This window comes from Protopterus annectens, chromosome 16.part0 (genome assembly GCF_019279795.1).
Source record: "Protopterus annectens isolate FY-2018-M chromosome 16.part0, PAN1.0, whole genome shotgun sequence".
Lineage (NCBI taxonomy): Eukaryota > Metazoa > Chordata > Ceratodontiformes > Protopteridae > Protopterus > Protopterus annectens.
This window is the reverse complement of record NC_056750.1, coordinates 821,139,518-821,283,696: the sequence shown is the minus strand read 5'-3', so window position 1 is coordinate 821,283,696 and position 144,179 is coordinate 821,139,518.

The following is a 144,179-nucleotide window of genomic DNA, read 5'->3' as shown; positions in this document are numbered from 1 at the left end:
AGATAGCCTAGTACCTACCTATGAACATATGAAACATTTTACCATGCATTTAACTAACTTTTACTTTTACTCTATTCACCACTATATAGCCTTTTTGTATGCTTTATTTTCTTAACCCTTTATGGTGTTGTGACATTTTTGGTGGTTGGATTCCTTAACAAGTGACTCACTAATGAATAATTGGCAGCATATGAAGGGGCAATCTAAGATACATTGCAGTGGAGATATTAATCACAGTGTAACTTGTTATTCATAATTTCATATTTACAGGACATCTATCAGATATTCGACACTGCCTTGACTAATCAGGCAATGCCAACTAAACTATACTGAAGCCTACAATGCTGAACACCTGAAACAGTATAAAACACAGAACCCTGAAAGCCCCTACCATTCCACATTCAGAAACAAGCACTAACATGGGTCCAAAAGGAGGCAAGTACTGTAGTTCAGCATATTGGGTGTTCAACATTGTAGGCTTTGGTATAATTGACTTAACATTGCCTGAGTCAATACAGGCAGTGATGACCATCTGATATTCAGTCATATTTACACTACCCTGGGGGCCTAGAGTGAAATGCTAGATGGCACGTAGATGATACCAGTCATATTTACACTACCCTGGGGGCCTAGAGTGAAATGTTAGATGGCACGTAGATGATACCAGTCATATTTACACTACCCTGAGGGCCTAGAGTGAAATGCTAGATGGCACGTAGATGATACCAGTCATATTTACACTACCCTGGGGGCCTAGAGTGAAATGTTAGATGGCACGTAGATGATACCAGTCATATTTACACTACCCTGGGGGCCTAGAGTGAAATGTTAGATGGCACGTAGATGATACCAGTCATATTTACACTACCCTGGGGGCCTAGAGTGAAATGTTAGATGGCACGTAGATGATACCAGTCATATTTACACTACCCTGGGGGCCTAGAGTGAAATGTTAGATGGCACGTAGATGATACCAGTCATATTTACACTACCCTGGGGGCCTAGAGTGAAATCCTAGATGGCACGTAGATGATACCAGTCATATTTACACTACCCTGGGGGCCTAGAGTGAAATGCTAGATGGCACGTAGATGATACCAGTCATATTTGCACTACCCTGGGGGCCTAGAGTGAAATGCTAGATGGCACGTAGATGATACCAGTCATATTTACACTACCCTGGGGGCCTAGAGTGAAATGTTAGATGGCACGTAGATGATACCAGTCATATTTACACTACCCCGGGTGCCTAGAGTGAAATGTTAGATGGCACGTAGATGATACCAGTCATATTTACACTACCCTGGGGGCCTAGAGTGAAATGTTAGATGGCACGTAGATGATACCAGTCATATTTACACTACCCTGGGGGCCTAGAGTGAAATGCTAGATGGCACGTAGATGATACCAGTCATATTTATACTACCCTGGGGGCCCAGAGTGAAATGTTAGATGGCACGTAGATGATACCAGTCATATTTACACTACCCTGGGGGCCTAGAGTGAAATGTTAGATGGCACGTAGATGATACCAGTCATATTTACACTACCCTGGGGGCCTAGAGTGAAATGTTAGATGGCACGTAGATGATACCAGTCATATTTACACTACCCTGAGGGCCTAGAGTGAAATGCTAGATGGCACGTAGATGATACCAGTCATATTTACACTACCCTGGTGGCCTAGAGTGAAATGCTAGATGGCACGTAGATGATACCAGTCATATTTACACTACCCTGAGGGCCTAGAGTGAAATGTTAGATGGCACGTAGATGATACCAGTCATATTTACACTACCCTGGGGGCCTAGAGTGAAATGCTAGATGGCACGTAGATGATACCAGTCATATTTACACTACCCTGGGGGCCTAGAGTGAAATGCTAGATGGCACGTAGATGATACCAGTCATATTTACACTACCCTGGGGGCCTAGAGTGAAATGTTAGATGGCACGTAGATGATACCAGTCATATTTACACTACCCTGGGGGCCTAGAGTGAAATGTTAGATGGCACGTAGATGATACCAGTCATATTTACACTACCCTGGGGGCCTAGAGTGAAATGTTAGATGGCACGTAGATGATACACTTTCCATTATGTAGAAGATAATGGTTGTTAGTTATTTTATTTTATTTATTTCATTTGTTAACCGGGTAGTGTCTGACTGGGCCAGAACCCCTTTTTCAGCAAAGACTCAGGGAGAAAAGCTCCAAAAGGTTACATAGATATTTTACATTTCAGATAAGCACGTTTTTAGAAAGAAGAAATAGAATATAAATAATCATACAAATAGAACTTCAAATTACAAGGTTATTAACTGTCTGCAAAGTAAGGAAGGATTAAACATTCAAATTACAAGGTTCTTAACACGGTGTCTGTAAAGTAAGGAAGGATTAAACATTCAAATTACAAGGTTCTTAACATGGTGTCTGTAAAGTAAGGAAGGATTAAACATTCAAATTACAAGGTTCTTAACACGGTGTCTGTAAAGTAAGGAAGGATTAAACATTCAAATTACAAGGTTCTTAACACGGTGTCTGTAAAGTAAGGAAGGATTAAACATTCAAATTACAAGGTTCTTAACACGGTGTCTGTAAAGTAAGGAAGGATTAAACATTCAAATTACAAGGTTCTTAACACGGTGTCTATAAAGTAAGGAAGGATTAAACATTCAAATTACAAGGTTCTTAACACGGTGTCGGTAAAGTAAGGAAGGATTAAACATTCAAATTACAAGGTTCTTAACACGGTGTCGGTAAAGTAAGGAAGGATTAAACATTCAAATTACAAGGTTCTTAACACGGTGTCTGTAAAGTAAGGAAGGATTAAACATTCAAATTACAAGGTTCTTAACACGGTGTCTATAAAGTAAGGAAGGATTAAACATTCAAATTACAAGGTTCTTAACACGGCATCTGTAAAGTAAGGAAGGATTAAACATTCAAATTACAAGGTTCTTAACACGGCGTCTGTAAAGTAAGGAAGGATTAAACATTCAAATTACAAGGTTCTTAACACGGCATCTGTAAAGTAAGGAAGGATTAAACATTCAAATTACAAGGTTCTTAACACGGTGTCTGTAAAGTAAGGAAGGATTAAACATTCAAATTACAAGGTTCTTAACACGGTGTCTATAAAGTAAGGAAGGATTAAACATTCAAATTACAAGGTTCTTAACACGGTGTCTGTAAAGTAACGAAGGATTAAACATTCAAATTACAAGGTTCTTAACATGGTGTCTGTAAAGTAAGGAAGGATTAAACATTCAAATTACAAGGTTCTTAACACGGTGTCTGTAAAGTAAGGAAGGATTAAACATTCAAATTACAAGGTTATTAACACGGTGTCTATAAAGTAAGGAAGAATTAAACATTCAAATTACAAGGTTCTTAACACGGTGTCTGTAAAGTAAGGAAGGATTAAACATTCAAATTACAAGGTTCTTAACACGGTGTCTGTAAAGTAAGGAAGGATTAAACATTCAAATTAAAAGGTTCTTAACACGGTGTCTGTAAAGTAAGGAAGGATTAAACATTCAAATTACAAGGTTCTTAACAGGGTGTCTGTAAAGTAAGGAAGGATTAAACATTCAAATTACAAGGTTCTAATACACGGTGTCTATAAAGTAAGGAAGGATTAAACATTCAAATTACAAGGTTCTTAACACGGTGTCTGTAAAGTAAGGAAGGATTAAACATTCAAATTACAAGGTTCTTAACACGGTGTCTGTAAAGTAAGGAAGGATTAAACATTCAAATTACAAGGTTCTTAACACGGTGTCTATAAAGTAAGGAAGGATTAAACATTCAAATTACAAGGTTCTTAACACGGTGTCTGTAAAGTAAGGAAGGATTAAACATTCAAATTACAAGGTTATTAACACGGTGTCTGTAAAGTAAGGAAGGATTAAACATTCAAATTACAAGGTTCTTAACACGGTGTCTGTAAAGTAAGGAAGGATTAAACATTCGAATTACAAGGTTCTTAACACGGTGTCTGTAAAGTAAGGAAGGATTAAACATTCAAATTACAAGGTTCTTAACACAGTGTCTGTAAAGTAAGGAAGGATTAAACATTCAAATTACAAGGTTCTTAACACGGTGTCTATAAAGTAAGGAAGGATTAAACATTCAAATTACAAGGTTCTTACGCGGTGTCTGTAAAGTAAGGAAGGATTCAACATTCAAATTACAAGGTTCTTAACACGGTGTCTGTAAAGTAAGGAAGGATTAAACATTCAAATTACAAGGTTCTTAACACGGTGTCTGTAAAGTAAGGAAGGATTAAACATTCAAATTACAAGGTTCTTAACACGGTGTCTGTAAAGTAAGGAAGGATTAAACATTCAAATTACAAGGTTCTTAACACGGTGTCTGTAAAGTAAGGAAGGATTAAACATTCAAATTACAAGGTTCTTAACACGGTGTCTGTAAAGTAAGGAAGGATTAAACATTCAAATTACAAGGTTCTAATACACGGTGTCTGTAAAGTAAGGAAGGATTAAACATTCAAATTACAAGGTTCCTAACACGGTGTCTGTAAAGTAAGGAAGGATTAAACATTCAAATTACAAGGTTCTTAACACGGTGTCTGTAAAGTAAGGAAGGATTAAACATTCAAATTACAAGGTTCTAATACACGGTGTCTGTAAAGTAAGGAAGGATTAAACATTCAAATTACAAGGTTCTTAACACGGTGTCTGTAAAGTAAGTAAGGATTAAACATTCAAATTACAAGGTTATTAACACAGTGTCTGTAAAGTAAGGAAGGATTAAACATTCAAATTACAAGGTTATTAACACGGTGTCTGTAAAGTAAGGAAGGATTAAACATTCAAATTACAAGGTTCTTAACATGGTGTCTGTAAAGTAAGGAAGGATTAAACATTCAAATTACAAGGTTCTTAACACGGTGTCTATAAAGTAAGGAAGGATTAAACATTCAAATTACAAGGTTCTTAACACGGTGTCTGTAAAGTAAGGAAGGATTAAACATTCAAATTACAAGGTTCTTAACACGGTGTCTGTAAAGTAAGGAAGGATTAAACATTCAAATTACAAGGTTCTTAACACGGTGTCTATAAAGTAAGGAAGGATTAAACATTCAAATTACAAGGTTCTTAACACGGTGTCTGTAAAGTAAGGAAGGATTAAACATTCAAATTACAAGGTTCTTAACACGGTGTCTGTAAAGTAAGGAAGGATTAAACATTCAAATTACAAGGTTCTTAACACGGTGTCTATAAAGTAAGGAAGGATTAAACATTCAAATTACAAGGTTCTTAACACGGTGTCAGTAAAGTAAGGAAGGATTAAACATTCAAATTACAAGGTTCTTAACACGGTGTCTGTAAAGTAAGGAAGGATTAAACATTCAAATTACAAGGTTCTTAACACGGTGTCTGTAAAGTAAGGAAGGATTAAACATTCAAATTACAAGGTTCTTAACACGGTGTCTGTAAAGTAAGGAAGGATTAAACATTCAAATTACAAGGTTCTTAACACGGTGTCTGTAAAGTAAGGAAGGATTAAACATTCAAATTACAAGGTTCTTAACACGGTGTCTGTAAATTAAGGAAGGATTAAACATTCAAATTACAAGGTTCTTAACACGGTGTCTGTAAAGTAAGGAAGGATTAAACATTCAAATTACAAGGTTCTTAACACGGTGTCTGTAAAGTAAGGAAGGATTAAACATTCAAATTACAAGGTTCTTAACACGGTGTCTGTAAAGTAAGGAAGGATTAAACATTCAAATTACAAGGTTCTTAACACGGTGTCTGTAAAGTAAGGAAGGATTAAACATTCAAATTACAAGGTTCTTAACACGGTGTCTGTAAAGTAAGGAAGGATTAAACATTCAAATTACAAGGTTCTTAACACGGTGTCTGTAAAGTAAGGAAGGATTAAACATTCAAATTACAAGGTTCTTAACACGGTGTCTGTAAAGTAAGGAAGGATTAAACATTCAAATTACAAGGTTCTTAACACGGTGTCTGTAAAGTAAGGAACGATTAAACATTCAAATTACAAGGTTATTAACACGGTGTCTATAAAGTAAGGAAGGATTAAACAAACAGTTTTACCATACATTGCACATTCAAATTACAAGGTTCTTAACACGGTGTATGTAAAGTAAGGAAGGATTAAACATTCAAATTACAAGGTTCTTAACACGGTGTCTGTAAAGTAAGGAAGGATTAAACATTCAAATTACAGGGTTCTAATACACGGTGTCTGTAAAGTAAGGAAGGATTAAACATTCAAATTACAAGGTTCTTAACACGGTGTCTGTAAAGTAAGGAAGGATTAAACATTCAAATTACAAGGTTCTAATACACGGTGTCTGTAAAGTAAGGAAGGATTAAACATTCAAATTACAAGGTTCTAATACACGGTGTCTGTAAAGTAAGGAAGGATTAAACATTCAAATTACAAGGTTCTTATCATGGTGTCTGTAAAGTAAGGAAGGATTAAACATTCAAATTACAAGGTTCTAATACACGGTGTCTGTAAAGTAAGGAAGGATTAAACATTCAAATTACAAGGTTCTTAACACGGTGTCTGTAAAGTAAGGAAGGATTAAACATTCAAATTACAAGGTTCTTAACACGGTGTCTGTAAAGTAAGGAAGGATTAAACATTCAAATTACAAGGTTCTTAACACGGTGTCTGTAAAGTAAGGAAGGATTAAACATTCAAATTACAAGGTTCTTAACACGGTGTCTGTAAAGTAAGGAAGGATTAAACATTCAAATTACAAGGTTCTTACGGTGTCTATAAAGTAAGGAAGGATTAAACATTCAAATTACAAGGTTCTTAACACGGTGTCTGTAAAGTAAGGAAGGATTAAACATTCAAATTACAAGGTTCTAATACACGGTGTCTATAAAGTAAGGAAGGATTAAACATTCAAATTACAAGGTTCTTAACACGGTGTCTGTAAAGTAAGGAAGGATTAAACATTCAAATTACAAGGTTCTTAACACGGTGTCTGTAAAGTAAGGAAGGATTAAACATTCAAATTACAAGGTTCTTAACACGGTGTCTGTAAAGTAAGGAAGGATTAAACATTCAAATTACAAGGTTCTTAACACGGTGTCTTTAAAGTAAGGAAGGATTAAACATTCAAATTACAAGGTTCTTAACACCGTGTCTGTAAAGTAAGGAAGGATTAAACATTCAAATTACAAGGTTCTTAACATGGTGTCTATAAAGTAAGGAAGGATTAAACATTCAAATTACAAGGTTTTAATACACGGTGTCTATAAAGTAAGGAAGGATTAAACATTCAAATTACAAGGTTCTTAACACAGTGTCTATAAAGTAAGGAAGGATTAAACAAACAGTTTTACCATACATTGCACATTCAAATTACAAGGTTCTTAACATGGTGTTTATAAAGTAAGGAAGGATTAAACAAACAGTTTTACCATACATTGCACATTCAAATTACAAGGTTCTAATACACAGTGTCTATAAAGTAAGGAAGGATTAAACAAACAGTTTTACCATACATTTCACATTCAAATTACAAGGTTCTAATACACGGTGTCTATAAAGTAAGGAAGGATTAAACAAACAGTTTTACCATACATTTCACATTCAAATTACAAGGTTCTTAACACGGTGTCTATAAAGTAAGGAAGGATTAAACAAACAGTTTTACCATACATTTCACATTCAAATTACAAGGTTCTTAACACGGTGTCTATAAAGTAAGGAAGGATTAAACATTCAAATTATAAGGTTATTAACACGGTGTCTATAAAGTAAGGAAGGATTAAACAAACAGTTTTACCATACATTTCACATTCAAATTACAAGGTTCTTAACACGGTGTCTGTAAAGTAAGGAAGGATTAAACATTCAAATTACAAGGTTCTTAACACGATGTCTGTACAGTAAGGAAGGATTAAACATTCAAATTACAAGGTTCTTAACACGGTGTCTGTAAAGTAAGGAAGGATTAAATATTCAAATTACAAGGTTCTTAACACGGTGTCTATAAAGTAAGGAAGGATTAAACATTCAAATTACAAGGTTCTTAACACGGTGTCTATAAAGTAAGGAAGGAATAAACATTCAAATTACAAGGTTCTTAACACGGTGTCTATAAAGTAAGGAAGGATTAAACATTCAAATTACAAGGTTCTTAACACGGTGTCTGTAAAGTAAGGAAGGATTAAACATTCAAATTACAAGGTTCTTAACACCGTGTCTGTAAAGTAAGGAAGGATTAAACATTCAAATTACAAGGTTCTTAACACGGTGTCTGTAAAGTAAGGAAGGATTAAACATTCAAATTACAAGGTTCTAATACACGGTGTCTATAAAGTAAGGAGGGATTTAACATTCAAATTACAAGGTTCTTAACACGGTGTCTGTAAAGTAAGGAAGGATTAAACATTCAAATTACAAGGTTCTTAACACTGTGTCTGTAAAGTAAGGAAGGATTAAACATTCAAATTACAAGGTTCTTAACACGGTGTCTGTAAAGTAAGGAAGGATTAAACATTCAAATTACAAGGTTCTTAACACGGTGTCTGTAAAGTAAGGAAGGATTAAACATTCAAATTACAAGGTTCTTAACATGGTGTCTGTAAAGTAAGGAAGGATTAAACATTCAAATTACAAGGTTCTTAACATGGTGTCTGTAAAGTAAGGAAGGATTAAACATTCAAATTACAAGGTTCTTAACACGGTGTCTGTAAAGTAAGGAAGGATTAAACATTCAAATTACAAGGTTCTAATACACGGTGTCTATAAAGTAAGGAAGGATTAAACATTCAAATTACAAGGTTCTTAACACGGTGTCTGTAAAGTAAGGAAGGATTAAACATTCAAATTACAAGGTTCTTAACACGGTGTCTGTAAAGTAAGGAAGGATTAAACATTCAAATTACAAGGTTCTTAACACGGTGTCTGTAAAGTAAGGAAGGATTAAACATTCAAATTACAAGGTTCTTAACACGGTGTCTGTAAAGTAAGGAAGGATTAAACATTCAAATTACAAGGTTCTTAACACGGTGTCTGTAAAGTAAGGAAGGATTAAACATTCAAATTACAAGGTTCTTAACATGGTGTCTATAAAGTAAGGAAGGATTAAACATTCAAATTACAAGGTTCTTAACACGGTGTCTGTAAAGTAAGGAAGGATTAAACATTCAAATTACAAGGTTCTTAACACGGTGTCTGTAAAGTAAGGAAGGATTAAACATTCAAATTACAAGGTTCTTAACACCGTGTCTGTAAAGTAAGGAAGGATTAAACATTCAAATTACAAGGTTCTTAACATGGTGTCTATAAAGTAAGGAAGGATTAAACATTCAAATTACAAGGTTTTAATACACGGTGTCTATAAAGTAAGGAAGGATTAAACATTCAAATTACAAGGTTCTTAACACGGTGTCTGTAAAGTAAGGAAGGATTAAACATTCAAATTACAAGGTTCTTAACACGGTGTCTGTAAAGTAAGGAAGGATTAAACATTCAAATTACAAGGTTCTTAACACGGTGTCTGTAAAGTAAGGAAGGATTAAACATTCAAATTACAAGGTTCTTAACACGGTGTCTGTAAAGTAAGGAAGGATTAAACATTCAAATTACAAGGTTCTTAACACGGTGTCTGTAAAGTAAGGAAGGATTAAACATTCAAATTACAAGGTTCTTAACATGGTGTCTATAAAGTAAGGAAGGATTAAACATTCAAATTACAAGGTTCTTAACACGGTGTCTGTAAAGTAAGGAAGGATTAAACATTCAAATTACAAGGTTCTTAACACGGTGTCTGTAAAGTAAGGAAGGATTAAACATTCAAATTACAAGGTTCTTAACACCGTGTCTGTAAAGTAAGGAAGGATTAAACATTCAAATTACAAGGTTATTAACATGGTGTCTATAAAGTAAGGAAGGATTAAACATTCAAATTACAAGGTTTTAATACACGGTGTCTATAAAGTAAGGAAGGATTAAACATTCAAATTACAAGGTTCTTAACACAGTGTCTATAAAGTAAGGAAGGATTAAACAAACAGTTTTACCATACATTGCACATTCAAATTACAAGGTTCTTAACATGGTGTTTATAAAGTAAGGAAGGGTTAAACAAACAGTTTTACCATACATTGCACATTCAAATTACAAGGTTCTAATACACAGTGTCTATAAAGTAAGGAAGGATTAAACAAACAGTTTTACCATACATTTCACATTCAAATTACAAGGTTCTAATACACGGTGTCTATAAAGTAAGGAAGGATTAAACAAACAGTTTTACCATACATTTCACATTCAAATTACAAGGTTCTTAACACGGTGTCTATAAAGTAAGGAAGGATTAAACAAACAGTTTTACCATACATTTCACATTCAAATTACAAGGTTCTTAACACGGTGTCTATAAAGTAAGGAAGGATTAAACATTCAAATTATAAGGTTATTAACACGGTGTCTATAAAGTAAGGAAGGATTAAACAAACAGTTTTACCATACATTTCACATTCAAATTACAAGGTTCTTAACACGGTGTCTGTAAAGTAAGGAAGGATTAAACATTCAAATTACAAGGTTCTTAACACGATGTCTGTACAGTAAGGAAGGATTAAACATTCAAATTACAAGGTTCTTAACACGGTGTCTGTAAAGTAAGGAAGGATTAAATATTCAAATTACAAGGTTCTTAACACGGTGTCTATAAAGTAAGGAAGGATTAAACATTCAAATTACAAGGTTCTTAACACGGTGTCTATAAAGTAAGGAAGGAATAAACATTCAAATTACAAGGTTCTTAACACGGTGTCTATAAAGTAAGGAAGGATTAAACATTCAAATTACAAGGTTCTTAACACGGTGTCTGTAAAGTAAGGAAGGATTAAACATTCAAATTACAAGGTTCTTAACACCGTGTCTGTAAAGTAAGGAAGGATTAAACATTCAAATTACAAGGTTCTTAACACGGTGTCTGTAAAGTAAGGAAGGATTAAACATTCAAATTACAAGGTTCTAATACACGGTGTCTATAAAGTAAGGAGGGATTAAACATTCAAATTACAAGGTTCTTAACACGGTGTCTGTAAAGTAAGGAAGGATTAAACATTCAAATTACAAGGTTCTTAACACTGTGTCTGTAAAGTAAGGAAGGATTAAACATTCAAATTACAAGGTTCTTAACACGGTGTCTGTAAAGTAAGGAAGGATTAAACATTCAAATTACAAGGTTCTTAACACGGTGTCTGTAAAGTAAGGAAGGATTAAACATTCAAATTACAAGGTTCTTAACACGGTGTCTGTAAAGTAAGGAAGGATTAAACATTCAAATTACAAGGTTCTTAACACAGTGTCTGTAAAGTAAGGAAGGATTAAACATTCAAATTACAAGGTTCTTAACATGGTGTCTGTAAAGTAAGGAAGGATTAAACATTCAAATTACAAGGTTCTTAACACGGTGTCTGTAAAGTAAGGAAGGATTAAACATTCAAATTACAAGGTTCTAATACACGGTGTCTATAAAGTAAGGAAGGATTAAACATTCAAATTACAAGGTTCTTAACACGGTGTCTGTAAAGTAAGGAAGGATTAAACATTCAAATTACAAGGTTCTTAACACGGTGTCTGTAAAGTAAGGAAGGATTAAACATTCAAATTACAAGGTTCTTAACACGGTGTCTGTAAAGTAAGGAAGGATTAAACATTCAAATTACAAGGTTCTTAACACGGTGTCTGTAAAGTAAGGAAGGATTAAACATTCAAATTACAAGGTTCTTAACACGGTGTCTGTAAAGTAAGGAAGGATTAAACATTCAAATTACAAGGTTCTTAACATGGTGTCTATAAAGTAAGGAAGGATTAAACATTCAAATTACAAGGTTCTAATACACTGTGTCTATAAAGTAAGGAAGGATTAAACATTCAAATTACATGGTTCTTAACACGGTGTCTATAAAGTAAGGAAGGATTAAACAAACAGTTTTACCATACATTGCACATTCAAATTACAAGGTTCTTAACATGGTGTTTATAAAGTAAGGAAGGATTAAACAAACAGTTTTACCATACATTGCACATTCAAATTACAAGGTTCTAATACACGGTGTCTATAAAGTAAGGAAGGATTAAACAAACAGTTTTACCATACATTTCACATTCAAATTACAAGGTTCTAATACACGGTTTCTATAAAGTAAGGAAGGATTAAACAAACAGTTTTACCATACATTTCACATTCAAATTACAAGGTTCTTAACACGGTGTCTATAAAGTAAGGAAGGATTAAACAAACAGTTTTACCATACATTTCACATTCAAATTACAAGGTTCTTAACACGGTGTCTATACAGTAAGGAAGGATTAAACATTCAAATTATAAGGTTATTAACATGGTGTCTATAAAGTAATGAAGGATTAAACAAACAGTTTTACCATACATTTCACATTCAAATTACAAGGTTCTTAATACGGTGTCTATAAAGTAAGGAAGGATTAAACAAACAGTTTTACCATACATTTCACATTCAAATTACAAGGTTCTTAACACAGTGTCTATAAAGTAAGGAAGGATTAAACAAACAGTTTTACCATACATTTCACATTCAAATTACAAGGTTCTTAACACGGTGTCTATAAAGTAAGGAAGGATTAAACAAACAGTTTTACCATACATTTCACATTCAAATTACAAGGTTATTAACATGGTGTCTATAAAGTAAGGAAGGATTAAACAAACAGTTTTACCATACATTTCACATTCAAATTATAAGGTTATTAACATGGTGTCTATAAAGTAAGGATGAATTAAACAAACAGTTTTTCCATACATTTCACATTCAAATTATAAGGTTATTAACATGGTGTCTATAAAGTAAGGAAGGATTAAACAAACAGTTTTACCATACATTTCACATTCAAATTACAAGGTTCTTAACATGGTGTCTATAAAGTAAGGAAGGATTAAACAAACAGTTTTACCATACATTTCACATTCAAATTACAAGGTTCTAATACACGGTGTCTATAAAGTAAGGAAGGATTAAACAAACAGTTTTACCATACATTTCACATTCAAATTATAAGGTTATTAACATGGTGTCTATAAAGTAAGGAAGGATTAAACAAACAGTTTTACCATACATTTCACATTCAAATTACAAGGTTCTTAACATGGTGTCTATAAAGTAAGGATGGATTAAACAAACAGTTTTACCATACATTTCACATTTAAATTACAAGGTTCTAATACACGGTGTCTATAAAGTAAGGATGAATTAAACAAACAGTTTTACCATACATTTCACATTCAAATTATAAGGTTATTAACATGGTGTCTATAAAGTAAGGATGAATTAAACAAACAGTTTTACCATACATTTCACATTCAAATTACAAGGTTCTTAACACGGTGTCTATAAAGTAAGGAAGGATTAAACAAACAGTTTTACCATACATTTCACATTCAAATTACAAGGTTCTTAACACGGTGTCTATAAAGTAAGGAAGGATTAAACAAACAGTTTTACCATACATTTCACATTCAAATTATAAGGTTATTAACACGGTGTCTATAAAGTAGGGAAGAATTAAACAAACATTTTTACCATACATTTCACATTCAAATTACAAGGTTCTTAACACGGTGTCTATAAAGTAGGGAAGAATTAAACAAACAGTTTTACCATACATTTCACATCCAAATTACAAGGCTCTTAACATGGTATCCATAAAGTAAGCAAAATTAAACAAACAGTTTTACCATACATTTCACATTCACAATATAAGGTTTTTAACATGATGTCTATAAAGTAAGGAAAAATTAAACAAACATTTTTACCATACATTTCACATTCAAATTACAAGGTTCTTAATATGGTGTCTATAAAGTAAGGAAGAATTAAACAAACAGTTTTACCATACATTGCACATTCAAATTACAAGGTTCTTAACATGGTGTACATAAAGTATGCAAAATTAAACAATTTTACTATACATTTCACTTTCAATTTATAAGGTTCTTAACATAGAGTCTATAAAGTAAGGAAGAATTTAACAGTTTTTTTAATAACAACTTACATTCTGAGTGCAAGAAGGCTTATATTTATTTATTTGTCTTTGTTTACTGGGAAAAGTCTGACTCAGTAAAACCCATTTTCAGCTGAGACCTGGGGAGAAAAGCTTCACATTTAATCTACACATGATGGACATTTGCAGAGTAAAACATTTGTATATGAACTTATTTACATGATTTTTAAATATTTCTTACATGAACATTGCATTTTTACACAAAAGAGAGAATTGAACATATGTTGGCTAATTATTGAATAGAAAAATAAAATACAGTAATAGTTAATGTATTTATAGCATGATGGCTGCAGGGAAAAGATCAAACTGGGATGTTTTTGACATGAGAAATAACTTATAGACAGACAAGTAATAATGTAGCTTACAAATTGATAAGAGATGTGAAAGGAGAAGTCATGGAAATGAGCAGGATGATAAGTGGACAGAAGAGGAATTGTACTTGATGGGGTGTGAGAGAAGGAGGAAGACTAAGAGCTTAGGAAATTAGTGCTGTATGAGGAGGAGCGATCAGGTACAGGAAATTAGTGCTGTAAGAGGAGGAGCGATCTGGTACAGGAAATAAGTGCCATATGAGGAGGAGCGATCAGGTACAGGAAATTAGTGCTGTAAGAGGAGGAGCGATTTGGTACAGGAAATAAGTGCCATATGAGGAGGAGCGATCAGGTACAGGAAATAAGTGCCGTATGAGGAGGAGCGATCAGGTACAGGAAATAAGTGCTGTATGAGGAGGAGCGATCAGGTACAGGAAATAAGTGCCATATGAGTAGGAGCTATAAGGTACAGGAAATAAGTGCCGTATGAGGAGGAGGGATAAGGTACAAAAGGATTGGGAAGCAAATTGGCCGTAAGAGATGGAGAAAAGTAATCTAGAGTAAAGCTAGCCAGGTGAGCAGGAAGAGCGGAGCCATCTTAAGTTTTGAAATTATTTACATTTTCTATCTGTTTTAACTGTGTGGGGATTTCATTCCAAAGTTTTGACACATAATGAGAGTAAAGAGAGTCTTCTTCAGTGTTGAATGTATTTTTTGTTAGTAAAAATGAAGGCGTAATATTTCCATATTAGTATTATTTCCAAAAGAAACTTACAAACTATATCCTAACATCTGGTGAAACTTTAAATGATGTTAAAGAAAACTGTTATTAGTGCATTGTAAGTTGCACAGCTTGAAAGATACTGAGCTTTACTTATACTGTCAGCTATGCAGATAAACAAAATTGTCCATATTTCTATAAATATTCCAAGAAACAAGTATTTAGAAAGGAATTTCTTGCTTCTGCTAACAGTTTATGTCCATATTATAGCTTTCAGGATATGAAAATTGTTTGGGAAAATTTCGAGAGACCTATCATTGTGGATGACTCTGCATTACATACCTTAAAGCACTGATGAAATACATGCAAATAAATTGACTTCTATCATTGTAAATTTATGCTGAACAAGGTATTTATATTAGTTTAGCTTTTGTTTTTTATGTGATTTTTCACAAAGTGCTCAGGAATATAAGAAAGTAAGAGGTATGGCATTCCACTTCAAGGTGTAAACCATTCATATGACTGAGCATAACACCAGTGATTTACCTAATACTCTTGATTCATTGTCAGAATATTTGTGACAAAATGACAGGTAGCAAATCACAAAAAGCAGCTTAATTCCATAATTCCATAATGTCAACAAGAACGGCATTAGTGGCTTTATTAACCGAAAGTTTTGACTTGTGAGTTATTTACCTGAGGGAATATTACTGGTCTCAGCAGCTTTTTCACATACTACTAATTAATCTGGAATTAAGATGCTGTCTCAGTTGTATATTTAACAGACATGTGCCCTATATTTTTTTTTCTGAAAGCCCCTGCAGATTTGTTCTATATATGAACAGTTTGTACAAACATATTTTTGGTATTGACAATGCCGCCCATGCCCATTAAAACTGATCTCGGCTTCCCTGTATTTAACAGATTTAGCAGAGCATAAAATGAATGCAGAATAACTTTTACTGGCAAGCAGATGGCTTACTATCCCAGGCAGCCAAATAAACAGTTTAAACACAGCCAGCTCTCTGGCATGCAGGGATGAAACCCTGACTATGACTCAGGTGACTGGAATTCAGTTAGCAGCCTCATCGCTGGAAGAAACTGCTGGATTTGAAACAGGAATGAAAACGCAGACCCATTCACCTCTGTCAGGGTAGTGTGGGCATGCCGGCTTATGAGCAGTCTACTACAAGACTTGCCTATTGCATGTCCATCCCCAGAGGTGCTTCAAACTGAGTGTGTACACAGTGGGATTGAGACCTATAGAAGAACCCCCCCCCCGATGACTGAATGGATGATAGCGTATATGACATTGGCTGTCACCCACTACTGGAGGAGGGCAAATTGATGAGCAGTAAAAGGCTGGTAAAAAAAACAAGTAAAACATATACAAATAAAAGTTACAAAGACATACATCTGGAGCATTTCTCCCCGGGCCTCAGCTGAAATTTGGTTTCGTTCCAAGCCAGAGTTTTCTGGTAAAACAAATGTTAAATAAAAATAAATAAAAATATGCTTGCCTCTTGGTACTAGGGTTTGATAAGCCAAGTAGTAATCTGTGAGTCATAATTTTTCTGCATGATTCCGAGTAACCATGACATTTTGAACTCATTATTAGCATGCAATTGCAAGTTAAAACCCTCTTGTAATCTGGCAATCAGGAAGGTGCTGCTTTTGACAATAAAGTTACCTTTTTTAGTACACCTTGTCTTAGTCCAGTCTCCACCTTTTGTAAGTTCCAGGACCTCTAGACATTAGCCACCAACAAAGGAAAATTTGTAAAGATTCACTTCTTTTTTCAAACATGAAATGTTAGTCATTTTTATATCTGCGTATCAACACACAACACACTAACTAGTATTTTAAGTTTAAAAATAACAGATGCTATTATAGCACACAGTAAACAGTACCATATTTAAGTTTTATGCTTACCTTTGGTAGCACTAAATAACTTCTCGAACCAATGCTGAACTTTTTCTATAATTAAAATAATATGTTAACATAATTAATATACTGTTGAGAAGGTTTAAAATGTTCCAGTTTTCCTATTTATTTGCTCTCCTTTGGAAAGAATACTCTGTAGCTGGTAACATTAATGCATGTTGCAGTGAGGGAATACAAGAATACTCTATAGCTAGTAACATTAACGCATGTTGCAGTGACAGAGTACAAGAATACTCTGTAGTTAGTAAATTTAACCCATGTTGCAGTGATGGAGTACAAGAATACTCTGCAGCTAGTAACATTAATGCATGTTGCAGAGATGAAGTATAAGAATACTCTGTAGCTAGTAACATTAACACATGTTGGGAGGGTGGCCTGATGGTTAAGGTGTTTGCCTTGCAAGCAAAAGATGCAGGGTTTGAGTCTCACAAGGGATAAATGGCTAGGCTTAAAATGGCTCGCAAGGGCAGTTAGCTTAGTACTAATCTATGAACCTATGAACCTATGAACCTATGTTGCAGTGAGGGAGTACAAGAATACTCTGTAGCTAGTAACATTAACGCATGTTGCAGAGATGAACTATAAGAATACTCTGTAGCTAGTAACATTAAAGCATGTTGCAGTGACAGAGTACAAGAATACTCTGTAGCTAGTAACATTAACCCATGTTGCAGTGATGGAGTACAAGAATACTCTGTAGCTAGTAACATTAATGCATGTTGCAGTGATGGAGTACAACCGCAGTTAAAGCATTTTACTCACTGGAAGTGAATGACAGCTTCATGGCAGCACACATTTGTAAGTCTCTGCAGTCTGCTGTAATTCAAAGCAGGTCAGTTCACAGTGATACTTTATCATTAATGATCTTAACAAACAGAGTTTTTCCTTTGCTTAAAGTTTTTTTATTTTAAAACCAGCTGATTATATTGCACATTTAAAATTGTTTCCCTTTAAAAACAAGCTGAAGTCGGCACTTTAAGTGATACTGTCCAGATTAATATGTGGAATCAAGTAAAACTTCACTTATTTATTTCTTACTTTCAACCAAAAGCAATATGACAAATTTATTAAAAGAAGCACATTTATTTCTTTACTTGATTATTTAAGTATTTATTTACTAGGAAGGACTGACTGCATTCAAAAAAAAAACTGTTCAGAGGAGGCACAAAGAATTATGCAAATTGAGTACAGGTACAATTTCAAAATGGTGTTAAATACAAAATGCATTTACATGTGCAAGCCTAACAGGTAATGTACAAAAACTTAAATTAACAGAAATGAAGTAAACTCAAGCATTTGTATAAGGGATGTAAAAAATATCCATTCACAATACAGCAGCTACAGAGGAAGTGACATATTGTCAGGTACAAGATAAGTATTAGTGGGAGGGCAGTAAGGAGGAAGTGACATATTGTCAGGTACAAGATAAGTATCAGCGGGAGGGCAGTAAGGAGGAAGTGACATATTGTCAGGTACAAGATGAGTATCAGTGGGAGGGCAGTTAGGAGGAAGTGACATATTGTCAGGTACAAGATGAGTATCAGTGGGAGGGCAGTTAGGAGGAAGTGACATATTGTCATGTACAAGATGAGTATCAGTGGGAGGGCAGTTAGGAGGAAGTGACATATTGTCAGGTACAAGATAAGAATCAACAGGAGGGCAGTAAGGAGGAAGTGACATATTGTCATGTACAAGATAAGTATCAGCGGGAGGGCAGTAAGGAGGAAGTGACATATTGTCAGGTACAAGATGAGTATCAGTGGGAGGGCAGTTAGGAGGAAGTGACATATTGTCAGGTACAAGATAAGAATCAACAGGAGGGCAGTAAGGAGGAAGTGACATATTGTCAGGTACAAGATAAGTATCAGCAGGAGGGCAGTAAGGAGGAAGTGACATATTGTCAGGTACAAGATAAGTATCAGCGGGAGGGCAGTAAGGAGGAAGTGACATATTGTTGGGTACAAGATAAGTATCAGCAGGAGGGCAGTAAGGAGGAAGTGACATATTGTCAGGTACAAGATAAGTATCAGCGGGAGGGCAGTAAGGAGGAAGTGACATATTGTCAGGTACAAGATAAGTATCAGCAGGAGGGCAGCAAGGAGGAAGTGAGATATTGTCAGGTACAAGATAAGTATCAGCGGGAGGGCAGTAAGGAGGAAGTGACATATTGTCAGGTACAAGATAAGTATCAGTGGGAGGGCAGTAATGACGCTGCATTTCATTGCAGGAGGAATGAGCTGGGGAAATTATTATGGGTAAAATGTTGTGTCAGATAAGGTAAAGCTGGAGAGACGACGGGAGAATAGATATGAGTCTTGTGATTTGTAAACGTGAAAACTAGTATAAGATGTGAAGTGGGGAGGTTGAGGTGGGTTAGGCTATATACGAAGGTTATAATAGCATGTTACATAAGAGGTTTATAATAGTATATCACATCCAGCTATTAGAGGCAAATAAACATTTTACCCTGTTTCACTGTTGGTAATGTTTTTAACAGAAAATTCAGGCCTGGTTAATATTACAGCCTATTTCCATAACGATCTATGAATATGCAGCCTGGGTATTTTATTAGAGAAATGCTCGCTGAAAACTATTGATTCATAGCATTGTATCATAAAACATTGGTTGAGATACATAGACAAATGCTACATACGAGTGCAGCACTAAATTGCATGTAGCCTGAAGTACATCATGGCTCATAGTTAATTGAATATGTAGTAGGGCTTTCACAGCACTGAACTGTCAAAGAAAATAATGCATAATAAAATAAAGAGCCTAGTTGTGGGGAAGACTAGTGCTAGAAAACTGTAGTGGACAAGTAGCACTACAGAAGGTCACCAGACTGATGTGCCAGATGTCACCAACAAGGCAAACTATGCAAAAGATTTTGTGCCTGCTCACAAGTGCAGTGAAGTACTGTGAAGCTGATGATCACAGGTGTCCAGTCAGCCCAAATAATGGTCCTCACAGCTAAGTGCAAACCATATAAATGAGGAGAAAATGGGGAGGGGGGCACAGGAAAGTAGGAAAGGTGGGAATAACAAGCAGAGGCAACACACACATTAGTAACTATAAGGTGAGAAAGGTGGGAGCAAATCATTTTGGGGAGAACCCCCCATTTGTACTATATAGAGAAGAAGAGTAGGTGGAAAATGTAGTGAGGAACAGCTCTGGAGGTGATAGAGAGAGCAGGTGCAGATAAACAAACATAAAAAACTGACACACAAAAACAATGGTAGCATTCCTACAAAAGGTAGAGACAATGGTGAAGGGACACAGACAGAGGAAAGACAGCTGATGATGGGCAGAATGCTGAAAAAGGTATCCAATTGGCAACTCACCACAGTGGACATCTGCCCACAACTGATGCTGAGAGATGATGGGGTACCTCTCTAGGGATACCCAAAGAGGCCACCAGCAATCCCTATAGGTCTCCTTCAGCAAGAAGACCAATATCACCCTGCTGACCCGGGAGTCACTACTTATCCAGCACCAGACACATTGGCCAGCACAGGCTGAAGAGACCACTGCTACTCCACCAACTTTGTCACAAGTGGACCTGTTGGGGAAAGAGGAAAAGAGAACAAAGGGGTCACACGCCAAAGAGAACACATAAGTACACACACAAGGGTCACATACAAAAGAGAACGCATTACAACACACCCAGGTCACATGCAAAAGAGGACATACTAGTACACAGGCAAGGGTCACATATAAAAGAGTGCACATCATTACACACACAAGGGTTACATACAAAATAAAACACATTAGTACACACACAAGGTTCACATGCAAAAGAGAACAGATTAGTACACAGGCAAGGTTCACATATAGAAGAAAGCACATTAGTACACAGATAAGGTTCACATACAAAAGAGAACACATAAGTACACACACACAAGGGTCGCATACAAAAGAGAACACATTACAGCACACCAGGGTCACATGCAAAAGAGAACACTTTAGTACACAAACACAAGGTTCACATACAAAAGAGCACATTATTACACACACACAAGGGACACATATAAAAAAGAGCACATTAGTACACACCCAAAGTTCACATACAAATGAGAACACATTAGTACAAACTCAAAGTTCACATACAAAAGGGAACACATTAGTACATAGACAAGGTTCACATACAAAAGAGAGCACATTATTACACACTCGATCACATACAAAATAAAACACATTAGTACATAGTCAAGATTCACATACAAAAGAGAGAACATTAGTACACAAACAAGGTTCACATACAAAAGAAAACACATTAGTACACACACAAGGGTCAGATACAAAAGAGAGCATGTTAGTACACACAAGGTACATACAAAAGGGAACACATTAGTGCATACACAAGGTTCACATATAAATAAGAACACATTCCTTTTAACTGAAAACTGGATGTTAAACAACCATCTGGCACTAAATTCTTCCAAATCTAAAATAATTTAAAATAATCTAAAATAATGATATTCACCCCCTCAAAGTATACTAAAGTCGACAAGAACTCTTTCTCCATAACTAGCCATGACAAGACCCTTATAGAAGTCGTACCTCATACTAAACTACTAGGTGTTATTATTGATGAACAACTAAAAGTTGGCATCCATCTCCAAACTAATATAAAGAAAACTCACCAAAAATTAGGCTTATTCTATCGCCACAGCCACTTCCTCACTCCCACAACCAAGCATGTCCTCTCTACCGCCTACCTTATTCCCTCCCTCTTGTATAGTGTCCCCCTCCTTACCAACCTCCAATCCAGACTTAAGACAAAACTAGATTCCTGCTATAACAAAATTTCTAAATTTGCCACAGCTGTCAAATCCTCTACAAATCACTGTATAGCCCTCCAAAAATAAACTGGCTTGAATTACCCCACCATCTATCCTTCATCCAACTTTCTCTTGCACATAAACTCATCTTTAAACCCTCTCGCTGCCCTTCCCTTGACTCCTGCCTCACATTCCATCAGTCTGAAAGAGCCCTCAGGTCAAACAACCAAAACCTGCTCAAAGTACATATACCTGCTCGGACCCCAGGCAAGTTCCTTCTGTCCTTCTCTCTATACCAACTCTGGAACTCCCTTCCTCCACAAATTTGTATCACCAACAACCACTCCACCTTCAAAACCTTGCTTCATTCCCACTTCACATCCCATTGGGAATGCTCTTGTTCCCACCCCTCCTAACTCACCTGCACTTAACCTTTACCCTTCCTGTCCCTCTTCTCTAATTACTCACATCTCATTCCCTCAGCTCTGCCTCTACACACATTACTTTCACATATCTTCTAATTCTCACCCCACTGTCTAGTTTTCTACACCTTTCTCCTCCTACATCCCGTTTACTTCCACGTTATACCTATTTCTTCACTTCACCTATTTGTCCATTGATTTCTCCCTCTTCACTGATACTTTTCTCTTTTTGTAACTTAATTGGAGAAGTCACTAATATATACTATGTTAATTATATACACCTATAGAAGCTACCTTGTTTACCCTGTGTATGCATTTTATCTTATTATTACTTGTTTAGTATGTTTTTTCCATTAAAATACTGTGTAACTTATGTTTATATGTTTTTGTCTAATTACATTATATCTTGTATAACCTTGTTGGAGCTTTTCTCCCAAGACTCCATTGAAAACAGGCTTCTTCAGCCCAGTGGACCATCCTGGTAAACAAACTGTAAAATAAAATAAATAAAAATAAATAAAATTAGTACATACCCAAGGTTCACATACAAAAGAGTATCAGTGCACATGCATAAGGTTCACATACAAAAGAGGACACATTAGTAGATACACACAAGATTCACATATAGAAGAGAACAGATTAGTAGACATACAAGGTTCACGTACAAAAGAGAATACATTCATATATACACTAACACACAAGGGTCACGTACAAAAGAGAGCACATTAGTACACACGCATGTTTCACATACAAAAAAAATACATTACTACAATCACATTAGGTTCACATACAAAAGAGAACAGACCAGTACAATCACATAAGGTTCACACGCAAAAGAAAACACATTAGTACACACACAAGGGTCACATACAAATGAAAACACATTAGTACACACACAAGGGTCACATACAAATGAAAACACATTAGTACACAGACAAGGGTCACATACAGAAGAGATCACATTAGTACATACACACAAGGTTCACATATAAAAAAGAACACATTAGCACACAGACAAGGGTCACATACAAAAAATAACACATTAGTACACTCACAAGGTTCACATGCAAAAGAGAGCACATCAGTAAACTCACAAGGTTCACATACAAAATAGGGCACATTAGTACACACACAAGAGTCACATACAAAATAAAAGACATTAGTACACACAAGGGTCACATGCAAAAGAGAACACATTAGTACACATACATAAGGTTTACATACAAAAGAGAACACAGTACACACAAGGTTCACATACAAAACAGAACACATTAGTACACACACACAAGAATCACATACAAAATAAAAGACATTAGTACAAACACAAGGGTCACATACAAAAGAGAACACAGTGCACACACGAGTCACATACAAAACAAAACACATCAGTACACAAACAAGGGTGACATACCAAAGAGAGCACATGAGTACACACACAATGGTCAAGTACAAAAGAATTAGTACACATGCAAGTTCACACACAAAAGAAAACACATTAGTGCAAGCTTAATGTTATCATACAAAAGAGAACACATTAGTACACACATAAGGTTCACATACAGAAGAGAACATATTAGTACATACATAAGGTTCACATACATAAGAGAACACATTAGTACACAGACAAGGGTTACATACAGAAGAGAGCACATTAGTACATACATAAGGGTTGCATACAAGTGGACACATTAGTGTACATAAAGGTCACATACAAATGAGAACACATCAGTACACGTACAAGGTTCACATACAAAAGAAAACACATTAGTACAAATGTAATGTTATACAAAAGAGAACACATTAGTACACAAATAAAGTTCACATACAGAAGAGAACACATTAGTACATACACAAGGTTCACACACACACACACACACACACACACACACACATATATATATATATATATATATATATATATATGAGAACATACTAGTACACAGGCAAGAAAAAGATAAAAAACACAACCAAAACACCGAAAAGCTCACCAGGATCACAGTAGCTCGAGCGAGCAATGTCAGGAGCTAGCTACACCTTTGTGTAGATTAATAACAATAATAACCGAAATGCAGTGAGTGCATCAAACAGGTGTTCACCTCCAACCAAGTTGTTAATAATAATCCACACTACGATCTCTTTTGAAAAACCACAGGTATTCACCTCCAACCAGTTGTTAATAATCCACTCTTTGTTCTTATATAAAAAACAGGTTTATTACGATCCCGATCAAAAGGCACAGTTGACTCAGTAAACACAGTTGAATAATCACAGGTTAAGCGCTTTCATCCCCAACAGGTAGACTTCTTCAGAACCAATGATTTCCAACTACCAAAATGCTTTTATACTATGTTTGGCGCCAAAAATTCAATTCAATTAATCAATCAGCTCATATAAATCAGCTCATATAAAGAAGCTCATATAAAGAAGCTCATATAAGAAAGTCAGTCCATTTCCTTTCTTGAAAAACATTACTTAAATAAATTGTACTGAAAAACTCACTTATGTGTAAATGTGTCATGTGAAAATACCTATTGTAACTGTAATATAACTGTAATATAATGCTTTACACTGTTGCATTACAAAACATTTGATACTTTATAAAATACATTTGATACTTTATAAAAAACTTTAAACCTTTTAAAAAACAACAACAATATTGTTAGTAATAGCAATACTTTAAAAAATACCATATAAACATAATATTGCTTCCTATGTGTTGCACTAATGTACTTCATTCAATAACCTTGCACACATAGATTTGTTTAACTGGCCTTATGTGCTTTAACATTTAATGCTAAATACTAAATATTAAATATTAGTCCCTCAACCCCTATCCAATAATAGAAAGGGTTTTATACACAGGCAAGGGTTACATACAGAAGACAGCACATTAGTACACTTATAAGGGTCACATACAAGAGGACACATTAGTGCACATAAAGGTCACATACAAATGAGAACGCATCAGTACACGTACAAGGGTAGCATACAAAAGACAGCATGTTAGTACATACACACAAGGGTCACGTACAGAAGCTAGCACATCAGGACACACATATACACACACACAAGGGTCACATAGAAAAGAGAACACATTACTACACAGGCGAAGTTCACATACAAAACAAAACTCATTTGCACAAACGTAAAGTTATTATACAAAAGAGAACATATCAGTACACACAAGAGTCACATACAAAACAAAACACATTAGTACACACACACAAGGATCACATACAAAAGAAAATATATTAGTGCACACAGAAGAGTCACATACAAAACAAAACACATTAGCACACACACAAGGGTGATGTACAAAAGAGCACATGAGTACACACGCAAGGGTCAAGGACAAAAGAATTAGTACACATGCAAGGTTCACATATGAAAGAAAATACATTAGTACAAATTTAATGTTATACAAAAGAGAACACATTAGTACACACATAAGGTTCACATACAGAAGAGAACATATTAGTACATTCACAAGGTTCACATACATAAGAGAACACATTAGGACACAGACAAGGGTTACATGCAGAAGAGAGCACATTAGTACACACATAAGGGTTACATACAAGAGGACACATTAGTGTACATAAAGGTCACATACAAATGAGAACACATTAGTAAACGTACAAGGTTCACATACAAAAGAAAATGCATTAGTACAAAGTTAATGTTATCATACAAAAAAAAACACATTAGTACACAAATAAGGTTCACATATAAAGGAAAACACATTAGTACATACACAAAGTTTACATATATATAAGAGAACACATTAGTACACAGGCAAGTGTTACATACAGAAAAGAGCACATTAGTACACATATAAGGGTCACATGCAAGAGGACACATTAGTGCACATAAAGGTCACATACAATTGAGAACACATCAGTACATGTACAAGGATAACATACAAAAGACAGCATGTTAGTACATACACACAAGGGTCACGTATAGAAGATAGCACATCAGGACACACACACACACACACACACACACACACACACAACAGAGAGCACATCAGTGCACACACAAAGCTCATGTTCAAAAGAGAACACATTAGTACACACACAAGGGTCATGTACAAAAGAGAACACATTTTTATACACACAAGATTCACATACAAAAGAGAACAGATTACTACACATACAAAGTTCACATACAAAACAAAACTCATTAGCACAAACATAAAGTTATTATACAAAAGAGAACACATCTGTACACACACTAGGGTTACATACAAAAGAGAACACATTAGTACACACACAAGAGTCACATACAAAACAAAGCACATTAGTACACACACAAGGGTCACAAACACAATAGAATATATTAGTGTACACAGAAGAGTCATATACAAAAAACACATTAGTACACACACAAGGGTAATATACAAAACAGCACATGAGTACAAACGCAAGGATCAAGGACAAATGAATTAGTACACATGCAAGGTTCACATACAAAAGAAAACACATTAGTACAAACCTAATGTTATCATACAAAAGAGAACACATAAGGTTCACATACAGAAGAGAACACATTGGTACACAAACAAGGGTTACATTCAGAAGATAGCACATTAGTACACACATAAGAGTCACATACAAGAAGACACATTAGTGCACACAAGGGTCACGTACAAATAAGTACACATCAGTACACCTACAAGGGTCACATACAAAAGACAGCATATTAGTACTGTCATGAAAGGGGATACTGTCAGCCCAGCTATCTGGAATTTTGTAAATAATTATATGTCATTTGTGAATATCAACATGATTCATATCTGATGTTTGTGTTACAAATGTATTAGAACTGTATGTCATGTATATATCAAACTAGGTTTGTACAGACACATATGTTGAAAAGATATGTTATAAAGTCCTTGTGGTTAAAATGTAACCACAGCATGTCCTACTGGAATAGAACAGAAATGTACATGCACTATTGTAACTGTTTAAATGTATATTTTAACAGTGGAAAATGGAATACAGGAGATTAACATCAGAAAAATAACTGAAATTAAATTATTTTATGGCCAAGCCATAAAAAGATGTTATCATTCAGTTTCAGTGCAGCAACAGACACAATGTCTATACTAGGGAGCTTTCTGTATTGTCTTTAAAAGTGGAGGAATGTAAATTGTTTTATAACTTCCACCATCTGTCAAAAGATCTGAGGAAAGCCCTTCTCCATGTATTTTCACAGGTAGATGCTAAATGCTGCCAGCTGTCATCAGTGGTTGTTGTGGGGCATGGGAACTAGGAGTCAGATGACAATGATGTCATTCTGCAAGTTATGCCAGCAGTAATATTTGAGATATTAATTGAAGTATTTTCTTAGAGAGACAGCATTCTGTATTCAGTCTCTGACCTGACAACACCAGGAACCATTCACCATAAATCTGCTTTGCTCTGAGTAAGTAAGTCTAGGAAACGATATAATTCTCTTAGATATAGTCAGGAATATAGCAACACTTAGTTTAGATGTCATTTCTTTATTTATTTGAGACTGCAATATTGTTTTAAATATTTCCTGTGATTTTGAACTCTGATGTTACTGTAAATATATACTAAGCATTTTCTTGTTATTTTATTATTTATTATTAAATATATTTAAACCATTCATTATGAGTGATCTTTGTAGATCTATTTAAGTTCTGAGAGTACTTGCATATTTATTTGGTGACACTGTGGGCCACTCCTAACAGCCTTTGTCTTGGTCAAACTACCAGTCTATAAGTCTATCAGTGATTGGTGAAAAGGTTAATGCAGTCAATTTATTAGCAAAGAGTGAAATGTTTTGTACTGTCCTGATCCATGGTAAACCCATCGAGCTCAAGGTGGACATTGGTTCAAAGTGTAATGTTATGTCAGCAGAAGCATTTGCCAAAGTAAAGGCTGGTGAACAACTTAATGTGGCTAGTTGTGCGAAACGTGTTGCCTATGGAGGTGAAGAAATTCAAACCAAAGGCTCAGTAGTGCTTTCATGCTATTTGTCTGGAAACAGATACAAGCTGCTGTTTTACATAGTTTGAAGACCTGTGCAGTCATTATGGGTCTCAGAGACAGTTTGAGGGTGGACTTGCTTTCCTTTACTAAAGAAGTTCATCATATAAGGACATATCCAGTTCCAGCTTCAGTGTTACTATTTTCTCAGAATATGCTGATGTTTCCGATGACAAGCTAGGCAAGCTTCCAGTTGTGTATTCTATTAAGTTAGACCCAGAGGTCAGTCCAGTATTCAGGCCAGCAAGAAGAATTCCAGTAGCTATGCAGAGCAGAGTTAAAGCTCGGTTGGATAAAATGGTGTAACAAGGTATAATTTGTCCCATTACAGAACCAACTGAATGGGTGTCACCTATGGTAGCAACTCATAAAAAAGGCTCAGATGAAATCAGAATATGCATCAACCCAAGAGACTTCAATAAGGCATTAAAGAGACCTCATCATCCTATGTGAACAGTCAAAGAAGCCGCAGCCCTATAGGGTTACCACTTGTCCCACTTTGCGAGGGACAGTCCCTCTTTGGGCAGTTGTGTCCTGCAAAAAATGTGAAAAAATGGCAAATGTCCTGAGATTTTAGGACAAAATTATTTTCTATATTTTATGTAATAGTTGCATTAAACAGTTATGAAACACCTAAATGTTTTAAGAAACAGAATAAGGAACTAAAATGCTACAGAAATAAACTTTTATGCAGGCAAAACACTGAAGTTCTGTCCTTTGTACTGGCTGTGGGTATGTTTTGCCCTGCAAAATCTGATGTTTGTAGCACAAATGTCCCACTTTGGGCATTTGGAAAGGTGGCAACCCTACAGCCCTAATACCGAATGCCACTGTATTTTCTGTCTTGGATGCAAAAAGTTAATTTTGGCAAGTAATGCTTGATCACAAATTTTCATTACTGACAAGATTCAGTATCCCATTTGAAAGATATAGATTTCTCAAGATGTAATTTGGAATAAATTCTGCAAGTGAAGTCTTCTAGCATGCAATGGAGCAGAGCTTTTCAGGTTAGCCCTGTGCCATAATACTAGATAATTTGTTAGTTGGATGCAATGGCGAAGTAGATCATGACAGAAACCTCAAGAAAGTTCTAGACAGAGCAAGTGAAGTGAATTTAAAGCTCAATCCTCAAGCAAAGCAATCCAGTGTACTGCCTGAAGTACAACCTTATTTTCCTTACAGAGATGAGATGCTGAAGGAAAATTACATTATTTTCAAAGTTCCTAAAGTTGTTGTTCCTGCTTCCTTACAACATAAATATATTCAGATTTTGCATCATGGCCACCCAGGTTCTGAATCTACCAAAAGAAGGGTGAGAGGACTAGTATTTTGGTCTTCTCTAGTGAAAGACATTGACAAAGTACTTTCATCTTGTTCAGTATGCAATAGTACTAAACCACATTTGCAAAAAGTGCCACTTCTGCTAATTCAAGTTCCCGAACTACCTTGGTCAACAGTAGCCACTGATATATTCGAGTGGAACAATCAGCATTACTTAGTGTTGGTCAACTTTTATTTGAACTGGTTTAAGATCGATTTGTTACCTAACCTAACATCCACTACTGTTATTGTCAATCTGAAATGTGATTTCTCAGTCCATGGTAGTCCTGATAAGCTTATTTCTGACAATGGTATGCAATTTACCAGTCAATTGTTTTAGAAATTTGCAAGAGAATGGAACTTTATAATGTTACTAGTAGTCCTGAATATCCACAGTCAAATGGGCTAGCTGAACATGCAGTGCAGAGTGCAAAGCAATTACTACAGAAGCCAAAGTGTGACAATACCATGTCTTTTTGAATTTACTCAATCTCAGAAACATACCCCATGATGATATACTTGGCACACCTGCTCAAAGACTTTTATGTAGGCAAACCAGAATGACCTTGCCTATCAGTTTCAGTTTGTTGAGGCCTAAAGCTAAAAACAACAGAGCAATCAAAGCCCAACTACTCAGAAAATGCTCTTTAAAGAAGTCCAGTTATGATACAATTAGCATATTTCTTCATCCATTGAAAAAAGGAGAGACAGTGAGGATACAAACAATGAAAGGTTTTGACCGGATTGGTCAAGTAACAGGTTTATGTATCAAGCCGAGATCCTATTTTATGGAATATGAGGGTGTGGAGTACAGGAGAAATCACAGACATCTTCCTGTATCAGAACCAATATCGCAGCATTGTTCCTGTGATACAGACTCTAGATCTCTGAGAAATCCAGACAATGTTCCTGTTCCAGAATGTGTCTTAACTTCCATTACTACTTCTGATGATGTTCCTGATGTCTCCATGTTTGAACATTCGGCAGAGACAGTTCCAGTTGCTAGACCTAACTCTAAATTATATGTCACATGATTTGGTCACATTTCTAGACCTAGTGTGAAATACACAGCAACCTGGACATAATTGTCTATATGTATTTAGTTCTGTATAATTGCATGTCTAAGAATTATCTTGTATTTATTGCATGTCGATCAATGTCGTCAGTGAAATGCAATTCATTTCTGAGAGGGAGGATGTAGAATAGTGTGTGTGTGTGTGTGTGTGTGTGTGTGTGTGTGTGTGTGTGTGTGTGTGTGTGTGTGTGTGTGTGTGAAGATACAAACAGTGAAAGGTTTTGACCGGATTAGTGTGTGTGTGTGTGTGTGTGTGTGTGTGTGTGTGTGTGTGTGTGTGTGTGTGTGTGTGAAGATACAAACAGTGAAAGGTTTTGACCGGATTAGTGTGTGTGTGTGTGTGTGTGTGTGTGTGTGTGTGTGTGTGTGTGTGTGTGTGTGTGTGTGTGTGTGAGGATACAAACAGTGAAAGGTTTTGACCGGATTAGTGTGTGTGTGTGTGTGTGTGTGTGTGTGTGTGTGTGTGTGTGTGTGTGTGTGTGTGTGTGTGTGTGTGTGTGTGTTGTACCTTTAAGAAGTGTTTCAAGGACAGCACGTGCATATAAATAGCAAGCATGTGCCAGCTTCAGTGCCATATTGAGAGTGCAGCCAGACAGTGAACATGTATGAGAGAGTCAGTTTGTTTATAAGTTTATCTAAGTTAAAGTTATTGCCTCATTCCTGATGTGTTTGTACATAATATATCTGCTTGAACAGAACCCACGAATGTTCGTCTGTTACATTCTGACCGGGCGAGCAACAGAAGGTACATACAAAAGTGAACACATTTGTACACACACAAGATTCACATACAGAAAGAACACATTGTTACACATATAAGGTTTATACAGAAAAAAGAACACAGTAGTACACACATCAGGTTCACACACAAGTCCAGTTGTACAATTTATTGTCAAAAATGGCATGCATTCTCCATAGCCAGGGAAATCACTATCACCTACAGCAACTGATGTGTCAAGTGTGATTGTAAAGTTGAACAACATTACTAAGCAGATAACTATAGAAAAAGCTGTTCAGACCTTCTTCACAGGTATGCAGAAGGGCAAAGAGGCAAACCAAACACTATTCACAAAGAACTCAAGCATGTGGATGGTTTGCAGTCATGCTTAACCACCATGCAAATCTATGTGAGGACTTTGTGTAAAGCTGGTTATTCCTGTCCTGAAGGCTGTAACAAAGATTTCATCTTGTTTTTATAATGCTGGAACATACAGCTTCAAAAGAATTTGATCTATTTAAAGCAGGAGATCTGGGAAGTACAAATGTAACAGACGTCAAGCTAGTTCAAGTCTTTCTATTCTCTGTAAACACAGATGTGATGACAAGATGAAGCAAAACAAAGACAAAATAATAGAAATATAAGCCTTGCCTGAAAGGGTCGAACAAAATGGCTGACCCTGAGCAACAAAAAAAGGCTGTCATAGTAAAATCGACTGTGAAATTAGTACCTTGACCGATAGACTACCTGAGGTTGCTATGAGCTTGTTGGAGTAATGAAACAAAATAACAATGAAAGTGTGGCTTAAGGTTCTGTGCAGGGTGGTATTGGTAATAAGTGTGATAAACAGCTGGTTAGAAAATATCAATGCTTGTCTGAACAAAGCAATGCCTAAATACATGAAATGGCTGAACAGTATTTCATGTTTTCCCACAAATATGAAATAATCTGTAGCTAGTGAATAAAATGTAGGCTTCTAGCATAAAGCTTGGTGCAGAATATGAAAACTCTCTTAGAAAATGGGTACCGTGACTTGAAAAGAAAATGTATTTTGTAAAAATAAAGTTCAGTACAGGAAATAATGACCTGAACAAAGCTTCTCAGAATTTGAGAGAACATCAGCAGTTGCATGAAAAGTACATGACTCATTGTGAAGCCTTAAAGAAACAAGGGGGTAGACCATGTTTTGTTAAAACTTAGTGAAAAATTCTGTTGAAATTCTGAAAAAAAGTACTTGTAAATACATTTCCAAACATTAAAAGAAAATCTAAGACATATTAGAGATGCAGAAGAAGATAAAAGAATGTAGTGGCACACTAAGCGAGTTACATACCTTGACATAGAAAGTGACTGAGATGCACTGTGAAAGGAAATAACCTTTGAATGAGTAGCTACAGGAATTAAAGCAGAAGAATGTATCTGAACAGTTGGACGTCTTACAGAAAGAATCAGCTCTTCAAACTTCCTCATCTGTCATGGCAGGAGCTTGTCAGTGGCACAGCAGGTAGCATACCTACCTTGGCAGCAGAAGGCTGGTGGTTCTATGCCCAAATGAGGTAAGCTGATTGCTGACACTGCAGTGTAGCTGAAGGGAGGGTACTGCACTCCTGAGAGTGTTGTCCAGCTAGAAGTGGGGCTGCCATAATGGTTAAGGTGTTTACCTCAAGGGTACAAGGCACAGAGTTTGATTTTGATCTCTGGTTTCTGGCTAGGTTTGTAATAGTCTGCAGACTAGCAGTATAGTATTTACTTATGAGTGTATGTGTGACTTAATTCAACTAGAAATGCCCTTAGCACCAAAAAAGTAATGAATTATGTTAATAGAATTTGTCAGTGTGTCAGAAATTAGTTTATTAAAAAGAAAGTTCAAAGAAAATGTAGATTGTACATCAGCAAAGGAAAAACATACCCATTCAAGTTAGGCAATGATATGAACCGTGTACAGCAAGAAGTGAATGATGTAAAAGAATCTGCATGTACTACACACAGCATCCTCACGAAGCTGGGAAAGAATACCATGGCATCTGTCTTTCCAGAGCCAGGATCAGAGACATAACAATGACTATTTGAACCTTCCATCCTGACAAATAAGATTATAACCTGACTGTGGCCATGTGGGGGTTAATGACCTTAGGCAGTGTAACCAGGTGGACATACAGAAGGATATGATTGGGTTTCTTATGGTATGTCCAAGGCAGGAAAGAAACTGGTATAGAATTGTGTTTTACCATCACTCAGAATGATGCCAAGATTCAAAGGCAAGACAATCAGCTTTAATAACTGTCTATATAGCTGGTGCCATTTTAGGGGAACCAATATGTGTCAGCATGGGAAGGAATGGGTGGGCAAGCCTTCCTAATTTTCAGACAAGGTCTGTACCTCTCTTACTAAGGCTTCTACATTCTGTTTATAGTGTTTGCTGCCCCCCAGAGTGTACTTTTTAGCTAGAATTCACCTGATCATCACTTAGAGTCAATGTTCCCTCCACCGGATTGCTAGCCATGCAGAAAATGTTATCCCATAGTACACATACACACACATAGCATGCACTTATACCACTACAGTCAATTTAGAATGCCCAATCCATATACTGTATGTTTTTAGAGTTTGGGAAGAAATCAGATTGCCCATAGCACATGGAGGACACTGAGACTCCATGCAGAAGGCATCCCAGCTGAGAATCGAACTATAGAACCTCTTGCAGTGAGGTCAGAATGCTACCCACTGTGCCACTCAAATCTAGCAAATTTTAATTTGGAACACATTAAAGTGGCTCTAATCAACCCATGACTTTTAACAAAAACAAATGCCTAAACCTGAGGTTCTATTAAAATTTGAGCACATTCATATATGTGTAGTTGTACAGACATCATTTTAAAGCAGTGAGAGCACTTTTTTATTCCTGCAATTAGTAACTATCATGTCTTCTGACCTACTATCAATTACGGGGGAATATCAGTATTTTCCAAGGATATAATCAACTCACAGTAGGTTCTTCCAGACACCATATTTGAGCCTCTAGATGTGAAAATCACTGTAAAAAAAGACTAATTACCACTTCATAGTTATCCATAGAACACCCTTTATGTCCCACCTGAGAATGATAGCTATCTTAACACCTTAAGTGAAATTCCAGTTAAACACAATACCTTTCTACTGGGAGACTTCAACTATCCATGAATAAATTGTCTGAACTATACTACCAGTGGCCAGCGCATCTAACTTTTCCTTGACATTGTAAATGTTAATTCCCACCTTTGTGGAAATATTTAACGAAACTACAAAGGGCTCTAATATCCTTCATGTTGTCCTCACAAACACTTCTTGCACACCTCCGTATGTGTCATTGTCCCTTGTTAAATCAGACCATAAATCAGTAACTTGTTCCTTTAAAACTGATGATACCTATCCTGCAAAAACCTATGCATTTAGGGACTACTCAAAAATAAACCTTCTTCAATTATTTATAGTTTCATAGGCATATATTAGGTTAATAACCACCAGGGCCTTTATAAGCCTCGCCATGCAGCCCAATCCAGTTGTGCCCCCTTGTAACATGTGAATCTAAATTGGAGGGGAATATCCAGTTGGGGTATATTAGTTGAGGAGCTGATAAAAATTACATGGGGGGGTATGTTAAATAAGGAATGTTTACTGCTGCCCTCCAATGTTGGCCAGCCCAGGGATGAATTTACATTTTCCCATGCAATGTTAATTAGGGAATGTTTACTGATAGCCTCCATCTAAAAGAGACCAGCGGGGGCCAGCCCAGGGATGAATTTACAATTTCCCACCTAATGATCAAAGTTACGTTAATATAGGATTAAAGATAGACTCTGCTTCACATGGATCCTAAGCCACTTCTACAGTATGGGAATCCTTTGAGACAAATATCTGTCTTGCCAGCATGATATATTTATGTCACAAGCAAAGTTTAAATCCCTGGATCTACTGTTTCTGGTGCTGTTCATTTGCAGATCCGCAAAAGCTCCATTGGGCTGGGATCTAAGGATGTCTTATATGCTAGCACAGATTGCCTCTCAACAACCTGTAGGAGACAGAGTATAAAGACAGGGCTCAAAGGTGATCTGTACAGGACAATATTTTAATACCCTGAATTCTCTTGGTAAGGAACCATATGCTTAGTCAGGGACATGGTGAAGGGGGCATTGTATTCAGTGTTGGGTCTGATAAGGGCTGAGTAGAGTAGTACTATAACTACCTTGGACCTGGATGCCATACACTTACTTATAGGTCGGGCAATGTAGAATGATTTTTTTACCCCCTTGGCTATGTGTTGATCAAAGGCCAGATTACTATCTACATATGTTCCCACATCTTTAATTACTGGGTCAATTCTTAGGGGGAAACTTATCAATGGACCAATTTGCCTGGGATGACTTCTTTCTAAAAATCACTACATTACACTTCTTTCCATTCAGTTTAAATCTGTGGCTTGGCACCAGTCATTTGTCTGCATTAGACCTTCTTGCAGGACATTGATGTGATGGGTGAATTTATGATAGCTCCCAATTTGCAGTCATCTGAAAACTTGTTGAGACACAGGCCCTTGAAATTAGCCTTGACCTCTGAGAAATAGATGCCAAACAGGAGTGGGCCCAACACAGAACCTGCAGTATTCCACTGGTGGCCTGCCTCTTCGTGGAGGTGGTCTCACCAGTCCTGACTTCTTGGGTCCTATCTGTAAGCCAGCTGGCAATCTATCAATTTTATGTATGGATTTATGCCTAGTTTGGTGAGTCTGTCTACAATACCTGACTGGGGTATTGTATCAAATGCCTTAGCCAGATCTAGGTAGGCTGTATACACCATTATCCCTTCATCCATTGCCTTAGTCACCTTCTCAAAAAAGTCTACCAAGTTGAGTAGGCATGACTTTCCCCTGACAAAACCAAACTTGGATAGGTCCAGTGTCTGTAGGTTGCCAGTGTCTTTGTTGATCAGTTCCATGATAATTTGTTCTATGACTTTGCATATTAGGCTAGTTAGACTAATAGTTCTGTAGTTTCTGGGGTCAGTTGATGGTCCACCCTTGTGAAGGGTATAACCATTGCAGTCCTCCGTTCTCCTGGTATGAAGCATATTTTCAGGCTATAGTTGAAAAGTGACTCAAGTGGTCCTAATAGGTCATGTTTCAGGCTATTTAAGAGGCACCCTGGGATATTGTTAGGCCCCACTGAGGCTGTAGTTTGGTCTTAGTGAGCACCAGCATAACGGGCTCCCTGCTAATAGCTGGGTGGGGGTATGCTAGTAGAGATTTCCCAGTGAAGGCAGGGAGTAAAAGGGGGGTGAGATGAATTTGTCAGCCAGCAGATTTGTTATGTCACTCTGCTCATTGAAGGCGGTACCAATTACTACCAGCACAGCACACTGCTGCGTGTTACCTTTGAGGTTTCCGTCACAGCTGTAGAAGGCTTTGTGGTTGTCTTTAGCCTGACAGGCTATCTTGACCTTGTAAGTGGCTTGCTGGATTTAATTAGTCCTCTTAGTTTCCTGTTTAGCTTTTGTCATTATGACAGCTGCTTTTTCTGATTTTTGACCATAACTGTTTCCTTTTGTTATGTACCCTGTTAAGATTAGGATCCCACCAGTGTGGTTTATTTTTTGGGTTTGTTTTGGGCTTACTACTGGTAGATACGGCAGTCTCTGTGAAGTTATTTACATGTTTGTACAGTGTTTCTGTGAACAGTTTTGTCAGGTTAGGCAGGGCATTGATTCTGCTGTAATCCTCCTTTGACAGCCCCATTGCTAAAGCTGCTGCCTACGCCTTGAATTTTTATTCCCACTTAAATAGTTATATTGATAAGGCAGCCCTGAGCTGCACCAAATATAGTGAGAAATGTAAAAATAACCACTGATGGTGGGATTCCTGTATAAATAAATTACATAAGAAGAGAAGGAAATTGCTTAACGCTTACAAGAGGTCTTATTCTACTAACCTTAAAAGCACACTTAAGTAAACTAGTAAAGAGCTTAATGACTTTAAACCTAAAGAGTTTTAGGAATCTTGAGACAGAATAGGAGCTCAAAATAACATATGTTGGGCCTCACATGCCACAAAGAGAAAGGTGATTTTAATACAACAGAGCCTTAAAAGTTGTAGACTTGAGCTTACAAATAGGTTCATACATTCATAGGTACTAGGCTATCAGCCCTGGGGGCCTATATAAGCCTAGCCAAAAAAAGTTCCTTGGCTCTCGCCACCCAAGAAAGTTATTTTCCTGCGCTCCTGTCTAGCAAAGCCACAGAAGTGATCCCCGGGGTGAATTTCCTATTTCCCATCCGATTGTTGAGATTTTTCTTAAAGAGGGCTAATGAGGAGCTTTGCTTGACATGAATGGGTAGTCTGTTCCAGAGCATGGGAAGTCTCTGGGACAGGAATCTATTCCTCCAGCATGTTCTGTTTATTGTGGTGGTAAGGTTTAGGTCCCTGGAGCATGTGGCTTGGAGGGATTGGGGTTTATTTATGTCCAACAGACCTGGGTTTGACATGGCTTTGTATGTTAGGCAGAGGTTGCCTCAGAGGCAGTGATAAGCGATAGAGTAGAGCTGGAGTTTTTTGAGACGGTCTGCATATGGCATCTGTTTGAGGCTGGTAATCCTCTTGGTGGGGTATTTCTGTGGCCTTTCTAGTTGTTGTAGATGTCTTGCTAGGTACATGCCAAATGGGGTGTTGTACTCTATAATGGGTCTGATGAGGGATGAGAAGAGAGGAACAATGAACTCTTTTTTCTGGAGGTAAACCCCTTTGTGATGAGGTGTTCCACGTAGAAGGATTTCCTGACTACTGTGGCGATGTGATTATCAAAGGAAAGGCTACTGTCCACCTGTGTCCCCAGATCTCTTATCACACTTTCGGTGTTTAGTAGGCTACCGCCTATGTGGTAGTTCATGGATACAGTGTTTTTCTGAAAGGGGATGACAATGCACTTCTTGGCTTTGAGCTTGAGGCCATGACTTTGACACCAAGCATCAGTGTCAGTGAGGCCCCTTTGTAGAATGTCCACATCATTAGGCGATTCTATTATGGCACCTAGTTTGCAGTCATCTGCGAACTTCATTAGCCAAATACCTGCTGTATTAGCCTGGACATCTGAGAAGTAGTTGCCAAACAGGAGAGGACCCAGGACTGAGCCTTGTGATACTCCACTTGTCACTGGTCTGAAGTTGGATTTGGAGTCGGCTACTTTCACTGTGTGGGTTCTGCCAGTGAGCCAGTTGGCCACCCATCTTGTGACTTAGGGATTTATGCCGAGTTTAGTGAGTTTATCTATAATTCCAGAGTGGAGGATGGTGTTGAAAGCCTTGGTGAAGTCAACATAGGCTGTGTGCACCAACTTACCCTCGTCCACGACTCTGGTGACTGCTTAAAAGAAGTCAATCAGGTTTAGGAGACATGACCTACCTTTTGCAAATCCAAACTGATTGGGGTCCAGAGTTTGGAGGTTACCTATGTCCTTGTTTATAAGCTCCAAGATGATATGTTCCATGGCCTTGCAGACCAGGCTCATCAGGCTAATGGGGCGGTAGTTCACTGGGTCCATGGTGGTGCCCCATTTGTGGAGTGGGATAACCATCACTGTGCACCATTCTGTAGGCACAAAGCCTGAAGTGAAGCTATGATTGAACATGGTATTTAGGTGGGGTGCCAGTTCATTCTGTAGTTCATGCAGAATGCAGCCTAGGATGTTGTCAGGTGGCATGGATGCTGTATTCTTGGCTTTGGAGAGTGCGGTCTTTACTTGTGCATCCATGATTACAGGGGCTTTGCATTCTTCCGGTATAGTGATGGGCCCTTTGGGGGGTGATGGGGAGGGTGAAGCCAGGATGTTGGCAAGAGCAGTTGGTTCTGTATAGCTAGTCCCATTGTGCTGTAGCTCAGAGCAGATCTGAGTGTCGCCATTGAGATTCTTCACATAGTTGTAGAATGCTTTGTGGTTGTCTTTAGAATCCGTGACGATTTTATTTTCATAACTAGCTTTGGAGGATTTTATGAGGGATCTCAGCTTCTTACTGAGGCTGACCAGGGAGTTCCTGCAATCAGGAGATTTTACTCTTTTTTTGAAACAGCTTCTTCCATCTGTTGTAGAGTTTGTTTATGGCAGGGGGCCACCAGATTGGCTTCCTTTTTTAGGAGGACATATGGTTCTTTTGGGGATGGCACATTCCATGCACTTGTGTATGTGCTTATACAGTGCATTTGTATAGGATTCAGCAGTTGTGCATCTATTTTTTGTCTGTATGGGTGTCGTGAAGCTTGCCACTTCTGTCTTAAGAAGCATGAAGTTGGCTTTGGAGAAGTTTTTTACAGTGGTTTCCTTAATGGGGGGCAGGCGGGATATTGATGTCTAGAGTGATTAGCTTGTGGTCAGATCTAACCAGAGAGGAGTTGACCTCTGGCGTGGAACATTGGTTGCCCATATTGGTAATGACCAGGTCCAGGATATTGCTGCCCCTGGTGGGGGTATGGACAAGCTGATCCAGGGCATTGGAATTTATGAATTCCAGAAAGCGTTGAGCAAATGAGTTAGTACATGAGTAGTTTCCCATTTGATGGTGGGGTAGTTGAAATCACCCATTATTAGAGTATTGGGTTGTACCTGAATATTACCCAGTATATCAAGAAATGTGGAGTGGGCATCCTGGGGAATGGCGGGGGATCTGTAACAAGCTACAGCCTGGATTGCAGTCTTGCCCAGTGTTAGTTGCACTTGGATAATTTTGGATGCATTATGTTGAGCAACTAGCCTGGAGGTGTGGATATCCTTAATGAATAAGGACACGCCTCCTCCTTTAGTGTTTTGGCTCTAGGTTAGGTGGCTGAAAGGTGTGGTATGAGTTATAGCTTGGTAATGCAGGGGTGTTCTCTGGAGCCTTGAACCAGATCTCCGTCACTGCACAGATGTCGATGTTCTCCATTTTAAGGAGTGCTTTGAGTGAGTGCATTTTGAGGTTTAGACTTCTATCAGTGTCAGTCTGTGAGTATCAAAGTCTGCAGGTAGAAGATGCATCCCAAATTAAAATATGAGCAGAAACTGGGTCCCCTAACATCTAATTTCATAACATTGAAACACAAAACATCGAAAACCCATAACACCGAATTTCATAACATCTAACACTACAAATCACATGCAAATAACATCCCCTCCACATATAATGACACCAAACACACTTTTTACTATGTTTCTGCAGGGGGGCTTGCTATAGTGGGGTTAGGAAATTAACTTTTTCCCACTGTAGTGCAATCTTGGAGTTGATATATTTAATTTACGGGAGGTGTGGGGGTGGAGGGGGGTTTGCCCCCCTGCAGAAATGTAGCAAAAAGTGTGTTTGGTAGTTTGGTGTTGTTATATGTGGAGGGGATGTTATTTTCTTGTGATTTGTAGTGTTAGATGTTATGAAATTCGATGTTATGGATTTTAGATGTTTTGGTCTCAATGTTATGAAATTAGATGTTGTGGGTTTTAGATGTTTTGAAGTAAACCCGCAGAAACACATGTCCAATTAAAGGCACAGTTCACAATAAATGAGAATATTAAAAACCTGAACCAAATACAGGCTCAGCACACGGTAATGATTCCTAGCACACATTTCTTAACAGAAATGTATATGACTGTGGTCCAGCTCTTTTAATGTATAGAAGTATGTTCAGCCAAACAAGGTTATGTCCTACCACACATACTACATACAGATGACCCTTAAAGTCAGGAAGGTGCCCTGTGGCCACATATGCGTACAGAGTTTCTACCAACAAAGAAAGGTGGCTAGTTAATGATAATACATATACCGAGCCTGTGGACATAGCTAACCTGTTGACCGACAGGTTCTGTGAAAACTTCACTCTCCTGTATCCATCACATGAACCCCATGACATCCCTACCACCTGTCCTCTACCTTGTATCTCTAAAGAGCAGGTCATAAATGCCCTCTCTAAGGCCAAAAACACAACATCTATAGGACCTGATAACATCCCACGCTGCATCCTACATGGGCTCCCACATGAATTAGCAACACCATTGAGTACTCTTTTTAATCATAGTCTAAGCACCAGCAGAGTGGAAAAACAGCCACTGTTATTCCCTTGCACAAAATGAGTGCTTCCACTGACCCTGGGAACTATAAACCTATTAGCCTGACTAGCCTTATCTGCAAGCCAATAGAACAAACCGCCATGGACCTTATAAACCAAGATATAGATAACCTCCAAACACTTGACCCTACTCAGTTTAGATTTGTCAAAAGGAGACCATGCCTATTAAACCTGGTGGACTTCTTCAAGATGGTCACCAAGGCCCCAGACGAACAGAAATCTGTACATAAAGCCTACCTGGACTCAACCAAGGTGTTTGATACTATCCTCCACTCACGCATTATTAAGAAAACTCACCCAACTAGGCATCAACCCTTATATCATTAGACGGGTCACTAACTAGCTCACTGATAGAACTCATATAATCAAAATAGTGGAAGCCACCTCAAACAGCAGGCCTGTACCCAGTGGTGTTCCACAGCGATCAGTCCTGGGACCTCTACTGTTTAGAATCTATTTCTCCAAAGTACAAGCAAAAACTAAAGGTCTGCGGCTGACAAAGATTGCTGATGACTGCAAACTGGGAGTGGTCATAGAATGTCCCAATAATGTCAACATCCTACAACAGGATCTTACACAAACAAATGATTGGTGCCAAAGTCATGGCACTAAACTCAATGCAAGAAAATGTATTATCATTCTTTTTGGTAAAAGTGATGTTCCTGCTAACAACCACATCAATAGCAATACCTTACGTATGCACTCAGTGGTGAGAGACCTAGACACACAGGTTGACAGCAACCTTACCTTTGACCCCCATGTCTCCACAGTGGTAAGAAGGGCATTCTGTATTACTCATCTCATAAGTAAGGGCATTGCCTCTAGAAAAAAAGAAGTTATAACCTCCCTGTACACTTCCCTCATCAGGCCAATAATTGAGTACAATGCCCCTTTTGGTATGTATCTCTCCAAGCACCTGCAGCAATTGGACAAACCACAAACGTTCCTCACAAGGAAAATTCAAGGTTTTCACCATCTGTCCTATGGGGATCATCTGAAATCACTGTCACTTTATTTTGTTTCATACAGATTACTCAGAGGCGATCTCTGACCCTGCTTTATTGGAAATGCTGTATATCTATCTGTAAGTCAAATGGTACAATGGTTACTCGCTCTAAAGACCTTAACCTAGTATGTGACATTAATAAAACCTGCTGGAGGGACAGATTTGTCTCCCAGAGGTTACCACACCTTTGGAACATATTCCCACTTCATGTGAAATAGAATACCTCATTGTTCCTTTTCAAACACAATCTGGACGGTTGGATGAGTGAATGTAAATTCATCCCGGGAGACCCACCTGTGTGCCTCTTGGACAGGGGCAATAGGTGCTGATAGTGGAAATAAGGGTAAGAACTTGGATAGGCTTATAAGGGCCCTAGGGCCATTAGCCTAGTAACTTCCTTTGATCCTATGATCCTATGTATAATACGCCTTGGTGTTCTTCCACTTTTTCCCATATCATGGGACTTATCTGATTATCCTTGTATTTTCTCTGGCCCATCTCTCTCATACCTGTTCAGATTTTGAAGTTTATTTCATTTTTTTTTTTTTAATTAAGAAAACTGGAAATCTCTGTACCATATATTAATAGAAGAAAGTCCAGGCAACTGGACTTTTTTCTATTGGTATATGCTCGATTTTGCAATGGGCCCGCTGGTTGGGCTGACCAATCAGCATGAAAGTTTTAGAATGTTAATGGCCAAGAATCGTATAATATTAGTTTAGATTATGCCACTAGGTATTTAAGTGTCCACAGGTTGGCAAATACTTTTAAGTTTGTCTCTTTAAAGCTGTACATGGCTAGGCATGTTACAGACCCTGTGATCATTTGCCTAGTACTACGTACAACTGATGTGTTTAGAACTGTATCAGGAGGCTACTGGTGGTTATTCAAATTCCTGTGTTTTACCCTCAAACAAAACTGGGCTGACCTCTAACTTTAGACAGACACACACACAAACAGGTATAAATGTTTGCACGAACATCTTTTTCTATGCACACACGTGTACACACACACACATATATATGAATAAGAAAATACTCAGATAATTCTCAATTGTTAGAAAACAAAGTGATGCACTGTAACATATTTATGGTAAAATAAAAATGAAATCAAAATAAACCGAAAAGCTGGCAAATCATATCCATCTCAATAACTGCCCCCCACACACACACACACACACACACACACACACACACACACACACACACACACACCTACACACTGTAGAAACTTGTAAGCTGAAACATGAAATCAATACTATAAAATATTATAGTCCTTATTCATAAAACATTGCAAAAAGTATAGTAAATATATAATCATCCCCATTTCTTTCTCAATGTGTAAACCCAGTACAACAGCTGAAGTCAGCGATACAATTCAGTCTGGCAATCTGTCAAAAATAAAAAACGTCACACTTACCTGTAATATCCATCAGTAACAGGAATATATCTATTTCACTCATTCTTTGGCAGCCATTGCCTTCCGCAAACATGCCTGTTTAATGTCATTCTCAAAAACCTGTCCAGCACACACATAGCAGAACATGGTCATTATCCCTAGCATACAGCAACCATTTCTGCAGTTTCACAAAACTCATACAGCTCATTCTTAAAGTAAATACTAATGCAAAGGGATTGTACTGAACTTCAACTTCTCACTCTGACTGAGGGTTCTCAGCTGAGCCAAAAATCCTGTAGGAAGTTCAAAACATGCTTCACCACCTACAAAGTCAAACCCCACAATAATGGCAGCCACACCACTTGCACACTGAAATTATAATCCTTCAATTGTGAAGTATCGATACAACATGAAACTGTCAGACGTGAAGAATGGATCTCTGTGTCCACTGTCTCACTAAGGTGAATGGGGATATTCTCACCTCTTCACTGCATCACCAAGGTGAATTAAGCCAGTTTCACCTCCATTCCCACCTTGTGTGGCATTCCTTTAGAAGTGGAAAGTTGAACTTCAACTGATTCAATTGTAACACACAAATAAGAATGATGAAGCCAATCATCTAGTAAATGAGTTAAAATATGTCCTACTCTGGCCTTCCTTACCATGTGGCATAACATTCTGTGGCAATGCTGACGTTATTCTTATTTATTTGTTTAGTGAGTAAACATAAAATGTTAGTAAATGTAGGTAATGGCATATATTACAAGAACTGTGAAGTTTGTGTGCTGACTGACGTGAAAATGTCTAAATGTATTGACTGCCAGTTTTAACAGGAATTTGCAGTCACTAGGAATCCAGGCAAGGCACTGCATGGTCAGTGTCCTTTAGTAGTAAATGGCAAATAAGGAAAACGAGATTATGCATTTCAGAGTCTCATAAATTAAGTGGATTTGTGCCAGAAAAGGTATCAGCAAAAATTAAGTAATGGCAGCAAACTACTGTACAGCATTATAATAAAGTCCAAAGAATGTAAACTTTTCATTCCCACAGTGCAGCCCATTACAAACAGCATGCTGCTGAGAGGTAGATCCAGGGTACAGCAAGTACCTGGTGGGAAACATCATGTTTCCCAACTCGCAAGCTGATAAGTTGTGGGAATGGGAGGAAAAAATGGTTAAATGAGTCAGTGCCAGGCTGCTTGTCAGAATGAGAGTTTTAGTTTGTTCACCTGAGTGAGACTGCAAGTCACAGGTGGGAAAACATGGTCTGCTTGCACACATGCATGTAAAACCGATTTGGAGTCCTGTTCCTTCTTAGAAAACATGTCTGTAGCACATTATCGGATGCCACCCACTAAATGTACAACTGTAGAGAAAACATTCAAGGATCACATGAGGACTGACGGACATACCTGGAGAAGTGTGACTGCTACTAACAGCTTGCCTGACCAAAACCTTAGATTAAATGTTTTCAGATTTGTATGCAAGTTGCTGAATGTCCTACAGGAACACCATGTTCCATCGAGAGCACCCATCAGCACAAGGCTTCAATATTTACCATGTATTCAGGTCACTACAGTAGCTGAGGGCAGTAAAGGATGGGGGCTTCTCTACATTCATTACTCAAAGTGCCACCTCCAGACCTGTTAGACAGAATAATGACCGCTATGTCCTCCACATCGAACATACCATTACTAGAACCCTATATCAAATCACAGCCAGCCATAAGACCCCTTTTATGTCCCCTTTGCCATACACCTTACCTGACAAGTATGGAGTACCTATGCATCAAGCCAAACACTATTCTCCTAGGGGGAATTCAACTATTGCTCTACAAGTTGGGAGACTTAGGGGTCCTATTATTTCCTCGAAGAGGCATTCTATCAAATGCCTCTTTATCGACCCTGAAACTGCAAAATTTGAAAACATCGAACATCCACATAAGCAATTTCTTTCCTTGGGAAAGAAATTGCTTGGCCATCCTCGTCACTTTGCTGTTTTCCCCGCTGTAGTGCGATCTTGGAGTTGGTATATTTAGTTGGGGGGTGGGGGTGAAGCCCCCCCACTTTGTAGTGTTTGTGGTTATTTGTTGGTGTTTGTAGGGCAAGCGATTTCTTTCCAAGAGAAAGAAATCATTTATGTGGCGGTTCGATATTTTGAAAGTTCATGGTTTTAGGGTCAATGAAGAGGCGATTCGATGGAATGCCTCTTCGAGGAAATAATATAGACCCAGACACTTATACATCCCCAGTATGTATGTATAGAGATTTCCAGACATCATTGACACACAGTCTCTGGAAGAGTTAGTCCACACCTCAACTTGGGGCGACACAATTCTGGACTTAGTGATTACCAAAATTAGACTGCTCTATTTAGTACCAATTGTAACTTCCTCCCTAGTCAAATCTGACCATCATTTATTCACATTCACTATAAGACTGAAGAAATATACACTTTCCAGTGACTTGGTATTCAGAGATAACACTAAGGCGAATCTGCCTGACCTGAGTCATGACCTGGCTAAACTCATTATACACTCTAGACTGTTGACTCTATTGCATATACTTAACCCTTTACTGGCAAATTCTGTGTTCATGTAAACAGCTGCATTAAGGCATCTGCCCTCTCTGAAGTAAACATAATGGCAAATTGTAAAATAAATGCATACTATGGAACCCAAATATAAATGGGCTGTACAAGAGGAGAAAAAATAACTCATTGCATATAGAATTAAATGCAACTCCAAGCATGTCAAAAAATTTCTTGCTGAAATTAGCAGGGAACTCCAGTCCATGATCAAATCAACCATAGCCAGATATGAGATAAAATGGCTAGCCAGACTAAAGACAACCAAAAAGCCTTCTTTAACTATGTTAAAAACCTCAAAAACTCCCAGCATTGCACAGAGCTAATGACATAGCAACCACAGCAGGGCTAGCCAACCAGTGGTGTAAACTTTAGCTCAAGATGATTGTCACTGCGACACCCTGACCCCATGTGTAAAATGGGAAAGTGCATTTCCAGATCACATACTCACATCTACAACCCCCCTCTACAAATCTGTCTAGAACAAGAAACTATCCATGGCCAAGAGCACCACTTCTGTGGGGGTCAGATAACATACCTGGACACCTACTGGCTAGCCTGAAACAAGACCTGTCAACCCTTCTATATAGATTATTCAGTATCAACCTGCAGACAGGCTCTGTGCTAGACAAATGGAAAACAGCAACAGTCGTTCCCCTGCATCAACTGACCTAGGTAATTACTGACTGATAAGACTGATGAGCTTCACCTGTAAGATTACTGCTACATAAGACACTGAGACACAACACACAAATCCCCCCCCACACACACACACATATATATATATATATACACACACACACACACACACACACACACATATATATATACACACACACACACACATATATATACACACACACACACACACACACACACACACACACACACACACACACACACACACACACACACACACACACACACACACACACACACACACACACACACACACACACACACACACACACACAGACACACACACACTTAAATCTGGTTTCCTCCATAGTCTTTATTCTAATGCTGGCCCTGAAAAACACACAACTGTACATAAACAAAGGTGGCATATTACAGCGGCAGTCAGTTAGTCAATGTTCGACATCTGTGGATATCGACCAGCTCAGCTTTTGATTTAGAGAGAGAGCAGTATACTTTGTTGACAAAATGTGCATTTGATAGAATATATTTTAAGCAGATCCCTTATGTTTAGTTGAACAAGGTGTGTTCAAATCAACTGAGATATCAAAGCTAAGTTTTGTCAAATGGTGCTATCTTTATTTTGTGAGTATGTGCATCATTTACAACACTATGTGTCAACTTCATTAAGTATGCATAGCGGTAGATAGGCGCATTTCTGTTTTTACTCCAAAGGTTTTGGATGCACTAAAATGTTCAACACTAGTGGTGGGAGAGAGTGTGTATGTGTGTGTATGTGTGTGTGTGTGTGTGTGTGTGTGTGTGTGCACACATGTGTGTGTGTGTGTTTGTGTATTAGTGTTTGCTGTCTAGGGTTAGAGTAAAGTCTAGGGTAGAGTATAGATTTAGTATAGTGTATGTTTCTGTTTGTGTTGGTTTGATAGTCTGTGCAAGTGTTTCTGGGATACGGCTACAGTAAGAGCTAAAGTAAGGGATTTATTCAATGGTGTGTGTGTTTGTGTGTGTGTGTGTGTGTGTGTGTGTGTGTGTGTGTGTGTGTGTGTGTGTGTGTGTGTGTGTGTGTGTGTGGGTGTGGCTTTACCTGTCTTGTGTAGTAGTACTGAAGAGAAATATATTTTGTAAAAGCTAGGGGTATGGCGATGTGGCAGAAGTAAAGTGGTACAGGAGGTAAAGGTACACATTTTGTAGCAAGGGCTTACAAGAAAGCATTAATTCTCTGAGACTGCAGTGACTGTATGACCAGATCTTGAACTCCTCATGAATCTCAAGGTTTGTCCGAAGAGAGGCTATGGCCCAAAAACAGTAGAGGACATGAATAAAGATCTTGATAGTTGTGCCCCTCAACATTTTCTAAAGGATGGCAATCCAGCGGGTGACATAAGGATTTAGTCCCAGTTTAATTAGATTTTCCACTATGTCTGAGTGGGGAATTATGTCAAAAGCTTTGCCCAGGTCAAGGTATGTGGTGTGCACCATTTTGCCTTCATCCATTGCTTGAGTGATCTTTTAAAAAAAATTCCACAAGGTTGAGTAAGCATGACATGCCCTTTATGAATCCAAACTGAGATGGTTCCAGTGTTTAAAGGTTGCCTGTGTCCTCATTGATTAATTACATGATAAGTTTTTGCATGGTTTTGCATACGAGCCTGGTCAGACCTATGGGGCTATAATTGCCTGGGTCTGTGGAAGATCCTCCCTTATGCAGGGGAATGACTGTAGCTTTTCTCCATTCATTTGGTACAAAACCTGTATGGAGGCTGAGATTGAACAGTGTTGTTAGGGGTGTGGCTAAGTCATGCCTCATGTTGTTAGGGGTGTGGCTAAATCATGCCTCATGTTGTTAGGGGTGTGGTAAATAGTGCTTCATACTATTTAAGATGCTTCCAGAGATATTATCAGGACCAATCAATGCAGTATTTTCAGCTCTTCATAGCACTTTTATGACTTGTGTGATAGCTGGAGGTGAGCCAGTTTCAGGTTTTCTTGGGGAAAGACAAGAGAGGAGAAAGGGATAAAATTAGAGCTAAGTTTATCATCCAGTAGGTTTGCTACATCGTCAGCTTCACTGTAGGTAACATCTTTCTCAAACAGCTCAGTGCATTGCTGCATTGTGCTTTTCAGATCACGAACATAACAAAAAAATGCTAGGTGACTGTGTTTGGCTTGGGCAGCTGTTTTAGCCTCAGACTTGGCTTTGGTGGATTTTATTAGATCCCAAAAGTGCATAAAGTGAACCAAAGCAATGGAGACCTCAAATATAAAACACCAGTTCTTTAATAAAATGCTAGCACTTTCGCAGTATCTGTATACTGCTTCATCAGACATAACACTACTAATAAAATCTCCTTTAGTCATTCTAAAAATCACATGATCAACACTATTCATTGCCATAGTAGCACTAATACATTCTAAGATATTTAAAGGGACATGCCATTTCACAATAAATAAAGTACCTATAATAAACATCCTACCTGTACAGCCTTCTTCTTTTAAAATAAGGGTTTTAATGGTAGTTTCTTATTTAACCCTTTGCCAGTGTCTGCTCTGAGTCTGATTATCCACCTGTTTCTGTAACTTCAAGTCTGATTCCTTATATCACCTCCATGTTCATCTGTATAAATTCATTCCATGGTCATAAATCTAAACGTATGTGTCTCATCAAACATTGAAGTGTGTTTTGATAACACATTCATGGTACACCCTGTTATAATGTCATACAGATGTTCTCTAATTCTATCTCTCAACCTACGGTTGGTTTTCCCAACATAGAACATCGAGCATACATTACACACTGCCAAATAAACTATATTGTCTGAGTTGCAATCAGCTCTAACTTAGAATCTAAAAACTTTGCTATTATCTGGATGCTTAGATATCCCCATGGAATCGATGTATATACAAAAATTGGATTTTTCATATGGGAAGGTAACTTGAGTATCTGTCCCTACCCTTTTATAGGTTCATAGGTTCAAAGGTGTGTACTAGGCTATTAGCCCTGGAGCCTTTACAAGCCTAGCCCATAGGATTACCCTGGCATTGTGCCACTTGACCTTAATTCCTATTGCTTCTGTCGAGTAAAGCCACTGGAATGACCCCTGGGATGAATTTTCTATTTCCCATCCACTCATCAACATTTCTCTTAAAGAGGGCCAGTGAGGTGCTCTGCTTGACATGTATGGGAAGTCTATTCCATAGGATGGGCAGTCTCTGGGTTATGAACCTGTCCCTCCAGCATGTTCTGTTGGTTGTGCTAATAAGGTTGAGGTCTCTGGAGCATGTGGTGTGGAGTGATTGGGATTTCTTCAGATGTAGCATTTCTAACAGAGCTGCGTCAGACATGGCTTTGTAAGTCAAGCACAGATTGCCTCTAAGTAGGCGATATGAGACCAAGAATAGTTGGAGTTTTTTTAGCCTGTCCATATAGGCCAAATGTTTAATGCCTAGGATCCTCTTTGTGATGTACTTTTGCAGTCTCTCCAGTTGTTGCAGGTGTTTAGTGAGGTACATGCCAAATGGGGCATTATACTCAATGATTGGCCTAATGGGGGAAGAGTAGAGGGAGACAATGACGTCTTTCTTCCTGGATGCAAAACCCTTAGTAATGAGATGTGCCACATAGAAGGACTTTCTGACCACAGTGGCAATGTGGTGGTCAAAAGAGAGGTTGCTGTCAACCTGTGTTCCCAGATCTCTTATAACGCCTTCTGTGTTCAGTGGACTACCATCGATGTGGTAATTCATGGGAACTGGGTTTTCCCAAAGGGGATGACGACACATTTTTTGACAATTGAGCTTAAGGCCATGGTTCTGACACCAGTCGTTGGTTTCAGTGAGGCCTTTCTGTAGGATGTCAACATCACTTAGGGAGTTAATAATAGCTCCCAACTTGCAATCATGTTCCTGGGGTAGCATAATAATCTTTTCAGCATTGTCGCCTCACAGTAAGACATTGTCCTGTTCGATTCTCACTTAGAGTGTCTTCTGCGTGGAGACATGTGTGAATGGGCGTACCTTCATTGAAGGTTGTGCATCGGAGCTGGCAACTCGGTACGTAAAAATCTACTGCCAATCATTAGTGGACCGGAGTGCCGCTGTGGCGACCCCTAACCGGGAAAAGCTGAAAGATACAACAACAAGAAAGTTGGTCATTCACCCACTAATTCTCTAATACTGGAATCACTGGTTAAAATTGGCAGTATTTCTTATATATCTGAGTCACTAGATTGCTATCACTAGTATAATAAGTGGATATACCAACATTTCCTCTCTTTTCTTTACTACATCTCCTGCCCGTTCCCTCATCAGGCCCTTTCTTATTGAAATATGGTCTAGCTGCCATGGATCTAAGTCCAGAGACACCTACAAGTGTGTTACTGGCATACTTATAGCCTCTCAATTTAAATATATCTTTTAGAGCATCTATTTCTTCATAGAAATTATCATCTTCTGCATTTAATCTTGATATTGTCATACCTTGGCCTTTCACTATATTTCTGAAGATGTGTGGGTGCATACTTCTCTTATGTAACAATGCTTTCCAATTTCTTACAAACCTTTACATCAAGAAACTCAATTTCATGCACGGATTCAGTCACAGTGAACCTCAGAAAAGATGTACTATTGTTCAAATTTCTCATGAGTTCTAGCCCCATATGAGGAAGAGATCATCAACAAAATGTCTGTAGAAAAGAACAAATTGCCAAAAAAATTATTTTATGTATTTATTTTATTTTACATTTGTTGACCAGGAAGGTCTGACTGGATATATGTCCATTTTCAACTGAGGCCCAGGGAGAAAAGCTCCATAAAAAGACATAAGACAGAACAGCATAATACAATGTAAAATACAATAGAGAAATACAATCTAGAGAATTTTTTACATATTTACATAATGAAACCATTCCACTATTAGTATAATTCAAGATAGAGGTTATACAATATATTTGTAGGTCATTTTCCAAGTTTCTATTTCTATGTATATATTGCATATATATATATATATATATATATATATATATATATATATATATATATATATATATATATGTATGTATATATTATTTCTATGATTCTACCAAAAATTGGCATAGCTATTGTCTGCTGATGTTCCCATAGCTACTCCATCGTTTTGTAGATATATTTCATGTTCAAAAAGAAATATGTGTGAAATACCACTATGTCTGTTCAGATATCTCCTAATCATTGTGACACCCATGCACTGGCCCAGTAATCAAGGAGCCTCAATCCTCACCATTAACACCAGTGAGGGGCGTGCACATTGGGAGGATAACAAGTACATACACAGTAAAGTACCATTTTCCTTAAGAGCACACAGAGATCACAGTCAGTCTGGCGCTGGTTTCTCCCTTTCTCTCCAGATCCCCAATAAGACTCCCCACTGGCACAGCTAGAGGCTACAGATCTCAGACTAGTGGTCAAGCCAAATCCTCCAGCACCCTCTCTATCCAACCAGTGCTTTGTGCCTCTGCCCAAGTAGCTGACAAACACACACTTTAAGATTTGATTTAGATACAGACACACAGACACTCCTGGGAAGGCTGGCACAGGTTCTCCAGCTATGCCCCCTTTCTACCAGACTATAAGTTCGTACCAACCTTGCCTACCTTTAGGCACTGCTCACAGGTCCTGATACATCTCTGGAAATTCCAGACCAATAGAAGTTCTGCATAATACATCTCTTTGAATGTTTTATGCCCATATGACCTGCAAAGGGAATATCATGGGCTATGGCTAGAAGCACCAGACCTTAGGCTCTAGGCTCTACCAACTGCTGTATCCTCTCACCTTCTAGCCCTCCCTCAGGGGTTCAGTCTCTATACAGTAACCCTTTGTCCCAGTATACAGAATCCCCCTTCCCTTGAGAATCAGGTGCCTCACTAGCTCTCTGTCTCAGGCCTTGTAATGTAGGGTCTGAGAGCTGAGCCTGTCTCAACTCTATCTTTGTAACCCTTTCCAGCTCCCCTTCCACAGGAAGTCTGGCATCCTCTAACAGTGGTGCCTCACTGTCAGCCTGGGTACTACTACTCACCTCTAACTTTGCAGTCACTCTGTCCAAGGGACCATCAGTACCCACAAGCAGCTGTGGCTCACTTTCAGTCTCACTGCTACAGGTTTGCTCCCTCCCTGAAGTAACCACCTTATCAGTCCTGGCTGCAAGTATGCAGTCTGACTGGGTCTCCCCCAGGCTACCAGAACCACATGCTTGTCTCCTAGCCTGACTGTGTGTAACTGCATTAACACACGGTACTGCATTATCAAAATCCTTCCCTATCAGGACATCTGCAGGATGGTAGTTTGGTATCCCTGTTGTCTCAACCTACTATTGGCATTTTGTCTTTCCCACTTACTGACTCCCTCACCCTTTGTTCCCCACCTTGCCTCTGTCTACATTTATATGCCACATGGCCCCACTGGTTGCACTCAAAACATTTAACCCTTGGTCCTGGACTTGTGCCTGGACTAGTGGCTTCCCCTGTTACTGGCAGATTCTGTTGGGGCAGTCTGGGCTACCCACCATGGGTTCTCTTAGACCTATGAGCAGCACTGGGTATCCCTTTCCTGTGCAGGGATGCCCTGCCTTCTAGGTATAGGTCTCCCTTCTTCCCCAACTCATCTAAAGTAGCACATTGTCTATCAGCTAAACAGACCCTCATGTCCTCAGGCAAAGTGCTAAGGGCTTGTTCCCTCAAAAAAAGATCTGCCAGCCCTTTAAAAGTGGTGACCTGACATCAACTCACCCACCTATGAAAGTAAGTGCTCAGTTCAGCAATATATTCACACACATTTTCATCTGCCTTGCGTCTATGCTCCTGAAACATTTCCCTATAACCTTTAGGTGTTAGCTTAAAAAATTCTACCAAACAATTCTTAACAGTAGTATAGTCAAAAAAATTCACAATCAGATAGTTTATGCAGCACAGTTACAGCTTTACCATGGAATAAGGGGGTCAGGAACCATACCCAGAGCCTTTGATCAACATCATACTGTTTACATACCCTCTCAAACATATGAATGAAACTATCAAAATTATCCCCCTCTGTAAACTGTGGAGAAAATTTACTGACCTTTTGTGCTTCTGGGGTCCGGTTTCTCCCTTCTCCATTACCTCCATGACTCTGACGAAGAGTCCACATCTCCTTCTCATGCTGCCTCTGCCTCTCTTGTTCCTCACCTTCAATTTCCAAGTGCCTGGCCTCCAACTCAAGTCTCTTTAGCTCCAGATGGATTTTTAAGTCCTCTGCAGAAAGGTTGAGCTGTCCATTCTCTGAGTGTTGTACATCTCCACGGCCAGTCTGATCATTCTCCTGATTGCTGTTTCTTGATGCAGCTGTGACCAAAGCTGCAATCATGTCTGCCTTAGTCATGTTTCCATGCACCAGTCCTTTAGCCTGGCACATCTCAGCCAGCTGGTTCCTTGTCAGCTTAACATACTCCTCTGCTGACATGCTTGTCTGCTCTCCCTGACTAAGCTAACAAAAGAAATAAAACAATTGTGATCTGAACTCTGAATGTTCATTGCATGGCTGATTTAGAGTACAAAAACACCTTTAGTGATCACTGTGCACAGGCTACAGTAATTCAATGTCCTCACCACTACAAGCCAATTAGTATGTGATGTGGCTAACTCACCACAATCAAAAATTAATATTTGATGTGGATATCCCACCACAATTAATATGTGACACCTGTGCACTGGCCCAGTAATCAAAGAGCCTCAATCCTCACCATTAACACCAGTGAGGGGAGTCCACATTGGGAGAATAACAAGTACACACACAGTAAAGTATAATTTCCATTAAGAACACACAGAGATCACAGTCTGTCTGGGACTGGTTTCTCCCTTTCTCTCCAGATCCCCATTAAGACTCCCCACTGACACAGCTATAGGCTACAGATCTGAGCCTAGTGGTCAAGCCAAAACCTCCAGCACCCTCTCTGTCCAACCAGTGGTTTGTGTCCCTGCCCAAGTAGCCAACATACACACACTTTAAGATTTGATTTAGATACAAACACACAGACATTCTTGGGGAAACCTAGTACAGGTTCTCCAGCTATGCCCCCTTTCTGGCCAGACTATATAGTAGTGCTGACTGCCACCAACCATTAATATCAGCTACTATAAGGCTCTTCCCAAAGAGTGACCAATTTCACTGTGTAATGTTACTCTTATCCAAATAGTAAATGTGCCGAACAGTAAGACTACTGGAATGGCTTGGACAGTATCACCAAATTCATGCAAGTACACTCTAAGAGCTTAAATTATCTCTGCACAAAACAGCCACAGCTGAAAGGTTTAAAAATATTTAATAATAAATAATAAAAACACAACACAAATCTCATCAATACAGCACAGTGCTAATCAAGAGTTCATAAATCACAGGAACCTTAAAACAATATTGTAGGATATTCTGATATAAATATAGAAAACAGCTAGACTAATCTGGCTAAATTCCTATCTAACTCTTAATAGAAACTATGTCCTAAATAACTTTACTTACAAGGCAAAGTGATGGTGAGTTGTTGTCAGCTTCAGACAAAATCCAAAATGCTCAATCTTTCACTCTAAGAAAGTCTTATATTTATTTATTTTATTTATTTATTGACATTTGTTCCCGGGAAGGTCCACTGAGGCTAAAAAAAAAAAAAAAAACATTTTCAGTGGAGGCCCGAGGCTAACAGCTCCAGTGTACAAAAAAAAACAATACAATACAATAGCATTATAATATAGTTACAACAGGAGGTAAAGTATTTACAGTGGTTACTACAGTTGAGACAGAAGCATGCTGTTGAATAGAAAAAGTAGGTACATTTGAAATGTACTAAGAAAAGAGTAAGTTCAGAGAATAGAAGAGTGTGAGGAAAATAAAGTTAATTTGAGGTAGGTTATTAATTTAAGAATGGGGCGACTGTAGAGTCCATATCAGAAATTAGGTAAAAGGGTATAGCAAGAAGGCATAGAATGATTCAAGCAGACAGAGCTATTAGAGGTTGCAGGAGGACTTGGACTGTTTAGTGAGCAGAGAAGGATGTCAGTGCCAGTCTTAAATCGATAATACCCAGTACTATTTAGTTATTTATTATTTATTTATTTTACATTTGTTGACCGGGATAGTGAAACTGGACACAGATCCATTTTCAGTGGAGGCCCGGGGAGAAAGGCTCCAGACAAGAATCCTAACATTCAAGAAATATTCTATACCTAAATGGTTATAATCATGTCATAATCATACAGTAATGATCTCAAGTGCCCAAAAACGCACATTCAAGAAATATTCAATATCTAAATAACATCTGTAATCATCTCTAAATCATTCAGTAATGTGCAAAATGCAAAGTTATAGATATCAAGTAACAATAAGTAATGAACAATATCCATTAATTATTAGGCACATCATAGGCAGCTGTATACAGATTTTATTTGAAGGAACAGTGGAGTTTGCCTAAGGTGATGGTAGGAGTTAGTATATTTTGTAGTGTAATTATGTTGGGATATAACCTTTTCTGGGCAAAATATTAAGCTATGGAACCTAATTTGAATTATTGTGCCAGATTGTGGGAGGAATTAACCTGGGAGTATCAGGAGCACAGCCAGTTGTCGAGGTAGTGGATTTTCAGGAGTTGTTTAAATTGACTGGTAGATACGGTGGAGGTTATTTGGCTTTGTAGGGAGTTCCAAGTCCTAACAATGGTGCAGCAAACAGAGATTTCCCAGCATCATTTTTCTGTTTGATGCTCTGTATAAGGTTCTGGCTATTGGATCTTAAAGGTCTTGTGGGAATGTGTGGCTGAATTAGACCCTGGAGATCAGGAATGTTTTCAGAAAGGTAATAGAGCGTGTGTGCTGTGGAGAGTTGGTTGGGTAGAAGTAGATGAGGCAGCTCAAGCCAGCTGAGTTGCTTCAGGGCAAGACTTCAGCTGTAAACTTGGCAGTCTTGTTATAACAAGATTCCATTTTGCTTAGGTCAGTTTTGGCATAGATTTGTTAGGATAGGGGGGCATAGAGAAGGATGGGCAGGATATGAGGCCTAGCAATGGTTACTTTGGTTTGCTTGGTCATATACTGTTTATTTCTGTAGAGGAGTCCTAGTTTTTTTATTTACCTTCTTGATGGTTTGGGCTATTTGGATATCAAATTTTAGGTTAGGTTATTGTCTATTTCAACACCTAATAGTTTTGTGTGAGTAGTGGGAGTGATTTGGATGTTATCCTTAGAGTTAATGGTGAAGTCATTGTTTAGAGGAGGGGATCGACTGGGGCTAAAAAGAATTAGTTTTGTTTTTTTTGGGATTAAGAATCAGTTTTATGTTGGTGAACCAGGCTTCAGCTAGAGTAAGTTATTTTGAGTCAAGGTTTGTAGCTCCTTTAAGGTAGGGGTGGCACAGACAAGTGTTGTGTCATCTCAATATTGTACTAGAGAGGCAGTGAGTGAGGAAAAAGAGTTTTGGTTGGTAAATAGTGAGAAGAGCATTGAGTCTAGGATAGACCCTTGTGGGACCCCTATGGATACTGGGAATAGGGGGGACAGCTAGTCTTGCCAAAGTACAGCTTGTTGATGGTCTGATAAGTAGCTTGTAAACCAAGATATGGAGGAGGAGCATAAGTTTAGGTTAGAAAGAGTTTCAAGAAGAAGGCTGTGGTTTACCATGTCAAAGCTTATGGAAAATACAAATAGTCCCTTGTTTCTATAGTTGTTGACTATATTGGAGAAAGATAATAGTGCTGTGGTGGTGCTATGGGAGGGTCTAAAGCCATGCTGTGTTTTGGAGAGTAGATTATTTTGAAGGAGGTACTGGAGTAGTTGGGAATGAGCAACTCTTTCTAATATTTTGGATAAAAGTGATATGATTGCAATAGGATGATAGTTTGTGAGTTCTAGGGAGTTAAATCCTTTGTGTAGAGGAATAATGTGTGATGTTTTCCACAAGGTTGATACCTTACATTCTGCTAATAATCTATTTATAAGTATGGATACTAGGTACGCTATTGCCTCTGCTGCTATTTGAAGGAAAACTGCAGGTATGTTATCAGCTGCTAGTGTGGTAGGTTTGAGTTTTTTAGGAGTCTAGAAATTATTTTGGTGGGTACTGCGTGTAGGGAAACGTTAGAGGTGTTGTTATTTTTGCTTGTGTTTGGGGGTGGAGGGGGATTTACTGTTGTGGGGCACTGGGGCTGGAGTGGAGGCCTTTCCTGGGAGCATTATACTGTTTATTGTGGCCCAGACGTTTTTTGGGTTATGAGCATGTTTTTCTTGCATGGTTTTATAGTAATTAATTTTATCAAGTTTAACTTGTCTTTTGGCCTTGTTGCGGAATTCAAGATAGATTTGTCCCAGGTTAGCAATCTTGTTTTTATGAAACTGGATCCAAGCTTTGTCCCTTTCTTTCATGGTAGTTTTAGTATTTTTAGTTATCCATGGGGCGTAATTTGTTTTTACTCTTATGGTACGGGTGGGAGCATGATGGTTTAGGATGTTTAGGATTGTAGAGTTAAAGTATTGTACGGCTTTGTAGTAGTTTTAGGGAATTCCAATTGCTGCTTTTTAGTGCATTAATGAAGTCAGTAATTATAAAGTTGTTTTTATTATGGATGACTCTGAGGATGGGTTGGTTGAAGTAATGCAGTCTGGTCCTAATTAGGTAGGTTGGTTGGTGGTCACTTATACTTTCGGGCAGACATCCAGAATGTTGTGCTAGAGTTGGGTTAGATTACACAATCCAGTCTAGGATGGATTTGCATTTGGATGTTTTGTCGGTTCTAGTTGGGGTAGATATTATTTGGGTGAATCCATGGAGGTTTATGTGGGCATTTAGGTGTTGGTTAGAGCAGTTTAGTCAGTCAATATTAAAGTCACTTAATAGTATGGTTTCATGTGGTAGGGAGTTAGAGATCCAATTTAGTAGGCTTTCCATAATAGTAATGTTATTACCTAGTGGGATGTAGACTCCGGAAATAATTATATTTTTACTGTTGTTATTACTTTTTATTGATAGTACTGCTGAGACATTTCACATTAAAGCATTTTTATCACTTCTCCTTTGGTTCAGTTGAAACTCAAATTTTACATTTCTTTGCAAGCTGCACCTAGCCAGGAAGCCACAGCAATACAAGACACTTTTACATGTAAAATCTAGCAATTATCTCTATCTTAATAACAATAGAAATAATTTGCTAGCCCAGACATCCTGACTCCGAGCTTGAGATCAAACACAATTGCAATTCTTTACTTTACAGCTTTATTCCAGCTGGGTGCACTGTGGTTACATTTTTGAAGGTCAGCATATAACACAGTTTTCTTATATTTAGTTTTCTTTATATTTGTAAATCAAGCCTGTTGATTATATTAATATTTACAATGACATAGAATTATCTACAAAAATCTATCTAGCTAGGCTGGCAGCCTTCACAAGCTTATTTAAGCCCTCAGCATTGGGTATCACCCTGAATAATGACCTCACATCCAGAGTCACTAGTCAAACATCATTCTCATGTTCCTTCCTCGTGGATACAAATTCATATAAGGCATCAAAAATTGATTAGAGTCCCTCAACACATAGCAATTTTTATCCAATATGGGTCTCAAATTATTTTCTAGATAGATGGATAAAGTTGCAGTGCACCAATTTCTACAGGAAACTATTGGTCTTAAGGGTGGACATCTGGCATTTTTTGGACCTTCAGCAGTCCCTGTATGACTGGTATCAAAGGCTTATCTACTATGAAGTAGTTAAATAAATCTAAATCAATGTCCCTCACCAACAAACAATCATACAATGTATTGTATATTCTAGTTAACATTTTCTGAACTTCTGTATGATCTATTCTCTTATAAACATTATCTTCACTCAACATATGTTCCATTAATTCATAATAAAAAGCATGGTTCATTATGACTGTCAGGCCCCCCCTTATCAGTCGGCCTAATCACAACTGATTCATTCTTCTGTAATTTATTCAAGGCATCTGTTTCAGTCTTGCTTAAGTTGTTAAATCTTTTGCTCTTAATTCTATTTCTATTTCCACCTGTATTAATATTGTGATCATCATTGTTCATAGTCTCATCACTGCTAGGGAAGGCGCTACCTTTAGTATAAATAGTATCATGTAACTTATTCTCACATAATCTTCTGAATGTTTGAAGCAACGGGTGATTAACAGGCATATACATGCTCGATTTTCTAAAAAAAGAAGAAATGTTCATCTGTGCATTGTCCTTATCCTTAAAAAATCATTTTTAACATAACATTACGAATAAACATTTTCAAGTCCAAAACTTGTTCAGTTACCTCTGATGCTTTGGCTGGTATGAAACTCGAGCCACATTCAAGAAGAGAGCATTCACTATCAGGTAGTTCCACTGAAGGAATATTCCATTTTAAGGATAGCTTTTCACCTGCCACATCTTCTTCAGAGTTCTTGTATTCACCAGCTCTAGGATATGTAGGATTATACTAAGAAAATGATGAATATACTTGACAAGGACAATAGGTATGTTATAGTATCCAGAAATGAAGTTAACATTTCCTACAGGAAAATAGATTTAATTCTTGAAGACAATTTATTACAGGGTCTTATTGATATAAATATGTTTAATTTTTTAAAAGTAATGAAACCAGTTATACCTGTGATTTTTGGTATACCTAAGATACATAAAGATTTAGAGAATCCACCCTTAAGACCTATTGTTTCATCCCAAGGTTCGAAAATGCAACCATTAGCTATATATGTTGATACAAAACTAAAGAAGTTTTATAATAATTTTCCTCATATTTTGATAGATTCTTGGGATTTTTTGAATAAAATAGGTTCTAGTATATATAAGGATAATGTAATTTTTATTACTGTGGATGTTAAAGATTTATTTTCAGTCATACCACATGCAGTAGGTTTAGTCTGGTTCGAAAGAATGTTAATAGACATGGGATTTTTAACTACGGATGAATTCAAATTAGTTTTAGAGAACATGGAATTAGTATTGAAATATAATTATATTTACTTTCAAGGAAAACTATATCACCAATTGGATGGCGTGGCCATGGGGTTCGCCTGTGCACCCATTTATGTGAATATTATTATGTTATATTTTGAAAAACAATTTATTTTAATTCTGTGTTTTACCAATATATTATAGGGTATTATAGATTTTTGGATGACATTTTTATTTTATGGGATGGACCAGAAGAGGAAATTATGGAATTTATCGGTTATATTAATAACAGTACAGAGTTTTTAGAATTTACATATGATACTGGTCTAGATGAAATGCATTATCTTGATGTTATGCTTATGAAAGATTGTGTTAATAATAAATACAAATCTAGAATTTATAGGAAAGATTGTCATTCAAATTCTTATTTACACTTCCATAGCGACCACCCTTACCACTTTAAAAAGACTATAGTGAAGGGGCAAATGATTAGGGCAGCTAGGATGACGTCAGATAGAGAAGACCTAGTGAAAGAAATGGAGAAACTACATAGGATGTTTAATGAAAGGGGGTACCCAGACAATATGATTCAACCCATTAAAAAGTTTGTGCATGACAGATGGGGAACGTCATATAAACCTTGACTTACCAATAGTGGGACTATTGGAATGGTAAAAAGAAACAATGATGATGAAGGTAAGGATGGCCAGCTGCCCTACTTAATTTTGACCCATCACTATGGTACAGGATGGATAAAGAAGTGTATAAATGATACTTGGGATATGTTCAAAAAAATACCTACAAGAGTAGAAGTGTTTCAACAACCACTTAGATATAGTTTTAGAAGGAATAAAAATTTGAAAAATATTTTTGAAAAGAGGAAAAATAAAAATATAACTACAGGTGGAACATGTGTTAAATATGGTACTTTTAAATGTGGTAGATGTGCGCAATGCCCATTTATGGCAGGAACAAAAGAGTTGGACATTCCCAGTATAAATATGACCTTGAAAGGTAATAAGTACAACAGTTGCTATACAAAAGGGGTAGTATATTTAAGTTATTGTAAGAAACGTGGAAGTGTTATATTGGTAAAACAGAACATAATCTTAGGGTACGCATACATGAGCACATGCGTGATATTAGTAAAAAGAATGAAAATAGACACACACAGACATGCAATGAAGCTGATTTTAAATTCTGGGTCTTAGAAGAAGTAAGGTTGCATGACAGAGGTGGGGACTGGGAAACTAGACTTGAATTTAGCTAGATGATTTGGCAACAAAGATTAGATGCATGTGGTAGTTATGGTCTAAATGACCATATTTCTATTAGCCCAGCCCTCAAACTACTTGCTGAAGACCCTAAATGACATCATTAGTAGTAATTTTATAAAATTTTAACAAAAGTGCATATTATATTTTTTAGAGAAGATAATTAGTTCATATTCCATGTACAATTGTTTGTCTTTGTTACAAAAATTAATAGGTTTTAAATATGTTTATATATATATATATATATATATACTTATATTTTTATATACGTGTTTTATAAAACATGCATTTTTAGCATATGTCTAGTAACTGTTGACATTCTACTAATTTTATGAATATTTATGAATATTATTGTAAATAGATAAAAAATATTTATTTATTTATATGTACACAATTTTAAAACGTTTTTATAGTTGTAACTGGTACAAATTCAAGGGTGCCAGATGCTACACATATATAATTGTAATAGGTACATTGTTCCTATCCACATGAGTCAAAACATAATTTATATAAATCAAAAATAAAAAATATATATATATATCTATAGTATATTAGTTTGTATATATTTCCATTTTGTATATAAAGTATGGTTTTCTTGCCTAGTACATGCATTTTACTGTAGTATGCATATATTGTTTTTACACTGCACCAGCAATGGTTAAAAATTGTAGCAATTAAATGGCCAGCCAATAAGGAATTAAGTTTTGTTATTAGAATGGTATTTAAGTGTTGTTTCTTTTGTTTAAAGACAGATTCTGATGAAGTCTCCGTGAAGGAGATGAAAGCGTTCAATCTGGTTGTGTGTATGTTTAAATTACATCAATAAATTGCATTTATTATATCTTCGTTCTATTGGATTAATTGCCTGTATCCAGAAATATCGGAGAGAATATAATTACTATTGCTTGTTATATACGGAGGAGAGCCTTTATTGTTACCGGATTTTGTCGCAATTTTTTGGTGTGTAATCCTGGAATGTATTTTTCATGACTAACCAACATATGTTCTAAAACAGCAACACCATAGCACACCTGGGAAGGCCAATCCCAGTGGATCTGCCTCTTCCACCTCATCTGGCCATGGTACCAAGCCCCAGCACATCTGGGACCCACCCCGGGACCTCCTTGTCCACTGGTCCTGCACCACCTTCAGGTGGAGCCACCTCAGAGAATGGGGCTTGTCCACCCTGGGTCCAGGTGTGGACAGGATCCTGTCACCTGAAGCAAAGTCCAGGGTCTGGTGCATAGAGAGCTCAGCAAAGAATTGGGAGATCTGCTATGCCAGCTTGAGAGCCTGCCCCTCCTGCTCAGCCCCCAGCACAGCCACCTTTGAGGCCGGGTGGGGACCTCAGTCCCACTGTATCCATTTGGGGACTCGTGGGCTTCCGATTACCAAACACCCCTCCCCATCCAAGGTGTTTACCCCCCACATGTGTCATATACCGTCACTGTATGCTGTCTTGTCTGTCTTCTTATCCAACCTACCACCCCAAATATCGCTAATATCCTTCCCCAACATCCCACTCTCACCTTAAAAAAAAAAGAAAAATCTGTTCCCAAAAAAAAAGTCACCCCATACATAGATGTCCATTTCGCACATGTGCCCCATTGACACATGTAATCTGGTTTAATTGGTTTCACGACACATTACTGTAGTCCTCACCCCTCTCTCAGAGGTTTGAGTTTCCAAATTTACCACCAAATTCAATACACATGCACAGCCGTTGCTGTAGGAGAAATGGACAGCTATTGACCTTTCCTACACCCGTCCTGCACATCCCTACCCACCTGTCATACTGTACTTCCCTCTGCATGCCCCTTATTCACCACTTTCCTATCACCCCCTTTTTTTTCTTTCAAAGAAATTAGTGCAGGGGTAAGTAGGAGTAAGTGGGAGTAAGCATGTTAGCGCATTGCTAAGCAAAGCCAACACAGATTAAGCATCTGTATGTTTAACTGTGTGTTGGCATCACTTAGTGTCATACAAACCTGCTTACAATGATATAAAGATGTCTTAATCACTCTGTATCCAACAGCCCTTGTTCTACTCACCAACAAAATATTCAGCCCTACCAAGTTTTGAACCCAGGACCCTGTACACTAGAGTCAGAGAACATACCACTACACCAAATGAGCTGTATGAAACATTCTTGCTTTTTCAAACTTAACATGCAATAGAGGCAAACAACAATAGTGAGAAACCTCTGTGGAAACATTCATGTGTTGTATATATATATATATATATATATATATATATATATATATATATATATATATATATATATATATAGTTCCCCTTTAGAAGGTTGAACGGCTGAAATCTCGAAATTCATATGGCCAAGACCATATGCTTGAAATTTCAGAAGCTCGACCTTCTGAATGGGGATCAGCATACAATGCAGACCGAGAGATTTCCCCTTTTGCGCTGTAGTGTGATCTAGGGGTTATAATAAATAAGTAGCAGGGGTGTGGGGGGTGCAGGGGGGTTTGTCCCCTGGCTTCAGCCATATGAATTTCGAGATTTCAGCCATTCGACCTTCTAAAGGGGATATATATATATATATATATATATATATATATATATATATATATATATATATGTGTGTACAGATATATATTTATATGTATACATGAATGAAGGGAGATGTGTGTGTATATATATATATATATATATATATATATATATATATATATATATGTATGTAGTTATATAACATGCAGTGCAGCCATACCTCAGAACTATACTTATCAACCTCTTAGTGCAACACTAATGAACAAAGGCTGTACAAAGGGTGGGAAATGGGCTACATACAGGGAAGTAATCAGAATACTTCTGTCATAACTGAACAGTTGTACAGCAACAGGGTGTAAACAGATACAAGCAAATGTAATCTGAAGGCTATGCTACTCAATGTTACATGTCTAAATTTCAAAATGCATTCACTGGAACCACTCCTTAAAATGGAGAACATTGACATCTGTCCAGTAACGGAGACCTGGTTCAAGCCTCCAGAGAGCACCCCTCTGCTACCAGGCTATACCTCATACCACACTTTTTGGTCCCAAAACATGGACTGAAGTCCTAAAGGCGATGGTTTTCTGATATTCATAAAGGATATGCAAACCTCCAGCCTAGTAGCCCACAAATAATGTATCAGAGATACGTCAGGTACAACTAACACTGAGTAAGACTGCAATCCAGGTTGTAGCCTACTTTACATCCCCACCATGTCCCAAGACTACCACTCCACTTTCCTAAACACCCTGGAAAATATTAAGGTACAACCCAAGACCCTTATACTGGGAGACTTTAACTACCCCTCCATTAACTTGGAAAATTACTCATGCACCAACACACTAGCTCAACGTTTTCTGGAATTCATAAATTCCAATGCCTTGGACCAACTCATTCTTACCCCCAACAAGAGCAACAACATCCACGACCTGGTCATTATTAACATGGGCGAATGTTGCCCTACACCAGTACTCAAATCCTCACTGCACAGATCTGACCACAAGCTAATCACCATGGATATCCACATTCCACCCTCACCCCCTGTAAAGGAAACCACTGTGAAAAACATCTCAAAAGCTAACTTTGGCCTGCTAAAAACAGAGGTGGCTAACTTCACGATGCCCATGCAAATGGAAAATAAGTGCATGCCTGCAGAATCATACACCATTGCACTGTATGAGCACATACACAAGTGTATAAAATGGGCCATACCAAACAGAAACAAGATGCTCTCCTCCAAAAAAAGAAAGCCAATCTGGTGGAACTCTAACATTCACAAACTCTACAACAGAAGGAAGAACTGTTGCAGGGAAAGGTGAAACCCCATGACTGGAGAACTCCGTTATTAGCATCAGCACACAAAAGAGATCCCTCATCAAAATCTCTAAAGCTAGCTACGAAAACAACATTGTAGCTGATACTAAAGACAACCACAAGGAATTTTATAGTTATGTCAAGAACCTACATGGCAATGCTCAGATCTGTTCTGAGCTACAGCGAAATGGCAACACACATATATCGAGCCAACTGATATTGCAAATATATTGGCTGATAGGTTCATTGTGAACATTCCCCCCCTGTCACCACGTAAAGGACCTATCACAATACCAGAGGAATGCCAAGTTCCTAATATCAGTGCTGCACAGGTAAAACCACACTGTCCAAAGCCAAGAATACAGCTTCCATGGGACCTGACAATATACCTGGCTGTATTCTACATGAATGACAAAGTAACCTTGCACCTCACCCGAGTTCCCTGTTCAATCACAGCCTCACTTCAGGCTTTGTTCATACTGAATGGTGCACCACTATGGTCATCCCACTCCACAAAAGGGGGAGTGACTACAGATACTAGGAACTACCACCCCATTAACCTGACTATTCTGATATATAAGGCTATGGAGTGCATCATCATGGACCTTATAAATAGGAACATAGGGAATCTCCAAAACCTGGACCACACACAGTTTGTATTTGTGAAAGGTAGATTATACCTGCTCAACCTGATAGACTTCTTCGAGTCTGTAACAAGAGTTGTGGTTGATGGCAAAGTAGTTCACACAACCTACCTCGATCATGCCAAACCCTTCAACACCATCCCTCCCTCACGATTCATAAATAGACTCACTAAAGTAGCCATAAACACCTATGTCACAAGGTGGGTTGCAACCTGGCTCACTGATAGAACCCACACTGTGAAAGTAGTGGATTCCAATTCGGACTGCAGACCAGTTACACGTGGAGTCCCACAAGGATCAGGCCTGGCTCCTCTCCTGTTTGGCATCCCCCTGCATAAAGTTGGAAACTCTAGGGAATTATCCAACTACAGACCTATTGCTATACTATCTCCACTGGCAAAAATCATGGAGAAATGCATTCATAAGCAACTGTTAAAATGCCTAATAGATAACAACTTATTAGCTAACTGCCAACATGGCTTCAGGCAATTTCACAGTAGTACTACTACTGCCCTTTTATCCTTCTCTGACTGTATAAACAAAAATCGCAATAACAACACTCTATCCTCAGCCCTCTTTATTGATCTCTCTAAAGCCTTTAATATGGTTAACCAACAAATTCTCATAAACATACTCAAAAACCTATCTCTAGATGCACTGGCTATACAATGGTTCCAATCCTACTTAAACAATAGGCAACAGGCAGTATTGTGGGAGAACAACTTATCTCTCCATCTCCCCATTGCACTCAGTGTCCCCCAAGGTTCTATAGTTGGACCTCTTCTATTTTCTAATTTTATCAATGACCTGCATACTGTAATTCCTCAAGCTACCATAATACAATACGCAGATGACTTCACATTAATATGCTCAGCCCTGACTCCATCAGACCTTCAGTCCCTCACCCAAAATGTGTTTAACATAGTAGAGGAATGGTTACTACACCATTGCCTCATCTTGAACCCCAAAAAACACAAACTCCCAGGCCTCTGCTGAAAATGGACATATATCCAGCTGGACTAGCCCGGTCAACAAATGTAAAATAAATTAAAAATAAATAAATCTACTTTGCAGTTCACTCCAATATAAAGGGACTTTGGCTGACCAAGTTTGCAGATGATTGCAAACTGGGAGCCGTTATTCACTCTCCAACTGATGTAGTCATTCTTCAAAAAGGCCAGGTCTGACCCAGCTCTGTTAGAAATGCTACATCTAAATAAATCCAAATCCCTCTGCACCACACACGACAGAGACCTCAACCTCATTAACACAATCAACAGAACATGCTGGAGGGACAGGTTCATAACCAAGAGACTGCCCATGCTGTGGAATAGACTTCCCATATATGTCAAGCAGAGCACCTCAGTGGCCCTCTTCAAAGGACATCCTGATGAGTGGATGGGAAATAGAAAATGCACCCTGGGGGTCACTCCAGTGGCTCTTGTCAACAGATGCATTGTGAACTAAGGTTTGGTGGCACGATGCCAGAGTGATCCTATGGGCTAGGCTTGTAAAGGCCCCAGGGCCAATAGCCTAGCTCACCCCTATGAACCTAAGTCCCCCCTCCATACACAGCACAAATAACATGTACACACTATAGTTGTACACAATTCTGACACTGTTAACAATGGCCACAGATACACAGACACAAGAAAATAAGAGCACAGATGGGGGACCCTACAGTGGTCTTTGAGTGCAAACTGGAGACATTCACCAAGGCTCACGTACTATAACAGGCAATCACATTTTACATAGAAAAGTAGTGTTAAATGTACCAGTTTAATAGTGAAATCAGTGGAAAATAATCTTTGTCACTGTGGTAGTGTAGCTGGTGTAGAACTAAAGTGTGAGTGCATATAACATGTGATATCACCAATGTATACACAAGTGTCCCATACAGTATTGTCACACCCCTTGATACTGTATTGACAGCACATAGAGACATGTTATGTACAGGAAATCATATACCCTTATTAAAGGAAGTCATTAGTCTGATATTTTCTAAAAAGGAAAAGTGAGCAATAGTTAGCAATGCTCAGCTATGTTTAGCTGGTGTATTTCTTGTTTAAATGTAGATGTAAGTGTGTTTGAGCATTGGTAAGTGTCACTAAGAGAAGTGTACACAGTTAAGCAACTATTTGTTTAACCATGTATTAGCTCCTCTTAGCATCGCGCAAACCCACTTAAATCTGCTTTAAAGTGCCTTAATCACTCTGTCTACTTCTGCCTAACAACAAAATAAACAGCCTTTGTAAGTTTTGAACACAAGACCCTGTGCACTATAGTCACAGCACTTAACTACTAAGCCATCTGAGCTATAAGATTTTAGAATGATTTGTCTAACATATCATGCAGTATAGTCAGTTTAAAATAGGGAATGAACACTGTGGAATCACTAAAGATTGAAATGATATATATATATATATATATATATATATATATATATATATACACACACACACACACATATATATATATATATATATATATATACACACACACACACATATATATATATATATATATATATATATAGATATATATATATATATATATATATATATATATATATATATCTATATATATATATATATATCTATATATATATATATATATATATATATATATATATATACACACACACACACACACACACACACACACACACACACACACACACACACACACACACACATACACACACACACACATATATATATAAACCCAACACACTCAGAGATAAATACTGGTAAGCTTAACAAATAGCACAGTACAATGATTGTGTGGATAGATATATCCTCCATGAGAGTCACATAATACCCCTACATATCCTGTGCCAGATCACAGTGTAGATGGAATTTTGGGGTGATATGGGACATTCATTTGCTGCCCCCACCGATACACAGTCCAAATAATTAATATACACTATGCTGCTACAAAATAATGATAGGACATACACAATGGCCAGGCATACACCAAACTCTTAGCAAAATAATTGAAATGATGGAAGAGAGCACACAGAAAATCAACCAGCCAATAATCCACACAAATTATTATACCCTGATGTCTTGAACAAAGCCTTCAAGTAGTACAACACTACAAAACATACTTCCCTTGAATACAAGGATCAGTTAACACTTAATTACAGATTTAATTCTACAGCCTCCAATTACACTCCTCATTTAACCCCATAGGGGAAGATTTATCATATGTTAAAATGGAAATTGATCCTTTACATAATATTGGTTCATTTCTAACTGTTCTATCAAGCTGACAGACTGTTTACAAAACAGTACGCTGTAACCTACTACTGTCCCCATGGTGACATGTATCAAAATATACAGCTATAGACCTTTTCTGTTTCTTATTAGTAATATCTCTCACATACTCAGCCTAATTTCAAAACATTTAATACTCCTCTCCACATAAAAATGTGTTACAAGGGTATCTAAGAGCATTCTCTATACACTGACCTCTTGACTGTACAGGGTTACACATGCTGTCCAGCCTTTGGCCTCATACTTATGGCCCCTACCCCACAACATTTGTGGGATTCCACAATATCACTAGGATAATAGCAGGAATGACAGCACCAAATAATAATAGAGCATACCTATCAACCTCTTAAAGCATAACATTGGGAGAAAGCCTGGCATATAAGTGGAGGACAGAGGCCCAAACACAGGGCCATATTTGAAATATTGCTCTTATACACTGAGAAAATTGCTGGTGTTACAGGATTGGTTGCAACATATCCTTTCTGAGGAATATTATTTATTATTTTATTATTTTACATTTGTTAACTGGGGGGTGTCTGACTGAGCCGAAAAGGCCCTTTTTCAGCAGAGGCCCGGGGAGAAAAGCTCCACAAAGAAAAATTACAGACACATTTAATTATTTAGACATGATCAGTATACACACAAATTACAAGAGACATGTTTTTACAGTGGTATGCGGCACATAAACAGTTACAGTGGAGAGAACAAACAAAAAAATATTAATTTTAAAAATAAAGGTAATTAATAGATTTGTGGTGCACAGCAGACATTTGGAACATAGGTAGAATACATACATAGTACACAGGTACAGTACATACATTGTAGATTAGCCAGTGTTTGTGAGTAAGATTGAAAACTATTATCAAGTGCTCTAGATTTTGTATGTATATGTTATCCGCTTTCACTAGCCTGGGGAAGCAATTATGGCACTGCCAACTTTGCTTGAGATGTTGCTTAATGAGGTCTTTAAAGGAGGCTTAGGATGATGTGTTTTGAATGTTAGTGGGGACAGAGTTCCATTTTTTAGTGACTGAACTACTATATAGTGCATCTCCAAAGCTATTGGAGCTGTTGGTGACTTCTAGTAGTAGTTTGCTTGATGATCTAAGAGGCCTTTTGGCTGAGTGATATTGTACTAGGTTTTTGAGGGCAGGACACTTATTGGGGAGGTAATAGATAGAATGACAGAGGCAGAGCTAATTGTAGGTTAGGAGGCTGGGCAGTTCAAGCCAGTGGAGCTGTCTCAAAGCAGTACAGTGATGAGTTCTATGTGAGAAATTTGCAGCAAAATAGGCAATTCTGTTATAGCAGGCTTCCATTTTGCTTAGTTCAGTTTTGTTGAGATTAGTCAGAATGGGAGATCCCTACAGTGGATAGAAGTTGGGAGCAAGCAATGGCTGATCTTGTGTTGTTGGTAAGAAATGGTTTGATACGGTAGAGTGACCCCAGTTTGGCATGTACGTCTTTAATAGTTAAGTTGAGATGACTATCAAATTTTAGGTGGGAGTCTATGGTTATTCCCAATAGCTTAGCCTGTGCCACTGGAGCAATTGGAGTAGCATTTGTGGAGTAGATAGTGAATTGATTGTTAGTGTTTTTGTTAGAACTGGTTATAATCATAAGCAGAGTTTTCTTTGGATTGAGGATAAGTTGGGCTTTGGTAAGGTAGTTTTCAATGTCAGAGAATGCTAGTTGAGTTGTTTGCAGGAGGGTGGGAATGTTTTGTGCAGCACAGATTAAGGTAGTGTCATCTGCATACTGAATTATAGATGCATGCTGTGTGGAGCTATGGAGGTCATTTGTGAAGACTGTGAATAGTAGTGGTCCTAAGATAGAACCCTGTGGGACTCCTATAGTTAAGGGCAGCTGAGGAGAGAGAGACTTTTTCCCATTTCACAGCTTGGTACCTGTCCGTTAAGTAGCTTTGGAACCAGGTAAGAGTGGAATTTGATAGATGATATTGGTTTAGTTTGTTTAGCAAGATTTGGTGTGAGACTGTGTCAAATGCTTTAGACATATCCAAAAAAAGAGTTGACACTTGTAGGCCTTAATTTTTGAGATGGTTTACTGTGTCTGTGAAGCAGAGGAGGGCTGTAGTGGGACTATGGGCAGGTCTGAAACCATGCTGAGTAGGTGACAGGATGTTGCTGTCTAGGAGATAGTTTAGCATCTGGGTATGGATGCATTTTTCTAGGATTTTGGCCAGGGGGGAGAGTAAAGCAATGGGTCTGTAGTTATTAAGTTCACTGGAGGTCCCACCTTTATGTATGGGTGTAACATAGGATATTTTCCAGAGTTCGGGAACATAGTTTTCAACAACTGATCTGTTTATGAGAGTGGAGACTGGGATAGCAATAGCATCTGCTGTGAGTTTCAAGAAATAGCTGGGGAGTAGGTCGGCTGCTGTTGATGAGGTTTTTAGTTTGGAGAGCATGCTTTTGATTGAAGTGGGTGAAACTGTTTTGAAGGTAAAGCTTGTATTAGTGTTATTTGTGTTGGGGGGGGGGGTAGTGAGGAAAGAACTGTCCTGTGATACTAAGGATAGAATTGAGTTCACAAAGTGGGAGTTGAATTGTGCTTTGATGGGAACTTTAGTGTCAGGGGTGGTTGGTTTGGGGGTAGCCTTTTGGGTGGATTTTAGAAGCTGGTTTACATTTTTCTAAAATATTTGCGGGTTGTGTAGGTATTTAGTTTGTAGTGTTGTGTAGTAAGATTTTTTTGTCCAGCCTAATGCATTTTTTTGCATGGTTGTGCAGTTCTTGGTACTTAGGCTTTGTGTTTCTTTGTTTTTTTGATAGTAAAGCCAGGCAGTGTCTCTGGACTTGAGGATTTGTTTGGTTTCTTTACTGGGTCAGGGGTTTGTAGAGGTTCTAACCTTGATTTTGTGCAATGGAGCGACAGTGTCTAGGTGTTGTAGAAATGTTTTGTTGAAATATGCTACAGCCTGGTCAAGTGGGAGGATTTTTAGGGGGGTCCAGTCACAGTTACAGAGTAAAGTGTTGAGGACCTCAGGAGGGAATTTTTTTTGTGTTTCTAGTAGCTATATAGTTAGTGGTTTTGCATATGCTTGTTCTACTACGTATAAAGTATATTATATTGTGGTCACTTAAGGTGTCTGGGAGACTGCCTGTGTGAGGGTACAATGTGGGGTTGTTAGGACCCAGTCAAGGATGGATTTCCTTTTAGATTTTTTATCATATCTAGTTGGAATTTGGACTAGCTGCTGGTAGCCATGGAGATGTATTAGATTACTTGGTGGTTCTGATATACATGTGAACCAATCTAGGTTGAAATCCCCTAGAATAAGGATTTTTTGTGAGTATGTGGAAGAACACCAGGATAAGAAGTCTTCAAGGCTAGCAGGTGTATTACCAGGTGGAATATAGATCACAATTGTGGTGATGACCTTTTAGGGTGAAGTTGAAGTTGTGAGATAAGTATGTCCCAATTATTGGGGGAGGGGGTAGGAGTTTGGTAATTGACGGACAGTTAAGTACAGTAAGGCAGTTCCACCCCCTTTATGAAGTCAAATGATGATATGAAGTCAGAAACAAAAATTGATGTTGCCATTTACTGATAGCAATCACCAGAGTATGCCACTGATTTGCCAAGGACAACACCTGTCTGGGGAACACACCAAACATAACAGGCAAACATCTGGCCATTATGTGGATAGCCCTACAGTTGAGAGCTATGCAGACACATAACTTTGTCAGACTGAAATCCATGCAGAACTAGCATGTACACACAAACCCTGTACAATTAGCAGTATTCAAAGCATATAACAGCAATACTCACATTCTGTCACTAAGTCTAGAACCTTATAAAAACATTTAGTTGGCCTGTGTCCACAAGTCTTGTTGTAAGAGGTATCCACGCCTGCTATCTGTAACACTGCTGTCCACACACCTCAAGGATGTCTTCCTTACAGGCAAGGTAAAGGGACAATGCCCACAAGAAGTAGTCAATTATAAGAATGAGTTGCCATGACATTGGCTACTGGAAGAAATACACAGCTGCTCTGCATGAAATTAGCATGTGGGGAACACCAGTTAGTGCACAGGCCATCACCTGGTCATGAGCATTACCTACAAAAGCCATGCTGCTACCTATTCAAACCAGCTCTATCCCTGTAGTGCACAGAGAGAGAGAGAGAGAAAACAAATAAAAACAAAAAACAGAAAACAAAAAAGAGAAGAAAGAAAAAGGTATGTGAAACATGTAAGCATAGGTTCATAGGTTCATACTAGGCTATCTGCCCTAGGGCATTTATAAGCCTAGCCAGAGTGTGTTTGGCTTTCGCCACCCATTTTAAATTAATTTTGCTATGCCCTTTTTCGAGGATAGTATACTGTGCCTCTAACAGTGACACAGAAGTGATACCCGGGGTAAACCTACGATCTCCCATCCACTCATCAAGATTCCTCTTGAAGAGAGTCAATGAGGGACTCTGCCTAACCTGGACTGGGATTTTATTCCAGAATGAAGGGAGCTTCTGGGTTATGAATCTGTCCCTCCAGCATGTCCTATTTATTTCAGTGCTGAGGTTCAAGTCTCTCGAGTGCGTAGCTCGATGGGATTTGGATTTTCTCAGGTGCAGCATGTCCATTAATTCCAGGTTGGACATGGCTTTATACATCAGGCACAGATCGCCTCTGAGCAGGCGGTATGCCACTGAGTAGAGCTGGAGTTTCTTTAACCGGGCAGCATATGGCATCTGTTTGAGCCCTTTGATCCTCTTGGTGAGGTACTTTTGGGGTCTTTCCAGTTGCTGCAGGTGTCTGGTAAGGTACATTCCAAACAGGGCATTGTACTCAATTATGGGCCTGATGAGGGATGAGTAAAGAGGCACGATGACCTCCCGTGATCTAGATGTGAATCCCTTCATGATTAGGTGAGCTATATAAAATGTTTTTCTAACCACTTTGGCCACGTGGTTGTCAAATGAGAGAATGCTATCAACTTGGGTCCCCAGGTCCCTAATTACTTCTTCTGTACTTAATGGATTACCACCTATGTGGTAATTTGTGGGCACTTTGTTTTTGCCAAAGGGGATGACTATACACTTTTTGGTGTTTAGCTTGAGGCCATGGCTCTGGCACCAGTTCTCTGTTTCTATGAGGCCCTTTTGGAGGATGCTTGTGTCTGCTGAAGAGTTGATTATGGCGCCCAGTTTGCAGTCATCTGTGAACTTGGTCAGCCACAGTCCTTCCATGTTAGCCTGTACCTCCGAGAAATATATACCGAACAAGAGAGGTCCCAGGACTGAGCCTTGTGGGATGCCACTTGTAACTGGTTTGGAGTCTGACATGGCTCCAGTAATTCTAACCATGTGGGTTCTGTCCTTGAGCCAGTTTGCAACCCATCTAGTGACATAGGGGTTTATATTTAAGCTGGTGAGCTTATCTATAATGCCCGAGTGGGGTATTGTATCGAAGGCTTTTGCGAGGTCCAGGTAGGCTGTGTGGACCACCTTCCCCTCGTCAATGGCCTTGGTGACTGTTTCAAAGAAATCTGTAATAATGGGAAATATGATTTTGAAAGAATATATGTCTCAACAAGACTTGTACTAATGTCTTGTTGAACAGCTGCTATGGCCATCGCATCTGGCCCTCTGTGCAGTGGGAGAGATCACAGCCATACCTCTCAACTATACAGAACGTCACAGAATGTCCAAATTTTCCCATCACAGTTTTTTGTCTGTTACTCCTGAAATCTGTACTTTTCTGGAAAATAGCTGAGGATTGAAGTCATTAAGTAATGTCAAACACTTGAGTTTAAGACTCCACATCCTTAAGAATATTCACGGTAATGCAAAATGGATTATTCAACAAACAGCCTAAGTTTGTAACAGGAATATTTAAAATCTGTCCCTATTTATCCCCCCCATCATTTTAGGCTTTGTCCAGATGTGATGCTCTAAGAGGTTGTGAGGTAGGATCACAGCTCAGGAGCCTGACTCACCCTGGGAAAAAGCTCACATATGACAACCGCTGGGGTGTCTGTCAAACAGTTGTGACAGTGCCATTGCTAAGCTAGTTAATGGGATGTTGTCCATATCCATATGTTACCTGTGAATATGAGTATGATACATGTTTGTCTTGTAAATCTAAGAGACATATCTAGGGCATGTGCATAGCAAAGTACTGTTGTAGACGCGTGTTGAACTGCATGTGATATATTGAATTAATAACATTCAAGTGTACAGTGTTCTGCTGGACCATAAGCACATTTGTGACTGATATCTGTAGTCACATACACATATAATTGTGTTATTTCCGCCAAACCATTGGCAATTCTGTGAGCAATGATGACATAACATAATAGCCAATGTATGACTGTTAGTCATCTTCCAGGTTAACAGAGTGATATCAAAGCCTACTGTGCAATCAACTTACTAATGTGTGGTGTAGCTATATTAATACAGTATCAATACTGATGTCCCTTTTGTCACCCATTTATACATGCCATTGTCCAGAAGTCCTGCTATAACAGGTTGAGAAGTATGATTGAGCAGCAAGACTGTAAATACAGTGTTCCATACTAACAGAGAATAGAAATGTATACCAGGTATCCCCTGAGCACATGTATGTATGTGTGTGTTCAGCTGGAAGGCACAAAACTAAAAACATGGGTTTCAAGCAGTCAGGTAACTAGGTTGTGCATGTTGCACATGTGTGTAATATCATTGTCAGTGCATACAACAGATATAAATGTTCACAGCTACTGGTTGTTGCATTGCCCTGATAGTGATATGTGTACTAGAGTAGGCATGATTATCAGGTAGTAACTGGGGAAGTGTCCAACTGTGTTATGACCCTCTGTCCATGCCTAACACTAATAGCTATATCAACACCTATATACAGTGGAGATCAAAAGTTTATACACCCCTGTTGGAATGCCAGGTTTGTGTGCTCTATGACAATGATATCACAAAAAATAATTTCAAAATGTTTCTCATCTTGAATGTGACCCATAACCTGTACAATTCTATTGAAAAACAAACAAAGCTGTTTCAAGGAAGGTGAGCAACTATTGCCAAGTGAAGATGTGCCATGATGTTAGAGACCAAACCAAGATGAATAAATTCTATAACCATCTCAACAGGTGCTTACACAACATATCAGTTTGGTTTATTGTACTGATTATTTCCATGTTTTCACAGTCCAGATTGTTATGTTTTCAATTGATTTGTACAGGATATAGGTAACATTAAAGGTGGGAATTGTTTTGAAATGAGTTATTGTGGCATCATGTTTCAATTGCACAAATACCAGGCATTGTAACAGGGGTGTGTACACTTTATATCCACTGTAGCTATATGGACTCAGCAGTACCTGACCTGTAAAACCAGCCTCCATCAAGGTAGAGTAATCCCTTTTGGTTGACAGCAGCAATAAACAATATTGGCTGTACAGGGATGCATAGGTACAGGCAACAACTTGGAAGCAAGTCCACCTCTTTCTGAGCAAGCAGGTAAGTTCACAGGTGACTTCCTGTAAGGCTGACTATGGCTGCAAATCAGACATATCCACACTAGCAAGGACAATTGCAACAGTGTCTCCACATATGTTGTCAGTCTCAGAGGCAACAACATATTTCACCCTGTACTGGGGGTAAAGCACACCTCATACACACATGCCATGGATATAGGCAACCTGCATCAGACAAGTTAGGTGGTAACATTGCAACCCTGTCCACTCCATTTGTATAGGGGGATATGCACATCAACCACACTCCTCCCCTCATCAATAGTGAGCATGTACATATTGCCTACTGATGGCAACAACAGCAAGTCTCCATGGGGCCTAATAACATCACTGTCTGCCTCCTACATGAACTCAGGCATGTGCTCACAGCTCCATCACACACTACAGTCAAACACAGACTGGTCACCATCCACACACCATCCACACGGAAGATGGCCACTGTCATCCCTCTACACAGAAATGAATGGAGAATAGAGGATTATGCAATTAAGTGTACAACACTGGCGGGAATAAGATAGCTCAGGGCCAGGAGTATAATGCAAGCTGCAATAGCCATGATAGAGTAGAAGGTTATGGTGTAGTTTGGACTATTTGCAAGTATCCACTGTTGATGTACAATTTGACAACTGTCTGAGGTCCTGTGACCTTTTTTCCTGTTTATGTCTTCCAGGTAACATGCAGAGGCCTTGCCTCCCGGTATTCTCTGTTGGTGAAAATGACATAATCACCCAATTTGTGATAGAACATTATGGGCTATTATTTGGCCGGAGAGCACAAGATGTGTGGGAGAGGACCACCCTGTGGAACGATCTGGTCCACAGGGTAAATGATGTTAGCCTGCACAGCAGAACTTATGAGCAGATGCGGCATCGGGCCAGCAACCTCATCCACCATGCCCATCAATGGGCTGCTGCTTTAGTGAGGGTCCGGCTAGCCACAGGAGGGGGCCCAGCCATCCAGCCCCCACTGACACCCACTGAGGAGCTCCTCGTCAACCTTGGGGCACCTGCCCAATGCACAACCCAGGAAGCTGAAGAAAGCATTGGAGGTGGGTTGCACCCACACAGTGGACAAGGAGCATGCAGGTAAGGCCGCAGTACACATTACTAGAACACTGTTGCTTATCTTTTTCTATCTGTATAGTATCTACATGCATATGTCAGATGAGATAGTAAGTCTTGCTGGTGCTTAGTAATGCACAGATGTGCACATCTATGGTGATAGCCAGCATATTTTGTAGTATTGGGGATTGTACTGTTAATGTGCTGAAATGCTGCTTCCACCCTGTACCAATGCAAAATGAGCGGCTACTGACATTACTCTCTCCCACAACTATTTAGCTCCCTCTGGTATACAACTGGAACAGCAGCCTGTAGCTAATGAGTATGGAATTGTTTCGTTGAGGTTTGCCAATACACTGGCCATGTTAAGGCCATGTTATTTGCCATGCACACATTTATCACACCTAACCATAATGCATGATGTACATGTTCAGTTTTGTTGGTGTTAACTGCACTGTATCACAGTGGTCACCATGATGTCATATGTGAAGGGTATGTAAGATTCCTGCAGTATACCTCACAACCTGTCAGTGCAAGATGTGTGGACAGAGACAAACAAAATGGTGGGACAAATGGGCTACAGTAGGGACATGTATGAAGCATTACCCTTATACAGTGGATACAACAGTGTACACACACCTATTAAGATGGCAACTGTTCCTGATATATACAATGACAGACCACAGTAATACAGTCCACACCTTTTACAACCTGTAATGTGATCTTAAAATGAACAATTAACATGTAAAATAGAATTATATGTTAGGACAACAAATATGGGGTATACAAACCTTACAAAACACTGGATGCATATGTGTGCACACACTCAAAATAACATATTGTGGAGGCAGCTTGTGATGTACTGACAGCATTCACTCTACTTGAGTACACATCTGCCATCAGGTACAGGACCTCAATGTCACACCGAGTAATGGTCTGCTGTCCAAGGAGTCTGTTCATGATATTTCCTCATTTGCCTGCAACAGAAGCAGCCATGGCTTGCACATAACTTGCAAAGCATCAAAGGGATCCCATATCTGAAATATAGCAGTCAGGAGTAGGGGAAAAAGGGGGCATGGCCAAGATGGCGACCTGGTAACAGCACTTTCTCACAGCTCTCTTTCCTCAATGATATTTCTGACAGGAATTTTGAGAAAATAACAACAATAAGAAGATATATTCACCACTAACCACTTTCTAATACCCAGAGACATCATCAGAACAATTTTTATCAACTTTCATTAGAAAATTCATGTCAAATTACTTATTAGAAAATCAACAGCAGCATCAGCTACTCAGAATTAGCCATCTCAGGAATCCACCTCAGGACCCAACATTCAAAAAGGATTTACATTCACTTATTTTAAATATTCAGGAGTTGACAACTAAAATAGATAAGATGGATAATAAATTGGACTCTTTTAAAGAAAAATGTACTCAACAACTTGAACAGCTTCAGGAAATGTTCACACAACAGAAAGGTCAAATTTCTGTCATAGAACAGCCCTTAAATGACATTGATTCCAGACTCCTGCAAGAAGAACAACAAACTGAATTGTTACTGCAACAAAATACACATCTTCTGGAGAAAATAGTTGACATGGAAAACAGAATGAGAAGAAATAATATCAGAATATATGGTCTGCCAGAAAAAGCAGAAGGGGATAATATAATAAACTTTCTTACTACCTGGATCCCAAATGTATTAAAATTACCGGAAGCCCTTTCTTTTGGAATAGAACATGCACACAGGTCATTGTCAACTTCAGGAAATGCATCTTTAATCAAAAACAAACCAAGATCAATAATTGTTAAACTTTTCTCCACACAAGACAAGGAACTCATCCTCAAAAATGCTTGGACTAACTCACCCATTAAATATAATGATGTATTAGATTTGACAATGATTACTCTACAAACGTGGTTTTCAAAAGAAAAGAATTCATGCCAATAATAAAAATCTTGAAAAAGAAACAACTGAAGACCCATCTTTTGTTTCCAGCAAGACTTCATCTATTCCTTCCAGTGGGAATAAAAATATTTGAAACAATGGATTCAGCAATAAAATATCTCACTACAAACATTTTAACACAGGAAGAATCTATGGATTGGACAAATAGTACACCAAAAAGAAATGCAGAAGTAAACAACTGGAAGACTGTTGAACAGAAGAAAAAAAAAAACTAAAGGACAAATAACTTACATGTTACATGTACCACAAAACTTTAAATAATGTCACAAAAACTAACAAGAAATATCCCAGTCATTAATCACAGTAATATATCGGGTACAGTTTCTATTTATTTTATCTCACTTAAAATTTAGAATAAATATAAACTGGGTAAATTAACATTATCATTTAGGTCTATCCTAACATATTTGAAACTTGATAACAATGTTTTTCTTTCTCTACGTCTCTGATTTAGTCATCAACAAACAAAATGTATATAGCAATATGTTCACGATATATGCAAATAGATATCTGGTTCAAGCAGATATAACCATCTCACCATATATTTAACTATACTAGCAATTTGTTGTAAAATCTTTGAATGCACCATTCATATAATATGTCTAATCTAAGTTTTCCGATCGGAGCAGGGAGGTGAGCGGGACAAATGCATTCTTTGAAAAATTATATATTTATGTTAAATGAGTGGCATAGTTAAAGTACTTAATCCATTAATGTTGTAGTAATGATTTGCTTTACTGAGATAGAAAGACAGCTTGGGTGTGCGCACATGTCTGGTTGTATAGATTATGATGTCGTAGCATCATAGTACACCTCATGGACTCTTATTGTGTTTTTAACATATATATACAAAGCTTCCTTACTGGAAGGGGGGGATAATGTGTTTATTGAAGATGCTTGAACTGTGTTGTAGCTATGCAGTAGAAAAATATTTTCACGAGCGATACTTTGAAAGATAAGAAAAATCTTCACTACTTTTCCTGCTCCGTTCACGAGTCAGCAATCTCAAATATACATACAAGTAATATATAAAGGTTGTAATTTTCATTGTAACCAATTTGTGATTGTGTATGACGCCCTTTAAATAATATGTAAATGCAATATCATTAGGCAAGGAAGTAAATCTCAAAACAAGCACATCTTAAAACTCTTTGACTAGAAGAAGAAAAATAATGTGTATTTAGAAGATGATTGAGTTGTGCTGGATGGTTATAGTTAGTTAAGAGTTTAAACCCTTACATGCTATTACAGTAAATTATTTTACACTACTAGAATGTCATATTGAATATTTTATATGAAGTAAAGCATTTGGTGCTGTTTGTTTTACTAGCAGGTGTCATGTAGTATGTCTCATATATAACATAGGAATGTCTTGCATATAACATAGATAAATATATGCAAAAAAAAATTACTACGAGCGATGCCTTGAAAATCAAAAAAAAATCTTCACTACTTTTCCCGCCCCGTCCACGAGACAGTAGCCTTAAATACACACGCAAGCAATACCCAAATATCTTATGTCTCATTGTGAGCACTTCATGCTTGCGTATAATGTCCTTTGAATAAGACATAATTGCAGCATTCCTGGACAAGGAAGTAAATCCCAAAACGAGCACTACTTAAAGTGCTAGTGCACCTAAATTAGAAAGCTACATGTTGACCCTTTTGTGTTACTGATTATTTACTAAACATTTAACACACTTTAAATAAAATAAAACATGATTAGATTTAGTAAACAGACACTAAACAAATTTTCTAATAGGCTCTCTATATACTAACAGAAATAGCAACCAATGCATGGTTATTGTTAGAAAAAAGTTAAATATTGTTACATATACAGAAAGGCAATACTCTATATATAGTTATATACATTAATATTAAGAATTTCTAATACTAGAATGTTACATATATACAATAAGAATCATAAATAGCTGTGTGGGTTCATAGATTGCTACTATAATATCAACCCTGGGGCTTGTATAAGTCTAGTCATGGCAGTTCTCTGGCTGTTTCTTTCCATAATGTTTGCTTACCTGGACACCTGTTTGCCGGGGTGACCGTTATGATCCCCGGGGTGATTTTCCTCTCTCCCGTCCAGTCATCGGGGTTCTTTTCCGGAGTCTGGCCAGTCTGTGGGTCGGGAACCTATCTCTCCACTATGTTTTACTTCAGTATTTTAAATCTTAAGATATGTAAAGACCATTATATATAAGTTTATGTATATATATTTATATATATGTACATATATTGTCATATAAGCCGACACAATTTTTGTAAAGAGTTCTGGAATATGACTTGGAAAACTACTTTCTCAAAAGTTAAAGAATAATAAATCTAATTATTTCATAAAGAGCGAGGAAGAACATGGGAAATATTCACATAACTATAGAATAAATAATATTCTTATAGCACAGATATTACATGATAGAGACTCTAGAGGTGGAAAATTACCCTAAATAAATTGCGAGTATAATGAAACTACAATCTAAAAAGAACATAAGTAATATGAGAATTTAACCAAAATAGCTAATTAACAAGGTATTGGAGTCTTTGCAGTGTGAATTAAAGCAAATGTGTCATGTTGGATGGATATGTGAATTGTATTAAGATAAAACAAATTTTGTTAAATTTAATTGGAAAATTGTTTTTGTAACCCTAATTATAAGAAACTCTGCAAGTAAGATTTAACAAGTATAAGCAGGTTATTGATGTATAAATATTATTGCTTTCACACAAATTTGCATATAATTGTCTATTAGCTGATCATATTAACTCATTAATATATGTAAATAGTGACATACTAAGTTATGAGGTTAAGAGAGATTAGTTTAAACACTAGTCATAGATTTAGAAAGTTTGTGTGGATACTTGTGTTACTCATGCAAAGAGGTATATTACCTCATAGAGATAGGAAAAGGTGTAATCAATTAGAATTAGTTAAATTAGAAGTTTCATTGTTTTCTTATACTGTTTTGGTGTCTACAGAAGATAAGCAGATCTGCCATGTAAACAATAGTGTAAATTATACATATAATGCAAACCAAGAGTTAAATCTATGTATATTAACTGTCATACAAACAAAACATAAACCAACACATGAAATATCTATCTATAAATGTTAATGGATTAAATAATAATATCAGAAGGAGGAGTCTATATAAATACATAAATCTACACAATCCACAAATAGTATTTCTTCAGGAGACGCATCTATTAGATAAAGATATAAACAATCTCCATATTAATAACTACACAGTATTAGTAAGTTCTCAATACAAACAAAAGAAGAGAGGAGTAGCCATATTAATGCATAATACAATTATTTCTCCTAGAATAATTAACACTTATCAAGACACATCTGGTATGATTTGTTTAGTTAATATAGAGTTAAATATGAAAATATACACTTTAGTTAACCTATATTGGATACCAGGACTTGGCGTAGGAACAGTAAAACATCATATTGAAGAAATATTACATTTTACTAAAGGTAGTCTAATAATGGCAGGAGACTACAACTGTATAATAGATGACAAAGATACAGATTCAAAAAGTAAAATAAGAAAGTTACCTATATCAAAGACACTTTTGAAGTTTACAGATGCAATTTCCATAAAAGATATAAAGGAATTTGCTGACCCAGACTCATTAATTTATACTTTTTACTCACATAGATATAAGACTAGTTCCAGAATTGACAGGATATACATATCCAATGATCTAGTAACAAAAATAAGTAATGTCAAAATAATAAACTGTCCATTATCAGATCATAATGCTCTGGTTTTTCAAATGGAGCTTATGCATATAAACAATAATCCCAAGCTCCACGTGGGTTTACAGAGTGGTCCTAGCAGCAGGGAACTCAGAAAAGCGACTACCTTATGGATTTAAGTATCTTTGCTTTTTTTCACTTGAAATAGCTTCTGTAGCTTACCTTGAACTAGCCTGAACTGTTTTTTAACTGATTGCTGCATTATTTTAAAATCTGCACTTAAAGTTACATTTTAGTCGAATTTGATCGAAAGTTTGCTTGTTTGTTTGTTTAATTTAACTGTGGAGGCTGCCCACTAAAGTGTGCTAGCCTGTGTAACTAATTTATCACTGTTTCTACATTTTCTGTGTGTTTCTACCAAAAAAACAAAAAAATAATCCTTGTTTTCCCGCCTTCCTCGACTAGTTTAGACCAGTTTACAGGCATTGCTGTATTCTGGGCTGTGGTGTAGTTCCTGTGTTGTCCATTACCTTACTTGGATAAAAGGAAGTTTCTTTGCTCACCAGTGGGAGTGGGGAGCCTTGAGCAGCCTACCTGTCCTTGGGAGAAGTGACCTCAGCACAAGAAGCTGTAGTAATTGGTTGTTTGGGACCATTTCTAGCACTTTTGTAGTTCACTGTTTAAAATCCGCCTCTGGGCATTTTTTTCTGGCTATACTGCTCAGACAAGCTCCACGTGGGTTTACAGACTGGTCATAGCAGCAGGGAACTCAGAAAAGCGACTACCTTATGGATTTAAGTATCTTTGCTTTTTTTTCACTTGAAATAGCTTCTGTAGCTTACCTTGAACTAGCCTGAACTGTTTTTTAACTGATTGCTGCATTATTTTAAAATCTGCACTTAAAGTTACATTTTAGTCGAATTTGATCGAAAGTTTGCTTGTTTGTTTGTTTAATTTAACTGTGGAGGCTGCCCACTAAAGTGTGCTAGCCTGTGTAACTAATTTATCACTGTTTCTGCATTTTCTGTGTGTTTCTACCAAAAAAACAAAAAAATAATCCTTGTTTTCCGGCCTTCCTCGACTAGTTTAGACCAGTTTACAGACATTGCTGTATTCTGGGCTGTGGTGTAGTTCCTGCATTGTCCATTACCTTACTTGGATAAAAGGAAGTTTCTTTGCTCACCAGTGGGAGTGGGGAGCCTTGAGCAGCCTACCTGTCTTTGGGGGAAGTGACCTCAGCACAAGAAGCTGTAGTAATTGGTTGTTTGGGACCATTTCTAGCTCTTTTGTAGTTCACTGTTTAAAATCCGCCTCTGGGCGTTTTTTTCTGGCTATACTGCTCAGACAAGCTCCACGTGGGTTTACAGAGTGGTCCTAGCAGCAGGGAACTCAGAAAAGTGACTACCTTCTGGATTTAAGTATCTTTGCTTTTTTTTCACTTGAAATAGCTTCTGTATCTTACCTTGAACTAGCCTGAACTGTTTTTTTAACTGATTGCTGCATTATTTTAAAATCTGCACTTAAAGTTACATTTTAGTCGAATTTGATCGAAAGTTTGCTTGTTTGTTTGTTTAATTTAACTGTGGAGGCTGCCCACTAAAGTGTGCTAGCCTGTGTAACTAATTTATCACTGTTTCTGCATTTTCTGTGTATTTCTACCAAAAAAACAAAAAAACAAAAAAAAATCCTTGTTTTCCCACCTTCCTCGACTAGTTTAGATCAGTTTACAGGCATTGCTGTATTCTGGGCTGTGGTGTAGTTCCTGTGTTGTCCATTACCTTACTTGGATAAAAGGAAGTTTCTTTGCTCACCAGTGGGAGTGGGGAGCCTTGAGCAGCCTACCTGTCCTTGGGGGAGGTGACCTTTGCACAAGAAGCTGTAGTAATTGGTTGTTTGGGACCATTTCTAGCTCTTTTGTAGTTCACTGTTTAAAATCCGTGTTTGCACGGCTTTGCGCGGTCATGCGCATAGCGCAGGCTGGTTAAACAAGATTAAACTTTTTCTGGCTCTGCCAAGTCTGCTCTTCAAATTTTCCCTTAAGGAAGCTCTACTCTTAGTATAACCAGACTACTCACTGTATTATAAGCCTAGCAGTTGTTCTCAATACTTCTCTACTAAGTAAGCACTCTCGTACTAAGTAAAGCACTAAATCTACTTACCACCCCTGTGACTATCCACTTCCCTTAAAGGTATACCACTCCCTTATACTGTTCTAGCATGTCGTGTGGTAGATTACTGGCGTTGTCTCCAGTTCAGCTGGTCAATCTGGGTATCTTGAGACAATGCTACAATTGTCTCATGTACACAGACAACCCTCTCCTCCTCCCAACAAACACAAATACATGTGAGAGATGCAACTATATAGCCAAACTGGAGGCTGAACTCTCTCAACTCAGGGCTGGCATGACCAGACAGGAGGAGATGGCAACCACACACACAACAATCCCAGTCCCACATAGACCTACCACAACTGCAAACCAAACACATAAAAACACAAAGACATACTCAGAGGCTCTAATAAAAAACTTACCAAAACAACAGAGGCTCCCAAAGCAAACATCCAAAAATCCACCACCTCAAAACAAAACACATGCAACACAGACTTCAGTAAATCAGTGTGTCGACCAATCGCAGCCCTTAAGGCCAAACACCTTGCCTGATACACTAGTAATAGGTGACTCCACAGTCAGACACACAGATGTCCCACTGACCAGGCTGAACAAGGAGAAGATGACTGTGAGCTGTCTATCGGGAGCTAGGATCCACCACATAACACACGCACTCAGGTCACTCCAAAGCAAGTACAAATATGACTCTGAGACGTACCTTCCTGGACTACATGAAAAGAGACATAGAGGAGCTCTCTGATTATGTAGCCCAGGCTGGTATGACCCTGACCCTGAGCAGCATCTTGCCCTCACCAAGAATGATACCACAATACAAAGACAAGATGATCAGCTTTAACAATTGGCTCAAGTACTGGTGTCATTCTAAGGGGATCCAATGTCTGTCTGCCTGGGATGATATGTTGGACAAGCCACGCTGCTTCACAAGGGATGGCTTACACCTGTCACCACTAGGCTTCCGGATATTGGCTAAGGCTCTTGCCACCCCCATAGTGCCTTTTTTAGGCAAGGCTCAAAAGACAAACCCACCTCCTTAGAAAACAAAAATGGAAAAAACTAAGGGTAATGCTGCTCAACGCCAGAAGTCTAAATCTCAAGATGCAGGCACTTGATGCACTCCTCAGCATGGAGAACATCGATGTCTGTGCAGTAACTGAAACCTGGTTCAAGGCTCCTGAGAGCACCCCAGCGCTACCAGGCTATACCTTCTATCATGCTTTTCGGCCCCAAAACCCGGGCCGAACCACAAAGGGAGGGGGAGTGTCCATATTCATAAAGGACACCCACACCTCCAGGTTAGTAGCAACACATGAAGCATCAGAGACCATACAGGTGCAACTAACCATAGGCAAAACTGCTATACAACTGGTAGCATGTTACAGACCACCCTCCCAATCTCAAGAACCCCACTCAGCCTTCCTGAAGACATTGGAGGATATGAATGTATCACAAAATACCATCATACTGGGAGACTTCAACTACCCAAACATAGATTGGGTACATTATTCTAGCCCTAATACCCTAGCCCAAAGGTTCCTGGAATTCATAAATTCAAATGCACTGGAACACCTAGTCACCTCTCCCACTAGGGGAGATAATATACTAGACCTGATCATCACAAACATGGGGACAAAATGCTCCACACCGGAGGTATACCCCTCACTAGTGAGATCTGACCACAAACTAATCACCCTGGATATACATATCCCACCTCCACCCCAGCACAAAAGACCACAGTGAAAAACTTCTCAAAAGCAGACTTCACTCTTCTTAAGACTGAGATGGTATCCTTTAAGCCCACTGTGCCAGTGGATACCACATCCCACAATACCAAATCCTTCACAAATGCTTTCTATGGACATCTCCAAGAATGCATGGATCATGCAATCCCAAACAAATCCAAGTCCCTCTCCACCAAATGTAAGCATCCTGTCTGGTGGACCTCAGCCATAAACAAATTGTATAACAAAAGAAGGAAGCTACTGCACATCAGAGCAAAATCCCATGAAGGGAAGACATCTCTGATCAATATTAGCAGAAAACTATGTTCTCTCATAAAAACATCCAAGGCAAACTTTGTGAGAAAAATCGCTAAGGACACTAAAGATAACCACAAAGCCTTCTTCAGCTATGTTAGAAACCTGGGTGGAAACCCTCAGATATGCTCAGAGTTGGTTCACAACAACAAAAAAATACACTGAACCCACAGATATTGCCAACATTCTGGCTGACAGGTTCAGTGCAAATTTCTCCCCTCCTTCACCCCCAAAAGAAGAAATACTTATCCCAGATGAATGTAATCTCCCTGTCATCTCAGATGTCCAAGTGAGAACCGCCCTAAACAAAGCAAAAAACACAGCATCAATGGGACCTGACGGTATCCCGGGGGGGGGGGTTACATGAACTCCAAGAGGAGCTAAACCCACACATAAAAATGCTATTTAACCTTAGCCTTACTTCGGGATATGTACCTGAACACTGGGGTACAGCAACAGTGGTCCCACTCCACAAGGGGGGTGCCTCTACAGACTCTGGAAACTACCGCCCCATAAGCTTAACTAGCCTGGTCTGCAAAGCTATGGAAAGAATCATTATGGAACTCATAAACAGAGACATAGGGGACCTACAGACACTTGACCCCACCCAGTTTGGCTTTATAAAGGGCAGATCCTGCCTTTTAAACCTGGTTGACTTTTTCGAAACAGTCACTAGAGCCATTGATGAGGGCAAAGCAGTCCATACAGCATACCTGGACTTGGCTAAGGCCTTCCACACAATACCCCACTCAGGCATCATAGATAAGCTAAACAGCTTAAAAGTAAACCCTTATGTCACTAGATGGGTTGCAAACTGGCTAAAGGACAGAACCCATAAAGTTAAAATTGCTGGAGCAATGTCAGACTCAAAGCCAGTCAGAAGTGGTGTCCCACAGGGATCTGTCCTGGGACCCCTCTTGTTCGGCATTTATTTCTCAGATGTTAAAGCAAACATGGGAGGGCTGTGGCTGACAAAGTTCACAGATGACTGCAAACTAGGTGCCATAGTCGATACACCAGCAGACACACACATCCTACAAAAAGGCCTCACTGAAACGGACAACTGGTGCCATAGTGATGGCCTTAAACTAAATGCCAAAAAATGTATAGTCATCCCTTTTGGAAACAACAAAGTACCCACAAATTATCACATAGACAGCAACCCACTGAGTACAGAAAAAGTAATCAGAGACCTAGGGACCCAAGTAGACAGCGACCTCTCATTTGACACCCATGTTGCCAAAGTGGTTAGAAAAACATTCTACCTTGCACACCTCATCATGAAGGGATTCACATCCAGATCCAAGGATGTCATTGTACCCCTATATTCCTCCCTCATCAGACCCATAATTGAGTACAATGCCCCATTTGGTATGTACCTCACCTGGCATTTGCAACAGCTGGAGAGACCCAGTGGCGGCTGGTGACTTCAAATCAAAGGGGGGCTGCAGGAGACAGCTGAATGGGTGGGGTCAATGGGAAGGGGTGTGGCCAACTAGAAAGGGGGGGCTATGCTTAAAACCACAAAAACATGACTAAATACACTGCCGTGGGTGCCAAACCATCATTATGAGAGTCCAATCAAGACAAAATGACGTGTAGAAGAATAAAAATATTTCAATGCATTGGCTGCATGACAGCTTACTTAATATCTAGATGGAAACAAAAAGGTTGTGAGGCATGAAAAAATAAATTACTTTTTTAAATACATTAATGGAATGCCAGTCAAAATCAAGTATAAGAAAAACAAGCAGCACTCAACTCAAACCACTTCTTGCACTGCAGTTCTAATTATAATTTATATTCAGCTTTATTAAAGTATAAAGTAACATGCTAAAAGTAGAAATCTCTGATGCCCCCACTTGTAAAAATGTTCCTAATCCAAAAAAAGACCTGCTGCCTGACATCTACTTGTTTCATGGGGAAAACATGATCAAAGTAAAAAAATGAAAAGCAAACAAGAAATAAGCTCAAGATACATTGCTTAAAAGGATTACTGTACAGGTTATGGACCACGCGATTGGCATTCTGTTTAGTTTACAGGTAAAGCCTGCAGTGATGACTGGAAGTCTCCAAATGTAATGAGCTTCTTAAAATAATGTAATCCTGACTTTATTACAAATACTGTCATATGCATTTCAATACCCAAGGCTTATACATTATCTAGTTATGTATTCTCTACATGGCAACAACAGAAAGGCTTTCAGTGTTGGCAATTCTTTAACAGTATGCTTATCAAAGCTTACTTGCATCTTACAATCTCAGCCAAGCTTAGCTGATGGTCATTAAAGTATTGCTACTTAAACACAGAGCAACAGGCACTTTGAGTAATAAGCATAAATCAACAGTACAAAAAATATGACAGAAACCAGACCATTCTGCAAAAATCAAGGACAGATGAAAAGCCACTGCTGTCTACCTTGGATGGGGGGATACCCTGCACATTTACACTGCATAACTGCTCATTGCCTTGCTTCAACACATCCAGAGTCACTACATGGGGGAGTGGGGTGCAACAAGTATGTCACAATTTGAAATGTCTCTGGCGGACTGTGATGACCCTAACACATTTGTCATACCTCTCAACGTCAGAGCAAGAAATCTGGACAAAGCCATACAAAGAAGTGGGACAAAGGCCCAAAAACAAGGAATTTTTTTTTTAAAATATTGCTCTTATAAACTTAGAAAGATAATAGAATAGGTCTTGCATTAGTATGAATTTTCTGAATGGTATGAAATCTGAAACTCAAATGTCTGTCATTATTTTCTAACTTCAGTCTTTAATGATTTTGTCACTAATTTGCCAAAAAAAACACAATTTTATGAAAAATGGACCAAAAAATGTGATGTAAAAATATAAAATAGCCACACAATACAGCTGGGAACCTGTCAAAGAAGGGACACTTTAATATTAGTACTGCTAACTTGAGCAGCTGAAAAAATAAAAGCATCTACATGCATTTCTGAAATAAAAGTAATCTATAACTATGATTACAGTTATTTCTTAATTGTAAACCCTCCATGTTTTCTTCCAAAATTGCTATTTTGCGGAGGGATTATTAGGGGAAGAGCAAAATTTTGAGCCAAAATCAGGGACAGTTGAGGTTTGGCTATACCTAATTCTATAAAGCAATTTGCATGTATGTACCTCTCAACCTGTTAATGCAGTAAATCTGGACAAGGCCAACTATATTGTGGGAACATATAAACAGTTTTAAAAAATGCTCTTGTATAAACTGAGACAGTTGATAGAACAACAAGTCTTACTTTAGCATGCATTGGTTATGAAGTCTGAAACTCAGTGTGTCATTATTTAGTGACTTAATTCTTAAATGATTTGCCACAAATTTTATGAGGAACAAACCAAAAATATAAGGCAAAATCTGGGCATTCAGTAAAAATCTGGATAGTTGAGAGGTACTGTTGTGTTCCTTTTAGAAATAGATGCAAGGCTAAAGCGTGTTAACAGTCAGTTGTTTGTTGTGTACTTTGTGCTGGCCTGTCTATCATCCTTCCAAAACTAGAACAGTACCCCAAACAATAAACCGCATTTTATATGACTGAATGCCACACAGAAATACCTACACATACACAAACATATGCATGAACACATGCCCATGTGTGTGTATATATATATATATATATATATATATATATATATATATATATATATATATATACACACACACACACACACACACACACACACACACACACACACACACACACACACACACACACACACACACAGATAAATGCATGCATATACTTACATACATTGTGTACACATAAAGATACCAACAAACAAACACACATGCACAAACACACCACAGTGACTTCATGTTGAAGTAATTTTTCCACCACTGCTTATTGAGGTAGGCCTCGTAGCAACACATTCTGTATCATCTGTCCAGTCTGATTTGTTTCTTTCTTGCATCCATGCCTGCTTGTGACATCAGTAGTTATTAACCTTATCATGTGACATATAAAAGGAGTAAGGTGGGTCAATGGCAGACCACATCTAAAAGCTACATCTGTCTCTACATTAAGGACTTCCAAATCCAATTCTTCTTACTGAGTTTTACCATCTGAAGTGACTTAAACATATGTGAGGGTTTATTCGTCTGCACAGAGTTATTACTATTAGCACTTCAGACTTCAAAGCCATGAGGAAATGCATGACTGAAGCTATTAAAGGATTACTCACTTAAATGTTTTAATTAAAGTAATCTCTTTGCCTAGTGCATTACATCAACTTTAGTCTATAAAAAGTGAAATTAGTTCTCACATAAGACTTATTTTGTTTCCCCAGTGGCAAATCATTACAAATAAAAATCCTTTTTTTAAATTATCTCCATTTGTTCCTAAATGTTTGTTTTGAAGACTGAGCTAGTTTAACTCTTGGCAGCACAACAGGAAAGCTAAGAATGGATAAGAGAGCAATTCTTTCACTCAGTATACTGCATACATAGTGATTATTTTTTTAAGAACAAAATATGTCTTGATTTTGTGAAAAATATGGGAAGCTTATGCAATGTTTAGATTACAGACAAAGCTTTAATTTAATGTACCTGTTTGCATATACTCAATTATTGATTTTATAACTATTCACTTTCTCATCATATACAGAAGCACATTATTAAAAAACAAATATTGAGTCTGTCATGAGATTCAGCAATAAACATTGCAAAATACAAAACAGTCCTGCTTTGCTGCCTAAAAAGGTACTTTGCTGTTAGAATGAGCACACAGTATGATAAATAGGTATTAACTGTGTCCCATTTTGCAGCATACCTCCCACTGGCATTTATATTTAATGACAATTGTGGAGTCTCATAGAACACGCTAAGACTTTAATAAGTCTTTGGTGCCCTCTTAAGCAAGCTGTTTGAAGATTTCCACAAGTACTATTTGCTAATCCCATAATTACATGGTTATAAAATCTTTTTACTTCTCTTTTTATTTTGAAATGCATTTTTCTGCCTCAGGATAATACATGCACAATGGGGCATGTCAATGATGCAACAATGTAAAATGTTTGCTCTAGTTTTTGGCATTATATGGGTGTAAACTAAAGTCCTGCTACCAGCAAATTTTACACCAGAGGATGGACAAGTAATGAATCTTCAAGAGGAGTCAGTCAAGAGGAGCCTACCTAACATTTAAGAACCTTACTGCTGTATTGCACTTTGTATTACAAATGCGTATCTACATTTTGCATGATTTTGTGTGCTCCACACTCTCCTGTGCACCCAGAGAGGCCTGTACGAGCAACTCGACTCTAAGCAGCTGTTGGTGAATTGATAGAAGTGAGCTGTCTGTCCCAGAGAGTTTGCCCTTTTCCCTGTCTGTGAGATAAACTATCAATATCATATCATAACAAATTCGTACGGCAAAACCTCCCACCATCCCGGTATCTGGTTACCAGAGTAAACGTGTTCTTTTGTAAGTAAACTTTGACATCACCATAGTACTTTTATGCACCTCAGTTATCCCCTAATATTTTACAGTAATTTTTCTCCATGATGTGTTATGTTTATAAGCTACCATTTTTTTTCTTTTCATCTACTGTCTGTTTTTAGTATACTCAATGTTCATTTGCGCGCACTTTTGTTCTACCCTGTCATACTGAATCTCAGACAAGCAACAACCTAGTCAGAAAACAAAAATACCGGATTAGGTATATGGACAAGAGAAACTGAATACTTGCAAAACATCCTTCATTGCAAGCCAAGGCAACATGGGATACATACATACTGAAACTGAACGCTAACATAATACTTACTTAATTCTGCAGCACCCATCTTTGACTTGGTACTTTTCTTCTTCTTTCTTCTTCTTTCTTTTTCTTTCTTCTGTTCTTCTTCTAGCGCTGTCAAAATGAAATCCAATCCACGGTATCCACCCAAAAAAAAAACGATTCCAAAAGACCAAAAAAAAAATCAGAAATATCAAATGCAAAAAAAAGTAAAATAAACAAACACAAAAAGGCTAAGCAAAGCTGCTCGATTCCGACCGAAGCTAAACTGACTGACTGATTCTCGCTCTTTTCCCAGGACATAAAGCCCGGGAAAAGAGCGACAACCAATCAGCAGCATTTTAGCTCAGCATCAGCAAGCACGTCATGACGTGCCTGCGGACGTCGCAGTCCGAGCCCCTTCCATATCTATGCGGTTTGTGTCTCAACCACGTAGACTTCTGGGCATCATAATGATGCCTTCATTGCTCCTCCGGGCTGCAATGAAAACAATCCAAGAATTTAGAAAAAAAAAAAAAAAAAAAAACGCTGTTGCGATTGAAGTGCGCAATGCGCATGCACGTACTTTCGAGTCGCGGACTCGAAATTTAAAGTGCAAAAAAAGATTTTTTTTTTTACATTAAAAAAACAAACTAAACAACTAGTCAACTGAGCTGAGGTCCGATGCCACGAGCCGCCCCTGGAGAGACCACAAACGTACCTCACCAAAAGGATCAAGTGTCTCCAACATATGTCTTATTCTGCCAGACTAAAGAAACTTCAGCTCTATTCAGTAGCATACCGCCTGCTCAGAGGTGATCTCTGCCTGACATACAAGGCCATGTCCAATCAGGATCTGATGGACATGCTCTACCTCAAAAAATCCAAATCCATCAAGACCACGAGAGCTAAAGACTTAAACCTTGGCACAAGTATGAATAGGACATGCTGGAGGGATAGATTTCATAGGTTCATAGGTTCATAGGTTCATACTAGGCTATCTGCCCGAGGGAATTTACAAGCCTAGCCCATAGTTTTGTGGCTTACTTTAGTATGGGGAACTATACCCATTATTTTGCTGTGCCTCTGTCGAGCAGTGACACTGAGGTAATCCCTGGGGTATATCTGCGATCTCCCATCCATTGGTCAAGATTTCTCTTGAACAAGGCCAGCGAGGTGCTCTGCCTCACATATACCGGGATTTTGTTCCACAGCATAGGGAGTCTTTGGGTGATGAATCTATCCCTCCAGCACGTCCTATTAATAGCCGTGTCGAGGTTTAAGTCTCCCGCCCTTGTGGCTCTGACGGATCTAGATTTTTTGAGGTGAAGCGTATTCATCAAATCTGGGTTTGACATGGCCTTGTATGTTAGGCAAAGGTCACCCCTGAGCAGTGGCGACTGAATAGAGCTGGAGTTCTTTCAGTCGGGCAGCATAGACAGATGTTTGAGACCCTTTATCCTTTGGTGAGGAACTTTGTGGCCTCTCCAGCTGCTGCAAGTGTCGGGTCAGATACATTCCGAATGGGACATTGTACTCAATCATTGGTCTGATGAGTGATGAGTATAGGGAGACTATGACCTCCCTTGATCTAGATGAGAATCCCTTCATGATAAGGTGGGCAAGGTAGAAGGTCTTCCTAACTACTTTAGCTACATGGGTGTCGAATGACAGACTACTATCAACCTGGGTCCCCAGGTCCCTGATAACCTCTTCTGTGCTCAGTGGATTGCCACCTATTTGGTAGCTAGGGGTAACCTTGTTTTTCCCGAAGGGTATGACTATGCATTTTTTGGCATTTAACTTTAGGCCATGGCTCTGGCACCAGTTATCCGTTTCTGTGAGACCCTTCTGAAGGATATCTGTGTCAGATGTGTTTTCTACTATGGCCCAGTTTGCAGTCATCTGCAAACTTTGTCAGCCATAACCCTCCTGTGTTTGCTTGTACTTCGGAAAAGTAGATGCCAAACAAGAGTGGGCCCAGGACTGAGCCCTGTGGTACACCACTTGTGACAGGCTTTGTGTCTGACATGGCGCCAGCAACTCTGACCCTGTGGGTTCTGTCACTCAGCCAGTTTGCAACCCATCTTGTGATGTATGGGTTAACATTTAAGCTGATGAGTTTTTCAATGATACCCGAGTGGGGTATTGTATCGAAGGCCTTCGCCAGATCAAGGTAGGCTGTATGGACTGCCTTTCCCTCATCGATGGCTTTGGTGACTGTTTCGAAAAAGTCAACCAAGTTTAGAAGGCATGATCTGCCTTTGACAAAGCCAAACTGGGATGGATCCAAAGTCTGCAAATTCCCTATGTCTTTATTTATGAGGTCCATTATGATCCTCTCCATGGCTTTGCAGATAAGGCTTGTCAAGCTAATGGGCCGGTAATTTCCAGGGTCGGTGGAGGCACCGCCTTTGTGAAGTGGGACCACAGTTGCAGTGCGCCACTCCTGGGTAATGTATCCAGAGGTAAGACTATGATTAAACAGCTGTCCTAGCTGTGGGTTTAATTCCTCATTGAGTTCGTGGAGCACACAGCCGGGGACACCATCAGGTCCCATGGATGCTGTGTTTTTTGCTTTGGAGAGAGCAGTTCTCACTTGGGCGTTGGAGATGTTTGGGGGGCTGCAATCACTTGGTATAGATATCTCTCCTTTTGGGGGGGAGGGGGGGAGAAGTTTGCACTGAACCTGTCAGCCAGTATGTTGGCAATGTCTGTAGGATCAGTAATCTTCACATCATTTTGAACTAGTTCTGAGCATATCTGGGAGTTTCCTCCCAGGTTTCTAACATAGCTAAAGATTTATAACCCAGAGGCTTCCCATGCTTTGGAACAGGATCCCAGTTCGTATTAGGCAGAGCCCCTCACTGACTCTCTTCAAGAGAAATCTTGATGAGTGGATGGGAGATCGTCACGTTACCCAGGGTCATATCTGTGTCACTGCTAGACAGGGGCACAGTAAACTAATTCTATTATATAAGGGGACCTTCATTGTGTCACTACTAGACAGAGGCACAGTATTCTAGATTTTTTCTGCACATTTTTGTACCATTTCATGGGGTGGCAAAAGCCACATCACTATGGCTAGGCTTACAAATGCCCCAGGGCACGTAGCCTAATACTATACTATGAAACTATGAAACCATAACAAGAATACCTTCATATGTTACAAAATTAACAGACTTTAAAGAATTTTTTGAAGGTGAAATAAAAACTTTCCTTGAACTAAATACCACAGAGAACATTTCAGAAATATATATTTGGGACTCCTTAAAAGCATATATATATACATATATATATATATATATATATATATATATATATATATATATATATATATGGAAAAGTACTATCCTGGTATATTAATAAAAGAAAAATATGGAATAAAGACATACTATAATTACAAAAGAAAGCCGATAAATTAAAACTAGGAATTCAAGAAGGAAATAAAGATTTAATTTAAGAATTACTACAAATTAACAACAAATATGCGGAAATTTTACATCACAAGACAATGATTAACCTAGAAAAGATAAAATTAAATTCTTATTTAACAAATCCAGCACATCAGAGACAACTAGCTAATAGAACAAAAAAAAAATAATAATAAAATCCAAGCAAATAAAATAATTATATATCCCTAATAGAAAGAAAAAAGTCACGGACCTAAATAGTATATTAGAAGCCTTTAGATTACAATACAACTATGATAACCTGTCAAGCATCCATAAAAAGCCTGACAAAGATATAAAAAATTATCTTAAAAACAAAATTCTTACTAGATTAACACAGGAACAAATTGACACTATAAGCAAACCAATTACTATGACAGAACTAAAATCACAGATTAAAAAGCTTAAATTAAATAAAGCACCTGGCCCTGATAATATAATATCAGAAATGTATAAAGTAATACCTAATCAAGCTATATCTTTACTCTTAAAAGTATACTCCATAGTTAATCAAAATATAATTATACCACCTTCATGGAAATATTCATTGATATCACCAATAATTAAATCAGACAAAGATGAGAAACAATGTTCGTCATATAGACCAATATACTTATTAAACATTGAATATAAAATGTTCATGGCAATATATGCTGACAGAATTAAACACTTTCTTCCCATGTTAATACATGATGACCAGACAGGATTTATCAAAGGAAGAAATACATATGATAATCTTAAAATAATTATGTCATTGATAGATTATAGTAAACATGCAAACTTGGATTTAAATATAATATCCTTAGATATTAATAAAGCATTTGATTCTGTTAACTGGAATTTCCTTACACTAGTCCTAAAATAATATAATTTTCCTACATCTTTTATCGCCCTTATTCAGTCACTATATAAAGACTCCATAGCATATGTTAAATTAGGTTCATATAGATCTGGTCCCATACTAATCAAAAAAGGAACTAAACAAGGCTGTCCCCTATCACCACTATTATTTGCATTACTTATAGGACCATTTGCAAATCAGATAAGATCAAATACTAATATTAAAGGCATCTGCATCAACAAAACTTTATCTCTTAAATTACAGTTATTTGCAAACAATATACGTCTTACCCTATCAGACACTAATGCATCTTTACAAGCTTTGTTTAAAGAAATAAATCATTTTCAAACTATTTCAGGTTTACATTTCAATGAAAACAAAACAAAAATTATGTCATGTAACATTAAAAATAAACATATAAACAAAAAATATTCCAAATACATAGCAGAGGATAATAAAATAGTATATTTAGGCATAAATCTACTTGAAGACTTAACTGACTCACTTATATATAATTATAATAAAAACACTAGATAAAATAGAGCAAGCGATATCTACCTGGAACAAATATATGTTTACAATGGGAGACAGATTATACCTCATTAAATCAATTATTTTTCCTAAAGTATTATATCTAATACAAAGTTTTTCACTGCCACCTCCCAAATATATCACTCAGAGATATAATAAACTAATATTAATTTTTTTATGGTTCCCAAACAAACCCCGAATTGCTTTAAATAAACATTTACCAAATTGGGAAGATGGAGGAATTAATTTACCTGATATTGAGATATATATTATGTCCTCTGTTGTTAAAAATATAACATTATGGTTAAATGCTCACTACAAACCTATATGGAAACAATTACATGAACAGGTCTATACTGAACTTAGTCATAACAACATATCAGATCATTTAACTATAATACCATTTCCTTTAGTTTGGATGTTAAAAGATTATCTAGAAGATAAAAATAAAAATAATAAACTGCCATCCAAATATATGAACATCACACTAACAACATTTAAATCGTTCATAAACAAAGTCCCAAATATTAATTCATGGTTCTTTCTGATCTTTCCTATAGCCTTCACACCCACTATCCTTGATACATACCAAATTCAGAAAATGAATATGCTCAAGATAGGTTCAATAAGCTAATGGCATCAGCTCGTAGAACAAGAGAAAATATTAACTAAAGATCAGATAACCAGAAAATATAATATAAATAATGACTCATGGCTACTTTTGCAAAATCTAAGACAATATCTTATAAATAGAATTGGACAAATGCAAGATACAGTTACACATACTGTCCCAGAATTTATTGATTACATTATTATAATTAATAGTCAACCTTATCAAGGTGCTGGATATCTATCTAACATTTACAAAATAATTAAAACAACAAAAATATACCAAATAGACACCTACTAGAATTATTATACACAGATAAATAATCACCCTCCTAATGAAAAGGAAAAAAAGATTATCTTAAAATCTTCCAAGAAGTCATCATTATCAATAAACTTGCAGTTATTCACATGGAGATATTTGAATAGAAGTTTTTATACACCACATAAATTATCTAAGATGTATGCAAGTGAAGATCTATGTTGGAGATGTCAGACTAAAATAAGAGCAGACTGGCAACACATTTTTTTATGACTCTAAGTGTCTTACTTTGTATTGGAATAATATTAATTATTTTTTTCAGACTGTTTTTAATGATAATTATCAAGTATCAAAATCTATGATTTTATTCAACTTTGTATGCCAAAAAAAAGATTTTCAAATCTTATGGACTTTAATGGCAGCAGCTCGCAAAATCATCACCATTCACTGGAAAAGTGAGACTCCTCCTACATTTAATGAATTTAAAAATGTAGTTAGAACAGTTGGACAAATGAAAATATCTACTCTGAAGAACAGAACTACCAGACTTACAACTTTAAACAACTCTTGGATGAAAATACTAAAAATAATTGAGAAAATGGACAAAGATATATGAACTTATATATCATACTTCAGGTTACACCTTAAACTTATTTATGGCTTTCTTCTTAACAGACACCAATGTATATAGTTATATAATGTTTTTAAAGTTTATAGGTTTTACAATTGTATATATATCATTTTCATTTTTGATTTCATGTAATATTTGACAAATTATCAATAAAAAAAGGAAAAAAAGGAGTAGGGGAAAAAAATACCTCACCACTGCATATACCATGGAAAACAGTGTAGTCATCTAGACGTGTATTAAATATGGGACAACAGTGATGTTGAAAAGAACCAGATGCATACCACTGCTGGAGCCTTTCTGTGTCCTGACAGAGTGCTCTTCAGACTATCTGGAGATATACAGAGCTGATTGTATTTTTCTGGCACTTCAGAGTTGTGTACTGGTAATTGTTGTTTGACTAACTTTATATCATTGTTGGCTGACGTCAGAGTTGTGCACTGTTATTTTTGCTTCACTGTATAGTTTTTCAGATCTCTGCTGAATGTGTTTGCCCCCTCCTCCTATTTGTCTGTGTCTTAAGTTGGTATAACTGGTTTTATATCCTGTGTGTTACCTGACAATCTCAAGGATTACTTGCATAAAATTAGACCCTCTTAGTAAAAAAAAGTCTGCATATCATTGCTGGAGCCTTCCTGTGTCCTGACAGAGTGCTCTTAAAACTATCTGGAGATATACAGAGCTGAGTATATTTTTCTGGCACTTCAGAGTTGTGTACTGGTAATTGTTGTTTGACTAATTTTATATCATTGCTGGCTGACTTCAGAGTTGTGCACTGTTATTGTTGCTTCACTGTATAGTTTTTCAGATCTCTGCTGAAGGTGTTGGATTTCCCATACCCACTCTCCCTATTCCTGTGTTGTTTAAATTTGGAGGCTTTTGCAGTTGCCCCCACTGTAGATTTGATCGGGGACACTCCCCCCAGTCTCATCTCTTTACCTCATTCTACCTAATAGACTCCTTCTGCACTTGTTTTTAGTCATTTTTAATTTAATTGCATTTTTTAAACTGTTTTGTCTAACATTGCTACATACTCAAGTGTGCTAGCTTGCACTGCATTTGAATTGTTTTGACTGCTGTTTTAGCTACTTTTCTGTATATGTTGTTGTTTGTCTTTCGGCTTTTCCGGGTTAGGGGTTGCCACAGCAGAACTCCGGTCCGCTAATGATTGGCAGTTGGTTTCTATGGTGTCAAGTTGCCAGCCCGACACCCAACCTTCAACGAAGGCATGCCCATTCAACGCATGTCTTTTGAATGCCCACTTGACCATGGGGAGGACATGCAGACTCCACACAGAAGACACTCCCAACCCAAGCCGAGAATCGAATGGGAGAACCTCTTGCTTTGAGGTAACAACGCTACCGCTGCACCACCGTGGAAGTCTAACTTTTCTGTATAAGCCCCCGCAAGCTTTTTGTGTTGGAGGGAAGCCTTCTAGCTTATCAGTGGGAGTGGTAAGCACTAGGTTACCTATCTACCACATAAGGAGTGGTTCTGGCCCAGAAATTGTAGTTATTGCCTGTTTGGGCAGTTTTTCCATCTCTCTCAACTTTCTGATTTAAAAGCCCACATTTGCACTTGTTTCCCCCTTTTCCTGTAACTAGTTTAATCCAGATACAGATTCTTAGTTTTAGCACTTGAATTTGCTTATTCATGATCAGCACTTGTTCAGAACTTGTAAGCAGTAAATAACTTATTAATTACTACAGCACTTAACCTTCCTCGTTACCTATAGGAAAACAGTTTTGGTACTTACTTTCCTCACTTGCTTAGAGAAAAACAGCTCTTGTACTCACTTTCCTCACTTTTCTAGATGAAAATAATTTTTTTATTCAGGCATGTCTAAGGGTCAGCTCCCAGTGTTCTCTCCTGTCTATCTGATGAATCTGGGCATCTTGGGGTAATGTAGAAATTGACTCATGTACACAGACAACCCTGTCCTCCTACCACCCAACACTACAACCTGTGAGAGATGCACTTATCTAGACAAACTGGAGGTAAAGCTCTCTCCAATCAAGACTGAACTTGACAGTCAAGAGGAGAAGGTAAACACTTGCACCACACCACACTCATCACATAGTCTCACTAAATCTACACCACCAAAATCCCACATAGAAACACAAAAACATTTGCAGAGGCTCTCAATAATAATCTGCTCAAGCAACAGAGACCTCCAAAGCAGAAATGCAAGCAACCTCGACCCCTCCAACACAACCCAAATGACACATAGCCCGCAGACTCAGTGTGCTACTCAACCACAGCCAATAAGACAAAACAACGTATCCAACACACTAGTCATAGGTGACTCTATACTCAGGCACATTGATGTCCCACTCATAAGGCTAAACAAGGAGAAGGTTACTGTCAGCTGCCTGTCGGGTGCAAGGATCTGCCACATAACCCATGCACTCAGGTCATTCCACAATAAGTACAAATATGACTCTGACATTGTCCATATTGGTGTGAATGACCTGAGACATACCTCCCTGGACTATATGAAAAGAGACATGGAAGAGGTCTCCGATCTTGTAGCCCAGGCAGGTATGACCCTAGCCCTCAGTAGCATTCTGCCATCACCTAGAATGATGCCGCAGTACAAGGACAAAATGATTGACTTCAACAATTGGCTGTTTGGTGCCATTCTAAAGGGATCCGGTATCTGTCTGCCTGGGATGACATGGTCAACAAACCACAATGCTTTGCCAGAGATGGCCTGCACCTGTCACCCCTGGGATTCCGGATACTGGCTAAGGTTCTTTCCACCCCTATAGTGCCTTTTTTAGGCAAGGTTCAAATGACAAATTCACCACCATAACAGGAACAGGCAAGCAAAAACTGAGGGTGATGCTACTCAATGCTAGACGTCTAAATCTCAAAATGCACTCACTTGAGGCACTCCTTAAAATGGAGAACATTGATATCTGTGCAGTGACTGAGACCTGGTTCAAGGGTCCAGAGAGCACCCCTACACTACCAGGCTATAACTCATACCACACTTTTTGGCCATGTAACCTGGACTAGAACACCAAAGGCGGAGGTGTGTCCATATTCATTAAGGATATCCACACCTCCAGGCTAGTTTCTCAGCATAATGCAGCCGAGGTTATCCAAGTGCAACTGACTCTGGGCAAAACTGCAATCCAAATTGTAGCTTGCTACAGATCACCCACCATGCCCCAGGATTCCCACTCCTCTTTTCTTGATGTACTGGAAAATATTAGGGTTCAACCAAACACCCTAATAATGGGCGATTTCAACTACCCCACCATTAACTGGGAAAACTACTCATGTACCAACTCCTTCACTCAACGCTTTCTGGAATTCATAAACTCCAATGCCCTAGATCAACTTATCCACACCCCCACCAGGGACTACAATATCCTAGATCTAATCATTACCAACATGAGTGACTGGTGTTCCACACCTGAAGTCAATGCCTCATTGGTCCGATCCAACCATAAGCTAATTACCCTAGATATCCACATCCTGCCCCCACCCCCCATTAAGGAAACCATGGTAAAAAATTTCTCCAAAGCCAACTTCATGCTTCTTAAGACAAAAGTGGTGAACTTCATGACACCCATGCAGATGGACAATACAGTTACGACTACTGAATCCTACACAATTGCACTTTATAAGCACTTATATGAGTACATGGATCGTGCTATCCCAAACAGAACCGAGACGCTATCCTCCAAAAAAGGAAGCCAATCTGGTGGTCCCCTGCCATAAACAAACTGTACAACAGAAGGAAGAAACTGTTGCAAAAGAGAGTAAAATCCCATGAGTGGAGGAGCTCCCTGGTCAGCCTCAGTAAGAAGCTGAGATCCCTTATAAGATCCTCCAAAGCTAGCTTTGAAAACAAAATTGCCACTGATTCTAAAGACAACCACAAAGCATTCTATAGCTATGTCAAGAATCTCAATGGCAACACTCAGATCTGCTCTGAGTTACAGCACAATGGCACTAAATATACAGACCCAACTGATATTGCCAACATCCTGGCAGATAGGTTCAGTGCTAACTTTACCCACCTCTCACCCCCTAAAGAGCCCATCTCTATACCGGAAGAATGCAAAGTTCCTGTAATCACAGCTGCACAGGTAAAAAACACGCTCTCCAAAGCCAAGAACACAGCATCCATGGACCAGACAACATCCCAGGCTGTGTTCTACATGAACTACAGAACGGACTGGCACCCCACCTAAGTACCATGTTCAATCATAGCCTCACCTCAGGCTTTGTGCCTGCTGAATGGCGCACAGTGATAATTATCCCACTCCACAAGGTGGGAGCCACCATGGACCCCAGGAACTACTGCCCCATTAGCTTGACAAGCCTGGTCTGCAAGGCCATGGAATGTATCATCATGGAACTTATAAACAAAGACATTGGTAATCTCCAAACTCTGGACCCCACCCAGTTCGGGTTTGTAAAAGGCAGATCATGTCTCCTAAACCTGATAGACTTCTTTGAAGCAGTCACCAAAGCCATAGACAAGGGTAAGGTGGTAGCCTATCTAGATCTTGCCAAGGCGTTTGACACCATCCCCCACTCTGGAATTATAGATAAACTCACTAAACTAGGTATAAATCCCTATGTCACAAGATGGCTTGCCAACTGGCTCACTGACAGAACCCACACTGTGAAAGTAGCAGACTCCAAATCCGACTTCAGACCAGTGACAAGTGGAGTACCACAGGGTTCAGTCCTGAGTCCTCTCCTGTTTGGTATCTATTTCTCTGAAGTACAGGCTAACACAGAAGGTCTTTGGCTAATGAAGTTTGCAGATGACTGCAAACTAGGAGCCATAATCAAAACTCCTAACGATGTGGACATCCTACAAAAGGGCCTCATTGAGACAGATGCCTGGTGCCAAAGCCATGGCCTCAAGCTCAATGCCAAAAAGTGCATTGTCATCCCCTTTGGTAAAAACTCTGTACCCATGAACTACAACATAGGCGGTAGTATACTTAACACCAAAAGTATGATAAGAGACCTTGGGACACAGGTGGACAGTAGTCTCTCCTTTGATAATCACATCGCCACAGTAGTCAGGAAATCCTTCTACATGGCACACCTCATCACAAAAGGTTTGTCATCCATAAAAAAAAGAGGTCATTGTTCCCCTCTACTCATCACTCATTAGACCCATTAAAGAGTACAACGCCCCTTTTGGTATGTACCTCACAAGACATCTACAACAACTGGAAAGGCAGCAGAAATACCTCACAAAGAGGATTACCAGCCTCAAACAGATGCCCTATGCAGACCGTCTCAAAAAGCTCCAGCTTTACTCTGTCGCATATCACCTACTCAGAGGTGATCTCTGCTTAACATAGAAAGCTATGTCAAACCCAGAGCTGTTGGACATGTTCCACTTAAAGAAATCCCAGTCCCTCCGAGCTACACACTCTAGGGTCCTAAACCTTGTCATTACAATAAACAGAACATGCCGGAGGGATAGATTCTTGTCCCAGAGACTTCCCATACTCTGGAATAAACTACCTTTCTATATCAAACAAAGCTCCTCATTAGCACTCTTCAAGAAAAATATTGATGATTGGATGGGAAATAGGAAATTCACCCCGGGGATCACCTCTGTGGCTCTGCTCAACAGTGGCACAGGAAAATAATTTTCTTGGGTGGCAAAAGCCAGGGGACCTTTTTGGCTGGGTTTGTATAGGCCCCAGGGCCGATATCCAAGTACCTACCTATGAACCTATGAACCAAAACAGATGACAAAATGTGTAGAAAACCAGTCATGGAGGCTGCCAGGAGACATGCAGCAACACTGAGGGAGTTGCAGGAATGTCTAGCAAGTACTGCCTGTGTAGTACCTGTGGCAACAATTGCCTGGATTCTGCATAAGTCTGGCCTATGGGGTAGGGTAAGTAGACGGAAGATTTGAAACACCATCAAGGGCTGTGTACAGATAGCAAAAGCATAACATCAAGTCTCCCAAAGGCATGTGATGCAATGTGTAATGGTGTCATGAGACCAAGGTTCAAACCTACAGACAGTATTCATAAAGATATGTGTAGTGCACAAGCAACACCTCACTTCACCTCAAGGCCACCATTTCCAACTTGAAACTTGCTGGTGCTAGTGTACACCTTTAGGGTTGCTGTTCATTAGCTGGAATTAGACCTGTAGACATGATGGAGGGAATTTAAAACACTGCAAAATAACACTCATATGTGGCCCACAGTTATCAAGCATTTACAATAAGGCTGAGGATGGGGTGGGGTTTCAGCTTCAAACACAACAGTGAACTGAAGCATACATCAAAAGCTAGCTATGAATGGCTGTATCTGAACACATTCAAGGTTATTAATTGGGCCAGACATAACCCAGACTCAACAACAATAGTAAAGCCCCTGTGTGACCTCCAAAGGCTGTGCACATGAGCTGACCTTGCAATTTGGCAGAGTTGGGGGACCTTTGTAGGGAAGCAGACCAAATAATACCAATTCAAGATGTGCCATGCTAGCATACCCCTTCCCAGGAATAGTGACTGCTGTAGTTCACTTATCAGATGTTTCAACAAACCACTGGTTTCAGGATGTTCACACTTATGCAACCCCCCATATTGTTCACATCTCATTCAGTATCTTCAAAACTAACACATTTGTTTGATTCTTGATTGGATTGCATAGGTCATATCTCACATATCAAGTGTGTGCAGTGTTTTTAAATGCTGTAGTGTGGCCCTGTTTCATATTGTAGAAGAGGCTGTAATGTCAACAGGGGTGTGTACTCTCCTCATATCCACATTAAGCTTTGAAGGTTGTTGGTGTAACTGGATTTCATTGCACATATATGCACTGCTGATGATGAGATCTGCAAATCAAATGACAGTCATTAATTAGTGACATAAGTCCTCATATCATCCCAGTTATGTGTCAGACAAATGGGAGCACTACAGAATCCTGAAAGCCCAAAATACTGAGACCAAAATCTTGAAAGTTCAAAATACTGCTTCTTCTTTCAGCTTTTTCCCAGTTAGGGGTCACCTGTCCGATCATGACTGGCAGTGGAGTTTTTACAGTGTCGAGTTGCCAGCCCGGTGCCCAACTTTCCACAGAAGGCACACACTCATACCTAGGGCCAATTTAGAGCATTCAATCCACATACAACATGTCTTTGGGATGTGGCAGGAAACCGGAGCACCTGGAGGAAACCCACGCGACCACAGGGAGGACATGCAGACTCTGCACAGAAGGCACCCCAGCCGAGGATCGAACCGGAGAACCTCTTGCTGTGAGGCAGCAACGCTAACCACTGCACCACCATGGCAGCCCGAAAGTTCAAAATACTGATAACTCAAAATACTGAAAAACACACAGGATACCAACACTTACTATATTCAAGCACAAGTACATACAGAAACATATTAACCTTCAGCTATATGCAGGGTCAAGCCCCCCTGCACCCTCCAGATCCCTACTACTTAAATATACCAACTCCAAGTTTGTACTTCACTACACTAAGTGGAGAAGAGTAATATGGTTTGTCTTTTATTTGTTTCTGTACGTACTTGTGCTGGAATATAGTAAGTATTGGTATCCTGTGTGTTTTCAGTATTTTGAGTTTTCAGTATTTTGAACTTTCGAGATTTTGGTCTCAGGATGTTGGGCTTTCAGGATTCTGTAGCACTCCCCCAGACAAATTCAACAATGATTTGTACAGTTGTGAGGTATGCTCTACAGTAGATGCCAGTGTGCTATACAGGTGCACAGCAATAATGTGTACATAGGTGCGGTGTGTTCCAGGGGAAGGGACTTCACCTACTAACATGACTCATGCATCCCAGAGATGTATATTTTTAGTAACAAGGATTAAGAATGGCTGCAATGTAGGATGTTGAGTGCCATGTTTCATATATGTCAACTGTTGGGTAATATGAGGTCTGTGTAATATCTTTGTGCCAGCTCAACTGTAAGTGTGTGTGTGTGTTTGTGTGTCTGTGTGTCTGTGTGTGTGTGTGTGTGTGTGTGTGTGTGTGTGTGTGTGTGTGTGTGTGTGTGTGTGTGTGTGGAAGTAGACCATAACATATAATTATTAATTTACATATACTGTCTTCCCCTCACAGGTAGTCGGGGTCCCTCCCATGGGGAAACTAATGTCAGTGTCTCTGCAGACTCTGACAATTATGATAGGAATAGAGAGGTACAGGCAGGGTTGTCAGGGGCTGAATCTGTGCCATTGGTTAGCATCCCACTTTTTTCCACCCCATCCCCACATACAGTCACAATGCCCACCCATACCACATCACCAGTAGCCATAGATGAGGGACAGTTGGCGGGTGGTGGTATGGGACAGAAAAGTGTGGTGACTATGGCAAGACTGTCTGTAGATTCCATCCATAGCCAGATAACAGGCGAGGTCCCACACAGGCGGATGGACAGGGGCACTCGTAGGAGGGCTGCTGCCCATCATGCCCTTGGCCAGAAGTGCCAAAGCAGATGTCACCAGACACATGTTTCGGACTGTCAAGGAGGCACAAGCATATATTGTATGTTACATCAAAGATTGTCTGAGGCTCCAGAGGGCTACTCTACCTGCTGTACGTAACAACATCTGTGATCTTGCAGATGCCCACTGTTATTATGCAGAGGTCATGGATAGATGGTTAGGTGAGATGGTGACAATCCTCAACCATGGGATGTCTGTGCTACAGCATGTAGTGGGAGTAGGGTGTCAGCCACATGGATGTAGGACAGCACCATGAACAGCTGAAGGTCTATGTGGCCGTGCAACATCACATACCATCATACCAGCAGCTCCACTGCAAGGGGTTGCTGGCCACACCACAATGCAGCAAGCCACGGGCATGTGGTCCTGGCCTGTCCCAACAGGGATACTGATCTAGCAGACAATTGTCATCATCAGGGGAGAGTACCATATCTTGGATTTTGCCTGGTGGTGACCGTGCAACCCCTGGCAGGCCCAGTTCCTTTGTCCATGGCCAGACACAGTGAACTGTACACCCTGTCATGTATGGTCCACAGCTGTCCAACATACCCCTGTAAAGGGTAGCCATGTGGCAGAACTGTGTGCACACACACACACACACACACACGCACACACACACACACACACACACACACACACACACACACACACACACACACACACACACACACACATCACCATCACAGCTAGGGCATCTCCATAATTACACACACCACCTCTAAATGGCCTATTTAATAAACAACCCCCTAACCCACTCACATGATGGCAACAAAATGGTTCAGCCTAGGCTTTGGCAAACCCACACCACACCCTGCGCATATGATGATACCTGTGCCACATCTCTGTCATCCATACCATCAATGCAGGGACATGCTAATGTGGTTCTGATGCACAGGGTGAATGTAATATAGTTTAGCAATATAATACTGTTTAAAGTGTTGTCAGCTGGCATGTTTAATGCTTACACGTCAGGGTGTGTAGCTGTTCAGCCATGATGCTGTTATTAACATTGACCAAATGTGATCTCCATAATGAATTCTGTTTGTGTTCTAGGTGTGTGTGTCAGGAGGATGTTGGCCTGCTGTCCTTTCTTACAAGGGGCACGGCAGTGTGGTAACACATTGACTGTGCCATATCCAGGTTACAGCTGAACACAAGTAACAGGTCTGTATAACAATATAATATACTATATAATATATATATATATATATATAAATGCATACATGTCTAAAATATATATGCATACATGTCTCAAAATGTCCATACAAACATATGCTGCTGATAGACCACCCATAACTGGGGCAGCATGCACAGTTGGATAAAAAAGGACCCATGACACTCACATCTGCCCTCCCACAGTCCATATAAATAAGTAAACAGTACACTGCTACAAAATCTTGATGGGCCATACACAGTGGCCAGACATACCACAACCTCTTAGCAAAACCACTAAAATGACTGAGCATAGCAAAGAGAAATACAACCAGCCAGTAATTCGCACAAGTTTATTATACTCTCATATCTTGGCCAAAGCCTTCAAGGAGTATAACATTACAAGAAATACTTGCCTTAAATACAAGAAGCAATTAACACTTCCATAATTAAATACACAGCCTCCAATTACACTCCTCATTTAACCCCCTAGGGGGATACAGTATCAAATTTAATAATAATACATTGATTGTGTACATAACAATTGTTCTTTTATGAATGTTTCATCAAACTGAGAAACAGACTTTTTCCAAAACAGTTCTTTGTAACTCACTACTGTCCCCATGGTGAGATTTATTCAAATGTACAGCTATAGAACTGTCTTCTTTCTTATCACTAATATGTCTCACATGTTCTAACAGCCTAGTTTTAAAACATGTGTTACTCTCCCCCACATAAAATACTTTACAAGGGCATCTAAGAGCATTCTCTATACACCAACCTCTTGAATGTACAGAATTTGACATGTTTTCCAGCCTTTCCCTTCAGCATGAATGACAGCACTAAATAATGATATATCATTATACCTATCAACCTCATACTGTATGACATCTGGACAAAGCCTCACATAATTGGTGGACAGAGGCCCAAATACATGGACATACTTGAAATATTGCTGTTATACACTGAGAAAGTTGCTGGAGTTACAGGGTTTGTTGTAACACTCATTTCTAAGGGATATAAAATTAAAAAAACAAATGGATTTTAGCATTTATTGATTGCAATCACCAGAGTATGCTACTGATTTGCCAAGGACAACACCTGTCTGGGGAACAGACCAAACATAACAGGCCAACCTCTGGCCATTATGTGGATAGCCTTACAGTTGAGAGCTATGCAGAGACAGAACTTTGTCAGAATGAAACCCATGCAGAAGTAGCATGTTCAGACAAACCCTGTTAAACTAGCAGTATTCCAAACATATAACAGCAATACTCACATTCTGCCCCTAAGTTTTGAACCTTCTCCACCATTTAATTGGCTTGTCTCCGCAAGTCTTGTTGTGAGAGGTATTAGCTCACACACCTCTAAGATGTTTTCCTCAGAGGTAAGGGAAAGGGCCAACACTCGCATGGGGTACTCAGTTATAGGAGTGTGTTGCCATGGCATTGGCTATTGAAAGAAACAGTAGAGGCCAGCATGTATAGTTCCATGTTTTATTCAATATAAAAAAGGAATAGGACATTTTAATGTCCATGAAGTAAATCAAATCACTTAGACTAGTTTCGGCTACTGCCTTCTTCAGTGAGGAAAAACAATCAAACAACCAGCAGACCAGTGATCAATTTGTATATTCTCCTAGCCAATAGACTAAGAGGTATGATCTGTACCTATGAATAATTCATGAGTTAGCTATCAGGCTGTAATGAAAAAGGGGAGTATAGTTAATAACATAACCATTGGCATATAGGAACAATGTAATAATTTATAACATATTCTAGAGTTATGTGATTACAACAATAACTACGAGTAGAAAGTACATGTTAACATCCACATTTCCTCCAAAACAAAAAATCATAAACTTGAAAGAAAATAAATTTAAATGAAAATGAAAATGAAGATAAATCCAGCAACAATGCAACATATGGCATAATAGAATATGCAATATTTGCTACATCTATACCATGTTAGGATATGTACTCATCTGGAATTCATGGAATATAGAAATTCAGGATAATAATAAATATACTTATCATAAATGGTCATTAAGACCAGGTGGAAATAATGCTCCAAGATGTATTATCCAATATTTTTCCTTATGACTGAGTATACTCTGCCATCCTTGTTGATTGTGCCTGTTGCCTGTGATTTTATCAATGATTGTAAACATGAATTTAGCTGTGGGGTGTGTAATAGTATGTTGATATAAAGCATTGGTCAATTTTTTGTTGCGAATGTCACTCCGATGTTCCCCTATTCTTATTCTTAAGGATCGTGAAGTTTTACCCACATAAAAAGCAAAACACTGACAAGTGGCCCGGTATATGACCCAGCTAGTGGAGCAATTGCCAAAAATTCTGACATCATACACCTTGCTGGTGTTGGAGCTGGTGAACTGTTTAAGCTTATTCACTTGACTACATGAGGTGCAGTGGCCACAAGGGAAAGTACCCAAGAGTTCATCCCCTGTTATGGTAAGTTGTTTGTACTTGGCCCCTCCACTATCTCTTTGTTTGTAATGTGAAAATAGTGTTCCCAAAGTTTTCCCTCTCCTATATGAAAATGGGCATTGATTGCCCAGGATACTCCGAAGATAGTCATTAGCCAGCAAAATGTTCCAATTGTTATTTAGAACATTTCTAACCACTTGGTGATTCTTACCAAAAGTTGTGATAAACCTAATAGTGTTATCCTTAGGATTATTAGTATGGTCCTTGTATTCAAGCAGGCTTTTCCTGTCATATTTATCTGTCCAAACACTGGCAGAGGTGATTTCAAAGAGGGAGTATCCCCTGTCCAAAAATCTTTTCTTCAGATCCGCTTTGGCCTTCACATAGTCCATATTTGAGGAATTAATTTGTTTGATTCTCAAATATTGAGACTTGGGGATATTGCGGATGGTGTGGCATGGATGCATGCTGGATGCATGAAGTAATGAATTGAATTGTGGATATTTCCGGTGAATTTTGGTATTGAGTGTATGGTCTTCATTCCGATATACTGTAACATCCAAGAAATCTATTTGATCAGTATTGGATGTAATCGAGAACTCAATACCACATATATTGCTGTTAAGATAATCAACAAATTCATTAAGATAGGTGGCATCAGCACGCCACACCATCCAGCAATCATCAAGATATCTCCGTCAAATGTCCATTTCCACAAGATAGATGTTATGTAGGGGATTATATATAAGGCATTCCTCCAGATAGGCCATAAAAAGATCCGCATAAATGGGGGCAAAAGAAGCCCCCATGGCCGTGCCTTGCAGTTGCCAGTAGCACTCCCCTTGGAAGTAGAATACATTTTTATTAAGCACATGTTCCGACATACAGATGAGCAATGTGTTGAATCCAGGTGGATACAATTCTACTTTATTCAACCAGTGTTGTAGAGCCTGCAACCCTGCCCAGTGAGGTATGCTTATGTACAGGGACTTAACATCAAGTGTGCACATCAACCATTCTGGCTCGAGTTGTGTGTCTTCAATGATTTTCAAAAATTCCGTTGTATTCTGTATTCTTGCCCTGATATGTACCTAAAGAGGTTTGAAATATTGAGTTAAAAATGCTGATAAGGGTTCTGTGAGGGAACCTCTACCTGATACAATGGGCCTGCCTGGAGGGTGAGTGATTGATTTATGTATCTTTGGGAGTAGATACAAAATTTGCTTGGATGGATACTTGACCTTGAGATGTTGGACTGTTTTCATGGTAATGATGCCCTCTTCCAATGCTGAGTCAAGAAATGCATCAATTTCCTGTTTGAATCTATTTGTGGGATCAATGCCCATGTGCATATAACATGTGGAGACAGATAGTTGTCTGAGACCTTCCTGAACATAATAATCCATATTTAAAATCACCACAGCTTCTCCCTTGTCCGCTTGGAGTATGGCAATATTATGATTTTGCCTAAGTTCAGAGAGTGCCTCTTTCTCTACGGAAGTAATATTGTCTGGTGAAATATGACATTCCAAATGAGGAAAGTGTAAATCCTTTAGTACAGCTTGTTGGAAGATGGCCACGTTCTTATTCATAGGTGGTTGAAAAGTAGATTTATGAAAAGTAAAATCAGAGGATCTTTGAGTATTAGAAATATCCTGTTCTGTAAAAAATATTTTGAGGTTAAGTCTACGACAATAATCCATCACGTCCAAAGCTATTTGATATTGATCAGAGAAAAAACTAGGAACAAAACCCAATCCTTTATTAAGTATTTTGTATTGGTCATCAGTCAGTGCAAAATCAGATAAATTAAGAACATTGTCAAACGTGGTTGTTATTGTTTCAGTAGAGACTGTATCAGTCCCATCATTGAGTCTGTTCCTATTTCGATTAGCATGTTTCCTCCCCGCTCTGGGTTTCCTACCTCCCCTAAAGGGAAACTGGTGTTGGTTTTTTTCTTAAGTGGTGAGTTGGCTGATGTTCCACCCTCACTATCAGTATATGAGGACTCCTCCCCTGATGTACTGGTGTAGGATTTGTCTCTGTGTTTAAGTATGGACCTGGGTCTTTTCCTGGTCCTGCCTCTGGTAGTTCCTGGGACTGTGTCTTGAAACCTCACAGTCCTTTGTGTTTGAAAGGGGTGTCCCTTGTCATAATCCACAACATCCCTATTAAATTTCTTAACTTTCCTATCCCTTATCATTTTGTCATATGTGGTCAGTTCTTTGGACAACCTATCAAGTAGCTCATGGTAATTGGTGCTGGACTGAAATTTTTTACACTCCATGCTCAATTCTTTAACTTCTGATTCACATAAATCAATAGTCCTCTCATAATAAGAGGCTAAGATTTTAACAAAAATCATAGAGCCATTTTGTAATGTCTGATCCCATTCATCAGTCAGCCTCTGTTCAGATCTGCTGACAAGTGGCCATAATTTTATACGAAGGCCACTAGGGGCCATATTTTTGTGTAAATAGGCCCGAAAAAGCCTAGGTGCCATATGTTAGCCCTCAGCCCTTTTAGGCCTTTTTCTAAATTGCGAAATGCTAATTCACAGCCATCAGAAATTTTGGGATTATGTTGACTTTGGTTGTTGCTTGGGATTTGGTCCAATCCAAAAACAGCAATATCTTCCCTATCAGCACACAACCCGTCTAGTATTTTGTCCAGATCCATGATAGGTAATGGTATAAGTTGTCCAAGAACTAAATACACTATGGTTTGGTATGAGAAATGGAAAAAATACCCAATTAAATCAAAATGGAAAGACCAGAGGCAGGGCCAGAAAGGATGTCCCAGAAGGAACCATACAATAATAGAAACACATTCCTATAAATGGTACATAGGACAAATTTCACCAGAATGTTTCAACCAATTATTGTAATAACCCAACCTGATAACAATGCAGTCCTAATACCTTGTAATATTCAGAAAAACAAAGTGTAATCATGAGGCACACTTGTGGTAAAAAATATTCAATAATATATACTAGCTTAAGCGTTTGTCCATACTTTTAAATAAGTGATCCTTAGATCAAAAAAGCTTGTGTGTTCTTCACCCCTTATTCAAAAGAAGAATAGTATGTTTATAACATTGTAAACTAAAGTCACAAGTTAGCATACATACTAAATGTAAACCTAATCAAAACCAATATGAATATCATAGGTTCATATAGATACTATCAAATAAGGGCAGTAATGCTCCTAGAACATAATATTGTGTAGTCCAAATGTGCCCAATATATATTAAAAATATTAAATCAACACTGTTAGCAGTCTCTGAATAAGATACACATTAAACTAAAGAAATTGTATATGTTCTAATCATAAATGAAAAGTATCACTCCCAAGGAAAATCAACGCCCATAACATTCATAATGATACAGAGCAAACACTGTACTCCTCATATAAAAATTGCACAACGTGATATTCATGAACAATTTGCCTACAAAACACAACTAAAATGTCTCATACATATATGTCCATGAGTTATTTGAACCCCAAGCTGTGTAATAAGGATAGACCAAAACTTATTCCTGTAATATGCATTAGATAGAACATGGATCCTCCATGATATGCAAAACACAACTGGAATGTCTCATACATATATGTCCATGAGTTATTTAAGCCCAAGTCGCGTAATAAAGATAGCCCAAAACTTATTCCTATAGCGTGCATTGGATAAAGCATGGATCCTCCATGATATGTTTTCAAATGCGTGCAAGTTGTAATCCACGGCCCCGATTGTTATTGTTAACGCGTTGTTTAACCATAGACAAACCCAAAATGTCCAAGAGGAATATTTTAAGTATGAAAAATCAGTACCTGAGTCATAAACACAAGCTTCCAATCACACAGTAAGTTGTTCGCACATATATGATAATATACCTATAAGCCAATTTGTCCATTCAGGTAAACCATAGGCCCTTCCGAAAATGGTGTTCGTACAAGCTCGTTGTAATCCACAACGCCAATGGTAGATATAGTGAAATACTTTGTTATTTAGCTCAAGAACAATCCCCAATGTCAGAAAAGGAGTCCGATCAATGTGAATGTTTCAGTACCTGAATATCTGCATAAACATGCTCCTTAGGCCACGCAAATGATGTTATCTCCTTCAACATAAACTCGCCCTTAATCCCAAAAGTCGATGACCCAAATGATCCAAAAGTAAAGTAAAGTTCCAAATCAGCTGGTACAATCCTGGTATCACGTTGGTGAAAAACAAAAAGCCAGAATGCAGGGAAGGAGTCCTCTCCTACGGAAAAGTGGAGCTAAACGCCAACAGCAAGGTTCAACAGCAATCCCAAACAGCACACCTCGCACGTACAGCATGCACGGCCAAACCAATCGAAAAAAACAGTAGAGGCCAGCATGTATAGTTTCACGTTTTATTCAATATAAAAAAAGGAATAGGACATTTTAATGTCCATAAAGTAAATCAAATCACACAGAGTAGTTTCGGCTACTGCCTTCTTCAGTGAGGAAAAACAATCAAACAACCAGCAGACCAGTGATCAATTTGTATATTCCCCTAGCCAATAGACTAAGAGGTGTGATCTGTACCTATGAATAATTCATGAGTTAGCTATCAGGCTGTATTGAAAAAGGGGAGTATAGTTAATAAAATAACCATTGGCATATAGGAACAATGTAATAATTTATAACATATTCTAGAGTTATGTGATTACAACAATAACTACGAGTAGAAAGTACATGTTAACATCCACATTTCCTCCAAAACAAAAAATCATAAACTTAAAAGAAAATAAATTTAAATGAAAATGAAAATTAAGATAAATCCTGCAACAATGCTACATATGGCATAATAGAATATGCAATATTTGCTACATCTATACCATGTTAAGATATGTACTCATCTGGAATTCATGGAATATAGAAATTCAGTATAATAATAAATATACTTATCATAAATGGTCATTAAGACCAGGTGGAAATAATGCTCCAAGATGTATTATCCAATATTTTTCCTTATGACTGAGTATACTCTGCCATCCTTGTTGATTGTGCCTGTTGCCTGTGATTTTATCAATGATTGTAAACATGAATTTAGCTGTGGGGTGTTTAATAGTATGTTGATATAAAGCATTGGTCAATTTTTTGTTGTGAATGTCACTCCGATGTTCCCCTATTCTTATTCTTAAGGATCGTGAAGTTTTACCCACATAAAAAGCAAAACACTGACAAGTGGCCCGGTATATGACCCAGCTAGAGGAGCAATTGCCAAAAATTCTGACATCATACACCTTGCTGGTGTTGGAGCTGGTGAACTGTTTAAGCTTATTCACTTGACTACATGAGGTGCAGTGGCCACAAGGGAAAGTACCCAAGAGTTCATCCCCTGTTATGGTAAGTTGTTTGTACTTGGCCCCTCCACTATCTCTTTGTTTGTAATGTGAAAATAGTGTTCCCAAAGTTTTCCCTCTCCTATATGAAAATGGGAATATATATATATATATATATATATATATATATATATATATATATATACACACACACACACACACACACACACACACACACATATATATATATATATATATATATATATATATATATATATATATATATAAATGCATACATGTCTAAAATATATATGCATACATGTCTCAAAATGTCCATACAAACATATGCTGCTGATAGACCATCCATAACTGGGGCAGCATGCACAGTTGGATAAAAAAGGACCCATGACACTCACATCTGCCCTCCCACAGTCCATATAAATAAGTAAACAGTACACTGCTCCAAAATCTTGATGGGCCATACACAGTGGCCAGACATACAACAACCTCTTAGCAAAACCACTAAAATGACTGAGCATAGCAAAGAGAAATACAACCAGCCAGTAATTCGCACAAGTTTATTATACTCTCATATCTTGGCCAAAGCCTTCAAGGAGTATAACATTACAAGAAATACTTGCCTTAAATACAAGAAGCAATTAACACTTCCATAATTAAATACACAGCCTCCAATTACACTCCTCATTTAACCCCCTAGGGGATACAGTATCACATTTAATAATAATACATTGATTGTGTACATAACAATTGTTCTTTTATGAATGTTTCATCAAACTGAGAAACAGACTTTTTCCAAAACAGTTCTTTGTAACTCACTACTGTCCCCATGGTGAGATTTATTCAAATGTACAGCTATAGAACTGTCTTCTTTCTTATCAATAATATGTCTCACATGTTCTAACAGCCTAGTTTTAAAACATGTGTTACTCTCCCCCACATAAAATACTTTACAAGGGCATCTAAGAGCATTCTCTATACACCAACCTCTTGAATGTACAGAATTCAACATGTTTTCCAGCCTTTCACCTCAGCATGAATGACAGCACTAAATAATGATATACCATTATACCTATCAACCTCATACTGTATGACATCTGGACAAAGCCACACATAATTGGTGGACAGAGGCCCAAATACATGGACATACTTGAAATATTGCTGTTATACACTGAGAAAGTTGCTGGAGTTACAGGGTTTGTTGTAACACTCATTTCTAAGGGATATAAAATTAGAAAAACAAATGGATTTTAGCATTTATTGATTGCAATCACCAGAGTATGCTACTGATTTGCCAAGGACAACACCTGTCTGGGGAACAGACCAAACATAACAGGCCAACCTCTGGCCATTATGTGGATAGCCTTACAGTTGAGAGCTATGCAGAGACAGAACTTTTTCAGAATGAAACCCATGCAGAAGTAGCATGTTCAGACAAACCCTGTTAAACTAGCAGTATTCCAAACATATAACAGCAATACTCACATTCTGCCCCTAAGTTTTGAACCTTCTCCACCATTTATTTGGCTTGTCTCCGCAAGTCTTGTTGTGAGAGGTATTAGCTCACACACCTCCAAGATGTTTTCCTCACAGGTAAGGGAAAGGGCCAACACTCGCATGGGGTACTCAGTTATAGGAGTGTGTTGCCATGGCATTGGCTATTGAAAGAACTACGCAGCTGCTCTGCTTGCAATTAGCAATGGGGGATCACCAATTGGTGCTCAGGCCATCACATGGCCATGAGCATAACCTACAAAAGACAAGCTGCTGCCTATGCAACACAGATGTACACCCTACATGTGTGTGGAGAGGGGGAGTGAGAAACTGAGGAAAAGACAACAAATAGCATATAATCAACTATAGTTTGAAAAATACAAAGACAGGTATGTCTAACAAGTAAGCATCTCATGGACTACAGTAGAGGGTGTGTAAGAATGTGAAAGAGGAAGGTTAACATATATGTCTCAACAAACCTTGCTGTACTAATATATTGCTGATCAGAAACTATGACCATAGCATCTGGGTCTGTCTGCAGTGACATTGATCATTGGTAAGGCCCCAGGAAAGGATGGCTCACATAGTGTTGAACAATACTGACTTTGACAATGCTAGACCAGCTACTGGGATGTTGTACATATCCATATCTTACTTATGAATATAACTAGTATATACTTATATGTCTCAGATATGTGAGACACCTATACATGGTATTTGCATAGTGAAGTACTGCAGCAGATGTGTGTTGAACCGCATGTTAAATACTGAGCTTATAGTATTTAACTGTCCAGTGTTATGCACACTGACCATATGTGTACCTCATATTTGTGGTCATTTACCCATAGAGTTGTGTTATGTCTGTCAAATAGTTGGAAAATCTGTGAAGACTGACATTATAACATCCCCCTTCATTGTCCTCTGGCTTTTCCCATTCAGGTTTGCCACAGTGGATCATCTGTTGCCATTTCTGCCTGTCCCCTGAATCTTGCTGTCTCACTCCCACCACCTGCATGTCCTCTCTCACCACATCCATAAACGTTATCTGAGGCCTTCCTCTCTTCCTCTTACCTGGCAGCTACATCCTTAACCATTCTTTTCCCAATATACTCAGCAGCCCTCCTCAGCACATGTCCAAACTGATGTAATCCTGCCTCTCCAATTTAGTGTCATATCTGTGCAACATGGCCTGTCCCTCTCATATACACATTGCTAAACCTGTGCACCAGTGTCGCACCCAGTGCAAATTGTAACATCTGTACCTCTGCCATGTGCAGCTCTGTCTCCTGCATTTTTTTCTCGCTGCCACTGTCTCCAACCCATATAACATAGGTGGTCTCACTACCCTCTTGTAGACCTTATATATCACATTTACTGGTACTCGTCTAATACAACTCAATCCTGACACTCTTCTCCAACCTCTCCATCCTGCCTGTACTCTCTTCTTCACCTGTCCACCACAGTTGTCATTACTCTGAAATGTTGATCCCAATCATTAAACACATCCACCTGTGCCAAATCTGCCCCCTGCATCCTCACCATCCCGCTATCCTCCCTCTCATTCACACACAGATATTCAGTCGTAGTCCTGCTGACTTTCATTACTCCCCTCTCTACAGCAGATCTCCTCCTCTGTAGGGTCTCCTAAAATGGTTCCCTCCTCTCAATACAGATCAAACTTAGTATTATCCCTCTGTAGTCACCACAGCTCTGCATATCAACCTTATACTTAAAACCATACCCAAGCACTTTCTCTCCACTCCTCATGCATCCTCACACCACCAAAGATATCAGTAAATAGAGTGGCTAAACACACCAGTGCCATTTCCCCTAAACACCTCCATGCTTCCACAGGTATGTAATGTGGGCCAACAGCCTTACCGGTATTCATCCCCTTCATAGCTATCCTTACATCCTCCTTGTTAAGCTGTTGGACTTCCTGATTCACCATACCCACATCATCCAATCTTTTCTGTCTCATTCTCTGCGGTCATCAGCCTCTCAAAGTACTCTGTCCATGTGCTCAACACACTCTCCTCACTTGTGAGTGCATTTACCTCATTATCCTTTATCACCCTTATCTGCTGCAAATCTTTCCTAGCTCAGTACATCTGTCTAGTCAATCAGTACAACTTCTGTCATCTCTTCTTACTGTTCAAACTGTCATATAACTCTTCATATGCCTCATCTTTAGCCTTTGCCACATCTCTCTTTGCCATGCACCTCATCTCCTCACACTCCTGTCTACTTTCCTCATCTCTCTGACAGTCTCATGCCTTCTTCCCCAACCTCTTTCTCTGTATACTGTCTTGTACTTCCTCAGTCCACCACCAGGTCTCCTTGTACTACTTCCTCCATCCACTTGTCACACCAAGCACCTTTCTAGCTATCTCCCTTAGTAGCTCAGCCATACTTAACCAGATATGTGGTAAATTGACAGTATCACCCAGTGTCTGTCTTAACTCTTCCTTGAACTCCACCTCACAATCATCCTTTTCCAAGTCACACCATGTGATCCTTGCTGCTGAACTCACACCCCCTCTTCTTGATCACCAACATCATCCTGCAGACCAACATTCTATGCTTCCTAAATACACTTTCCCCTTCACCACTGTACAGTCTCCAATCTCCTTCAAACTGGCCCTCCTACAGTGGATATATTCCACCTGTGTGCATCTTACTACAGTCTTGTAACTCACCCTATGCTCCTCCTCATGTTATAGTGCATATTCACCACAGCCATGTCCATCTGTTTTGCAAAATACACTACCATCTCACCATCTGCATTCCTTTTAACACCATGCATACCCATCACTTCCACAGACTCTCTGTTCCCCTCGCCAACATGCCTATTGACATCTGCTGCAATGACCACTCTGTCACCCTTGAGTACAGCCATCACCACATCATACAAATGACTTCACATTTCTGTTTGTCATCCATCACACAACCAAGTTGTGTAGCATATGAGCCTCCGCAAACATTGGGCCACACACCCCAATACAACACCAGGGTACAGAGGCCAACATGCTGGAGGTGGGTTGCACCCACACAATGGACAGGGAGCATGCAGGTAAGGGCCCAGTGGGGACTAGTACACTAATGTATCAGACATACTTGTATCTGTATTGTATCTACATCCATGTGGGAGCATTTCTCCCCGGGCCTCCGCTGAAAACAGGCTCTGTGGAACCTAGTCGGACTTTCCCGGTCAACAAATGATAAATAAATAAATAAAATAAAATAAAATGTGTCAGGTCCAATTCCAGTTGTGGATGGGGTTTTCTAATGCACAGAGGTGCACATCTATGGTGAGGACAGAAAATTGTGTATTATTGGGGTCTGTACTCTAAATGTGCTGACATGCTGCATCCATCCTGTACTAAGGTCACATGTGAGTCTGCTGACAATACCTCCCTCTCACAACTACCTAGCACCCTCTGGTCTGCATATGTGACAGCAGCCTGAAGCTGGTGAGTACAACATTGTTCTGTTGTGGCCTGGCAATACCCCAGGCATGTGAAGGGCATACAATTTACCATGCACACAACTATCAGTAATAGCTATATTGCTTTATTTGCATGTTCACTTGTGGTAGGGTTAACTGCACTGCATCACAGTGGTCACCACTGGGGCCTATCTGAGGTGAATTCAACACTCCTGTAGCATACCTCACAACTTTACAGTGCAAGATGTCTGGACAGAGGCTAGCAAAATGAACTGGACAAAAGGCCTAAGATAGGGACATTTGTGACAAATTACTGGTATACAGTGTATATAAATTGTGTACACACCCTGTTAAGATGCAAAGTGTTTCTGATACATACAAATTGGGCTCACAATATGTCAGCCCACACCTCTTCCAACTTTTAATGTGACCCATAACATGAACAGTTCACTTGTAAAACCAAGCATCTGGACTCATGTATTGCACTTATAAGGCTGGCCACCTGAGGGGGTGGCAGACATCGTATCAGCATGATGTTTCAGTCAGGTATGATACCTGATGTTGCCATATTTGTCACTACACTCACTGTAGCCTATTTGACTACAATATCACATACATGGGCATTGTTAAGGCAAACAGACCACTTCCGACCAAGTATAGGTTGCAAACATCTGGATATTCCAGACACATCTGTACAGAGGACTGCACAATGGTTTAACTTGCTGCATGTGAGGCAGATGCTGTTACCACACTATATAAAGTAATGGCATCAAGAGGTGGTCACCAGCTGTGTATGGTACACACATCGATATGGTATAAGCCACACAAGATATGATCCTCACACACAAACAGTTGCCAGTATTGGGATTAGAACGCATGCCTATCTAGCTATGTCTACTATAGTGTTGTGCAGTTACTGCACATGCTGCAGAGCTTACTGAGCTTTCAAATGGCCAAAGTTGCTGATAACTGCACAGCTGAGATAAAGTATTACAGGTGGCAGAAAGTCTGCATTCAGTTTCACCCTTACATCATGCTAGTTCTTTGTCTTGCACTTCAAATAGCATTATAGCTTGGCACTTCACCAGGTTATTTTATCAATAAATGTGGCACACCTGGGAGCCGTCAGCAGTACTTGTTCATCACAGAAGTAGCCCAGGTACTTACTAGTTATGTCCACCCCTCCTAGGATGATTGAAGTGCAGTTTTCTGTGCTTTCCTCCATTAACCTGGTACACTTGTCCATTTTGAGGCACTGTTGGAACTGCTTTATGCACACAGACAACCCTCCCCTCTAAACTCCAAACACTCAGACCTCTGAGAGTTACCCGTATATCACCCAGTGTAGACATATGCACTCTCCAGCAAAGACTGGACTAGCAGGTCAAGAGGATAAGATCAACACCTGCACCACACCATGTGGAACACATAGCTCACCATGACACCCACTTTGACAGCCATGACATACAGTGAATGTTCCTAAGGCTAACCACCTTGCACAATGCAGTGATCATGGGTAACTCAGTATTGAGGCACACACATATCCAACTCAAGTTGAATATGGAGCAGGTAACAGGCAAACATCTATCACATGCCAGCATCCATCACATGGCACTCCACAACAACTACAGGTATCACTCTGTATCCATGTGGGTGTGAACGACCTGGGGCACATCTCCCTGTACGACATGACAAGAGAAATGGTTGAACTCTCTGATTATGTGGTCCAGCCAGGTGTGACAGTAGCCCTGAGCAGTATACTGCCATCACCCAGAATGATGCTGCAGTACTATCAACAGATGATTGACTGCAACATTGGCTTACATGTTTTGTATCATTCTCAGGGGATCCACTATCTCTCTGCTTGAGATAACATGATTGACAGACCTCAATGACTTGCCGCAATTGTCTGACATCTGTCAGCCGTGAGTTTCCGGGTACTGGCTAAGTGTCTTGCTACCCCTATAATGCCTCATTAGGCAGTGTTCTAAATGTAATTACAGCCATAACAGCTAACATGTATGCAATCTGAGGGTCATGCTGCTCAACAGTAGACATCTAACTGTCAGGATGCAGTCACTCAAAACAATCCTTGGAGTGGAGGACATTAACATTTCTGCCGTCATGGAAAGGTGGTTCACAGCAGCAGACAGCAGCCCTGCAGTAACAGGCTATAACACATTCCACAGCTGTCAGCCCCCAAACATGGACCACACCACACCTCCACAGGTGGTGTTGTCTCCATATTCATTATGGATAGGAATACCTCCTGTCAAAGGAAAAAACTTCAAAGACCAATACACGTAAGGTTCAGTTAAGGCACTTTAATTTACTTGCAGCAAGGAGACAAAAACATGCAAATACAGGGATTTGTCTAACTACTAACAGGAAGTATGTTCATTTTTATACTGTTTTACAAGACATGGCCTTCTAAGCTGACGTAATCAAGCACAACTTTTAGTATTGTTCTACAGCAGATGTTACTTCAGATTTTCTGCTGACATGACTAGATTTATGAGGAACTTTTCAGAAAAACAACCTGGCCTTGGTGACTATTAATCCGTTTACAAGCATCTATTGTACAGTGTTACTTTTCAGGGTACTTTTCTAATACAGACACAAGCAAATGCTGATTGCAGTTCATATTTTCAAGCAGGCTTTGTACTAATTATCTGTAACTTCTACAGCTGTGTATTTTCTCATGGCACAGCGGAACTTCTTGTCTAAGTTTCATACAAGTAGTATTGTTCTATTCATTATTTTCCTAACGCATGCAGAAATCACCTGCTTCTCAGTAAATTTCCAAGGCACAAGCAAGATTTTAGCTAACAGTACAAGGTCAGAAAGCAACTGCAGTTTGTACAGATTTATGCAGTATGAAATAGAATAAATGTGTTAACTCTTTTCAAGCTTCTAAATGCACTAAGCATATTGCTAATACACACATTAATACATATTTTTCTAACACTTCCCCCTATTAATACTTTTATTCTACTTTCAAACTAAGCATAAACAGTTTGTTTTCTTCTTCTAACCTCTTCCACTCAGGATCTGCAGTTAAGAAAGTCATTCAGTTTAAACTTATGAAAGCATTTTAGTCTTTTAACAGTTCTTCAAACTCAGTACTTTGATATAAGGTTTCAGAAACTGGCATGTCTATAAGGTCTTTAATCTATCTTTTCATGCAGGGGATACCACAACAAAAACATACTCCCAGTAGGAGCATACCTACACAAATGGCAATTAGGATGTTCATTAGGATGGTACCCCACCCCCCAAACCATTTCTGGAAAAAGTCCATCAGTGGGTTTGGGCCTGGTTTGGTCATGGCCGACACTTGCTGAATTACCTCAAGATGATTGTCTATCTTGTGTTTGTGGTCAGGAATATATGAACAGCATTCTTCTTGGATTAAAGCACACGTACCACCTCTCACCACTAGGGTGAAGTCGAGAGCCATGCGGTTTTGGAGCACTACAGTTCTCATAGCATTCAGTTCATCAGTCACCAATTTGAGAGCAGAAAAAGCTGCATTGCTCATTACTTCGAGAAGTTTTGACAGTTTTCTCAGCTCCCAGATCGATTTCACTGCTCCATATGCTGGTAATATACCTGCCCACGATATAACGCTATCACTCAAGTCCATGTGTGTCAGTCCTTTGCCTAGAGAGTGATGGTCTTTCCAACGTGCATCGATTTGTCCCACTGGATTTACAGATTTCTTGACAACTTCTCGGACATTTCAAATTTTTTCCATGAGGCAAAACTGCAGTGTGTCGTATGGCTGGAACCAGGTAACCCAAAAAACAACTGCCGGACCAATTCTCAGGTAACCATTTGTATGCCTTTCTGCCACACACAAAATAACAGTCCTCTACTTTAGTAGTAACCTTGCTATGAATGTACACTCGCCCTGCATGAAACATTTTTCTATCAATTATAGACAGCTGTTTATAAAGAACAGAATTATGTTTTACTTCAAGTGTTTTGTGCATCAATCCAAGAAATGAATCATAGTTTGTATTACAATAAAGATCTACTTTGTTACCTTTAGTGTAACATCTATAAGAAACAGTCACATTGCAATTGCTCCAACCCACCTGAACATTATAATTTGTATAAAAACACACAGTTCCTTTTTGTGGAACAGACAAGTGCAATGCTATTTTATCTTGTGCTGTAATGGTTGAAGTATCATAAATCAAGTTTTCCCAGGTCTCATTGACCCCTAGGGGGACTGTAGTCATTAATAACCCCCCCATATGCTGTCGGCAAAGCTGTGCAAATCCAGCAATTCAAAACATTGAAAGTCTCAGCATGCACATATTTACTTGCCTGGTAAGTGTTAAAGTTTGGATACCAGTTTATGAGTAATGCTTCACGTTTATTCAGTTCAGTCTGTGTGGCTGGGAAAAGAAAAGGCCACAACAAAAAGATTATTGTCACTAATACAGTAAACAGGATGATTATGCAATACTTCTGAGGAAAGGGTTGTTCTGCATTCCTGTTTCTTCTGGACTCTATCATTTTTGCTCTTGGCATGTAGCAAGGTTTTTGTCTAGTTTAAGGTTTTTAACTAATTTATAGTGTGTCAGGTGGATCCAGGAGGCACGTTCCGTGATTTTGACTGCAGTGGGTGTTGACAAAAGCACTTGATATGGACCTTCCCACTTTGGAGACGCCCAATTCTTCTTCTTAACTATCTTCAGCCAGATCCACGCTCCAGGGGGCACTGCCACTTTTGACGGTCTGGTTTGTTCTTTATCTGAAACAGAATTTAACTGCAACAAATGTTTAGAATTTAAAAGGTTTTGCATATACTCAGCTAATGTACTGTCAGATTCCTGGTCTGCGGGCATGAGAGATTTCCACTGAGGAATATAGTAAGACCCTCCAAAGAGTTTTTCAAAAGGAGTCACTCCTTTTGCATTCGGAACAGTTCTCATGCTCAACAGTGCTAGGGGCAGACAGTACATCCAATTTCTCTGTGTTTCTGTTATTAATTTTCTTAGCTTACTCTTTAAAATCCCATTATGCCTCTCTACTAGCCCTGCTGATTGTGGGTGATACACACAATGATTTTTTAGAGAAATGCCAAAATGTCTACTTAACTGCTGTATGGTCTGATTTACGAAGTGTGTGCCGATGTCACTGTAGATCCTTTCCGGAATGCCGAATCTAGGGATGATTTCTTTAACAAGGACTTTGGCCATGGTTGCTGCATCTGGATTTTTAGTTGGAAAGGCTTCCACCCATCTGGAAAACATATCTACAATGACAAGACAATACTTCTTATTTTCACATTTATTCAACTCTATGAAATCCATACAGATAGTATGAAATGGATACGGTGGTGTAGGGAAACTCCCTTGCTTGGGCTTTAATGCCCCTTGTGCATGATGTTTATTACAGATGTGACATAACGAAAAAAAATATTTAGAGTAGTTTGTAAATCCGTACGTCGTGAACACTTGGTTCACCAGCTGTACCATCCCCCCTGTTGAGACATGGCACTGCCCATGGCTTAACAAAGCTGCATATCTAAACAAATTAGATGGCAATATTGGTTTTCCTTCTTTAGAGATGTACAGCCCCTTTTCGAGAATTTCTCCTCGTTTTCCCCATCTTTGTTTTTCAGTTTGCATAGTAAGTGTCTGCATTGTCTTTAACATTTCTAAATCTAAAATCTCAGAGGGTTGTAGTTCCTCATTCAAAAGAAATACTTCTGAAGCTGCCTGCTTTGCAGCTGTATCAGCTCTCGCATTACCTTTTGAAATCTTGCTACTTTCTGAGGTAACTGAATAGATTCTAAAAGATCTAAAATAAACTGTGCATGATTGATTGGTTTGCCAGTAGATGTTATCATTCCTCAGTTTTTCCACTGTTGTGCAAAAACATGTACAGTAGAAAAAGCGTACTGGCTGTCAGTAAAAATGTTCACACATTTACCTTATGCTAAAGTACATGCCCATGTCAAGGCAATCAATTCTGCTGCCTGTGCATTTAAACTATGTGGTAAAGATTTTGCTTCTATAATGTCAGTATCAGAAACTACTGCATATCCTACTAGGTTCTGTCCTGCAGGACCCCTTTTGCATGAGCCGTCCACATAGTATGTCACCTCGGCATTATCCAAGGGAACATCTGTAAGATCTTTTCTAGGCAGTGTCTTTTGCTCAATCACCTGCAGGCAGCTGTGTGGTGTGCCATCTGCAGGGGTTGGGAGCAAGGTAGAAGGGTTCAAAGTCATACATCGTTCAATTGTCATATGAGGTTGGCTCAACAATATAGTCATACAGGAAAGATACCTAGCAGCGGAAAGATATGCTACCTTTTTTTGTAGTAAAATAATCGCGACTGCATGAGGCACTCTCAATGTGAGAGGGTGGAACAACACTACTGAGGCCGAAGCCCGCACTGCCATTGCAGCTGCAACTACTGCTTGTACACAGTGAGGTAAAGACCATGCCACTGGGTCCTGTTGTGATGAATAATAAGCAATAGGGCATTGCTTGTCCGCATGCTGCTGTGTTAACACTGATGTCATATAACCTTGCTTACAATCTACAGTTTGGAAAAAAACGTTTATGATAGTTTGGTAATCCCAAAACTAATGAGGATGCTATTAACTGTTTCAGTTTGCAGAAAGCAGATTCTGCTTCTGGTGTCCATTGTAACAAATCCTGTGCTGCCATAGGCTTTTTATAAATCAGGTTAGTCAATGGTGCAGATTCCAAGGCATAGTTTGGCATCCAACTCTGACAAAAATTAGTCGTACCCAGGAAGGACATAATCTCCTTCTTGGTAGTGGGTTTTGGTGCTTGTAAAATCGCTATTTTTCTGTCCTCATCTAATGTCCTACCTTCCTTGGATATTACATATCCTAGGTATTTAACTTGTTTTTTCCATAGCTGCTGTTTATTTTTGTTTACTTTATGTCCTCCAGTGGCTAAAAATTGTAATAGCGCTATGGTATCTTCTTTACAATCTTGCTGGGTGGGGGACGCCAGCAGGATATCGTCAACATAAAGCAAAATCTGACTACCTCTTGGTGGGGTAAATCCCGCCAAGTTGCTTGCCATTTCTTGTGAGAATATTGTTGGACTTTCACAATACCCCTGTGGTAGTCGCGTATATGTATACCTTTTCCCCTGAAATGTGAATGCAAACCAATGCTGGCTGTCAGGGTGTATCGGTATCGAAAAGAACGCATTGCTGATATCTACCACAGAAAAATATTTCTGTTGAGGTTTTAAATCATTCAACAGGGTGTCTGGGTCTGGCACCGTAGGTGCCCTTGGTATTACTGCGTCATTTACAGCTTGTAAATCTTGGACCATATGCCACTTTCCAGGAAATAAGGGTGTGTTACATGGTGAATCAGGAGATTCCACCAGCACCCCTTCCTTAAGTAAAGCTGCTATAATAGGCTTGATTCCTACCTCTGCATCTTTTCTTTAGGGATACTGTCTCTTTTGTGGTCTAAATGCTGACTTTGGCATAATAGTAACTGGTCCTGCTGTATGAATAAATCCTACATCTGATTTTCCTGTCGACCAGAGATTTTCTGGTATATTCTGTAAGGCATTCTCTTCCTCCTTCAATAGGAGTGCCAATCAGCTGTCCTTGCTAGACTGCAAGTGTACAGCTGGGTGGGTCTGAGTTATCCAATTCAGCTTCTGCATTTGTATTGCTTGTTCTGACAGTTCTAACTCTGTCTGTTTTTCCCATCTCGTGACTTTCTCTCCTAAGTCTACCCATTTTACATTCTTGTCCTTAGTTAAGCTAACATGTGGTAATCGATTAGATTTATAAAGTGCAAAGAACTCCTGGGGCAATGAACAGCTGACTACACTGTTTCCTTCTGTGTCCCAGTACAGATTACGTAATACCAATCTGTTTGCACGATTTCTAAACAATTCTTGCTCATATTCCTTATCAAGTCCTGGTGTATTACAATAATACAGAGTACAGTGCAACAAATGCTGTTTATCAATGTCAAGGGATGGGGAACTTGCTGATGGCTACGTTCATCAACTCTTCGGTCACTGCCCCTGGACCAGTCGTAACCAAGTCCTGGCTGTACCAATAAAACATTTCACCCTTCAATTGCACTGCAAAGGTATCAATTTGTCGCTGTGCTTCCATACCCTGCATAGTCGGAACTACTGCTATACCAAATAGCTGCATAAGGTCTCTGCCCAAGAGGTTTACTGGGCATTTTGCAGAAACAACAATTTTACTTTTCTGGGTCAATCCTGAAACAGGATCAGTTATCACAATATTATGGGAGAGGGGCTCCCAATACAGCTGTCCATTAGCTGCTTTCACTAATATGTAATCAGGTGACTCTGAGTTCTCTGGCAGTTTGGAGGGACGTACCAGGGTCCGTGATGCCCCTAAGTCCCACAAGAATCCGACTTCCCTCCCTTCTACCAGGAGTGTAACTTCTGGTTTTGTGTCTGCTAAATAGTGCTCTAAGCTCAATAAAGCCAAATCCAATATTTAATTTTCTTCACTATCCGTGACTTCTTGCACTTCCTCTATTTCTTCTGTCACATTCTCTACTCCCTCTATCACATTCTCATTTGTCATATCTCTGCTATCCCCTTCTAGTGATTCCTGACTACCATATAGTCAGTCCTCACCCTCCTTATCCTCTGTGATTGCCTTCTTGTTTTTCTTGCAATCCCTTGCCAAGTGTCCTTTCTTATCGCATTTAAAACATTCACCCCTTTTCTTTCTCCCTTCAAAGTCCTCTGATCATTGATCAGATTGTTTGTTTCCCTGGGCATTTCTCTTGCCCTTTTTCCCAGACTGTACTACATAAACTTCTGCTCCATCTTCTACAGAAAATACTTGGGCTTTCTTTTTCTTTTTGCTATTAAAATTCCTTTCGGCATGCCTATCATATTCAAGCAATGACTGTAATCTGCTTGTATGATGATCTACCATGTGTTTTGTAATAAAACTGCTTATAGGTGCAATACTGCCTTTCAAAAATGCATTCTTTAACTGCTGCTCATATGGGGAATTGTGTGTCTGATCTTCAGGAACCTGCATTCCACAATGGTTATTAAAACATTCTAATAGTCTGGCATAATATCGGTCAATAGCTTCACCTTCCTGTTGGATGCATTGATTAATGCAAGTCCAGTCTGCCCTAGGCTTCCATTTCTCAGAGATTCGGTCTGTAAGACCTTTCACTCTGTTGTCTAATTCTGCACTGCTATGTGGGAGGGGCCTGAGCGCAATATCACGGGGATTCCAGTCGCCACTAATCATGTGCCAATCTGGTCCCACAATTTGTCTGACTACTTGTTCTACCTCTTCTCCGTTTAAATTATAACTCAGCCTCATTCCTTGCAAATCTTCTAAGAACTTTCTAAAATTAACTTTTGGATGGGGAATTCCCTCAGTGGCTTTCCGGATGTCTTCCGGATTCCAGGTTCTATACACTAGAATAGTTGGGTCCTGACCTTCTTGCCCTGCCTGAGGAGTAGGCACTTCTATAAGTGGGCATATTTCTTCTTCACTCATAAATCGTGAATTTCTACCCATTTGATATAACTCAATGTCCCCTTTTGAGTTTCCTGCCCGTGTTCGAGACCTGGTCTCGACGGGATCTCTAACAAACGGTTTCGCTTTTGTAGTGCTCTACTCACAGTGACAGCAGGATATTGCAGGGGTGGACTAATTTGTTCACTTGCCTCATATTCTGGTAAAGGAGGCGAAGGGGCTGACGCTATTACTAAGTTATTGTCCTCCATATCAAAAAACATTGCTTTTGAATTATTACTCTTTTGTCCCCTTCGGTATACTTCCTCAATCCACCTCTATGCCTGAGGAATTCCTAATTGACGTTGCTTCTTTACCCGACCTCTAGAATCAGTTTTAAGCTGTTTGACAAGTGAGGATTTTTCTAGTTTACCATCAAATTCATACTTATTAACCTATTTTGAGTAGTATTTAATATTATCAGCACGCTGTGACTGCATGTATTTCGCGTCTTCGGTTAACGGTGGATTTTGGGACCTTTTTGTACAATTATTACCCATTTTGTTCTACCCTTTTAATCGTTACGTAACACCTTATTTTTACGTGGTACCACGGATGTTTTTATAGTCTCTTCAGAATGACTGCCTACCTGCTCTGTTTCCCTGATCTATGACAAGACAGTAATCTTTCTGTCCCTGACTTATAAATAAAGACTTAACAGAACAATACAAATCTAGTCCCTGATCTAAAACAGAAAAGAAGGTAGATTCACCTTACCTGAGCCTTCGTGATTGATCACCTGGTTCGAGTAAACCCGTCCTTCAGTCGCAGATCAGAAAGTGGCTGGCCTCTTTTGTATGACAATTCAGTCGGAGGGCTTTTCAAATAAGAAGAACCGATGTGGTTTCTTCCCCGTATGGTTTCAAGCCATCTGGCCTGTCTGATCCGAGGCAAAGTGATGGTTTCCAGTCCGAAGGACCAATCTGTCAAAGGTAAAAACTTCAAAGACCAATACACATAAGGTTCAGTTAAGGCACTTTAATTTACTTGCAGCAAGGAGACAAAAACATGCAAATACAGGGATTTGTCTAACTACTAACAGGAAGTATGTTCATTCTTTTACTGTTTTACAAGACATGGCCTTCTAAGCTGACGTAATCAAGCACAACTTTTAGCATTGTTCTACAGCAGATGTTACTTCAGATTTTCTGCTGACATGACTAGATTTGTGAGAAACTTTTCAGAAAAACAACCTGGCCTTGGTGACTATTAATCTGTTTACAAGCATCTATTGTACAGTGTTACTTTTCAAGGTACTTCTCTAATACAGATACAAGCAAATGCTGATTGCAGCTCATATTTTCAAGCAGGCTTTGTACTAATTATCTGTAACTTCTACAGCTGTGTATTTTCTCATGGCACAGCGGAACTTCTTGTCTACGTTTCATACAAGTAGTATTGTTCTATTCATTATTTTCCTAACGCAAGCAGAAATCACCTGCTTCTCAGTAAATTTCCAAGGCACAAGCAAGAGTTTAGCTGACAGTACAAGGTCAGAAAGCAACTGCAGTTTGTACAGATTTATGCAGTATGAAATAGAATAAATGTGTTAACTCTTTTCAAGCTTATAAATGCACTAAGCATATTGCTAATACACACATTAATACAGATTTATCTAACACCTCCAGACTAGTATCCCATCATAATGCATTGAAGATACTTCCGGTACACCTGCCTTGGGGTAATAGTGCAGTCCAGACCATAGCCTGCTATGGGTCCACATCTATGTCCCTAGACTGCCAATGCACATTCCTCAACACCCCGCCATCTATGATGGTCCAAAGCAACACTGACATAGTATGAGACTTCAACTACCCCTCTATCACCTGGGGAAAGTAGCCAACTGCCAGTACAGTGGCCCAATACTTCCTGGGATTCATCATTTCTAATGCACTGGACTGGCTCATACTGACCCCTGGTAGAGGATGCAACAATCTTGACCTGTGTTGACCACTTAGATATGAGACTGTTGTTCATCCACAGTTGTCAGTCCCTACATGGTGAGATCTACACAGTCTGTAATCAACATGGAACTCAACATGTCAGCCACACCCCCCACAAAGGTAACCAACTTGCAAAACCTCTCCAAAGCTAACTTTGCAGCCATGAAAACAGGGGTGGATGACTTCACTGCACCCATGGCAATGGGAAATAACTGCATGACTGTTGAATCATACACATATGCACTGTACAAACAGGTACATGAATGCATGGTACTAGACAGAGCCAACAGAACCCAGACACTGTCCTCCAAATACTGGGAGACAATGTGATGGTCCCCTGCCATTACTAAAGTGTACAACAGAAGAAGGACACTGTTGTAGAAAAAGGTGGTGTGCCATGACTGTTGAACCCCCTTATTAGCCTCAAACACATCTTGGGATCCCTCATGGAATCCCCTACAGGCATCTATGAAGACATAAATGCAGCAGACACTGATGGCAATCACAAAAGCCTTTGATAGTTACATCAACAACCTTCACAGCATTAAACACAAGTGCTGTGAGTTACTGCATAATGCTAATTCCTATTCTGAGACAACAGATATTGGCCACAGTCTTGGCAACACATTCAATGCCAGCTTTACCCCTCTCTCCCTCACATGTGTACAATCACAGTGGTAGATGAATGGCAGGCACCCAGCTGTACTGCAGGCCAGGTTAGACCAGCATTGTCCACAGGCAAGAATACATCTTCCATGGGACACCAACATATCCATGGCTGTGTTCTACATGACATACAAAGAGACCTTGGACCAAATCTGTGTGCCCTGGTGAGTCACAGCCTCACCTCAGGCTTTGTCCCTCAAACATGGACCACTGCTACAGTAATTCCTCTCCATAAAGGGGTAGCATCTACAGACCCTGGGGATTATTGGCCCCTTAGCCTGACAAGTCTACTATGTAGGGGTATGGACCACATCATCAAGGACCTGACTGACCAAAATATAGGTGATCTCCTAACTCTGGATCCACACAGTTTGGCTTTGTGAATGGCAGATCATGCCTGCTCAACCTGGTTGACGTCTTTGACTGAGTCACCAGGGCTGTGTATGACAGTAAGGCACTCCATACAGCCTACATCAATCTGTCCAAAGCCTGTGATACCATCCCTCAGTGAGGGATTATTGATAAACCCCACAAACTAGGCATCAACCCATATATCATTGTTTGTTTTGCAAATTGGTTCATAGAACACACAAGTATGACAGTGGCAAACTCCAGGTCAGACTGGCAAGCAATCACATGTGGAGTCCCATAGGGATTAGTACTGGGTAGTGTCCTGTCCAGCGTCTACTTCTCTGGGGTCCAGCCCAACACAGCTGGGGGCTATCATTAACTCCACAAGTGATGCACACATCCCACAGAAAGGCCTCACTGAGACCACTAAGTGGTGTGGAAATCATGCCCAGAAGCTTAACACTACAATATACATCATCATCATCCCCCTTGGTAAAACACTCAGTCCCCAGTAAGTACCACATCGATGGGTGCCCAATGAACACTGTAGGCATTATAAGAGATCTGGGGACACAGGTTGGCAGCAACATCTCCTTCAAGCACCACATTGCCACTTTGGTCAAGAAGTCCTTCTATATGGCACATTGCATTACCAAGGGTTTTGCATCCAGGAAGACAGAGATAATGATCTCTGTCTACTATTCCTTCATTAGACCACTCCTCAAGTATTATGGCCCATTTGCCTTGTACCTCACTAGACACCTGCTACAGCTGGGGAAACCACAGAAGCACCTCACAAAGAGGTTTCTAGGCATTTAACACACATCCTACACAGACAGACTCAGCAGACCCAAGCTATTCTCTGTGTCATATTACTTAATTAGCAGCTATCTGTGCTTGACTTACAAAGCCAAGTCTGACCCAGCTGGTTTAGAAATAGTACATATAAATCCATCCACACCACACACTGTAGAGACCTCTACCTCAGTGCCATAATCACCACAACATGCTGGTGGAACAGGTCCCTCACCAAGAGACTGCACATGCCCTGCAATACATTTCCCATACATGTTATGCAGAGCAACTAGCTGACCCTATTCCAGAGAAATCTTGATGAGTGGCTGGATAATAGACAGTTTAACCCAAGGATCACTGCAGTGGCTATACTTGATACAGGCACTGGGACATAACATCAGATGGCACAATGCAGGGTCCTTCTATGTGCTAGGCTTGTTAAGGCTCCTGGGCCATTACCTATTAGGTTCATAGGTTCATAGGAGGGTACTAGGCTATTGGCCCTAGGGCCTTTATAAGCCTAGCCAAAAATGTACCCTGGCTTTTGCCACCCAGGAAAATTATTTTCCTGTGCCCCTGTCAAGCAGAGCCACAGAAGTGATCCCCGGGGTGAATTTCCTATCTCCCATCCAATCATCAAGATTTTTCTTGAAGAGTGCTAATTAGGAGCGCTGTTCGACATAGATAGGTAGTCTGTTCCAGACTATGGGAAGTCTCTGGGACAGGAATCTATCCCTCCAGCATGTTCTGTTTATTGTGGTGATAAGGTTTAGGTCCCTAGAGCGTGTAGTTCAGAGGGATTGGGATTTCTTTAAGTGGAGCATGTCCAACAGCTCTGGTTTTGACATAGCTTTGTATGTTAGGCAGAGATAGCCTCTGAGTAGGCGATATGCGACAGAGTAAATCTGGAGTTTTTTGAGACGGTCTGCGTAGGGCATCTGTTTGAGACCAGTAATCCTCTTTGTGAGGTATTTCTGTGGCCTTTCCAGTTGTTGTAGATGTCTTCTGAGGTACATACCAAAAGGAGCATTGTACTCTATAATGGGTCTAATGAGTGATGAGTAGAGTGGAACAATGACCTCTTTTTTTCTGGATGAGAAACCTTTTGTGATGAGGTGAGCCACGTAGAAAGATTTCCTGACCACTGTGGTGATGTGATTATCAAAGGAGAGACTACTGTCCACCTGTGTCCCAAGGTCTCTTATCAAATTTTCGGCATTAAGTAGACTACCAGCTATGTGGCAGTTCATGGGTACAGAGTTTTTACCAAAGGGGATGACAATACACTTTTTGGCATTGAGCTTCAGGCCATGGCTTTGACACCAGGCATCTGTCACAGTGAGGCCCTTTTGCAGTATGTCCACATCGTTAGGAGTTTCGATTATGGCTCCTAGTTTGCAGTCATCTGCAAACTTTGTTAGCCAAAGACCTTCTGTGTTAGCCTGTACTTCAGAGAAGTAGATACCAAACAGGAGAGGACCCAGGACTGAACCCTATGGTACTCCACTTGTCACTGGTCTGAAGTCGGATTTGGAGTCTGCTACTTTCACAGTGTGGGTTCTGTCCATGAGCCAGTTGGCAACCCATCTTGTGACATAGGGATTTATACCTAGTTTAGTGAGTTTATCTATAATTCCAGAGTGGGGGATGGTGTCGAAATCCTTGGCGAGATCTAGATAAGCTGTGTGTACCATGTTACCCTAATCTATGGCTTTGGTGACTGCTTCAAAGAAGTCAATCAGGTTTAGGAGACATGATCTGCCTTTTACAAATCCGAACTGGGTAGGGTGTAGAGTTTGGAGATTACCAATGTCTTTGTTTATGAGTTCCATGATGATATGTTCCATGGCCTTGCAGACCAGGCTCGTCAGACTAATGGGGTGGTAGTTCCCGGGGGTCCGTCGTGGCTCCCCCTTTGTGGAGTGGGATAACCGTCGCAGTGCACCATTCAGTGGGCGCAAAGCCTGAGGTGAGGCTATGTTTGAACATGGTACTTAGGTAGGGTGCCAGTTCATTCTGTAGTTCATGTAGAACGCAGCCTGGGATATTGTCAGGTCCCATTGATGCTGTGTTCTTGGCTTTGGAGAGTGTGTTTTTTACCTGTGCAGCTGTGAATACAGGAACTTTGCATTCTTCCAGTATAGAGATGGGACCTCCTGTAACCTATCTGCCAGGATGTTGGCAATATCAGTTGGTTCTGTATATTTAGTGCCATTGTGCTGTAACTCAGAGCAGTTCTGAGTGTTGCCATTGAGATTCTTGACATAGCTATAGAATGCTTTGTGGTTGTCTTTAGAGTCAATGGCAATTTTGTTTTTGTAACTAGGTTTGGAGGATTTTATGAGGGATCTCAGCTTCTTACTGAGGTTGACCAGGGCATTTCTCCAGTCATGGGATTTTATTCTTTTTTGCAACCGTTTCTTTCTTCTGTTGTACAGTTTGTTTATGGCAGAGGACCACCAGATCAGCTTCCTTCTTTTGGAGGATAGCATCTTGGTTCTATTAGGGATAGCATGATCCATGCACTCGTGTAAGTGCTTATAAAGTGCATTTGTGTAGGATTCAGCAGTCGTAACTCTATTGTCCATCTGCATGGGTGTCATGAAGTTTGCCACTTCTGTCTTAAGAAGTGTGAAGTTGGCTTTGGAGAAGTTTTTACGGTGGTTTCCCTAATTGGGGGTGGGGGCGGAATGTGGATGTCTAGGGTGATTAGCTTGTGGTCAGATCTGACCAATGAGGAATTGACCTCTGGTGTGGAACACCGGTTGCCCATGTTGGTAATGACCAGGTCTAGGATATTACTGCCCCTGGTGGGGGTGTGAATAAGTTGATCCAAGGCACTGGATTTTATGAATTCCAGAAAACGTTGAGCAAAAGAGTTGGTACATGAGTAGTTTTCTAAGTTAATGGTGAGGTAGTTGAAATTGCCCATTATTAGGGTGTACCCTAATACTTTCCAGTGTATCAAGAAATGAGGAGTGGGAATCCTGGGGCATGGTGGGGGGTCTGTAGCAAGCTACAATTTGGATTGCGGTCTTGCCCAGAGTTAGTTGCACTTGGATAATCTTGGATGCATTATGCTGTTCAACTAGCCTGGAGGTGTGGATATCCTTAATGAATATGGACATGCCTCCACCTTTAGTGCTTCATTCTGGGTTAGGTGGCCAAAAGGTGTGGTATGAATTATAGCCTGGTAATGCAGGGGTGCTCTGTGGAGCTTTGAACCAGGTCTCTGTCATTGCACAGATGTCGATGTTCTCCATTTTAAGAAGTGCCTCGAGTGAGTGCATTTTGAGGTTTAGACTTCTAGCATTGAGTAGCATTACCCTCAGATTTTGCTTGCTTGTACCTGTTATGGTGGTGAATTTGTCATTTAAACCTTGCCTAAAAAAGGCACTATAGGGGTGGCAAGAGCCATAGCCAATATCCAGAATCCCAAGGGTGACAGGTGCAAGCCATCTCTGGCAAAGCATTGTGGTCTGTCGATCATGTTGTCCAGGCAGACAAATACTGGATCCCCTTAGAATGACACCAGAAGCTTAGCCAATTGTTGAAGTCAATCATTTTGTCCTTGTACTGTGGCATCATTCTGGGTGATGGCAGGATGCTACTCAGGGCCAGGGTCATACCTGCCTGGGCTACAAGATTAGAGAGCTCCTCCATGTCTCTTTTCATGTAGTCCAGGGAGGTACATCTCAGGTCATTCACACCAACATGGACATTGACAATGTCATATTTATACTTGTTGTGGAGTGACCTGAGTGCGTGCGTTATGTGGCAGATCCTGGCCCCTGACAGGCTGCTGACAGTAACTTTCTCCTTGTTTAGCCTGGTGAGTGGAACATCAGTGTGCCTGACAATAGAGTCACCTATGACTAGAGTGTTGGGTTGAGTGGCACACTGAGTTTGTGGACTATGTGTCATTTGGGTTGTGTTGGGGGGTAGAGTTTGTTTGCATTTCTGCTTTGGAGGTCCCTGATGCTTGGACAGGTTTTTATTGAGAGCCTCCACGAATGTAGGTGTGTTTTGTGTTTCTATGTGTGTGTTTTGGTGGTGTAGGTTTTGAGGGACTATGTGATGAGTGTGGTGTGGTGTGGTGCAAGTGTTGACCTTCTCCTCTTGACTGTCTAGTCCAGTCTTGGGTGAAGAGAGCTTTGCTTCCAGTTTGGCTATATATGTGCATCTCTCACAAGTTGTAGTGTTGGGTGGTAGGAGGAGATGGTTGTCTGTGTACATGAGGCAATTGCTGCATTGCCTCAAGATGCCCAGATTCATCAGGTAGACAGGAGAAATCACCGGGAGCTGACCCTTAGACATGCCTGGATAGGTGCTTATTTATTAAGTACTAAAAACTGCTTTCCTCTAGACAAGTGTGGAAAGTTGAGTGCTGCAGTAATTTGCAACTTATTTAGTGCTTACAACGAGTTCTGAACAAGTGCTGAGTTCAAAGAAACAGATTTGAGGGCTGAAACTAGAAAACTGGCTAGTGCTAAGAAACAAAATAATTAATTAATCACTACGCATTTGTGAACCTATAAAGGGACTGACATTAACAGGACTGATAAAGTAGTGCAGTGGGTGTTTAACCTAGCAAAATACTTTGTCCTACAAACAGACACACACACACTTGCCAGATGTAAGAGTAGAACCCCAACCTAACTAGTGATTTGTATCATAGTGTTAAGCAGTTACCACACCCACTACAGAGCTTACTGGGCTGAGAGTTGGCCAAAGGTGCTGATATGGAGAATGATATCAGCAGGACTGATAAAGTAGGGCAGTGGGTGGGAAACATATCAAAATACTTCTTCTTACAAACATACATACCCACACACACATTTGATGGAAGAGTAGAACCCCTGGCAAACTAGTCATTTGTACTACAGTGTTAAGCATTTATCACATGTACTACTGAGCTTACAGTGCTGACAGCTGGCCAAGGTTGCTGATAAGGGACTGACATCATCTGGACTGATAAGGTGGGGCACTGTGAAGTATCATGGGTGGGAATGGACTGTTTCACCTATAAACAAACACACAACTCCCTCAGTCTCACCCACACACACATCTACATTTACCAGGACTGAGATTAGAACTCCTACCTAACTAGTTATTTGTAGTATCATGTTATGCAGTTATCGCACATGCCACAGAGCTTATGGGGCTGAGGCCTGACAGAAGGCACTTCTAAGATGACTGATATCTGCAGGACTGCTAAAGTGGGGAAAGGGGAGGTGTACTGGGTTTGAATGGACCCAAAAGCTTTTAGTTGCAAACACACACACACACTTTTACATTTGCCAGGACAGAGACTCCTATCGAACTAGTTATTTGTACTATCTTGTTATGCAGTTATCACATGCACCACAGAGCTTATAGGGCTGGGCCTAACAAAAGTGGCTTCTATGGTGACAGACATCTTCAGGACTGCTAAGGTGGGGCAATGGAAAGTGCACTGAGTGGGGAAGGCCTGTTCATTCCTAGATCGTACTGACATTTTTCTAAGTGTATGAGCATGCCCAGTGTGTCCTTCATATAGTACATGTGGGACTCCATTCCAGGGATTGTTGTACTCCAGTCCTGTTTGTTTTGTGCTACAGCCATACCTGTCAACCTGTTGGTGCAGGATATCTGGAGATAGCCTATCAAAATGTGGGGACAATGGGACATACAATAATTGTGACAATTTCTCTCAGTAATGTATGGGTTGCAAGAGTTACAAGTCTGGTTTTAGCAGACATCTGTCATATATTCCATTTAACACTGTCATGTACTGTTTCAGTACCTGGTGACATACCTCCTCAGATCATCACAGTGATTTGCCAGAGGAATACAGGATGGATGATGCACACACAAGGTTTATGGGCAAATGCTATGCATTTTTGCACTATCCAGCCTGTTGAGGGGTGTGCCGACAAGCAATTGACTGCTGATGCTGTGGAAATGATCCAGCACCTTGGTGATATATTACAATGGTGGAATCTCTATGCATTTATGTTCTGGCCTTGTCTGATTTCCAGTCCACAGTTGGGTAATATAAATCAAACAGTATCAGGGTGACAGGGAGACTCCATATATATTTGTAGGGGATAGGATATGTGGGTGTGTGTGTCCTGGGCAGATATGTTTGGCTATAGCTGCCAGTACTTTGCACTGGACTCTCTTTAATAGTTAACTGCATTTGGAGGGTCTTGTGTGTGTCAGTTTGTTTGACCAGCCTGGAGGTGTGTGTTTGTCACACATATATGTATGGCCCACCTCATTTTGCTTAAATGGCCACATGTCGGTGTCAGGATGTTGCATAAAATGAGTGATCAGGGAGGGGTGTGTTACTTCCTATGGCTGTGGCCCAGGGCTCTGTGGGTACATACATGTCACCATCTTCCAGGGTTAGGCCTGCCTGCAGTGGGTGCACTCCCATGTTTAAACTCCTAGCCCTGCCTGTCGACTGTACAGAGTATCACAGAATGTCCACATCCATGACTCATATATCTTGTTGGTTACCCAAACAAGTGTGATTTTCCAGCAAAAGTGTTTTGCAAGACAGTCAGGGTTGAAGTCAGATATTACAGACAGTTGACATTGCAGTTTCAGACGTCATACCCATCAGACATTCCATGCTACTACACATCATTCCATCAACTTTATAACATTATTAGAGCAGTATTTCACAGGTGTCCTTCTCTTTGGACCTTCATCACCCCATTATTCATGGCTTTGTCCCAATTTCTGGCTGCCTGAGGCTGGCAGGTTTGCTCCTGGCAGTTGTCAGCATGGTCTTTCATTGCATTTTGTGGACTGTGTTATGTTAGTGTTGTGGCCCCCAAGACACTCCCTAAAGGACATTGTGGGTGAGGCATAGGCAACTGTCAGAGACCTGTAGGCCAGATGTGACAGATGCAGGCCATCTGTAGTAGGGCAGTGCATTTTATTGATCATATGTTCCCAGGCTGTTGGCAGGAGACACCTCTGGGATGGCACCAGTAAGTTGACTGTGGATGTTACTGACAATTGCTTTTTGTTACTATTGCACCATCAGTCTGGGTGACAGCTAGATGCTACTTAAGTCTGGGAACATGTTACTGCGCTTTTATGGAACTATGGGGGGGGGGTGACACAACTGTACATGTTACACAGCTGCACAGACTGTGCTAATATTTGCTTAACATTTTGGTCCCATGTAGCATGGTGGTGTGCTCTATCAGACTACAGGAATAATAGTATCAACCACAGGTCAGATTGTTCTGGCATGGACATTTGTAGTTTCAGACATCTTACCTTTCAAAGCCATGCTGCCACTGCCAGACCTGCTGTGATATCACTGTGTAAAAGTCTGTGGGTGGGGATTTCATGGGTGTCGCCATATGAGCGCCCTTGCCAGGCATTTATGTATGGTTGTCTACAGCTGATCTGCTGTGTGGGGTTGGTGGTGGGTATGGGACCCCCACTTTGACATCCATGCATGTGAACTATGACCCCACCAGTTATTTGGCTCACCACATATACTGCAGTGGTATTTGCTGACTAGGGTGGTACTGCATGATGTGAGTAGAGCAGTACTGGGGATACATATCCTGCTGTCCCACAGAGCTGTCAGTTGTCTGCTGCTATCCCAGTTAGTCACCCCATTCTCTTACATGCTTGATCAATACCATACATATGCTATCAGAACATTCCACACCATTAGTTTATTTTGTTAAGGAGACTGGCTTACATTGTGCTTGCAGCTGTTGTGAGGGTGGTGCTTGAGGGCTGACTATGTCAGATGAACACAATACACTGCCTATACATGGTCAGGTATAGATGGTGTGATGTTTGGCATCAATTTTACTGTATGTGCGAGTCAGAGAGAGAGAGAGAGAGAGATCAGTCCTTGGGGCCCTACAGTGTCAGTGTATGTGCTATGTGTTGCCTCTTTGCCAAGGCCAGGGCATACTGGGAATGCC